This window comes from Battus philenor, unplaced genomic scaffold (assembly GCF_028537555.1).
Source record: "Battus philenor isolate CCGP_79_NKW_IND1 unplaced genomic scaffold, ilBatPhil1.0.hap1 SCAF_25, whole genome shotgun sequence".
Taxonomy (NCBI): domain Eukaryota; kingdom Metazoa; phylum Arthropoda; class Insecta; order Lepidoptera; family Papilionidae; genus Battus; species Battus philenor.
Window position 1 is genome coordinate 5,405,962 of NW_027181688.1, and position 124,510 is coordinate 5,530,471.

Sequence of the window (124,510 nt, forward strand, 5' to 3'; positions counted from 1 at the left end):
GTTAACTTCAAAAATCACATAAAATTTTGGATTATATCTGACGGGGCAGTTTTTTTATACAATTGAATATTTTTATATAAAAAACCGTAAAATACCGTGTAACACTCGGTAATTTCTTCGTTTATTCATGAATAATTTTATATCACAATTTTGTTATAAAAAAAAATATTCGCGTGTTTTTTAACATACAGACCAAATTAATTTGTCTTTATTCAATATTTAGCTTTAATTAATTAACATATTTTATTGATCGCTACATAAAGTACATTTTGTAGGGAGAATTGATTTTTTGCAGATATGTTTGGTGAGAAAGTAAAAATTTTATTAAAACGTTACATGTACGTGTAACAATGCATGTATCAAATATATGCTAAGATTTGATTTCGTTGTGGCCCTTTATTAATTATATTGTACATCACTCCAATATCAAAAGCCTCTTGTCATTCTGCCTTTATTTTGAGGTCTAGATAAAAACGTTTCCTTTCAACAGTAACAATTATCTCAATTCAGTCGGGGTTTTCGGCAAGTGAAAACTTAATAGGATATCTCAAAAAGATCTGCGCCTCTTGGGAATACATTTTTTTTATAAAAGGGAGTTTTTACAAATTATTAGAGAAATATTCTGGATGTAAAAATGATTGGTTTAACATTTGGACAATTAAACTGTAATGGACTGTTATTAAACGTGTTGAACTACATTATAAAAATAGTGCGAAGAAATGATGAAATTATACTCTTTGCCGAACGCTACCAGCGCTTGAATGAAAGTTATCTACGGTGGTTGATGATGGTTTTTATACATAACTTGTTGCCGTGGTGCATGTATTATTTTTAGAGTCTATGTCCTGTAGACATTGGCGTCCATGCGTCCATGCTTTTAAATCTATCTTGAAATATCATTTAGCGGACGTATGTTTTTACAACTCCTTTGCAGTGTTAAATTTTAAAATTACGTATTGTCGTCCTGTATCTGCGAGGGGGCTGCCGATTTCGCCACTTCAATAAAATTTACGTTCGCATTTTGGGTCTCATGCGCGTGAGGCACGCCCAAGTTCGTGTGACGGTATATTGCTACTACCGCTTGACGGACACTGTCATACAGTCTGAGGCTGTCTGTTGTTTGACGAACAATGATGAGCGCCTCGCTATTAAGCCCCTGAGCCCAGTGGATGGTGAGCGTCCTTGAACCTAGTTCGGTATTGCGACTTAAACCTTATCTGATAGTAGTGCTTTAGTGTTCCAATAACATTTTGAAAAAATTCAATTTTGAAATATTGTCTCAGAATAGTTTGAATGAGTATAGAGAACAATTCACTAAACGGACGCTAAAGTCGGAGGACATTGTACGATCCGGGATCATTAGCAACAGCCCGTAGCCAGAATCTCTGATAATAAAATATTGTATAATAAATATTTATTGGTGATTCAGAGTTAATTACATATCTACTAAGTTCGTTAAAAAAAGTATAAAAAGTTGATTTTATTTAATTAATTTTTTACAAATTTCAAAATAAGACTTATTTAATTTTGGTAAAACGATATCGTTATGTTAAATGAATCTAGCATATAAGCGTTTTAAATGAAAGCTATTGGATTTAAATAATTCAGGAAAATTTAACAATAAACTGTTAATTTCAATTCATATTAATAAGCAATTATTTTAATTACCTATGCATGCATGTCCAGCGCCACGAATTGGCCATAAATTCTTTTAATTATAGCGAGGTAAATGCGGTCCTTCCTGCCCAATCCTCAGAATCCCGCAAGCAGGCACTATCATCACCACTTCAGCTAAAGGATGTCCGCGGCTGGGCATATGCTTCTTCCACAGATTTCTAGGAGGATCCGTTAGAAGCGCCCTGGATTCTGCATCATTTATTTTAAAAATTAAAGTCATCAAAACTAACGGGTCCGATGAATTACAGAGGTGTTTTTGCTTTGGTACAAAACTCAAATTAACAAAGTTTAATTAGGAAAATTTTGTGCCAAGTTTGGAATATTTTCGTGAAAGTTTGATATTCACGCGACAGTTTATAATAACATACGTTGATTTCATTAATTTTTAGAAGTAAATTCCTTGGTTTTTTATGTGTCATTGTTACACTTATCTTGTCTACGTACAGACTGACCAGTTATAGGTGTAAGAGCTTCAAAGAATTGAATTCATAGCTCATTTGTTAATAAAAATCTTTGAAGTTTTTACACATATGTCTTATTAACCTTTATAAAATGATCACTCTGAAATATGTAACATTAATTAATTATTTATCTTAAAATGTAATAGGCTTAATAACTTTGACATTTCAAGCTCTATAGAGACAGATAGTAAACTGTAATAAATTTTAAATTGTAGTAATCAGAATTTTGACAACGATTTATTTATTAAATTATCATTATATTATTTATTATTACTGAAACCGTTGATTTTCGATAAGGTGTACCATGTATTAAGTAGCAGCAAATGAGCATACATTTACCTCTTTACAGCTTTTGCACACAACTAATCACCTTGTATACGATACAATGTTGCGACAGCGAAAGAAGTTTACCCAGCTCAATACGAGGAGTTCTACTGAGAGTTCTGAAGTAGAGACCGCGGACCAGCAAGCGCAGCGTAAGGCGTCCGCTCCGAAAGTGGGACAGAAGACCGTGTTAATGACGTTGGGAGACGCTGCAGACCGCTTCTTACTGGTGCTATTGGAAATCTGTGGTGATAATCTACGTTCACAAGTGATCGACATATGGGTGAAATGATACTGATAATAAATACAAAAATTAAAAACTTCCTTAAAACTTTAAGTATTTTGTGTTACTGGAAACGCAATGCCTTAGATTTTCAGTTCAATTCGATTTTCACTAATTTTTGTATAATTTTACAGAATCGTCCTGTTTCAAAAGAATAATTTGCTTTTAACGGTATATTGTTTGATTTATAAATACATTGAGGATGATTAAAATACAATATAAGGCAGGCTTATGTCCAGCAGTGGGCGTTTAGATGGATGTAATAATGATGATGATGAAATATCAGCTGTCATGATCACGGCGGTTGCTACGCAGACTTTCGCAGCCCCAAACTATCTACACCTTTCCCATTTAGCACGTATAAATTAAAAGTGATTCCATAACAGCTCTCGCTTGATTCATTTATCACAAAGCTAGACATCCTCTGGTTCTTGAACCATTCACTCTGCCCAGGTCTATAAGTACCTTCCCAGCGTCTGTCTTAAGTATAACGTGGCCGAAGTACGTAAGAATTTGAGCCACGTCCCTTTTTAGTTTTTAGCTTGTATGCCATTTATTTAATTAAAGTATAACAATTAATTGGCTGTGCAAAGAAGTTGCTGGCGTATTTTTATCGAAACATGCTTTAGATCAAGTTTTTGTTTACTAACTTGCATAAAGTCGTTATTGACAGTTCTTACATAGAATTAATTAGTATATATTTGAATGGTTTAATGATTGTTTGGGAATCGCTCCACATATGCTTTGAAACATACTGTAACCATCATGAGGAGTTCCAATAGCCAACGATGAGCGGTACCTCCGCGCAAATCCACGGTCTATAGGAAAATTAACACATATTTTTTATATACATCATTGTTTATTCCAAGATTTCTATCATAGTAAACAAATTTTCCAAGAGTCTAATTTCATAAATATATATGAGGATAGAGTATTCATGTTATTAAAGTAATAATAGATTAGAATAACACATATAATATTTAAATTAAGTGATTACCGCGATCCATTTGTTTTAATTTATTTTTGTGTCATGCGGGTGGCATAACAATTTTAATTAATTAAATGTTGATGTTTGTCCACGAGCCTGTTTAAACCCTATAATAAACTATTAATCATTTATCTGTGCTATTTATAGTACGCAAATAAACAATATCAGAATTTTAATTCAGAATTTAAAATCATATTATTCCGAGTTTATCGGTCTTTTTGAATTAAAATATATAACGCGGTATACCTCATATATAACCAAAAGATTCTTTTACGTTTCCTATCTCTCCGGACATCTGGCTAAAAGCTTCAATTCTGACAATAGACCTTTTCATCATTAAACTTGTACGGCTTCTCTTCGGTATTGAACACGGACAAGTTTATCGGATCACGATTCATGTATGAGACGGTGTAATGACTTTCATTGTCCAAGAATTTTACAATGTAGTAGTCGCTTGCTCGACCTATTTATTATCAAACTTCTCTAAGAAGTATACGTTTATTTATGGATCAATTTTTTTTCAAGGTAACTTATAAAACAACATCAAACCTAAATGAATGAGACAAGTAGTAGATATCGTCAAAAAATGAATTATCTATTATCTAAGATCTAAAATATCAAACATTTTCGTCCTATATCTCAGTGCCGTATGACGAAGGTCATATATAAGTTACCAGCTACGACACTGAAACGTGGTCTCTCAATCCGAAACTCATTGACAAGACCATAGTCGCTCATTGAGCCACGAAGAGAGCTTCGCTGGCGATTTGTTTGAAACCAGAAATGTGGCAAAAAGTGGCAGTGAGCAGACCACACAAAAGGAGGCCGTAAGGTTGTGGAGACTACGGACTGGCAAGTGCTGCAAATGCCGCCCCACCCACCCACAAATTAGACAGTCCACCTTTGTTATGTCTTCGGAAGACGCTTGTTTTAGCCCGCTTTCAGCAGATATTATTGTAAATGTTTGAGGAAGGCTTAGGTATAGCAGTGGACGTCCTGCAGCTGAAATGATAATGATACGAATTTTATGAAGATTATGATGTTAATTCTATCGTTATAATACTGTAAACATTTTTTTAGCACTTGCCAAAAAATTTTAAATTTTAGCGCATTTTGGAAAATGGTTATCTTTTCCTACTAAACTTTTGTCATTTGTTGTCTTTAGAGGCACACGAAGGGACTGTTTTTTAAATATTTTCCTATGGTACAGTCTTCTATCTATATGTTCTATCTATATACATCTTATTCTACTGCCGTCATCAGTGGCAACTATTAGAATGAAACTATGTATTTATTATTCAAGTTTATAGCTACATATTTAAAAAAAAAACGCAATAAGCCTATAAATATTATAGCTAAAATTTATGTCATAATATCCTCTTGTAAACCTTTTTTGGCGGAGTGGAAGTCAGTCGGTAGCGTTTAAGAGTCAAAAGCAACAAAATAGTGTACGTGGAATTAAAACTGTACTATAGAGGACTTCTAGTATTTTTAAAATAAATCTTTCATTATTGAAATAGTTTTATGTTGCGCATACACTTATTTTTACGTGTTTTATTTTATAACCAGTGTATTGAATAAACAATAGAATAAATGTACTCGAATCATTTTCAATTTACGTAACTACGATCATCTCTTCTTACAGTTGTCGGATAGAACGGCGGCCTATACGACAACGCCATTACTTGCGTGCTGTGACTACACTTGTGTCTTTACTTTATTCTCTCATTTTACCTTCTCATTTATCTAGCGAAATCCAGAACATAGAAGTTCATATAGTAATCAGCACTGTTAAGAAAACAAACTGTTTTTCGAATAACCTCGTCCAGTCATTGTCACGTTCACAGTACTGACTTTACTGACTCCTTCTCTACAATAAGTGCTTCTCTGGAATGCGCTGTTTCGATATGCGGAAGACCAAGATTTATAATGCGTTTAATTCAAAAGTTAGAATTTAATTTCTCGACAAGTTGATGGAATTTTTATTGTAATTGAATATTTATTATTGTATTTTATACATCATATTTATTTATTAATATACACGAATTATTACAACGCCCATATCGTGTTTAAGTATTATTAGTATGCTTTTAAAGTTTACCATATATATATTTACACTTTACTGTGCACTAAAAAAACTATTAAAATAAATCTAGAAGGAAATGCAACTAAAACCCATATATTGTAACTAAAATTAATTTTTTATACATAGTGGAGCTGAGTAGAAAGGAACAGATTGTGGTGGAGAAAAGAAGAGTGGAGCAGGGTATAAAAGAGCATTCTTTATTGAATACTGATATTTTTTACCATATGCTTGTTAAACACAAAAAATTTAGTAGTCAGCCATGTTGAAATTCGTATTGGTGTCCGCAGTTCGGTAGCAACGAAATTTTGTTTCTTTTTATATAAAAGAAAACTCAAAGAACGATTGTTTAGTACTCTTTAGCCGATTTGCGGGTGAAACTTTGATAAATATAAGAAAGGCCGACACGCACGAACCGCAGAGCGGCCGCGTGAGAACTTTTAAGTAGTTCCTAAGGCCTAACAAGGGCTCAAAGTGAAGTTTCTGTACATTTATTTCTTTTAATACATTCTCTGCATTATATAAGTATAATTACAAATTTCGGGTCTGAAATGAATTAGTCAATGCAAAAACAATTACAGTGTGGCTATGTATGTGGGTCGCTTAGGTCTACTGTTAGACGTTGGACGACAAAGATCCCCATGCATGGTTGGAAGCGACCTGAATACAATGTCTTTCAACCCAAACAAGTTTGTCTGTTCTATGCTTGCTTGCCGATCCGTGGTCTCCACTTCAGAGTATTAAAGCGATTATCTCAACGAAATCAATGTATATATTTTTTCTGTACTCTGGTTGTGAAAAATAGTTGTAATAACTGATAAAATCACAACTGTATTAGTTCATATCACACTTCATGCTTCAACGCTTTTTGCTGCTGAATGAATCATACATTCACCGCTTTGAATCACGCTGTATAGAAATAAACCCGGTTGAAATCATTTGTGTTCAATAAAACAATATACAAAAAATAAAAGAATTAAAGTTAAGAAAGAAGTTTTATTGTTGGTTTATCTTAAATCTTCTCAATTATTATGCCAGAAACTTAATTTGAATCATTTAAATATTACGGGCTTGATATTATTACATGTAAAATACCAACAATTGGAACTCTTACTCAATTATTTACTGCAGTACAGCGTAACTCATATTACGACGTTGATTTTTTTTGCTGTAGTTTTTATATAACATGATATTTAATGTTTGCAATCGTTATTTAAGGTGTTAAAAAATTAATAAACTGGAATACAATAAATATATTTAAAATAATTAAACATGTTAATAGAAAAAAGCAAGTACAAACCTCCTCAGCTATAAGCCCTGGTCAGAGAGCCAGAACTCACGTTATCGTTACAAAGCCCACATTCAATTTCATTTAACAAAGGCGTTGATAAAGAGAACTGTCTAAGTGCGTCTTAGTAAAAATATTCTGAGCATAAAGACAAGATCTAAGACGAGTATACTTACAAAAATAATTATAATAATATATTTTTATATTTTCATGACACCAGAAATGTCAACTTCATATAAAAATGTATGATTTTCTGTCAGTCAAACCACGGAAAGTTATGTTAGGCAAGTTATGAAAATTTAAAATTTAGTAAGTCTGGATAATCATATTTTAATTATCGAAACCAATAGTTTACAATCAGTAAAACACGTAAAATTGTTAAACTGCTGCAATAAAAGCCGTAGTCAGACGAACTGCGCTGCAAAGGCGAAGGAATTGGGAAAGTTTCGGGCTCGCGAATAAACGGCTTACACGTTTATTGTTATACTTGCAAGTAAATGCGGTATCAATACGTATTACTTTTATTATGCTTGCTTTGAAATTTTTGCACATAATTTCGTGTATAAAATATAACGTGAGGGTAGAGCATCATCATTATTCCAGCCGGCCGGTATCCAGCGTCATACCTCAACAATGCAGTGGATGCAAATGAAGGAAAATGGAAAATTAAAAGATTAAACCTTTAAACTTTATTACACATTAGCCTGCATATGTTTAAAAAAAGAATAGTCTATTACATTCTATGACTACTACCGCACATTCAACTTTGTACTTCACAGAGAGTGCAAAATAAAAAAAAAAAATATTTAATTGGAGCAATTGGCTCTTATTGAGGAAACCGCTTCGAATAAAACTTTGCGCTGTAAGTACATCTCTAAATAAAACAAACTATTTTCATCCGGTTTATTTGCACTGTGGCGGCCGAACATTAGTTACGGTATACCTACTATAACAAACTGGGATAAAGGAGTGTGTGATTTTGTAATATATCTCCATATAGTTGTTCATAAAAATATATGCATGTGTTTACATAAGCGTTTGCTTGTACACAAAATGTCTCTCGGGAAACATTTTTTATCACGAGGGTCCTTTGCTAATTGAGATTCATTTTTTGCAGAAGTCACATATCTTTATGTTATTATCGGAGGACATCTCGATTTGGTTATAATATTTCTCTTTACATTTTAACAGCAGTGATAATTTTATTCAATAGTTATAATGATTCACAAAACGTACGATATAATATTTACTTGATAAAAAATGATTTAAATTATTTTTACCATACATACTGCCACTTACTCGATGCGAATACAACTATTATATTTTTAATTAATGATCTATTTATTAATTAATTATTTCTACAATACAGTTATTTTTTTCAATGAGCTTCTTTTAAATTTATTTGATTAATTTAGACTTCTATATTCTTCTCACTGAGGCCACCGAACCATTAAACAAGTCATGATCTTTATGCATCGAATGAGCAAAATGGAACATTTTGTATAAAGGCAACTCAAAATTTATATTTGTTCGGCACCTTGTTGATTTGAATTTCATTCTATTATTCTAACCCTATGCGTCGCCACACACTTTTTTGTGCTACTCAAATTTTATGCTTAATGCTATTTGTAGACACTCATATTTGTTAGCCATACAAATGATACAAGGCATCAAATACGGTTTAATTTAAATTACGTAATATTTATTTCAAATCTTTATTTAGTTTTAAACATTTATATATTCCATATTCTTAAGAAACGATTCATTAAAATAATATGAATTTATTTCGGGTAGTCTAAGTACTTAAGGTTCTGGAGCGAAGACTACGAACCAGCAAACGCAGTGCACTGGACATCGTATGGCTGCAGTGATAATGTTGATGAAAATCAATACAACTACAGGTCACGCGGTAATGTCAACGCTGGGTGCAGGCCGCTTCCTACTAGTCCTATTCTAAATATGTGTGGGGCGGGGTTATGTGCGGTTGTAACAAAAGTCCTACAGCTGAAATGATGATGACAATTGATGTAACTACATGTAGTTCTCATGAGATTAATTATGATTTTTGTCTAATACCCTTCTTTGATTATAACTGACAGAAGAATGTCCGACTTGAAACTGCTGAAACGACTAAACACAAACGCTGCAGGGTTAATTCCAATTCTGTAGTAAACCTTTATATTAGCAGCATACGCTAAATGATACGAAATGAAACATGAAAAGGCAAAACGATTGTTGTATCCGAATGTACATTTGGGAGTAATAACACAACAATAGTCACTGTTCATGGACTCGTAACACACTGCATTGCGCTGTGCACTGGACCGGAAAAAGTAACAGCGTGTTCTGTGATTTTAGAGTACGTTTGCACACCGTTACTGAAAAAAAAAAACAATAGCTGAAAAACGCTAGCGGGAAATGATTTGATTAGACCTGCATTTTATTTGTGGTGAACGAACAAAGAAGTATATTCTTGTATTCAATTATTATTATGTTAGTGTGAATCACATCTCGTCTTGACATCAGGACGAATTTACCACCTTATGACAAATGCTACAAGCTCATGAAGAAAAGGGGATAACAGACTATGCAAGACCAGTTTTTTTTTGGAAAAATATGCAATTACGTAATTCACTAAAAGTTTTGGTGGTTTTAATTTATGTTTTAAGTTCATTTTTATTTTTAACATTTAAAAATGTTGTTTTTAATGGTCACTATCCGATTTCAGAGAGAGTCATATCTAAACACGTGAAAATCAAAAAAAAATTATTTAAATAGTGTGACTAGCACGACTTTATTTTAAATATATATGTATACACACACACATTTATATATATATATATATGTATATATATATATACATATATACATATATATATATATACATACATGTATACATAGGTATACATTGAAAAAGTTCAAACGCGAACACATTCTCAGTGGGTGACACTCTTGGACTTTCATCGATATAATTAAAAGAAGGATGGAGACCATGGAAAGGTCAATGGAGAAGAGATACAAAGATATGAGTCGTATAACTGATGTAAGTGTTTTGGTATTTTCTCATATTTTCGTTGAAGAAAAACAAGAGACTTAATAATTCATAAAGAAAAAAAAAACAGAAACCATTAAGTGAAAAGTTGTATGCAACAAACTTTTATATTCCTGTGCGAATCAGAAAGTAAATTAAAAAGCCGGTTCTTAGTTGTAAAACATTTGACAACAAACAAAAGAAAGAAAACCGAGTAAGGACGTAACCAAATAATAAACATCGTGTACGTAGGTTTTATAAATGTAGTTATTTATAAAAAAAAAAACTTCAAAAGAGCTATGCGGGCCATTTAAAAGTTTAAATACAGAGAGTGCCTGAAAGATTAAAATGGTAAGTGGCTTCTTAATACTATTTCATATTAATTATGCGTCAAAATTTAAAACACTAATATTAAAATGTCATAGACAAATGATAAATGCATGAATTAAAAAAAAACTTGTAACTCCTAAATTTGGTCTTGAAAAAGTTAAATCTTTTTTAATTTCAATGTAAAATAAAAAAATATATATTAAATTAATCTTATTATATCAATCATAAGTTTTAATTTGTTCGAAATATGTAGGTTTGTAAGTTTATTTAGATGGTTGATACTATAATAATTACATTAAACATTGTTAAATATGATTTAGAAAGAGCAACTGTTCAGTCTGTGAGAAATAACCTATAAAGTTGTTCGAATTTGAAAATACACACTTAAAGCGGTTATTAATAAAGAGTTTTTTTTTACTGGGCTGTGACAGGTGTGTGTATTAATTTTGATGAACGAGGTATGTACTATAATGTAGTACTTGATATATACATGTCTACTTAATCATTGTTTCCACAAATACCCGTAAGTAAACACTCTAGGAGAGAGTCTAAATAGCTGCACCGTATACACCAAAAGAAGCACGTTACTCAAGCGATTTGATGCAGTAATTGCCAATTGGAAATAATCGTAATCTCCGACGTTAAAATGACGGACAAACAATTCGTTTAAGGGCACTGAGCTTCCAGTGAATTAAGAAAAACAATGAGAGTCGGTTAATTGTGTACTCTTGTTCACACACGCGTGTTAATTGTACCTTTATTTATGCTTATTTAATCAATCAGATTGGACGGGTTTTGTAATTTGATCTATTAAGAGATCGTGCTTTATATATATATCAAATATGAGTCATTTTGGCTGATAGTAATACATATTGCCTATTGAAGAAATATGCTCCGATTATGAAAAAATAATGTTGATGGAAGAATGCCACATTGAATCATGATCGTGTATCTCCTATAATGGGACAAAAAAGTTCCACAGAAAATTTCTAGTTGGATTTGCCTTGATATTCGCATTCTAATGTTTTGTTGAAGTGTTTTTCTATTGCCAGTGTAAGTATTGGTCCATCATGCATAAGTGTACTTACCTAAGAAAGTCCACCCCTCCTGTGGAAAATTCTACCAACATGAACATGATTCCAAATGTGGCAACAGGTGTCGCAGCATAATAAATATCAAGATTACTCCGTGTCTTGTAAATCACGACCCTCAGAATTGAGGATAACGATACGAGGAGAAGTATAAATGAGTGACATAATAATAATAAGCTTCCGTAACCAGCTAATGTGGCGAAATCTTTTTTAACAAAAACATAAGCATCGTTTTCTAAATAAAAACTAACTCATAATATTTTCCTGTATTTCATGTCACGTCATTTCCACGACATGTTATCATGAATATTTTAGGGGAAGGCCTATGCCCCGCGGAGGGCATCTCTTGGTTGATATGATCATCATACGACAGTGATGACATTAAAATATTATTTACGTTTTTATTATAAAGATGAAAGCAAATAATGTAACGAATTTCTGGCTGAAGATGAAATACGACTCGCTTGTACCGAACTTAAGTCTCTTTTCCAATAAATGTTACCAGATTAAAACAGCCCGTGTCCACGTTTCCAATGAATTCGTATTGTTATTGAGAGAAGCTTTGTATTCAAAGGAAACAGCAATTTGATTTTTCTTTTTATGTACACAGTAATCTACCCAAAAACCTGGAACTTTTATGTCCCTTTTATAAAGTGTATGTAACACTTAGATATATTACATTATAATAATTCTTTACTGTGAAATTTATAGCGAATAAACATACGTGCAAGGACTCTTTTTGGAATCGTGTTATTATTCGAAGTTAACTATTTTGCAGTTATATATGAACCAGTTTCTTTCATGTTACTTTAAAATTGAAAATATCTTTAGAAACTTAACAGTTACCATTCTTATATGTAAAAATGAGTCAATAAACCAAATTTGATTGATTCGTTCGATCAAACAAAAACTCTTGAACACTTTTAAAGATTTGTCAAACAATTAATTTTAGATTTAAAACTTAGAAAAGGATGGGCTAAGGTATCTTGTGAAACTTTATTATATATATGTACACTCAACCCTATAAAGAAATTGTTAGTTTTTTGAAGGTAATATTTTGGCGTTACTGGTTTATTTTATTTGTTGTATTTATCATGTCTGTCACTATTGTTTATTTAAGGTATTAATCTTAGAAAATAAATAATAAGTTATTAAGTAAATATTGAGAAGCAATCATGAGAATACCAATTTCTTTAAATACATCTCTCAGTCAGAATATCTAGCTTTGAAGTTCTAAAAACAGTAGTACATTCGTTTTTCAAATTTTATTTAAAACACTTCCTAAATTTATTACATGGTAATTTAAATATGACAATAGAAGAATATTGTTTTCTATTATATACAAAGAACGCAGAAGAAAAAATTAAGCGTCAAAATTAAAATATTCTTTATTCAAATACGCTTTGACAAGCAATTTCAAATCAACATATAATGTGAGTATTTTAATGAATAGCTTTACATTGAGCCTACGACAATAATTAACTTCCTGAGTGAGTATCAAGAACATTTAATTCCACACATCTATATGGTATTATTGTGTAGAATACTACAATTTCTTCAATAATATACTTTTAATAATAATTTTAAATTTCTCCATTGGCAGATCTGAAATTGTTTGTAGAATTTTATTGTACTTACGTATAACTTGTATCATAAACAGGAACATATATTAACGCGCAGAGGATTATTAAAATCTTTATTCATTACTCCTTGCCATTGTTAATATAAGTTAACACAACTTTCGCCGTGTCAGACAAAATTAATACAATAAATATATTCTGCTTTGGAAGACAGGGGCAGGTAACCTTTTCACGTACGGAACATAAAAAAGATTGTCTCATATAAAAGGTCTGAATATTTTGCGTGAAACATTTCCGTGAAATTCCTTACCGTGATATGTATTCATTTATGCTCAATATTCGGTCGAAACAATCTGAAATAAATATTTAGTGATATAATGATTTCTACGTAAGTATTTTCCGAATGTCAAAAATTATTTACCATCACATTGTTACAGCTGGAGCATGTCATTTTTCAGTTATAATAATTTGTTAAAAATAGCTTTTTAGCTATAATAGCTTGTTATTACTTATACTACTTAAGTAATATTTTTTATTTCTTTCAATTATTTCTTTAAACCGGATTATTGACTATAGGTAAAATCTTTAAATGAGAGCATATAAAGCTCATTTATCAGCAAGATGCTTAAGGCTTTTACATCTATAGCCAATCACATTGTATATGTTAACATAGCGTTTCTAACGCTACCATCTTATTCTCCTTCTTCTTTTCAGTCGGCACCCACTGCAAGGCACAGGCATTACGAAAGATCGCCTCTGTGAACGGCCCTACGCTGCCCGCATCCAACGGCTTCCAACCACCTTAACTGTGAGTGGTCCACTTAGTGCAGGCCGCTTCTTCCGGCTCGTGGACGCCAATAGAGAAACTTTCGGTCCCAGCGGCCATCGGTTGCACGGGCAACGTGCGCCGCCCACTGCTGCTTCAGATAAGTACGTACCTCGGTGGACTTGGTGTTTCTGTGGATATCCTCATTTCAGTTTCGATCTCTCAATGAAACCCCGAGCTCTGATTTTGTAGCCTGACATGGCAACGTTTACATCCAGTAACTTCTGCTAAAAATTGAGGTTCTCATTGAAGCTATGTGCTGTAGTTAGGATTCATACATAGGTGATTTGTTCATAGAAGATCTATTTGCATTAGTTTGCTAGCAAACCTGTGTATCACGATTGGCAGAAGAATAAGACAGGGCTAGGCTGTATTCTCAGAATTCGGTCTTGTCTTTCAGCTGAAGCGAGAAGTCTTGTAAGAGGTTTTAGATATATTCCTTCACTAATGTATAAAAAGTCATTATAAAGTTCTACCTAATTATTCTGTTGACTAAGTCGTGGAACTTGTTCACGTTAATTGTATGGTCTTTAAATATAATTATTTTTAAGGAACAGCAAATTCTATTAGTACTACAAGCATCAGTGTTCGAAATAGAAATTAGTCGGCTCTAGAAGACGTCACCTCTTCGTACATCACAGCACCATAATAAGTAACTAGGATACGACGTAGTTAACTGTTGTTTCTCATGGGTGTCATGTTGCCTCGGATCTCAAGGCGGGACACGTGTAAATGACAGTATCCCCACCACTTGGCATCGATAGTTAATTCTTTTTCGATAATATGAATGCGTATAACTGTATAGTTATAAATATATTGCATATTATTAAATAAATTACTCACTATGTTACCTGCTTTATTAATTATCTCGGCAACTATTGATTATGGATAGGTTATATCATACACAACTTGACACCGTCTTGGTACCGTCTTTATCAATTGTTCTAAATGTATATGTTTAAGACGAGTAAAAATAAAATTACCGTAAGAAAATACGAAGTGACGAGTCAAATTTTTGGTATACGAAATTTAATGTATGTCATTATTCCGTCAACAAAATAATCCGAAACATATTCGTGACTCGAGTTACATCCCGCAAATTACCTCGGTCCTTAATTCAGTCGCCAGATTACAAAGCGCACCACTCGGAAAGTAAAAGCACAGGATATTTGAAAACGAAATTTAAATTTCTAAACGTTAACAAAAGACTGAGCTTGTTGACATTTATTTATAATTAGCTGTCATGACTGACTTTGTACAGTTCAAAGTTATTAGCCTTAATATAGTACATAATAATGCAATAGAGACAAATTTCTATGAACCCTATTTATTATTTTTTTCCTTTGTAATACACAAAGGCCTGGACTTAAAGTTTTGAAGTGGAAACTATGAGTGCACAAGCGCAGTAAAGGAAGACGCCTAGTGGATTGACGTTCTTCCTAAGAAGATTGAACCTCAACCGTAATCCGAAACATATTCGTGATTCGAGTTACATCCCGCAAATTAGCTCGGTCCTTAATTCAGTCGCCAGATTACGCAGCGCTACACTCGAAAGCAAAACCACAAGATATTTGAAGACGAAATGTAAATTTCGAAACAAACAAAAGACGGAGCTTGTTGACATTTATTTATAATTAGCTGTCTATATATATCGAAGTAATAAAGTTAGATGTATATATTTCTGCCTTTAGTTAAGTTATTGTATAACGTACAGATTCTTGTGATAGGATTATAAAAAGAAGTATTATTTTTACAAACACCTATGAAGAAGGTCTTCAGTTTCTGTAAGGAGTTGATATGAATTTTTATCGACGATGATGATGTTAGCGATTCGAAGTAAATTGAAGTATTCTGTGAAGATACGTTCTGCTGAAATCGTCTGCTCTAAGGATAACTTAAACTGATATTTACAGCCTTTGTTTATATGACAACAAATTGCAACAACAGCCATATTTGATATTTATGAAGCTAACAATACATAAACATTTCTTTAAGTCTTTTTGAGCCGAGTGATTGGATATGGGTGTGAAAAATTTTAAAAGGTATTTAAGTAAAATTTAATTAAGATATTATGTACTACTATACTGTAATTTGTCAGGAAAAAGCCTTGAAGTTTTACATCTATTACCAATAATTCCATACAAAGTAATCACTCTGAAACTCTATTGGAATTCGATAGGCCTATAACTTAGTACATAATGAAATTTGTTGGAATAAATAATAGCAATAATTAGGAATAATTACTTTTACAATAAAATAATTCTAATTTTAAAAACGCTATTTCGTACTATATTATCATTACGTTATTTATTTTTCGGAAACGATTGAATTTTGGATAGAGAATACCATATATTAACTGACCGCAAAAGACCTATACATGCAGCATTTTAAACATTTTATACCTATAACCAGACATCAGTTTATTAACCTATGTGGAGATGTATCTTGCAGTAAAATCAAACACTTACCGAGAAGTAAAAGATCCATAGCTTAATTATATTTATTTGTTTTATCAAGTTTATTATTACAAACAATATCATATTAAATACATTGATAGTATTTTACTTAACACTTTAACAGTTTTATCTTCGTTCCACAATTTTTTATTACTATTATGCATATGCATATGAAGCAATGTTTCAAATAATTTATTATTCTATGTTTTTTTTTTAATTGACGCGCCTGTAGCTTTCCGCCGCCTGTTCTCTTCATCCCGCTCGACACATGTCACTGACATTTTGACAAATGTGAATGACGTTTTTCTATCGATATTGGCTTTGCCATCGGTAAATTTTATTTTTATTAATATATTATATATTTATATACGTCTTAATTCTTATTATTAATGAATTAAATTAAGAGTAGCCTGTGACCTTACAAAACATTTATTTATTATTGTAAGCTTTTGCTTATTGTTAATTCAATTAATATTTTTGTTTTAGAAAGAATCTTTAAAAATATTTTTAATTCCGTACGGAGTCTTCATAAGTATTCATAAGTGTTAGATAAAACAGAAATGTGTTCCCGCTACGCCACACAGACGCTACTTATCTTATTAATTAGATGATATAACTTGTAATCCGTTATGTAAATATTTTGTTGACGTATTTCCATAACATCGGATAAACACAACGGCGTTGGGAAGACGAAGTAAGATTTGCACTTAAGTGATGAGTGTTTGGCATTCCTCCAGACTCAGACTTTTGAAGACAGCGTTATGTTTGATTGAAATACATTAACATACATAACTTTTGAGAATCTTCAAGACGCTAAGATAAGCACACAATTTATCAGCTTAACATCATGTCGCAAGCCTTAAATGTTATGTTACATACCGCCAATATAAATATTTTGACACTGGTGAATTCGTAGCTCAAGTGAAGCTCTATTTAATTTCGTATTTCGGAACATGTTTTATGTTTATTATTCTGTAGTATAAAAGCTAAATTTAACAAAATCAGTGGGTGAAATATACGAATGACTGAGAATACTGGCGGGATATCTCAAACTGAAAATTTGGTGAACAATAGATAAATATTTAAAATTAATTTATTATTTGGCTGGCTTTGGTATTGTGTTAACTATGTAAAAGCTAAAGGCACATTGAAAATCCTTGAAAAGAACAAACTGTTTCTGCAGGCTGGTTTCCGTTACCATTTTGCGCAGTAGATACTTATGAACAACGTAAGAATTCCTCCCGTTTTTCCTACAGTGGTTGAGCGAAGTCTATTGAATAATGCAGGAACGTTCTATAATGCAATAATGTGAGTCTGTTGTTGTAAAATCTGTTAAAATTTACATTTCATTATAACACTTACTTAGTTTATGAGCTGCTTGGATTGGTTTAGATAATATTAGATTAATAGAAATTTAAGATAGAACAAATGGACTAATCGAAGCGTCGCTGAAAAAATCTACCAGAGCTTTTCATTTTTTTATTTCCCAACATTGTTACATTCTGTTAGGTTATAGATATTCGATCATGTTATGATATATCAAAACTTAATGTGATAAAAAGTAGCCGTCCTCAAGTCCCATGTATCGCAGTTAGTTGGCTATTTTGAAATACGCAAATAAAAAAAAGTATTTAAAAATTCTTTGTTAATAATTGTAATAGTGCTGTTATTGGAGTGGGTGTAAAAAAGAAGGATAGACCTTCTCTTTGAAACACACACGCTTGCACGTACCCGTATGCAAACATACAAATAACACTAAAATATGTAATAATATAATCCACTTATGACCATCTATAGTGAATACTGGTGTGCATAATGAGAAAAATGTCAGAAGACCCAGATTTAACAGAACCTAGAATCAAATTAAGCTACCTCATAATAGCAACTTTCAACTTAAAATTTTTTGAGTGTTACGAATGCGCACTAATCTGAGAAAGACCCATAACGATCTCAGGCGAATTTATTTTTATGTTATTTTCAAATATCCTGGAAACGATATTTAGAGCAATTAACTTAGATGCTTTATTCATCATCATCATAGCAACGGTAGTGAAGGGGTCTGCTTCTAGCGTCTTCAAATGGTTGATGATAGGTGGATGTCCTACGCTACGCTTGCCCGTCCGTTGTTTCCTCTCCTCAGAGCCGCAGCAGTCATCTGTTCTGCGCGCTACGTGACCCGCTCACTGTCACTACAATTTACCAGTTGGGTTATGTAGGTTACTTTTGTTCGTCTACGAATCATTTCATTTCTGTTTCCATCGCGTAGAGAAATCTTCAATTTATTGTTAATACGTAATAATAAATTAATCATTCATTTATCATTACTTAAAAATTATTTCACATCCCAAGGGGATTTTTTGTATATTTAATACACCGGATAGAGTCTATTATAAATGAAAATCACAATTTTATCTATTAAAACAACGAATTTTTTTAGGTTTTTAAAAAAATTCATCATCAAAATGGTAATACTGTGCTCCAAAACTGCAATCTCGCTGCTTCGTACCGAAGGTTTGCTCCCAGCATTAAGAGAACAAATTCGAGTGCCGACCCCGCAGCGAATATTACTTGCCAGAACAACGAACGAGTCTTAATTGGTTATAGCTGGAAATAAGTGCGCGGCGTTTCATTTTCCAATTTCCGGTGTTGATTCGGGATTAAAAACAACGCTGTAGTAAGCGTTAATATTTAACATATCAGAAGCTGAGGTTAATGAGAATAATATATTTATTTACATTCGAAACAAATATAATTTGCTTATATAACTATACTTGACTAAGTGCATACTTACATTTATAACAATTAAATTAAACCGATAAAAGTAAATATTGCAAGACTAATAATAACTATCGTAATCGTCATTATCATTTCAGCCGCATGACGTCAACCGCTGGACATAAGTTTCCTCCATTTTTCAATAAGACCGCCAGGAAGTAGTTTGCATACAGCTTCTTCTGATGACCTTAACAAAATCGTGTGTCGACCTTGTGAATGTGCAGCGGTATACGAGCAGCGATAGCGCAGCGGTAGACGACTGAGACTTCCGATCATAGGCCGCGGGTTCGATTACCGGGATACAGTCTAATATATAATCCATACTTAATGCATTGCACGATCATGATAATGACGATGATAACATAAAAGTTCAACCATCGTTACCTTTTCAATGGATCTCTAATTATACATGGACATGACATCACTAAACCATATCTTGAGTTTAAATTAAATAAATTTAAATATGACATGGTTCGAAAATGTGCGGACTAAAATAAAGAAGAAGTTCAGCGTAGTTTCACTGACTCTCTTTTATTGACAAAAATCAAATATTACCTAAGATTTATTTTTTCACAAAATTATTTAACTATTTATTACAAACAGAATGTAAATAAAATATTACTTTCTCTAATACCAGGCCTGCAAGAATAAATATCATTTGTATCCTTTACGGTTCGCGGTGGTCATGAATGCAAAAATAGTCGTATTAACAACTAGCACCTATTTTAAAGATCGGTTATTTTCTTTGAAAAAAGTATATAATGATACCTTTATCCAGGACATTAATTGAAGTACTTTTAATTTTAAAAAGTTCCAATTGCCATCGAGAGATGGCGCTGAGGTAGTCGGCGATGTAGTATAGATTTACACTTCTGCGTAATATCGCACAAGTGGAAACTCAAGCCCTATTACCGTGTTTACTGTCAGTCTTTTACGGCGTCGCCCGGGAATGTTCCAGTGAAACTTGTTTGTGAAATATTTACTTTAAAGTTCATCGCTGAAAAGATAGACTTTTGTTTATTTGTAGTTGAATTTGAAGCTATGAATATGCCTTATAACTGACTTTTTGTGTATGTTCTGGAGAAAAATATTAACATTCACCACTTTGAAATGTAAAAAACATTATATATTTAAGTAAAATTTTACATTATAAATTAGAAAAAATAAAACCAATACTCATGAAACCTTCGAAAATCGCATCGTCGCATAGATCTGTTCTTTCGTTGAACGACGTTTACGAAAATAAACATTGAAATATAACCATAATCATACATACACGCACACTCTTAAACTCACACATATTTTTACTTACTTTTATTGGTGTTTTATATTGTTTTAATATAACTCAGTACGGGCACATAATACAGTCAATTTTATAAAAGGGAAATATTTTCATAAAATACCAGCATGTTTTAGTTGGTACAGTCAATTGCTTCGTTCAGCCATGTCTAAAAATGTGTGATGTCAGTTTTATCAACATAACTAATATAATATTTGTAAATATAAAAATCTTCCAATACAAAACAGTTTCAGAGAATCTTCTTATATCTCGCAGCGTAACGTCTTGAGAGACTCAAACGCTTCGATTGTCAAAGCGACAACGACAACTCTCTCCTTTGTGCCGTCGATACGTCGTTGATTACACCCACCAATCGGGACATACAAATATTGGTCCACTCTCAATTATTACTTTTTAGAAATCAGGAGTTCACAAAATTTGTGTTAATCTAATAATCATGTTTTAACAAATAATCAATTTCAAAATGCGGTCACACCGACAAATATCATCACAAGTATAAATATACAGATGCATTTGAGATACGCATACAGTTGGTAAATGCACACAATACAACGGATCGCTAAGTCAATGGTTACAAAAACTCTAGATAGAAAAAAAAATATTATTCCATATATTTTTGAAGCTAACCAAAATATAACTAATGTAAAATCTAATAATCCTTGCAATTTATTTTCTATAAAGTATTGAGGTTAACTTTTGCCTTCTTGCCCATATTTTTTGTTTGTGATAATATTTAATGAACCAATAGCATAAAGTCAGATTAAGCTCTCCTTTAATTTCGTCCTTTAACTTAAAGTTTTAAAAACTGAGATTTCTTAAAGCGATCTGATCTAAGAAGAGCCCAAATTAAATCTTTTATCATAAGTGAATTCATTCTAATTTATTAAATATCTTAAAATCCTACACAATTTCAAAAGATTTCTTAACGAGATTTTCTCTTATTAAACTTATATTTTAATTATTATAAATATTTGATTTTTCAGATATATTATGTAACATTGTATTCCGGGAATCGAACCCGCAACCTACGACCGCAAATCTCAGTCCTCTGCCGCTGGGCTACCTCGGCTCAGAATTGCTATTTGCTAAAAATTTAATTTTAGATTCTGGCAAGCCAATGAAATGAAACTGGATTTTTGTATCAAGTAGAAAATACGACAATTGTACACAATGAATAATAAAGATAGTAGTTTTCAATTCATCCATTACAATTTTGATTTTAAAGTTGAGAGGAAAATAATCCGACAATATATAATAAAAATAAACCGACATAGCGACAACAAAGGGTAAAGCAAAATAGTGCCAAATCATGTCAGAGCGTCCGTCCAATTTGCTGCACACAGGCATGCTGCGCAGCGGGCAATGTAGACAAAGGCATACTATTCAATTCGATATGTATTGAAAAATAAATGTTTTCGAAAATATTTCCAATATGTTTATGCTCAACCTTCAATCAAAATTCGAATGAGCTATTCTGAATCACTTTTTTTGAAATTAAATAGACAATGTCTTTCAATATCGTACGTATATATGTGTTAACATATTTTTAAATTTACTAAGAAATTGGTTATAGATATAAACGCTTTAAAGAAATGAATCTGTAGTTTATATTGTACACAACGTCTTAAAATCTTAGATTTCAGATATAATAAATAACGTAATGATAATAGAGTAAACGTTTTAAAAAATCATTTTACTCGTACAATATATTAAAATTAATAATTGTCTACTATATGTTGCCGACTGAGTGACGATGAATGAATGACTCAATTGCTGTCAAAAATGTATGTTACACTCTATCCTTATGTTAAAGGTTTGAGAAATAATGAATGTTACTTAAATAACATATTATTAAAAAGCGATTTCTATATTCGGATATGAACATATTGAAATTAAATTTTGTTTACTGTTTATCTCTGCAGACTTTGTACTGTCAGAAGTTACTAACCCTTCTCATCCCAGTAAAACAAATGTAATACATTTCGGAATGATCACTTTATACGTGTTGATTGTAAATAAGTGTAAAGACTTTAAAGCCTTTTGTTGAATAGCGAGCATTACATTCAACTCCTTAGAGCTTTTAAATCTATTACCGGACACCTGTATCATGCTATCTGTCACCACCACGGGACCTTGAACGGTATGAGTGATGTTATATCTGAATATAATTATAATTGTTATCACTGGCCCGTTCCAATTTCATATTATGGCATACATTATAATATCAATCATATAAATCAGTCAACGAACCCAGTTCCACACATTACGATGAAATAAAAACTCTAGTATTCTATTATAACACTTAATTATATGAATTTAATTTTAGATCGAAAACAAAGAAACAGAAGCTCCAAGAAATTTTGTGGAACTTTATTTTGTTTATGTATGTACACCGAGACCCATGAATGAAGGATTTGTGAACTTTTTGAACTTAGGCGTTAGGAGTTTTTTGATTTCGTGTATCTATTACTGGTCTGTCACTAAGTTTCATTTTCAATTTTAAATTATGGATCATAAGTAATATGTCATTAAAGTTATTGTAAAGCAATCGCTAGAATACCATATTTTTAATGATCATCTTTCAGGGTTACTTTGGCTTTTAAGCTGTAAAAAGCCCGTACAGTTCTTTTCTGTAAAAGAAATATGGAAGTAATATCTGCAGCACTACTTCGTAATGAAATACCGTAGCGAGGATGCCATGAATAACTTGAACCGTGGTAACGCCGGTATAAGACGCACTTACAATTCATACAATTAAAATAACTACATACTATAATACATAGAATACACAGTAAATATACATTATAAATGTATGCTTTGGAAAATAATGACGCTTTACTAGACTTTTAAAAAATGGCATCGATCGGCACAGGTAGCTCGTTCCAAAAGCGTGCAGCCTCAAGAGCGAATCATTTATCTAAGAAACTAGATGTATGCTTGGAAACTTCCTAAATCTTTAGTAGAATTAATGCAGTTATATTTAATTTTTACATACAGATAGCCGCTGGCGCCTTAAGATTCTGAAGTAAAGATCACGGGACGGTAAACATGACCCACAAGGTGGCACAAATAACCTTGTTAAGATTGTTCAACTGTGAATGTCCTAGGGCTGAAATAATGATAACGATATTTCTTACACTTGTCTACGTGAAAATCACTTTAACTGAGTCAGGAGGATTCTTAGAAGCATTACCTTTTTATAAAGAAGGGTAATAAGTATTTTGTAAAAAAAAAGTAAATAAATTGGCTTTTCGTTTCACGCACGTGGGTTAAATTATACTAATTCACCCTCGGCAAACGATCGCCGCGAGCACATTTCGGCACTGTACCAAATTACCTTGTTAGAACACTCTTCGATGTTTTTTATGTTTTATTGAATGTATAATATTATTCTTTTGGACATAGATGTCGATATTCTTTCTTTTTTGGGCACTAAATGACCGTCTTGCATTGTAAGTTCACTATACCGTGTTTGTTGAAGATGGTGATGATTGAATGATTTCATCATTATCATCATTTAGAAATATATATATTTAGAAAAGAATTTATAGATTTATAGATTTAGAAGAAATATATATATTTAAAATATATATATATATATATTTAGAAATATATACATTTAGAAAATATTGTTAACCTGGTTTACAAGTCATAGTTCATAGCTTTCCATAACACACACCCAAAGATATTAAGTCATACATTGCCAAACTCATTAAATTCGAGTTAAAGCCGCTTTACGCTTGTAAGAGTACAAATTAAATTTCTTTACAAATTGTCTCTATATTCGAAACGAAGTTGGTGCTGGTAGCCTTGTAAAGCTGTTACAGATTACAGGGCTGCAGGTCAAAGGCCCGCGAGCTGACCGTATAATATGTTTCAAGTGAATATTGATATCCCGGATCATTTGGCTCCGCTAATTATAGTCAGAAATAAATAAATTTAAAAAACTTTTAAGTTAAACGGTTTTTTGATACCCATATTGTGGTGGTTGTGGAAAAATATGTACCTAGTCCGCCATATTGGAACGGCGTCCATCTTGAATTTTAAATTTTGACATAATCATCGTGTTTTACTAGTGTAGCCCTTTCATTTGATACCCATATTGAGGGGGTTAAGGAAAAATACGTAATCCGCCATTTTGTGTCAGCGGCCATCTTACATTTATAATGTTATTGATTTTATTATATTGTATTGTCATCTAAATAAATGTGTGTACCAAATTTCAGATCAATCTGACAACGGAAAGTTGCTTAAATTTTAATTTCTAATTTTGATCCAAATAAATTCCGTACGGGTCGAACTAAATAAAACCGTTTAAAAAAGGAATCAGTCTTGGTCGGAATGTAACCGTCGTTTGTATCATGAAATATACATACAATACGTGTGAAACAGTTGGACATCCTCTAAATAACTATAAAGAATAGCTTATCTTATAATTATTATTTAGTTTACTTTAGCCGTAAGACGTCAATAGCTGAAAATGGGCCTCTTCCGTAGATTTCCAATAGGACTGGCAACATGTCGTTTGTTTACCTTATGAGAGCATTTCATACACTGCACTTAACGATCCGTGGTCTCCACTTCAGAACCTTAAGGACACTACGACCTATTTGTTCAGCACACTATGTAGCCTCCACACTGCCACTTAAACTTGTTAATATTGTCTGTGGGTGATGTCGGTTACGTTCCTCGACGGATCTCCGTAATCCTGATTCGAGCTCGCAATCCAGAGCAAATCCCTCTAATAGCACGTTTATTTTATCAAAAAAGCTTAATTTAGGATATGGTTTCGTCATGTGGTGTCGTCGACGTCGGTGTAATTTAATACAAATTTTCGATAATTAATAGCGTAAAAAGGTTTGTAAGTCATTGACACTAATTTATTTCTCTTAACTTTTATTTAAGTGCATCGTTAAATTTTTAATTACCTTGACCCTAAGGGGTCTGATGACAGCCAAAAACTGTTCAATTAGTACAGCAATATCTTAGATTTGTTATCTGTAAGATTAATAAACTACTAACTTTCATTAATTAAACGGAACTTAAAAAATACAATCCAAATTTTTCCGCAAATACTTTAAGTATACGCTCACACAGTATAAACAGAGTAAACAGTGTACAATTCGCTGTCACCTGCTAGAAGGCTGTAACTTATACATTCCATACATACATAGCTCATGGAATATGTGTTAGTACAAAATGACTTGTAAAACATGTCTATCAGTTTTTGTTGTTTGATAAACGTTTTTATGAGCAACCGCCGCGTGGAATATCTACCTAGTGGTTAAATTTCCTTCAACTACAGGCCAATCTCTGACGGTCCTATTAGAAGTCAATGTGGGAGATATACTCGTATGTTCAGCAGTGGATGTCTTCCGCTGAAATGATGATAATGACTTAACTATGAAATGAAAACTAATGATGTGTAGCTCTTAACTTACTAAATCAACATAGAGCCATTTAAAGTTGTCGCAGAATAAAAGTAATTAGATTGGAAACAATTTATCGTTATAAAGCCGACTTCAATTCACAGCAGATGGAGATAAAAAAGAAGGATTTATTACAAACGATTCGCGGTAATGGTCGTTAAAATGAATTCAATTTAAAAAAGTAATTTATTTAAGTAATCCAACATTAGCCCGCTGATGATTTCGGTATTGAGATGTAAACTATGCACTAAACTTACTGTTAAAGAAATTACGGAAGTAACATAGTAATCTGCAGATTTTGTGTTCCAAAATTGGTAACGTAATGGTAAGCTATATAAGTATTATCATCATCATTATTTCAGCCGATAGACACCAACTGCAAGGCATAGGCCTCCCCCAAAGATCTCCATGATGACTGGTTTTATGTTGCCCGCGTCCAATGACTTCCCCTGACTGTTTCGTCGGTCAGTATATTAGTACAGTGCTACTAACACTACTATATCGCGCCACAGGTGCCGCCACATGTACTTTGTGTGTCTTTTTATAAATCTATGGAAAAGCTTATGTGGATGTACTAATAAGGCTGAAATGGTTATAAATCGACATGCGTTAAAATTTTATTTTGATTAAACACAATATTTGCGAATCGCTCCTCGCGTTAATTTTATTTTACCCGGTTCGCTTCATTCAACGCGCTTGCAAAAAAAAGTGGTGAAGCGAGTTGCTCCAATTCCTTCAATTAACTTGCGTCCATTGACAGCGGTGGGGGGGCCGTTGACGATGGAGGGGTTATTTGAAGAAGGGGGAAAAAAAGCAAAAAAGCTCAACTGCACGCGACCGCTGCTCGCTGCATTACCAGGTATCTTAAGAAACGATTGTTTTATTTGAAACTTAAAGACAAAACAACGTAATACTGACGCGTATTGCGATGATATCCCGTTATAGTAATCTGACTTTTTCAACTCATGATGTCACAAGATATTTCTCTTACATATCTATTCTAAACTATAAATCTTTAATAACCTGTATAATTAAGCCGTGTTATACTCACGGTTGACTTTTAAGTTTAACATTAGTAAACGCAGATTAAATTTAGTACGCCAATCTGAGGCCTGTTGAACGGCTTTATCTAATCGTATATTTATAATAGTTATATTTCACAGGCCCTATATTACACATTTTAATACATGTTCACTCTTATTCCGTATTAATTTTAATCTATATTAAAAATGACAATTGTAATTTCTAATAAAGGTGAAGAACAATTTATAAAAGCAAATCTGTACAGGAACAAATACTATAAGAACGTGAACAGGCCAAGTTCTTTCGGCTCTGATAATGTAATTTTATGAAGTTACCAGGAGAGTTACACCCGGAGTCATGTCAAGGAGAGAAATCTCACCTGTAGAGACTGAGCGAAAATAAATAGTTCTTCTTAGTTGCTTCTTCATGACTGTGGGTTTGTCAGTCTCCGCTGTCATTTTTTCAAGGCTGTTCTAATCAATTAAATTTTATCAAGGCAAGCGTTGTAAAGTGAACTTACTAGCTAACTTAAAGTGAACAACAAAATTCTATATTTAATTATGTTCTCACTTACATTTTTAGCTTTTTACTAGTAGTTTATGAAAAGGAATAAATAAAAGGATTTTTTTTTGCAAAATGGAATAGTGATCTAGATATATTCATCTCTTACTATGTACACACGGAAAGTTAGTGGAAAACACCACACAGGACGTTCATGATATTAAAGAAATATGTTCTATTTGTGTCTGTTTTTTAAACTGAGTTTACGGATGTTTCTTACATTAGGTATCTCTACGGCACCCGACAAATTGATGGTTCCTGTAAACTCAATGTTAAAAGCTTCAGGATTGAGGTTAAAATCACGTTAAATATCGTCATCAGTTTCGAGTAAAAATAACGGGAAGGTACTTCCATAGCACCTGCTGATAAAGCACGGATCCTTCTACCAACCAGAGCCCATCAGGTAACCCGCTTCGTACCTAGTACCTATGATTATAGTTATTTAAATCTCACCAAGCGATACCCGCGGGCATCGCGGCGTGCGTATATAAAATTACTATTTTTTATTCTCATTCCGTACGCCCGTGAATGTATAATTTTGCAATTAAATTAATCCTCGAACCTCTTCAGATGCTATACTTTTAAGTACATGCGGTGGGTTACTTATACTTTGCAGACAATGAATTAATCGTTAAACATGGTACAGTTAATAACTATACACTATTTATCGGACTGGCATTTCGCAGAATTTATTTCACTCCATAAACTGACCACAAGAGAACGTTTACATGATAGGAAGTAATACGACATAATGAAGAAAGAGAGATCTTCATTTCATTTGTTCATAAATTGATTGTTTTTGCGTCGTCTTCGATTCTATCTCGGTGCAAGTTGGATGTTAAATAGGTTTGTATAAACAATAAATAGTATATATGAATGGTGAGGAAACAGGCCTAATATTTAGACAAAAAATTAATAAATAAATACTATATTTTGATGAATATTCGGCTTTTATTCCTCATCCAGAAAGTGTAAAATATAGTAAAACTTTTAATTTCATACATATTATACCTTTGATACGAATGTAATAGTCAATGATAGTGTGTTTTATTAAAGATAATGATTATTATCATCATCGACATGATCGCCCTCGAACTTCTACTATTTGACATTGGACTCCTCCGTAGTTTTCAATTAATAAATAAGATTAGAAAATTAATAAGACCGATTGATCGATCTTGACAAAGTCGTCTATCCGCCTCGTGTGTGGACATCCAACGCTGCACTTGCCTATCCGTGGTTTCCAATCAAGGCCATGAGTTTTGCGTACTACGGCACCTGCCCACTGATACTTCAACTTGAGATATGTCCGTTACTTTCGTTAAAATGTGATTCAAAAAACAACATTAGTGGTATCAGCATCGTTTACGTGATTTATTTATATACACTACTAGATTTAGTTTCTCCGTCATACATAATATTTAACCGAGATGTATTGGGATAACATATCGGAGTGAATTTATCGTTGTGTACGCTCGACTGACGCAGTGGGCCGGTGATTGCTCAGCACCGACAAAACCATTTGCATGGCTGATCTTTTGGCAGGGAAACGGCAAAGTCGATATTCTTTTCAATTTATATATAAGAGTAATCATGTATTTGTGTTAAAATATCTACACGAAAAGAATGTTAGTAAACTATCAATTATAATGTAACAATAACTTAATCAAACAAATGCGAACAGTATAATTGCAATAAAATTAAATATTATTAAACCAGTATATACGTACATGCATGCGTAAGAACCAGGATCAACAAAGTAGCTTTGCATGCGAGGAAGAATTGCATGTTTGAAGTGACAGAAAAACCCCCTGTCCCTTATTCCTCTGCTCACATACTTTGACAGGACTAGCACTTGCCATACACACTACATTTATCTTTAAATAACTTAATTTCAAAAATAATATTTTAAACACAGAAATTGTTACGGAATAAACAGTCAAAGGAAACTTTACTTCGCTTTGAGGTTCAAACACAAATTTGAATATTATTTCAAAGGAAGTGCAGATCCTAATCATTATCGTGTCGGCCGGAAGCGTTTATGTCGCTCGAAAATTGCCTTACATATATTTATGACTGGCCATTTCCACATTTGTTATAATTAAAAAAGAACAAATTTCGGCGTGTTAATTTTTAATGAAACTCTCAGAAAATTTGATGGTTATTATAATTTGTAGTGCTTGTAGCAACTATTTGTTGCCTTTATCACTTGCAAAAGTCGTAGACGGAGAAAGGGAAAATACATCAAAAATATTATTGTTATGATATATTTATTTTACAGGTTTTTGTTTGTTGTACTTCTTAAAATTATTACAAGATAACTAAGAGACATTACACGTGAGTGTATTGCAGTACCGTTGTACCTTTGTAATACCGCACAGTTGCCTATGAAATTTTTACTAATATTATTATAACACGCTTATCTTTATTTCTAGTGCCAGCCTTATGTACATCGCTATTTTTATTTATTAATATAAATAGAGTACACTAAATTTTCTCGAGAGTCATAGAGTAAAAACTATTTCCGTCAAAGGATATCATTCTAGCGTGGTCAAATGTTTTTCAATTTAATATCAAAAATGGATATTCCCTATCGGAACTAAAAACCAGTGTTATTTATATTTCTACGTATTGAGGCACAAGATATCTGCTTACAAATGTGATCACGAATTTATCTCACTACGCTCGACTGGCGGCCTAAAAACAGAGATCGCTCACCAATGACAGACACATTTATTCCGTTAATATTTCTGCCAAACAACACGGGGCGTTGGCGCGACGAGGCACTAAATCTTTTTTATTTAAAATAAACTGTATTATCCTTTTAATATTCAAAAATATCTCTTTTTAGTCACTTACATACAAGATCTTTAACAATTTCCGTTAATGTGACAGTCTTCTATTATAGATAAAAAGTTGGGAAAAAGATACTTTCGTATTTAATATGTATTTTGTATTGGTAATAAGAAGTGCCAATGGAACGGTCACAAAGCACGCAGAACAATAACCCGCATCTGCGATTGAAACGCCACAGGCTCTGAAAGCATTTTAAACGAGTCCATGTGAAGACGGGTGTAATAAAAATTTTACACGACACAATCTTTATTTGTTTAAATAAAATTATAGATAATATTTGTATTGTAGTAATGCTGTCAACTCGTATCAAACATAAACTAAATAATAAAAAAACACACACACAACTTTCCAATGAATATAAATTTAAACCATAGCAAAATAGTAAAATCTGCGTTTTTTTCGAAGTTTAGAACTCTGAATTAATATTTTAATAAAAAAAATTTTGTCCATAATAATTTCATACAATATATGTATTTTGTAATACAGAATACATATAAACTAATATAAACTTTGCAAACATGGTTTCAATTTGCGTTATGTTTTTTGAAACGTTACCACGACGCGAGGTGAGGTATTGGTATGTACGAGTATGTGTATGTTACGAAACCACTTGAATATAACCGAAATTCGTCGACATATTTACGTAATCCAAAAATGAACCCTAAGAAGACTGTACAGTTCATTCGTCATGTACGAACAAAAATGACGTCGTTAAAATGAAATATAAAATTGTTATACACATGCCGGAGTGAGAGGCACTTGCGTTAGGAAAACATAATTACTCAGTTTCGTAGTGGCGCGTGTAGATTTTTTCATACTAACATAGTGCGGTTTTAATCAGCAACCATTCGTTGTCTCTCATTCCAGTGACACTTAAACAATATACTAACACTGGCTTTCATCCATGACGTTATATGAGTAAAATTTAATTTATGTCATAATTAATCTAAGACAAATATTTAAGTCAAGTTTTTATTATATTAGGTAATTGGAAAACACTGAATGAATTCCGCTTCTAACCGATCGTAATGGAAAGCTCTGAATTAGGCATTTTTCCATCAAAGGACGTTGAATGGCTTAAATGAAGATTCAAGTTTCAAGTTTAAATTAAATTCAAAAGCGTTAATAGGAACTTTTGAATCGTCGAGCATTTTAACATTATAAGAAGTAGGCTGGCACATACTTCTAATTGAGACTAAAACTACATCGCTACGAGCGAAAATAAATGAGCCACCGTGAATATTTTTCTCTATACAGAACGAGCTTTTAATTTAAAAGTAATATTGTATTTTCGCTTTGTTTAATTATTTTCTTTCAACTTTTCAGTTTAAGACTTTCTAAATACACAATCAAATTTGAAAAAAGGATCCTATAAAAGTCACCTGTAATTTTAACGATCTCGCAAAATTAGGACGAATATCTTTGGCGATTGCTTTAACAAAAATCATATAAATTTCAAAGGTCTTGCTAATATGTATCTTTACCTAAGAAGAACGGTCCTATCCATAACTATAGACAGGACTGGTTGGAAGCTGGCTTCTTTCAGCATTTTCGAAGACCTTATAGATCTTCATAGATACGAGGGAGGCCTATGTCCAGCTGTGGACGACTTTCCTAGCAAATTATGATAATGATGACAGTTAGAGCTCTTAATTCCCTAGCTGTATAATCACTTATTTATTAAAAGCATTATCGTTTATACTAGTAGAGTTACTACGTGTTTATTTAGTTAAAACAAATGTAGTGCTCAAAATGCTTTAGTGTACGTACATATGGTTTTCAGTAAATGAAAATATTGCTACAAATGAAATTTAAATGTACCATAATCTATATATTCCTTATGCGGCCGTCGTACATATCTCTAAACTTGTTTTATAAGATTTTCGATAAAATTTTCGAAAGCACTCCATCAAAATTTTTCAACCAGAATACCAAAAAAAATATTTTTCCCGTAAGTTTCAAGACCGAAGCCTATTTATATCATCATTCACGTTCAACACTTATGAGATTATTTAAGCACTATTTTAATTTCATTTTTATCAAAAACAGCTCATATTATATAGTTTGTTTGAGTCATTATTTTACAAATATTTTTGGTATTAAATTGGCATCATTCCATCTAGCACCGCTATTGAAACAAAATTATAAAATGTCAGTACAGTTATTCAATAATTTCTATAGCCAATAACATAAAGTGACACATATCAAATGTTTTACAATCGGTGATGCAACTTGGATTTTCCCACGAATCGTTTCCCACGTACGCGATCAGTTTTACAGGTTCTTTTTACCAACATAATTCTATCTCTACATATCGAACCGTTTCCTTACTAGAATTAACTCATGTATTTATTTATAGCTAACGGTTACATTACAAATTGTAAACGTATAAACAATTCAGTAGAGTATTTACGTTTAAGAAACAGCTTATATTCTGTCATTGCCACAAATCTTTTTTTCCAGCTATGTGTATAACCTCTTTCGACAATTGATAGAGACCTATTATTTAAAGTTTATTTTCACTTGATTTTTTTTTATTTACAATATTTGCTCTTAATCTTAGTTTTCCATCTCTATTGTCTAATTAACCGGTTACTATTTTTCTTTTTTATTAATTGTATTTCCATACTTATTTTGACAGTTTAATTTATTTTATCATTTACAATGTTAACTTTTCTCTTTACCTTTTCTTCTAATTTACTATGTACTCGCCATCCATTATTTAAATAGATGGACATCTTACATTTTTCCAAAAACCTCCCTTTAAGGAGCTTATCAATTCTGTTTTTACTCCAAGCATACACAAATAATTTTCCACGAGATATCTTAGACCTTACTTTTCTCAGTTTTAAATCTAAATTTTTAAGTATATTATTAAATTAATCTTGTCATACCATTTAAGAATTTTTAGTCGATCGAGATAAGAGGAATTTGTTTTGTCGACACATTTACATTAATCATTATATACTGTACACATGAAAAATTATTAAATGGTATTTAAATAGAGTAATTGTTAAGTTTCTGGCTGGCTCTTCGCAACAAATCAGCATGCCGAGTCGGTGTTAGCTTATAATGTTTAAATAGTTGATGATTCCAAAGCGCATGTAAATACCTACTTGAATAAGATGTCTTGAATTTGTATTTGAAGTCATCCACTTCTACGGTTGAAACGATGATGAAAAAAAAACTTTATCTGTGGGGAGTCTAGGACAGTAATGACAAACTATATTGCTGGCTGGGCTGCGTGTTGCTCTTTACTGGGCAGTACTATTTTATATAATAATTAACAGCAAATTAACTATAAATACACGCTCACAACGCTTGTATTATTATCTTTTATTGTGTAGAAATTTATTTAAAATTATCCAGACACAAATTTTTCGACGGCTCTTGGAAGTCTTTATTTTATAACGCACGGTTAAAATCCTAACACATATCAAGCACTAATATAATTGAAGCAAGCGTCATCCATATATTGAGCAAAGTTGACACTGATTTCAATTATACTCGAGACTTGTTATTTTATTTGGACATTCCGATAGTTGTTTGACGTATGTAGGTTAAACTAAACCATGTGCACACAAACTGTTTTTAATTATAAGGGTCATACAAACAACACAATAATCCCGATTTATATTTGATCACGTACAACATATATGAAATCTATTCGACGCTTTGTTTGTGACTTCCGGTTACAGCCGATTGATCTCTGAGCCCGGAATGTAATATTGACGGAAACGAATTCCGCCGAATAGAACTGTTAACACACCGCTGATGTTGATTCGACTTGTTTGTTTCGATACGTTATTGTCGTCTTATAATAAAAATACCGACTTTGCCTATGTTAAATTTATTTATATTGACATATTGTATTACATTACATAGGAGTACGAAAGTATTACATATCCGAACGGGATTATCTCTGCAGCGAGGGAATTAGACCGTTATCCATCATGATGCCATTGTACGCGCCGGCAGACTTTATGTTATATAATTAGGATGTATATTTTAATGTAATCCTTGGTATTATACAAGTTTCTAGTCCAAGTCTAACTGAAACAATAATTTATTGTGGTGATTAATGAGTTAGTTTAATAATTTTCTTTCTTTACTTATTTATTTATGCTCACCAAAGTAAATGCATTGCTTGCTTGCAGATTATTTTGTATTCATAGTGTTTGAAAGTTTTTAACATTTTTCATTAATACACAATTAATAAAGAATTGGTAAATTATTCCTACTTACACACTGAAAAAAATATCCAAAGCATCACTCATAATAACGTTATATAACTTTAATACAATGACCGTTTATTTCCTTTTACTTTACCTTTTAAGTTTCCTTCGTAATGTCACTAGTTTTAATTGTCTGTACCTAGATCTTTCAGTTAGAATAGTGGTAGCCCAGGGGTGGAGCGTTGAAACTTGCAGTTGTTTTTTGCAGGTAGGATTCCCAGCACACAATCTTATGTAATTCACAGTTTATGCTTTAATTATATAGGATTGCCACTGCCTACAAACCAGTTTCCTGAGGTAGGGCCGTAGTATCATTAGCAATTGCTAAGCGATGCATGAGTCGACATGTACATTGTGCACACATTTGGTAATCTTCAACTATATTAAAAAGAAAAATGTTATTACGTATATACATTCTGTATTCAACCAATGTTGTTTATTAAAACTATTAAAATCTCAGGCATATATACAGGATGATTGATTGTACGTATAAAAGTGTGAGAAAGCTGCTAATAAGGATATATCTTCTTCTTCTTTTCAGCAGAAGGTACTACAAAGCATAGGCCTCTTCTAAAAATCGTCACGACCGGTCTTACGCCGCCTACATCCAGAGACTTCCCGGGACTTAATATGTCGTCGATCCAACTGTGGGTGCCGCGTCTGCCGACTCTCGTCTAATGTATATCCTATCCAAATACAAATGTTTTCATAAATAATCAATAAGGTTATAATAATACAGTGAGAAAAAAAAAACATTTTTTAAAATTCTTGTTACTACATTTTAAAATAAATTATTGTGTATTTGTCGCTGCAGACTTTGTTCTGTCAAAGTTAATACAAGTTTACAAAAGGCCTGTCACATTCCAATAGAAAAAAATGGCTGTTTATACTCAAGTTTTGACATCATTATAGTTTTTCTTATATCAACTGGAACATAAATTCATTGAATATTCGAATGTTATTTTTAAATTATGTCCACTGCAATAGCATCTTCCGATGATAACCAAATCGGAAAAATTAGTTTATTTAAAACTTTTTCCTTCATAGTAAATATTTGTTATTGATTATTTAATATTTTAGAAGTAAATAAATAAGCTAAGTAATAAATTCAAAAATTGAATTTAAGTTTATTAATTTTTGAAATATTTATTATTCATCTAATATTTTCACTTTTCATAATTATCAAAAAGTTTTAATAAAATATGTTTATTGATTTTTAAATACTTATTATTTATTCATTAAATATATATATATTTTTATTTTATAAATTAAAATTTTATTTTCATGTTGTATTTTAATTATAATAAGATTTTTTTTATTAAATATACTACTCAAAATAAAATAGGGCCCACCATCATTTTGCCCCTTAATTTATGTGCATACATGATTATTAAATTTTTACAATTAGTCGATGTTGAATTAGGGTTTTGCACATTAAGTAAACACAAAATAACGTTTGAATTGTTTAATTTTATCGCAACACACTCAAATACACATTTTTAGAGAAAATGAGCACTAAGTAGACTGTCAATAAAAACTTTTATAGTCACTGTTTGTTTTTAATAAACTTGCCGGGAGCTATTCTTTAGTATCGAGTAGGACCTCCTTTGCTCCGTATGCACTCTCTGAGCCTATCTGGAACACTCTCATTCAGATGAGTGATGTTTTGGTCGGGTATTCGTTCCCAACAGAGTTTCAGCGCGTTTATGAGGTCCTGTTGGCTGTTAACGTGGCTATGGGTCTCTTTAAGACTTCTTTTCAATTGATCCCATAAATGCTCAATCGGGTTGAGATCGGGACTCATTGCTGGCCAAGGTAAAACAAAGATATTGGCATCAGAAAGTGTCCTCTGAGTGACCCTAGCTGTATGCGCACGAGCGTTGTCTTGCATAAACACAAAATTATCACCTCTCACCTCTTACTCTTTGTGAATATGGGATGACATAAGGTCGGATTACTTGCTCGACGTAACTGGCTGCAGTGACCGTCCCTTCGTTCAAGATCACCAGCTCTGTTTTGCCTAACAAGCTTATACCGCCCCATATCATCACACTCGGGCCCCCAAAACGATCAGTACCGTGCATGCATGGTTCAATAAAACGTCATCCTTCTCAAATCTCAAACGTGTTGCCCGGTGAGCCCTTGTTAATTTTAAACGAATAACACGCATCCAAGAATGTTGCCCGTCCTCGTGGAGTCGATTCCGAATGGTTTGACCACTAACGCGTGTGCCAGTAGATTGCCTTAGCCGAGATTGCAAGGTCCGGGCGGTTGTCGTGCGGTCCCTGCGCGCAGTCAATCGAATGTACCGGTCTTCTTGAGCAGTTGTGGCTCGAATCCTTCCTAATCCAGGTCTTCTAGCCACACTACCTGTCTCCTGGAACCGCACCCATATGTTTCAAATAGCTCGCCGTGACACACCAAGGCGAGATGCAACCGATCTTTACGATTCTCCCTCTTGAAGCAAAAGAACTGCCCTTGTCGAAGTTTCCACATCCATATGACGACGAGAACCTGGCATTGTAATCGGGAATAATGCCGAAACGAAAAAAACACAGCTAAACAAAGTGTGATCAAAGTATTGCGCTTAAAGCAAGATTGAGAACACAAACGATTGAAAATTTAAGAAATGGATAAATTTAAGCACTTTACTCTTTTTGTTCTCCCCACTTGAAATCAACAAAAAAGTTAAATTTTAAAACATCATTATGAACTAATAAACATAGCACACGCTAGAAGTGGTAGTGTTTCATTTTGTCAATGATTAGTAAATGAGTTATTTATAAACACGATTAGAGACAAAGTTGCGGTGGGCCCTATTTTGTTTTGAGTAGTTTATTTTATGAAATTTATTCCTTCATTTTATATATATTAAATAAAGACTCTAGAAGTGTTTTTAAAAAGCTCGATGTCACCAGCTCTGACGTCACTAACGTTATTTAGTTACTTTTCTGCGAATTAAACGCAGTTTCGGAGAATTTTATTTTTCGACTAACATCGTAACGTCTTCAACAGATTCGAACGCTCCGGCGCTTCTATCGACAATTATTTACGTGCTAGCAAGACTTTTTTTATGTAAACCCTCACAAGATTTTAAACATATGTACATGCACCTCAATATTTTAACCCAAATTTTTTAAAATCAGATTTTATTACTCAGCTATATGTATTATACTTACAGCTATATGTATATCTATAAACAGGTTTTGTTTTTCGCAATCCTGTGGTATACTTTGTTAACGGTTTATTATGAGTTATAATATTGTATGTATCGATGTCGATATATATCCTACGTTTACACATATATAATAGTCATACTAATAAATCTGTATATATCATCATCGTTTTTGTCCACTTTTTAATATAGCCTCCGGCCTTTTCGTATGCGTACATATATGTACATGGAAACGCCTCGTCACGACAGGGCTAGAAACAATACGGCAACCTGTGTTGAGAATACACGCTAAAACACTTGCATCATTTATAAAATTATGAAGGTTGACTCTTTGACTCTTGTGTAGGCACACAGGGTGATTAGTTATAGGTGTAAAAGCTTTAAAGGTGTGAATGTATAGCTCAACAGCTGCCAATTAGTGTACGGTATGCCATATCCAAAATCAGTAGTTACGCAAATAATATATAACTTAATGATAATATATAAAATATATTATATGTTACATGATTATAGATAATGCAAAGCGTTTACAAAATTCGAACTACTACGTGTTAAATTTAATTATTGTTAAATATCTACACTAGCAGACTTTATACTGTTAGAAGTTAATGGAACGGAAAAGCTTCAAAATTTTTTGCTGACAAATGAGCTAAACTAAATAAATCTTTAAGCTGTTATACCTATAAAATCATCCTAATCTGAGGTTTAACAAGAAATTGTAGCAAAAAATATATTCAATAAGAACCAATAAACGATGGGCATGTTGTATTAAAAATGCATTTAACTTTTGTTTTCTTTAACATCAACACAGAGACTATTTATTTCAAAGAGCTATTTTGAATAATGCACGAACATCTATCAAGGGGCTAATTGAATCGATACTTAGCGCCACTTAGCCCCCGCGAGAGACAATAAACGCCGCGTCCGTCGTGTGTAATTTAAATCAATGAACTGCGCGGAACGAATCACGTTCACTATTATGCATATAGTATCCATCTTCAGGGTTGCCAGTTACTCAAAAATATATTTTTAAATTACCTCAATTTTATTTTATTATCATATCAGCTATTAGAGGCCTACTGCTGCACAAAAGCCTTTTATATATTTCCTGTAAGATCTGCAAAAGCGGTCAGCGTCCAGCATATTCCAACGACCTAAACAAAGGTGTCTGTCCGTCTTCTTGTTTGTCGACTTACGCTACGTTTTGCGTTCCGCGATCTCCATTTTAAACCTTTAAGGCCTCAATTATCTGTTTCTGATGTTATTTGACCTGACCACTTACCAACTTTATTTATTATTCATTATTAACATCTAAGACCGGAATTGGCAAACTTGTTTTCCAAAAGAGCCGAATATCTTAGTCATCGTGTTAGCCCATAGACGACCATTGCTAGGCATATTGCAATTATTCCTCGAGCTACTCTCATTTTGTGGAAAATTAGCAATAATAGTCAAAGAAGTTCTTGTTGTATCCAGACTTCTGGCCTAAGTCATAGGATGCAAGGATCATCCTTTTGCTTAACGTCATATTAGCTCAGTGGTAATTAGCAGATTAGAAAATCTGTTTAGAAATTTACAACAAAAATTGTTTTACAATTATAAGAACATTACAACTGTAATAATTTTAATAATGATCATTCTTATAATAGTTTAATATCTACGAGATCATTAAAACTTCTGCAACACTTACTGCGACAACACCCTGAACGTAAAACTAGAGTCAGGTTTTACACAAAGTTATATAAATGTACTATCTCGCATACAAAGCCGCTGATTGCCCTGTTACCAGGCAAATTACCTATTAATCAGTTCCTATTAATTTTCTAGCTGCAATGCATTTCTGTGTAAATTATGGGATAATATCATCAAAGTGTTTTTAAAGTACACCTTACAGACTATTACCGATTTACCTGAAATATGGGCAATTGACCACCACTGCTGACGATTTATTCATGTTCCGTAAAATAGTTTTATGATATCAGAAAATAACAAAGAACGAGATAATCTGTGGAGCAGTTAACATCCTTAAGTTTCTAACTGCCCAGACTTTGCATTATAATAAGTTATCAGTATGTTGAAGACCAATAGAAAAATAAATCATCATCACCATTTCACTCAATAGACGCCCACAACTGGACCTAGGCTTCTACCATAGTCTTATAATAGAACTTGCTGAAAGCGGCTTGCATCCAAGACTGTCTGTCCATTTAAGGGTAGATATCCCACGCTGCCTTTTCCGGTCCATGATCTTAACTCCAGAACCCTAAATCCAAAGCGGCCAATTAACAAACCAAAATTATTTCCGAGCGATGATTTTAATTTTTTTCGCCGTGTTTATCTGCAATCAGTCTAAGACTATAAGCAGATTTGTTCCTTGTCCTTTATAACGTTTAAGATGCTCCTCAGCGCTCAGGAGAGACCACATCCTTCACCATCTGTCACCAAGATTTTATATAACATATCATGGTGTTTCAGTCATTTAGTGTGTCACTTTACTTATTTATTTATATATATATATATATATATATGTACATTTCAGCAACATTACAAAGCTAACATGGATAAACAGTGTATTGTAATGTTTCTACAATTAATAAACATATTTTGGAATATTAATTTATAACATAATAAACTATCAAAAAAAATTTCAGAAATATTTTTTGGGAAAAAATAAAACATAGTCACAACTTGACAAACATTACTCTGCTACATTAACGTGCATTTTTTACAATAAAATGCGTACTCGTAGAAACACTAGTAAAAATATTTAATTAAATAAGACAGTCGAAAAATAATTGTTTAATCTCTTCCCGCACGTCCGCGTCGGAGAAACAAAAGGGTCAGGTCCCAGTGAAGACCTGATTTATGTTCAGACTCGGCATTGGGTCGCTGCGTCCTTTCATCAGGAGATAAACGAGCCAGTTGTCCGTCAGACAGCGTAGAGGACGGTATGTCCGATAGCCCTGCGTCAGTCACTTCCGTTCATTAACACGTCTCTGTGTAAATCTCTGATTTAGCTATTGGTCCATGTGATCCAAGTTCCTGTTAATATTTAAATCGTTGTCTCGATCACGATCTTACGTCGTAATATGGTGTCCAAAAACGAAATGCTACGCAGGGTTTTGAAATACAAAATTATCGGACTCAAACGCGATGGTAGCTACTGTCTACTGGCAGCAATAATACAATTCAAAATTCAAATCCGCATTCAAATTTGATTTCAATCAGTTGATAATAAATTAACACTAAAAATTTTATACGTAGCGACCAGTTACATGGAGCCTTCTTCTTTAAATGCTACATCTGTAATAACATATATAAAATATCAGTAGAAAATCCTTTTTCTAATGTTTTCTTTTAGTATTAAGTCTTTAATAAGGGATTAGTATTGTTTAACTACCACACTTGAAATTACATACAACCGGCAAATTGTTAACACTAAGTGAAAAAAGAACAAGCATCTCATTTACAGACGACGTATTTCTAGTAACGCCTAAAGTGCACTACGAGCCATTAATATGCTGCACGTGAAAACGTGAAATCAAAAAAAATCATAATATTATACCCGGAGGTGTTTAAGTTGCTATATAAATTCGTCAATACGTTTTGGCTTTCCATATGGAACAGTCATGTTAAATTCAAACAACAATGATTCATTTAAGTTAAAAAAAGATAACCTCTTCACCCCTGAAGCTTTAATTCCTAAAATGTATATACTTAACAGTGTCCCACTTTAAAAGTATATCTGATTATTAAAAAACAACCCCAGCAATCATGTAGGTATATATAATATAAATTAATAAAAGATTTGAAACCATAAAATCTTAGTAATAATTAATTTAACTAAGAAAATATTATATTTAGCCACTTCTAGAGAGTTCTTCACAGAGTCCTGTCCTGTATGTGTTTGGCACTAATCGGTGTAACATGGCTCCTGAAGATGCCCCGTGGAGGGGTGAAGCACGTGTTAAATGGTTTAACGGTGGCAGTTGTGTAATTCGCATTGTTTGCTGCATACGCAATTATCAGCGGGCTGGCGGGCGGTGCACTTTGTTGCACGACTACCACATGTGCGGAAGTGGCTAAATATTGGTCCATTTCTTACTTAGGATGGACTTCCGCAAGCTAACGCCTGATTCCATTAAATAATTAATTTAACATTGAATAGTATATTCGTGTCTTGTTTTATTAATATTTAGAGAACCGTTTGATATCGTTTTCTGTTTTATTCATTAATTAACATTTAGATACAAGCTAGCATAATTACGGCCATAGTTTTCCTTATACGCCAACAATAGACAACCATATAACGACCTTAACGATGTCATCTGTCCAATATAATAAATAATTAGATATTATACAGTCTTTTTCCAAAAAATTAATGAGCGTCTATTTCATAATTTAGGCATCGATTTTTTCGGAAAGAAAAAAAATTTTAATCGAACTGGATAATGTTTGCGTCCATTATAATTTATCTTTTTTACCTACATTCGTAAATTTGCTGTGGACGGAACTAAGATATAGTGAGGGGCACTTAAACGTGATTTTTATATATATATATATATATACTGATGACATCAATATAATGTTACTTATTAAAACATAAGCGGCAACAGAAGACAATACGTGTTTGTTTAATCGACTCATTAAGCTGTCGATTGAGCTAACCCGATTCATTTTTCTCATTAACTCAAGTTCATTCACGAGCATCGGGAATGCTGCGTCCACAAAAACCTCGCCCGCCACGCGACACCTGCTCTCTTCGTCTCGTGGCTCACGTAACGACACCCGCCATCACGTAATTCAACAATTTCAATTGTGTTCGGCCATGGGCTGAAATTATGAGAAATATACTTATATGACGTCCTATGCACAATATGAATACCAGAAGCAAACATAAATTATGAGTAATTATTTAAACCTTATTAAAATCATCACTTAGCTTTATATACTGGTATTAAACATAGAAAAGACTAAAAGACTGCTTTATACCTAATTTAATAATTCCTTGGATTTATTAATAATTAAATTAGACGGCAAGAATACAAACATGCTGCTTTAAACCTTATTAAAATCATACCTTAGCTTTATATACGGATATTAAACATGGAAAAGTTAAAAAGACTGCTTTACACCTAATTTAATCATCCCTTGGATTTGTAAATAGTTAAATTAGACGGCGACACTACAAACATGCTGCTTTACACAGCAATCTTTTAGTCTTTTCTATGTTTAATATCACTATATAAACCTAAGGGATGGTTTTAATTAGGTGAAAAGGAGCATGTTTGTGTTGCCGTCATCTAATTTATATATTTATAAAACGAAGGGGTGATTTAATAATGTGTAAATCAGTCTTTTTTGTCTTTTCTATGTTAATATCACTAGATAAATCTAAGAGATGGTTTTAATTAGGTAAAAAGGAGCATGTTAGTGTTGTCGTCGTCTAATTTAATATATTAATCCATGGAATGATTTAATTATGTGTAAATCAGTCTTTTTGTCTTTTCTATGTTAATATCACTATATAAATCGAAGAGATGGTTTTAATTAGGTAAAAAGAAGCATGTTTGTGCTGTCGTCATCTAATTTATATATACATACAAACCCAAGGGATGATTTAATTATGTGTAAATCAGTCTTTTTGTCTTTTCTATGTTAATATCACAATATGAAACTATAATATAAGATCGGTTGGATGCGACCTATATTCTGCATCTAGCGATGGCCGTAATAAGGACGTCTCTCCATCTTATATGATGTCCTAATCTGAGCTTACCGGTCTGTGATATCCACCTAAGAACCTTTGGGTGATAGTGGCCCTCTGTTTTTGGCACGATGTAGCCTGCTCACTGCCACATCAACTCACTTATCCACAGACATAGTAGTCTAAATGTTTAATGTTTTATATTGTACAAATTGTATTATGTAATCCCGGCTATATATGTATGTACATCCCAGAACCAGACCGGCTCAGCGACAATCTTTTAAAATGTTAATAAAATTGTAAATCATATTTTACAACCGCCAAGAACTATAAATGGTGTTGAAGATTTATACTTAGCCCTTTATTATATTACCATTACCATTACCATTACTACTTGAACTTTGGCATTGTCTATCAAAATACTTATAAAATAAAATAAATAAAAAAAACTATTTGTATAAAATCTCAAGTTTTATTTAATATTTAATGTACACAACAAATTAATATTTTATCAACAGTTATTACTAATTATATGTACAAAATGCGCCGACTTTCTTCGTTGCATTTATAATGTAATAAATTCGAAATGTTTTTTCTTAGTCTGTCTATTCGCTTCCAATGTCCGTTGGTTTTGTTGGCTCCGACATCTTCTTTGGCCAAGGTTTCGGTGTCATTGCTGCAAATTAATTATAAGTATCATCAGTACAATATCAACATTCATTATTATCATTAACAAGACAATATGTATTAAGAATGATTAGTTATAGATGTAAAAGCTTTAAAGGGATCAATGAACATCTCATTAGTCAGGAAAAATCTTTAAAACTTGACACTTATTTCCAATCACCTGTGTAATGGTCATTCTGAAATGATTTACATAAATTTATTTTTTCTATTGGAATGCATGAGGATAATAAATTCTGACAGTGCCAACTTAGGGACAAGTAGCAAACAATAGCTTATTAGAATATTTAGTAAATCTATTTTAACAAAAACACTTTTTATTATTATATTTTCATTATTATAGATTATTTTCGAAACCTTTGATTTTTAGAAGTAATGAAAAATTTATTTAATTATTCGTATTAAAATTTATTATATAATAATTTAGAGATATAACATGAGAATCTATTTTAATGCCGTATACAATTATATACAAATACCCACAAAAGTGTTACTTATTCTATGAAGCCTAGATAAAGGCTTGTTATAAGCTTTTCTTTTTTCCAGTGCTAACCTCTTGTACATCGCTATTTTTCTTGTTATTCCTATGCACATAGAACAGATTGTCATGTATATGTATCGACTATGTACCGTCATAATATTTTCTTCACTAAACGTAACATAGCTTATCTGATTTCAAGTTAGCTAAACTGTATGCCCTTCTGTAAAGAACAAAAGTCGACAGTCTTCGTGAAACTAACTAACATCAATTTTGACAAGGCTACTTCATGACTGAACAAGTTTCTCTTTGTGTCATACGAAGAGATCATTCTTTTACAATACAAAATGCGGGGCAGTGCATGAAACTATTTTATAATGGAATGTACCAAACATAAATTGTTATCAAATGAAATATAAATTTACACACAAGCTTTAAGACAACCTATCACCATTTATTAAAAAGACGCAAGAAACAAATATTAAAAAAAGGTATTACCTTTAAATCGGGGTAAAGAATTGGTTGAGCTGCCGAATTTGTTAAAATGCACGCTATTGTTATCCGTATGTACCCTTACTGACGGCGTATCGGTTATTTCAACAGCTTGACCCGTCATCGAGTTATGTTCAGCATAGCCATGGTCCATTTGACGGAAATTAGCTTCTTGTAGATGGAATTGTGGATTTGGGTTTCGATATAAGTCGCTCAGCATCGGCGGCGGTGTAATATATTCTTCTGGAGGTCTTATTTGTTCTAACGGTAACTAAAATATAAAATATAATATATACTTAGTCTTGCCATAAATATTGTTATAAAGAAAAGCACGATTTTTTTTTTATACGTAACATTTATTCCTTTCATAGTGAGTTAGTTTAATACATCAATATATAACTATTAAAAATATACAATGTTTATTCGAAGTGGTCTCCATTGGCTGCAATACAGTCTTTTAAACGTTGAGGCCAGTTATCAATAGCAGCACGAACTCTTTCTAGAGGAAAATTCTTCACTGCCAACCGAATGGATCGTTTTAGGGACTCCAAATTATCATGGCGTTTAGAGCAAGCCTTACTCTCTAAAACTGACCATAAATCATAATCCAATGGATTTAGGTCAGGACTTGACGACGGCCAGTTTTCAGTGCTGATAAAGTCCGGAACGTTAGTTTTCAACCAAGATTGGGTGGATCGAGCTCTATGACCCGGTGCCGAGTCTTGTTGAAAGCACCATTCTTTGTTATTGAACATGGTGTTAGTTAAAGGCTTAACTACCGTCTCAAGAATGGTATTTTGATAAACTTGTGCCGACGTTTTAATACCTTTTTCACAAAAATATGGCTCAGTCACCCCTTCATAGCTAACACCCCACCAAACCATCACTGAAGTGGGATAATGCCCACGTTGTACTCTGTTTACTAATTGCGAAGCTTCTTTAGAGCTTCCAGCATAAATACGGTCATTTTGTTTATTAAAATACTGCTCAATTGTAAAAATTTTCTCATCCGTAAACAAAATTTTTTTGTGACCTTCCTTTGCGTACCGCTTAAGTAGTTGTTTGGATTTTACCACCCTATTCTTCTTTAAATTATCAGTTAAGAAGTGACCAGTACGTCTCTTATAGGCTGCAAGTCCTAAGTCATCTTTTAATATACGCGACATGGTTCTAGGAGCTATCTTCATCTCCCGAGATAAAATCTTTTGCTTACGGACAGGATTTCTTCGAATTCTTTCCCTAACTGCTTTAATCACCTTTTTCACACGAACGGTACGTGGACGGCCAGATCTTTTTCTGTCACAAACAGAGGAGGTATCATTGTACCTATCAATAGCCCGGTAAACAAACATTTGACTAATACCAAGCGGGTGGAGGGTTTTAAAAATTGCACTTTTCTCCATACCTACTTTATGTAAGGCAATCACAGCGATTCGGTTCTCTTTATCACCCCACTCCATTTTAATATAACAAAATATTTAACAATATAATGGCGCGAAAATAAGAAAACACATCAAGCAATCATATAAAAATGACAGATTCCAAATTCAAACGTAATATTTTCTTTTTTTGAATAGTAACAGTATTTATGGCCAGACTAAGTATATATATATATATATATATATATATATATATATATATATATTTATACTGCTCTACAGCTATCCATTCCTTGTCGATTAGGTAACTACAATCCTTTTAATAAAACTTTACCAAAGTCCTTGTCCTTTGAGAGAATTACATTAGTTTAAATATTTATTTAATTATACATTACTAAACAGTAAAAGAAAATGAAGCATATTAAAGAAGTACAAATGGCCGACTTATTGCAAACAACGAATTATAAATGTTTAACAAAGAATGCTTACAATATGTAAATAAATAAAAATAACTATATTTTATTGTACGTCATGGTACTGAAACTGCTGTACCGCACCGGGCATGAGCGCTTCTGCAAACTTTAACAGCTGACGGAACGGAGTTGTTTATTCTCTTACTTTCACCAAGATGCTGAAATTCAAACCGGTTGGAATCCGGCGGAAATTCCGAAAGAGTAAGAAATGTAGGATTGGTGGTTCCTTAAAGGTTTTCCTCTCGAGAAATCATCACCATCACTTTTTTAACCGAAGAACGGCAACTGCTGGACATAAGCCACTTCTATTATATTTGAAAGACGACCAGTTAGAAGCGACTAGCATTCATCATCTTTCGGATACAGCTTCACTGCCCGTGTCTTGAACATGGTAGTCAGTCAAAAACCAACATTCATTTTTGTTATTTCTTAAGGGGTGTAATTGTTATTAATTACGTACCATTTGGATATATAAGGCAATTCAAATAAAAAAACGCAATGCAGACAACGTTAGCAAGTTACTTCGCGCGATGCCGATACCGTAATGGCTCATAAAAGTTGATTAGTAGGCGTCTCGCTCCGGTGCGAGACCGGCCGTTTAGTTGTATATTAAATATTATGTAACAGTGCTGTCGTCCATCTAACTTATATGGAGGTCCTATGTTACGCTTGCCAATCTCTGGTTTTTATTCCAGAATCACTTAGGAGCTTCAAGGTCATTTGGCTACGAGGAATCATCGCCATCATTTCAGCATAAAGACGTCAGTTGACAAAGGCCTCCTTCATACATTTCTAAAAGGGCCGATAAGATACAGCCTGTATCCAGTGTCTTTCAACAAACTTGAATATAAAGAACCAGTAATATAAGAGGGTAATTATAAACATACATTGTCTAATGTAATACCTAATAAACAACTATTCCATTTCGATCTGTGCTCATAAATGGTTCTACAGAACAGCTGGTTACTTATTCAGCGCATAATAAATATAACTCAACGGTATTAAATGAACAGAGTTAAGGATACAAGGCTTTCATAAATTTCCGACAACCGTTTTAAATTAGCTCATTCATTTCAATTTCCAAGGTACAAATTAACTTTGTACGTTTTGAAGTTTATTCTCATAATTTTCTCAATGGTCGACCATCCATCACCTTTTTACAAGCGCAAAGAAAATTATTTTAAATACAACTCCACCGACTTAATACAAGTTGTTTCACCTTTTAAAGTAGGTTGCTGTTCGTTTAATTTCAGTGCAAATTTGTTCTAAGCTAGTTACACGGAAGTTTCATCTGATATTATCTTTTATGATACTGTTATGTTTTAAAATGTATAGTCGAGCCATATACGTAAAGGAAGCGATCGTAAGAACAAGTCAGAATTAATGTAACTTGTCTGCGCTTATATGAACCATAATCAAGTCAGTTATTTTTTACTAGAATATGACAGGAAAAATTTTATAACTGGTTCCTTATAAATAACTCCAGACACCGGTGTAGTCTTCTTTAGATATGCAAGGTTTATTTTTATCATCATGATTCCAGCCACAGAACACCCACAGCTGGACACAGGTATCCTCAGGTGTTAGCCAAATTTTATTCATTATAAATAAAAATTAACAAAATTGCTTTCTATTTATTCTTATCTCCTGCCAAAATAAAATGTGTTTTTTTTAATCTAAGTACGGGTGTCTTAAATAACCTTATCTTCTCATGTAGATACTAGAAACAATTTTTATTTATTTATTGGAAATCATGTAAACAAGTCGTCGATTTGTAATTGGTTTTGATCGATAACTTTAAATTATGTATATAGCGGATTGGTCACCTAAAGTAGCAGTGAGCAGATCACATAGCACGTACAACAGATGGATGCTCAGACTTTAAGATTCAGGAATGAGAGTAAAGACCATGAACCAGCATACGTAGCCCAGGACGTGTATATCCAACAGCGTACATCGTACGGCTAAAATGTTGTTGGTGATATTATTTAATTTTTAATTTAATAATTAATTTCTGTTGTGACAGTGTAAATAAAATAAAATTGCACAAAAAAAATAATGAAAAAAATAAAAAAGATATATGTTTATTACGATAAGATATATTTTTAAACCCCCTCCCTTCTTTCCCTCCGACTTTATAGGAATAAAGTCTCACACATGTTGTCCAACATGTAAATTTGAGCTTTATTTATTACTTATTATATTTGTATTGCAGTTTATGTAAATAATAACAACTTACCAATTGACTACTGTCCAATGGTAACGCGTTTTTGTATCTCAACCAATCTTCATAAACATTATAAGGTTGTCTATACACATTTGTTCCGATATTTGGCATTGGTGCCAAGCCAGGTTGAAAATTCGCCACTCTATATTTTAATGGATGCTCGTATTGATATGAACTGTTCATTGAGTGATTATGTGCATTGAAACGTGTTGGTATTTCAAATTCTTCCAAATTCGAAGTAGATATCAGTGGCTTTATTGAGCTGAAGTCAGTTGTTGATGATTTATTCGAACAGTTGTCACTTAATTTAGTGTTCAATGGTATTATGTCGGGATTTTTATCTAAAAGAAAGATTTTATATCAGAAACAAAAAATAAATACGTAATTAAGTTCTCTAAAGTTGTAAATCTTACCTAGACTATCGGCGCTTTCAGCCTTTTTCTCTCCCGTGAGCAATACGTTAGAACTTTCCTCTTGCGGCTTATCTTTCTCCGCTGTACCTTAAATAATAATTAGTTTAACAAGAAAAGTTCACAAGCAAGCCAATATAGCACGTCCGCCTTTATCCCTTGCTCTATAAACTGGGTATTTTGTTTAACGAGGTATTCCATCAAGGCTCTCTGGAGGATCATCACATCTCCAAACTTATCTTATCAAAAACTATAGATGTTTGTTTTTACGTACATGTTAAATAATCTAGTGTTTTCGTGAAGATGTACTAGTTTGGTGCGTTTCTAAACTAAAAGTACAATGAGCGGTATTATTGCATTCGATTTCTTTCAGACAACCTACAGATGTACATAAACTAGGAAAAACGGAGTGATCAATCATCAAACAGTTGAAGTTAGAAAATCCAATGTAGTTCAACGTTATAGGTAAACAGATGACATTGTTACAGTCGTCAAAAGATGTTGGGTGTAGACCGCTTTCAACCAGTAGTGTCCAGTAGTGAACGTCTTATGGCTGAGATGATGATGATACTCCTGGGTCAGAAACGTCATCATGAATAATGACCATGGATCAGATACCATAATATAAGACGTTGTTAAAGTCGACGGAAAAAGATAAACAGGCCGCTTCCAACCGGTACTATTCGAAATCTTTTGAGGAGGCCTACGTCTAGAAATGGATATATTACGCCTGAAATGATGATGAACGACACCAATGATCACGATTGTTCTATCAAAAATACAGAACAAATAAAGAAATAATTGTTGTACATAAAAATAGAGAGCTAGCAATAATGTACCTACCTACGTTGTTATTACAGTATTTGCAATAACAGACCGCCGCTGAGACAGTCGCCATGACGGTCACCGCTAAGACCGTCGCCAATACAGTTATCAGCAATGTCGTCAATTCCACTTTCACAGGGACTTGTGCTAAAAAAAGTAAAACCATTACATAATCTAACTAAAAACAAACGCATCGTTAAATGTAGTAATACCTTAGAACAGAGGGGCGTATCGAGCGTTTCGTTCCGTGAGTCCTCCGTCAACACAAGTGGAGGAGCGCATGCTCTTACTTCCTCAGACCCCACATTATTGCATTTCCTAAAGCGCGGTACAGCGGTTTCGGTAACATTACAAGTGGGAAAACTCAAGAACGACTCCGCCAATTCATTTAATATTTTGTTCCTCTTTTTGTAAATGCACGTACGAGGTTTTAATTCATAAATAATAGATAATAAAAAATATTCGAAGAAAATTTCATAAACAACACTACTTCCCTCGTGAAAAACACAAAGTAAAACACTCCTTTATAGCGCTACCGAAATCACAGTACTGCCTAATATACGCAGCAAGATAGAGAAAGTATCACCAAATATTTGACATCAGTGTCATAATAAGATATAGTCAATAACATAATAATAGTTTCATTATAATGCTTAATAAATAGAGTACAGTACAAATACACATATTTTACCTCGTTAAATATAATATTAGATAATATTTAATTAAATTTATTTTATAATATAATAAGCAATGACAACATAAATATAATAGTCGATTGGTGATAAGGCTTCCACAGTTATATCACTGCCTAATTTAACGTGTAAACTTAAACAATGCAAATATATATATGTTTTTAAATTCATTTGCTAAGAGCCGTCTTACCTCGTTCTAGTGTAAAATATGTCAAGATCCAAGTGACATAAAAGTCCATTAAAATCTTTCATACTGCGCAAAAAGAGCGAGACAAAAAGTCATTAGATCAATAAATAAGGTAATTACTTTGATTTACGTTGCACAAATATATTTCTTCTTTTGAACTACAACAGGCCAATAACTTTTCACAGAACGAAGTATTGGCAGCCAGTTGTTTTACCTTATCCATTTTACTATCATCTTTATATTTATTCGATATGTTTTTCGTACTTATAATATTCTCTAAGCACACTTTCTGCTGAAAGTTCACTGTTAACTCCGAAAAACTTGTGCAAAGTGGAAGTTTCTATACGGAAGTGGCAGCTAATGCTATCTTGGTATTTTTGTCGGTCTTTTCACTGTTAGGAAACAAACCGTTCGGAAGCATAAGAGCCTTAATTTAACTTAGTTTGAGGATGTATTTTGTTGGTAATACATTTTTATAAATCACGCATTAACTTGAGAACGAATTTACCACTATTATTTATTATTACAAATTGAATTTGTACATTTGATATGTAAGCAACAAAGTGAGTAATTTTTAAATGACATTTTTTCATTCATTCATTTATTCTATTAGAATGTGACAGACAGACATCTTCTAGCAGAACTAAGCTTGTCAGGACAGCTATGTATAATATCGATATCACTAAATGATAGTAAAACACAGCTACCTTTTATTTGTGTCTCTTAATTAGAAGGTTAAAGCGCTTTTTGATTAAACACCATACAGCGGTATGTTATTGTTAAAATGTCTTTACTAATTTTACCGCGAGAGAATACATAAATATCTTCCCGAAACACTGTTTTTTGTCCAACACGGAAGGTAAAGAATTTCGTTGCTATATTAAATATATTATAAGCTACAGATTTAACAAAAGAAGATGGAAAAAATGTAAATTTAAATGAGAAAATAAATTCATCTTTTGTGTATATATAAATAGCTTTCCAAATTATAAATTGTAATTATTTAAATTTGATTTGTAAATGAACATAAAACATTGTTACTAACCTGTCCTCCTTTCCGGATACTGCAAAAGGCTACAGGACATCGTGTAGGCTTCACTGGACCCTTTACCATTGTACGACCTTATCAATAGGGCCAAAGTACCACTCGTAGATAATCCCGGCACTTCGAAGTGAGGTTCATCGCTGCTTATGTTACGCACTAGAGAACCTGTTGCTTTATCGAATACCTGCAATCGTAACGATCTTAAAAACATCATGTGAATTTGAATTGTAGATTAATGGTAATATAGCAAATGACTTTCACTCAATTACGTCTCCAAAAAGATAATAAAAAGAACCCTTCAGTGAGTCGAGTTTACACATGTTTAAAGATCCCGAGACCTTCCTTTTCTTAGTACCATTTAATAAATCTTTTTAAAGCTTTCAATAATTTTTGTTCCTCATCTTGGTTTGTTGGCTTATTTGCATTGTTGATATTATAATGAATAAATCGTCTGTTAAAATTCATTTAAAAAGAGCAGGTCGTGTTTAGGTCGGCTCTTTTCAGCAGTTCATCGCTCCGAACCGTTCGTAGCTTGCTACTTAAAAGTCAAAAGATTCCGGAAAGACGTTCACAAAAAAAAATTCAAAGCCAATAAAATAAAGGGCACAGCATTATTTCAGCCACAGGAGGGATGTCCACTGTTAGAGAAAGGCCTTCTCTGTAATTCCTACTGGACTTCCTTTTGCGCAGACATCCGACACTGCGCTTGCGATTAATATTATAAAATATATTTTATAACCGACATAATATAACATACAAATATTCATTTTGTATTCACTACATGCTATTCAAATGATAAAAAGGAATAATAAAAGTAGAGATGAAAATTGACATTAAATTTCCTCTGAACGATCGAGTACAATATGTGGGTTCAGATAAGAGATCAAACAAATATCTAATAGATCGATCATGAAGAAGAATAAGGGAAAAAAATATGAAATATTCTAGGAAATAATTCAATATATTCAAATTTGGAAGTAAAGAAATATAGTGTACAATATACAAAGAGAGAAAAATATTACAAAGAAATCAACATTTGAAATGACGAATTAGTGTTATTAAGAAACACTTACAATTTTATTCGTTGATATTAAGATGAAATTTATAATATCAAACTAATATATAAAAAGATAGATATAGGAATCTATAGACGGAAGTAGGTATGTGTAATACCTACTTTCGTCAGGCTTCTCTATTGTGATGGCATCCATCAAAGATAATGCAAGCCTTTAAAAATTTCATATATTTATTTAAATATGGTAACGTCATAATTTGAAAATATTCTTACGGGAAAATATTGAGAAATGTTCGCAAAAACTTAAAGAAATCAGAAAATATGACTACTGAAACTGCGCATTTAGCAGTTCGCTTTGAACTTATTACTTTTGTTTAACAGCTCCATCATTAAATATTTATAGATCAATAAATTCATACTTCATTATTATTATTAATACGTTTAATCAATACCATATAACGATCACTCTGCTATAAGCTACATTTTTTTTTTTTTATTAGAACTCGACAGGCCAATAACTTTTGGCTGTACAGGGCCTTTCGAGACAGATATTATTAATCTAATAGAATCAGGCGTTACCTCGCGGAAGTCCATCCTAACTAAGAAAGGAACTAATATATAGCTACTTCGGCTATGCAGCAGTAGTCATGCAATGAAGTGCACCGCCCGCCAGTCCGCTGATAAATGCGCGAGCGGTAAACAGTGACTGTGACCGATTTTGCCACACGGTGTTTGGCACTGGTCGGTATAACACCTCCTAAGGATATCCCGTGGAAGGGTGAAATACGTGTAAAGAGTAGATTGACGATGGTAGTCGTATTTCGCATTATTTACCGCACGCGCATTTATCAGCGGGTTGTCGGGCGGTGCACTTTATTGCATGACTACTGCTGCATAGCGGCAGTAGCTATATATTAGTTCCTTTCTAAGATATTATTAAGATAAAAATTGATATTATAAATTAGGTTTTTGGTTATTATAATAGCTTTAACACTGTTATAGGCCTTCGTCAAAGATCGCCAAGATGTCCGGTCTCATGCTATTTATTATTTCTTAAACAATTTATTTTTGGACAAGGTGTACATTACGTAAATTGACTGCAAATTAGGTATACATTTACCCTTAAAGGCTTTCACAGCTATAACCAATCATTCTCATTATCTAGTCATGATAGTATGAAATAGCTAAGGATTAAACGCATGCTTTATAGGAGTCCAAGCGTTATCAATAATCCATTACGTGGTTATTAAGACCCGAGCGGTTTAGGGTTTCGCTTATCGTCATGCAACGTTTTCAAATATTAGCGAGAGGTCTTCGCAAAGGAACAAATAACCGGATATTAATCCGTGAAATCTTTCGGACAACAGATCCGAACGCCATTCTCGTATCTTATAATAAATATAGCTTCTACATTAGCAAACATTATATTGTATAATATGGGATATAGACTCTCTCAGAAAAAACTTTAGTGAAGGAATTATTATGACGTTAACATAGTCAATAAAATGAATGGAAATAAAGTAGTAAAAGCTTTAAAACGATAAATGTATAGCTTATAGCTGACAAATGCCAAACAAAAAAGTATATCATAAATATACAATATGGCTATGATAACCCAATGGTAGAGGTCATACCAAATGTATTTAGAAAACCAAAGCCCAAAAATATTTAATTCAAAATTAAATAATTCTTTACTCGAATTAGCTTTTAACAATAAGAACTTTTGAATTGTTAATCAACATAAAATGTGTGTATTATTAACCCTACAGGAAGATACCATAGGAGAAAAACTCAACCGTTGTTCTTTACAAATATACTTTTAATTAAAAGTGCTTGACAATAATTAACTTCCTGAGTGGGTAACAACATTTAATTCCACACATTAACATTAGTAAAATATTTTTGTATAGAATAATATATATATTTCAATAATACCTTTTTAATATTTGTTTTAAATCGCTCAATTAAATGTGGAATTGATTGTTGCACATGTAATACAGGGTGTCTGGTGGAAGATTAATTTTTTCAAACTTAAATAATAATATCATATTTGAAAAATCGTTTTGAAGACATTGAACGATAGAAGATAAATTCAAATTTAATGTTTTAAAAATTATATCATCCATCATTATGTCACACACCGTAGTAAACTTGGTTCAATCGAGTCAATTTCGCGACGAATATTTGATTTTAAATTCGCAATAGTTCGTAGATTGTTATAGTAAACCCTCTTTTTGAGGTAGCCCCCATAAAAAAATTCATTGGCGTTAAGTCGGGTGATCTGAGTACTCACAGGGTATCCCCAAAGCAACTTATTACTTTTAAGTGGAATGCTTTTTAGAGTAAATTCATCAAAACTCCGGCCATGTGTACAGTCGCACCATCCACTTGTGATAAGTTCATCGGATGAGCTCGCATGCGTCGATAATTCTTACTATTACTATTCATCGCCTGGCCACAAGCATTTTCAAGAAAAAAAATATCTAATTATTCCATACGTTAATAAGGAACACGACACTTACCCTTAGGGTAATGCAATGGTTTTTTTTATGTTTCAGTCGAAGATTGCAGGTTCTTGGAAATCAGTAACGACAGTTTTGCTTGACGAAACCGTTTAAGTGAAACGAAGAAAAATGGTAAAACGCTTCAACATCGTTTGACAAAAATTTTTGTGTGAGTCACAGTCACTTTAGACTCAGTCAACAGTCACTTTCTTTCAGTTCTTGAACAATTTTAATTTTAAAAAGATTTACATTAAGACCTTTTTTTGAAAAGCATTTCAAGTTTTAACGAGTCATTGAAGTTCGACTCGGCTTTGGCCGCCGAGTCTTTACCCAGGAACAATTAAGATTTACTCGGTCCATCACTTATCCGTCGGATACCGTCCCTGAACAAAATTGTCGACGAGCAGATACGTAAAAATCATTCCTGAAAAAAATGCTTCGACGCGAACGCGCTATGCTCACTTGACAACACAGTGACTAGGAAATCCGCACGGTCAGTGATTTCAACATTTCCCTTTCCCCGCACCGTTTATTACTTTAAAAAATATTTTTTTGCCACTAGTCAACCTATGTAACGTTCCAAAATTTTACTTTTAAATAAACATTGTTGTCTATATCTAACTCGCATTTAACGTATCCGATGTACATAAATATTAAAATTCAAATTACGTTTAGTACATGTATTAAAATAACTACAAATTCTAATACACATACAATAATATAATTAATACAATGTTATAAATATTAATATGCAATGATAATAGAAATACAGAAGTATATAGATTAAAAATAACAGCGACCGGTACTGAAGTTTTAATGGCCTTTCTTTTGTTTATATCTATTTTATTTAGTTAAATGAAAATTTAAAGTAATGTATTAAGTTAAAGCTAATTAAGTTAAATGTATACAATTTATAAGTCGAAACAGTCAAGCGTAATTGTGTTAAAATATAAATAGACTCTAACGTATGTATACACACAGATGCGTAGGGAGGAAATTTATTTTTAATATAATATGTCTCGAAATACATCGATGAGATAAAAAGTTATCGTAATAAAAATAAAATTTGTATGAAATAGCTTACCTCCAATACGAACGTTTGACGCAATCCACCATCTAGTCCCGGAGCGCAGTTTAGTATAATCGAATCGTATGTTACATTGGAAATATCGCAACTCCTCACCGATGACGGCTTTTCTAAAGAAACAATCAATAACGTTAGAGGAAAACGTTTGTTGTGTGAAGTGTTGAAAGCTATATGAAATATGGAATCTTATTTAACAAATACATTTTCAAACGGATGGAATCGATCGACGTTAGCTATGTGGGTCACATCTTTTCGTGCAACTTTTACCGATATTATTATATCTCAACGTTTAAGACACTTTTTACTTTATTCACTCCATAATCGGATCAAATATTGAAATATTTTCTATAATATTACTTTTATTTTATAAATAAATTATAACAACAAGTCTTGAATTAGATAAAATTATCGTATAAGTAAAATATATCGTGTGATTCGTTATAGATATAAAAGATGTTTTAAAATAATGAACTAATGAATAGCTCATTTGCAGTGTACATATATAGTATGCCCTGTCTAAAAATCAATAGTTTCGGAAATAATTAATATATAAATAACACAACATTAATAAAGTAGGAAAACACGTTGTCAAAATTCTGATTACTACATATTAAAATTAAACATTTATCAGTCCGTGCTGACTTTGTTCTGCCACAAATTAAAAAGCCTATGGAGTTTATTGTAGTATGATAAAGAATGATTGCAAATAGGTTTGTAAAAACTTTAGTTTTTAATTTTCAATCACTATGTATACAGTAAAGAATGTTGACCCATATTAATTTAACGAAATAGCTATTGAAAACATTTTCTATTACCTAACCGAGTAATTAGTCGGGGAATCTCTAGTTTTACTTTTGAGAGGAATTCTATGGAATTCACTAGACCATGAATCACTTTATACAGGTATAATATCACAATCTTTTCTGCAAGCATCTGATGTTAATTTTAACATTTACCATTATATAAAATTATCGACTCTTCACCAGGTCTCTTGTATACAACAAAGATTTGTAAGTACTTCGAAAAAATATATGGCAACACTTATAGAAAGTCATCAATATGGCGACCAACGACATCCGGAATTTCAAGCGACCAAGCTAGTTGGATATTGCTCTTCTGGGACGCTTCCGACAACGCTGCAAATTCAGTAATTTTTTTTCGAAAGAATTATTATTTGTTAAATTACAACTATTAATCAAAATTTTAATATTTTTAACGGATTTTTGCGCAAGCAAACGGACAGAGCTAAGAACACTAAATTGGGCTGCAAGAACAAACATCGTCATCTTTATATCAATGCCTTATATCATAAATGTACATCTTTTTTGTTTACCCTAATTCATTTTATATATATGTACTGTGTTTAATGCTTTGTCTACTTTTAACAATTACGCCTTTAGTTTTAATATTTTTCTTTCAAATTCTTTCGATTCAATTAATAATATATGATTGGATGTAGACCAAATAAATAAAAACTCACAGAAGTCCTTACCTGCAGGTAGAATATTGAAGATACATGGAAGGGTCTGCTGTCCGACGGCATTTGTTCCGACACACTGAACCCAGCCGTAATCCGACGACGAATTCACGACGTAGTCATACGTATCTAATGCAATAAGCAACACACACGTACATTAAATATAGTAGCATCATCACAATTTTGTCGATAAACACCCACTGGGCGTTAACATCCTCCAAAGATGGCCACGATGACCAGTCTACACGTATTCAGCGAGTTCCCGCGACCTTGGCTATGTCATCCGTCTACCTAAAGGCGAGCATGCCCACGCCGGGTCGGTCAACTAGCTCGTGGTTGCTATTTTTAACTCATTCTTTGTCAATTAATACATGGTACACCTTATCCAAGATCGTTGGATACAGCTAACGCAAGATCGGTCATCTATGGGGGAGGCATATGTCTTGCAGTGACGGTATCAGCTAAAAAGAAGTTATCTAAGTTATAAGTTCACCTCTTTCAAAGCTTTTACAGCCATAACCAATCAACCTATATATGTATATTTCTTCTTTTTTCAAACAAATTGTACCCCAGATTTATTTATTGCCTATGAATTATATGAGTCTTTTAAGTACTCACAAAGTGAGATGTTTCTTTGATTATATTTTGTATATTAAGACCTATGTTTGTAGGTCAGTACTGAGATCGGTTACCTGTTCCAACTTCTTGACCTCGTTTCCAAATTGAGACGGGTTGCTTACTAAAGAATCAGGAATATACTATATTATGCAAGCCTCAGGCGACCATTTGTTAGATTCATATGGACTGTCTACGTGGTGGTAAGATACTTGTGAACGGTGATTGATACAACAATGAATTCGTTCGTTCGTTCTTTTTCATATTGTCAAAGTGAACGAGTGAGCGGGACTGTCTACGTTATATAAACTTATGAGTTCAGCAGTAACCAGGATATCATAAATTAAAACAAATCATCATTAATGATTGTGACTTACCTAATTTATTTTGTGAGGGGGAGATTTTCAATTCGCGTCTGCTGTGCGTTGTACTATTGAACCACCACAGATAGCTTATGTGCGTCTAGTACAAAATAATATTAATATAAGTAATTTACTCAATAAATAAAGTGTTATTTATTTATTTTAAGTCTTAAAAAGGCTCCAAAATGTTATAAATAATTTATGCAAATTGTCTTCCAGTTCGTGACTGGCAATATAATCTCCCTATAACGAAGTTTAAAAAAATAAAGTCTACAATTATGCAAATAACCAGTAATTTACAATCAGAGCAAATGGAACAAATGGAGGAGGGAATAAGCGCACCAGCTGTTTCGGAACATTATCTGCTTACTTTGGGATTAGCGTCCACACTGCACCGGACCTCCACCACCTCCCCCCTTGCCGCCCGAATATTGATCGCGTGTTCCGATTTGCATGTCGGTGCATCTGTATTTACAATTTTTGCATTAATAATAGAAAAGGTTATTATAATATAAATACATTTGTATTAGCTAGCAGATTTCATACTATGTTAATTTGATGCAATATATTTTAGAGAGATCGCTTTTAAATTGATTAAATGTGAAATAAATAATTTTTAATCGATGTAATTATATCTGCATCACTTGAACTGTTAAACGCATGAAGTCTGTGGGGAACTGTCAAACATGTGAAGGTTAAATGGTCAATAAAATATATTCAGATTTTTTTATTTTCTATCCAATTTTTTTTCTCCGTAAGAACCTCGTACAAAGTATTTGGAAACGAATAAATCGGTAACGTTGTTTGCAAGTTATGATGTGACAAAGGAAAATAGATATTTACTTTTGTTTACACCAAATACCTCGCCTTGCGTCGTCTCGTTTTGCTTTTTTTTTTCAAAGTTGCTTCTTCAATGTGGATTGCGTTTTATTTGATCTTTACATGGTTTGCTATAGAAAATCTTAATTCACTTTGCGTCGTGTTTTTATTTTGGAACGTGACCACGACGCTAAATGAGGTATTGGTATACACAGATATCATTTATTTACAATTTTTCCGTACATAACGTCTGTCGCTTTCCTATTGAAGAATATATAATAAATAAAACGTATTTAGAGTGAATGATTTAGTTCAATCATTCGTTCGCACGGAAAAAGAAAACAGTTGTTTTAAGTGTTTACTTCGCTATTGTTAAATTTTCAATCCATAAGAATCTTCCAAGTGGATCAAGGAAGATATTGATTAGATTAACAACTTGTCTGGTCGTTCGAGTTTCGTGCTTAGCAATACATTATTAAAAGATCTATGTCAGCCTTGCCGACTTTAAAAACAAAAAACAATAGTAGCTGTGGCGTTTTCAAAAAACCTATAGACTGGAAAAAAACATACTTACATTTAATATCCAATTTTAACGGCGTACTAAGTCCATCGCCTAAGCTGTTGGTTGCTGAGCAAACATAGGAGCCACTAGCTTGTCTTGGCACTTTTTGAAGTACCAGACTCTGGTTCGCTAATAACACTCCCGGACCGGCTCTCACTGTTATACCCTATTACAACGAAAATTATAATTATTTCTTATTTTACCTTTTTATGTACTCATATACATCATAGAGAATTTGAAATCTTTACTCTATATTACGTACAACACTACACTCAAGCTTTTCAAACGGTTATCATGTTAGTTTTTTTTTAAATAATTATCAACAGGCTGTAAATGAGAAATGAAAAATATATTTACATATAAATAAATTATTTTATCAATGCGTTTGTGATAAAAATATACTTACGTTATGAGTAAAGTGAACGTTACTGTACCAAGGGTTAGCACGGACTCTACAGTCCAAATAAATATCAGATCCTTCGACTACGCTGTTTGCGTCGATATTCGCCCCAAAGCTCAGCGTAACGACCGGCAAATCTGCAAACATAATGAAATCGTAACATCTCTATATACATCTACGTCTGGGTCAACTCTAAGTAACATATATTCTTATCTGCGCATCAAATAGCCTAACTTTTCATCTGTCGCTTAGAGTCCGAGATTAAGGGGCCACATATCTTTGTACAATTGACTGTCCTCTTTTAAGACAAATCAACATACATGTAGACAAAGAAAATATGCGTTAAATTCACGTATAAACAGGATTTATAAACATAGACACATAAATATTTTACAAATAGTATTGTGACTACACAATACAATTTACAGAATATTAAATGCTAACAATTTAAACTGTATAATATCTGCGGGTGAGCAAGTTGAAGTGGCGGTGTACAGGTTATATAAGGCGCACAACTTATGGCCGCTGGGATCTTGAGGTTCTGGAGTATAGATCGTCAGCATCTTTGCATCTGTTCTGCGTGTTATGCCTACCCACTTAAATATCGATATCTGAGTTATTTTCGTTCATCTACGGATCTCTTCATTCCCGATCGTATTTAATAATTAATAATACATAAACATTTTTATAAAAACTTACATATAGTCGCTGTTCTTATACAGTAAGATATTAAATATATAAAATATGAGTATTTTCTATTGGACCCACTACCGCTCCTATAAACCTGTTACAGTTGGCATCACCATCTTGGAGCTTATAATCTAAATAGGGAACAAATATTCAGACTCATTATAATTTTCATTATCAACTTCAATAGACTTAATTCAGACGACTAAGGTCAAAAGTACATTTGAGATTACTAAACCAACAAAATTAATGAAACAAAATATACAGTTATATTAGTCTCACGATCGGTGGCTTTACTTGTCTTCCTTTCTAGATCCCTTAATAGGTAACATACACTCTCGATCAAACAGTAATGAGTTGGAATTACTGTGTTCCAGTTTCAGGACGTTGTATGTTTGCTGAGTTCACATTTACAGTTTTGGCAGATTCGATATGACAGAGTGCTACTATGGTGGTCAACATAAATCTCTTTTTAGTAACTATACTCTAAGAGCTCCTCTGGGAACCTTGGTTTGGATAGTACATTACATATTATACAGAATAATAAACTTGCCGAGCCTCTAAATTATTTGGAAGGACGCTTTATGAAGTGAAAAGACATGTCATCAAGTGGCCTCGTTTGGATTCCGATACGCTACATTCATCTATCTATTCTTATTATTCATATATTATAATTTAAAGTGACAACTTTTGAACGTCATGAGAAGAAAATCCTTTAAAGAGCTTTATTTGATAGAAACAAATAAATTGAGCTGGTTTGTAATAACATCTTTCAATTTAACGCTACAAAGGTTCCAAAAGCGCCTTGATCTGAGAAGAGCCCAAAACAAATACAGACGTGGTTTTCGAGAGGTCGTTTCACGATATACTTAATACAATATTAGATACATTCATTTCCAAGCTTTATACATCTTAAAAATCCTTCGAAGCAAGACATTAATTCCACAAGCAATCCCTATCTAAAAATCACAATAATCCGACGTACATTGAGTTTTTTTTAATCATTTTTTCATTAGTCGATTCTTCTAAACAGTAAAAAAAAATATTTCCACTGTCTGTGTTTAACATCACCACCGTCATATCAATTGATAATAGAACCTAAAGACAGCCACTATGACTAGCCTTGGGCTGCCCGGATCAAACTACTTGCCGCGACCTTAGCTATGTCAACGTCCACCTTGTACAGGCCTACCTAGTAGGTCAGTGCAATCTGTTAATAATTATTTGAAAATACTGAAGTAGACAAAGTGTAATAATAATAATGTTTTAAAATTATTTACGTTGAATTTCCAGTTTCCAGCCGTCTTCCCTGGTCGTGTGCGATATTGAAGGTTGAACCGCTCGACACGACAGAACTCGCCCCGCGTCTTCGATCGCCGGCACGAACGTTAGAACACTAACCGTTACATTACCGTCCATGGAGGTCTAAAAGAAAAAGTCCTTATTACATAACTACCAAGGCCAGGGTATCTAATCCAATATTAATAAATATCACATGTAACATAGATCATCTACGAATATAGTACGTAAAATAATTTCAAATGAATTAGTTTATAAATAGTTAATTTAATTTTAATTCACACAGTGGAGCTCCCGCAACCCTTAACTCTGTCAAAAGATCTATACAATGGTTTTCTAAAAAACAGGCGGAGTTTTCAGTTTAAAATAGTCCTAAACCTGTTTGATCTTAACATTTTACATGACCATGTCATTCAGAAAACTCTTGCTACAATATAGATCCAATATTATATTAGCCAATCTCCTCATATAGTTACATGATGATTGGCTACAGGTACGCTCTCTAAAATAAACAGCCGTATTGTCGTTTACAATACATAAATAAGTTTACATTAGTTTAATTTAACAAAGTACACACACTTATTCAATTATGTAATCGTAAACCTTAACGTTAACTAGATAAAATAACAGAAAAACGATGAAAATTTAGATATAAAACGGTTCTATTGATAAAAATTATATATAAAAACTCTTATAATAGCACAAGAACATATATATATAAATTAAATACATTATCTACCGTAATATAACCTTAACAACAAAGAAACAAAGCAAGGCTTGTGTTCAGAGTTCACGACAGTTGAAAGTCATACGATGTCGTGAATAACACTAGCTTACAGAATCTTTGGCTAGATTCCAAGTTAGATAATACCGGAAACCATACACAAAAAAGTATTATAAATGTATAGTCTATTGTCTGAATTAAGTTCAAATGGACGGGTAATACACCTTAAACAACTAAAGATAAATTTATAACAATATGATAGTATGTTATGAACGGTGCGTTTAAAAATAGGTGACGTTCGGTGATGTACCGGACTCGACCGACGTCACGAACTATTATCGATTTTATATATCACAAAATAGTTAATGAATAACTTAATTGTCAGCAAAAAGCTTCAACACCTATATACAATGTATAAAGTGATTACTCTGAAATGTCGCATTAATTAATTTTTTCTATTGGTGTGCATTGGGCACAATTTTTAAAACAATTTTTCTTATCATTATTTTATTTATTATATCTGGAACCTTATTAGAGTGTACTATACATTATTTTATAGTAAATGACCTATATATTCATTTAAAATCTTTTACACTCGTAACCAATCATTTTATTTATAACGTGGTGATGATATCTCTATTAATAAAAAGTCTAGTGACAGCCTATTCACTATCTCAAAAGCTTTTACGTCATATCTGTAAACTAAAGCCGGTAAACTATCCTACTGCTTTGTTATACGGGTTGTTTTACGAAACAAAACATTATGGAAGAAAAAAGGTAGAATACCTCGGCGAAATAGACTAAGTTCGTTGTGTGCTTTTAAAACAATGCCTGTTTTTATATGATACCCTCTAAACAAAGAGAGGTTATCATAATATTGTCAAACATAACAAGAAGTTTTTTATTATTTTAATAAATGAAATGTATACTGCAAATAACATTATATGTCTTATACCACAATAGGTTGGAGTAGTGGTAGCCCAGTTGTAGAGGACTGAAACTTACGATCGTAGGTCGCGGGTTCGATTCTCGGGATACAATTTTATATAATTAACACTTTGTCCGTTTATTACATGGGCCAGTCAATGCTCACTGGCAAGTTTCCAGTGGATGATCAGCAGCGTCCTCTGCGTACCATAAAACCACACTGTGATCACCAACCCGTCTGCCAAGCGTGGAAATTAAAGTAAATCCCCGCATAAATATCTTTGAGAAAAGCCTTACAGAGGGCTTCTATGGGCTGACACAACGACGATGACTGCAAAAGGACGTGAAAAATGTTTCTGCACAAATGCAACATAATTTTGCTAGTTTTTTTTATGTAATTTTTTCAACGTCTTCAAAACCAGACAGATACTAATAGTATAACCAAAGAGGTTTTATTATAAGCTTATACAAACTAAATGCCAAAATACGTTTCTCTGACCTATTATTATAAAAATTTACAACATAAATATACTTACGGAATCTCTGACCGTACTTAGCTTGGTCCCTCCTTTCCACCAGGATATAACAGGCTTTGGTCTGGCGCCAACAACTTGACAACTTAACTTAGTGCTTTGTCCAGCTACTAGAGGCCTTTTGCCACCTTGTATTCGAACCGAAAGCGGTGATACTACGACATAAAAAGATGTACTAATTTTAAAAATTGTGACCATATTCAAACAATTAGTAATTTAAAACTAATTTGAACTTTAATGTATAGCTCTGTTGAACATATGTTTTAGAACTATTATGAATACTTGATGTGCTTGTTATTATAGTACGCTTTTAACATGTAACATAGGTCCATATAAGAATTAGAAAAATCAAATAAAACGTTAGGCGCCAAATCATAATAAATATGAAACCATGATAACATACTTTTATCGAACAGACTAAAAAGTGAATATGTAAATATTAGAGAATTTTGAGAGACCTTGTCTCATTGGTTAACTTAGTTGCTCAACGACCTCAAGGGCTCTCGACACTTAGAATACTCGACATTTCTCAGGATCAGATCGAATCAAAAATGAAGCCATCCGTAGACGAAGGAAAACTGACATAGCCCAGCGGACTGGCAAGTTGAATTTGCACTGGGTTACACAGCGCGCAGAACATATGTCCGCTGAGGCCTTAAGGTTCTAAAGTGAAGACCAGGGACCAACAAGCGCAACTTACGACATCATTAAGGCCGTTCCAGGATGAAGGTCGCTTACGAACGTTCTATTGAAAATCTATGAGAGAGGACTGTATAGCAATCGACGCTCTGCAGCTGAAATGATCAATACTAAATAAAAAAGATAATTAAGATACGTAATGTTAAAAACTGAACATTGTTAGAGCGTTGTGAAAAATAAACAAGACACCAATGATTAAAATAATAATATCAAAATTAGTTTACTTCAATTCAGTTTAAAATAGTTTATGATTTAAGGTAGAAAATAGTATAAGAGGCTGGAGTAACTTAGTAAACATGCAAAAACGTGAGCAAAAAAAATACGGAAATGTTAAGTAATTGTTAAAACAAAGGCACGTGACGCTAATGTGTGTGTAATATAGATTCAATAAACGAAAAATATATATGTAATGTTATAAATGCTACTTACAATTCATGTCAATTGAAAGCCTATGGGATAAAGGTGGTATCGATGGATCTGTTACAGCCTGTAATAAAAATGTTAGTATTAACCACGTTGATAAGTAATAAAACAATGCAGTAGACTAGTTAAGAAATCTATTAAAAATCTTTATACGGTTTTCATAGGTTTAATAAATATAATTTTCGATAACATCTGCATTGCATGCTTTAGAACACGTAAATATTAACGAGTCAAGGGTCACTTCGAAGGGACCTTAGCTTGAGCTGCCACTTGTAAAAAGGCCGAACCTTGATGTACTGGACTGGACTGTTGCCATTGCAATGTTATATTACATACGTTACTTTATAGTGTATGTTATATGTTATATCACATAGGAAACTTTTACCTGGCAGGTGATTTCAGTTCCAAAGTCCGGTCTGTGTAGACTGAGGGATACTACCGCTCTTGCCTCTGAATTTGCCAACAGAGCATGCGATTTCCACCATGACACTCTTGCAACGGGACGACCTGTTTACAAACCACATACACTCAAGGCACAACATTTTAAACGCTCATAAAGTAAATAGCTTCGCAGATAAGTACAAGTATCTATAAAGCTATTTAGCTGCGCTTTTCGATTTTGAAACTATAGGACTGCAGACATCAACACACCTCACAGCTACGATTGTAACCACAGTGTTACCCAAGAAGCTATTTTTATTGCTAATTTTTATTTTTTTATTTATTAAGAGTTTTATGTACAACATAGACAATAAATAGAGGAAAAATTTAAACAATTATATTATTATGTTTAGCTTCAATTACTCATAATTGAAACGACTAAGACTCGAATTTATCGAGTCAGTAAATCTTTCTATGGGCAATAAATACATTATTATAATAGAATCTTAGTTAATGAATAGAAAACTCTTTATGATAGATTTTAAACAAATCTGAAGGACATGCGTGATAGTTTTTTTTTTTTTCTTTAAAGGTTTGTTGGTTTTGTTCTTTTTATTTAAACCCCATCTTGAGGGCAATTAGAGACTTTGGATAAGGAAAAGTTATAACTGCGATACTGTTGAAATTGTGGAGAAAAAAGTAAGCTATGGATGGAGGAAATGAAAGAGAAACGAAAAGAGCAAAAGAAAACGTGATTCATTGAGAGGAGAATTAAACATAAAAAATAAATCAAAAAAATTATTAAATGAAAAACAAAGTCGCTGTCCCTCAAAAGATAGGGGTGAACGAGAGGTCCCAATTAACGGGGACCAAGGAAATGCAGAGAAATACCTACTACTATCTACTACTATCCTACCCTTTGTTGAATAAAGAATTATTAATTCGATTTTCAATTTAACCATGGTTCTGTTATTCTAAATCCTAACCATAATTTAAATAAAAATATTGATATCCAACCCACATATTCTCCACATCTATTAGAGTTTTTACTTCCATTTACTGATTGGAAATACCAAAAGAGAAAAATAGAAATAGAATAACAACGGCGATACGAAAATAAATGTTGTATTTTCGGTTAAAAAAATAAATAGCATTGAATCATCATATATATTCGTAAATTGTTTGTTTAGTTTAAAATTTACGCAATGTGCTTTGGTATTTTGATTCTGAATAACAAAATATCTGGTAGGTATGTTTATTTTGAAGTATTATTTTTAAATCCATAGAAGAAAACGTAAATGTAATCGTAAATGTTACGCCGCAGTGAACCATTTCACAAGCTTTTGGAAAACAAAATCTTGCGCACCACAAGGTTTTCTTAAATGATTATATAAGACGTTGCGTCTTTTTCTTCTTTTTTTCAGTCGATGGACATCCACTGCAAGGTATATATCTCCACCAAAGATGGCCACGATGACCGGTCTTGTTCTGCTCGCATCCAGGGACTACGCACGACCCTAACTATGTCGTCGGTACGCGTATAGATGGACCTATCTACGTCGTGTATACCAGCTCGTGCGTCTATTGCATCTTATCAACCGTTAACTTAGTCTTAGGAATAAGGGTTCTTTGTTGAAATAAAACACTGATCTGTGAAGTAAGGTTTATGGCTGTTTCATACGAAATGCTTGTATTAACAAAACAATTGGCTATTTATATACCCGCGGACATAACATTACAATGGATTCCGAAAGTTGTGCGGCGTATCAAATGGCACGTTGTTTATTATGGCGACATGTCAAAGCGCAGTTGCCAACAAACGATTGTTCAATGGGTGCCGACGGTCCTATGGGCTAAGAGTTTTAGGTATGTATGTAGCTTCACAGACATGTCCAAAAAAAATTGAAGAAACCAAAACTGTGACGTTTTAAAAATAAATATACAGTGTTTGGTAATAAAGGTGGAAGCTTTTATATGGTGAATGTAACTCATCTGCTGTCAATTAATGTATTTTCATTTTTTAAAAACAAATGATTAAAGAAATAATAACGTAATAATAAAATAACAGTAAGAAAAAGATTTTTAAATTTGGATAACCCTATATTAAAATTCATTATCGTTTACTATCTGTCCCTGTAGACATGACACTGCTAGAATTTATTGGCATGCCGCTTACTAGAGGAAAAAAAAATATTTTTACATATTTCTGAGTGATCACTTTATACAGGTTGATTGGAAATAAGTCTGAAAGCTTTGTGCTGATGAATGAACTTCGTTTAAAGCTTTTACACCTTTAATCGATCACCTTACGTAGCTTTTGGTGTGATAGCTACACGAAGTTATTCAAATAGAATTCAAAGGAGAAATGCCACGTAACGACTTAAAATAAAATTCCTACATTTGCTATCTCATGTCGGAATAGACTTATAAAACGCAAAAAATTCTCGGGTCCCTACGGAAAATGTTGTAAAGCATGTGAAAGGGATTATGTATGTGAGAAACGGGGCTTAGGACACGTCAAGTGGCGTTATCGATTGGGAAATAACGGGCATATACATTTTTTACTTACGGTATTAAGTTTAAGCTGTTGAAAAACTTACATAGAAGTTAATAACTTACAATTATTTATAACTGGCGAAGAAGCTAATAACCAACAATTACTTAACTAGGGCTATATTTCACTTTAACGTCTTATTAACACTTCATTCGTATGTTATTTAAGTTTATAGCAGCTCCTTAATAGTCGAACATAGTGTTCATATAACGTGCAGAACATATGGCATCTAGGTACTTAGGTTCTGGAGCGGAGATCACGTACCCACAAGGACGCTGTATACAAACTACACGCACCTGGTTCTATTGGCAATCTTTGAGGGGTCTATGTCCTGCAGTAGACGTCTTGTTACTGATATAATTAGGGTGTCAATAATAGTTCATTTAATAGGCTAATTCCTCGCATCGCTGTCCTGGTGGCTGATGGATCGTGGTCACGGATTCATTATCAACTTCATTTCTGAATATGAAGAAGACTAAACTTTTTGGAATTAAAAAAGTTATTGGCTGCAGCGGCAGATATGTAAACCATTTTTGTCGTCTGGGTATCAGCCCGTAGATGCCTACTTTAAGGTATAAATAAGTATTTGTTAACATCGTACGAAGAGGACGCTGCTGCCCATCCTCTGGAAACTTGTTTGTCAGCAGTGACAATCGTATGTAATTAATGCACAAAGTGTGAATTAAGTAATATTTAAGAAAAGGACCAATATATAGCTACTCCCGTCATTGCAGTAGTAGTCGTGCAATAAAGTGCACCGCCCGCCAGCCCGCTGATAAATGCAAACGCAGACTGTACTCTGTGTTTGGCACTAATCGGTGTAACATTACTCCTGAAGATGCTCCGTAGAGGGGTGAAACACGTGTTGAGTGATTTAACGGTGGTAGTTTTGAAATTCGCAATGTTAGCCGCATACGCTTTTATCAGCGGGCTGGCGGGCGGTGCACTTTATTGCACGACTACTACTGCAATGGCGGGACTTCCGACTTACTACTACTGACTACTTAGGATGGACTTCCGCAAAATAACACCTGAATCCATTAGATATTATGTAATATTGTATCTCGAGAATCGAACCCGCGACCTACGATCGCAAGTCTCAGTCCACTACCGCAGGGCTACCGCTGCACAACGATATTTGTACCCAACTTAAATTATATCCTGTCAGAAATGTCTGTAGCTCACGCCAAACTTCAAGCTCAATCTGAACATCGCGACAAGTCCTTTTGTAACATAAAATGGCTATAGTATTATGAATCGTATAGTAGATCGACTGGGCCAAAAGCTTTGTTAGTTTTGTTAATGTTATTTTTTAGACACTTACCTCCTAATGCTACGCAAGTCAAGTTCACTTCAGCTCCTTCGTCGTAGGGTCCGAGTACATTGCCGTGGACCTCGTCGTTGCGTTCATTCAAAATGATCAGCCGATCGGGTGGGACTATTGAAAAAATATTAAAACATTAATTCCATATTAAATTAGACTTTTAAAGATTTATCTTATATATAATTTTAAATTATATGGTTACAAGATATCTTACGTCAGGAAATTACTGTATTTATATAAGATAAAAAAATTAATGTTTTTTTATTCTTTATCTAAAGCTTTTACACAATAAATTTTAATTAGAATATTTTTATTATTTTACGTTACATATTATACGGAACATAATATGTACAATTGGCGGTCTAAATGCATTCCTTTAAATAAATAGAAATAGATAAGAAAGATTCGTATATAATTAAAGGTAAAAGTCCTACAAATTATAATGTAAATATCACATCCACCGGAATCTGAAAATATAAATATATAACTAATACATTTTCTCCAGAAATAAAAATTGACACGCCAGAATAAAAAGAATGGGACGCGAAAATCAAGCAGTATTATTAAAGGAGTAGACTAAAGCTAGACTCTAGAAGTGATAACCTGTGAAGGTGCAAAAGATAAAAGAGAATGTAGAGGAAGCCGCTCAAGAACTAAAGAAGAACACGAAGCTATGAAATAGTAACAAAAGTAGGCAAGACATGGAGAAGAAGGATAAGAAGAATGTGCTGGAATATATTTATTGCGAAGTTCTAAAGACAAATAATGTCTGTAATTTTAGGGAAAATTTCATTTTTTAAATATTGGCTATACAGGCTTATCATTATAATTATTTTGATAGTAATGTTTTTATGTTAACTTTGTGATATGTTTGCCATTTTTTTTTAATTATTACAAATCACACTTAAAGAAAATTAGGTACTAATATGTATATGTATGTAATATGTGGTTTAAAATTACATGTACATCATCGTTTCAGCCCGTAGGTGCCCACTGCTAGGCACAGGCAACCGCTGAAGATATCTATGGGAGGATATATCATAATCACCAATCTAGACAGGCGGGTTGGCGATCACAGTGTGCTGCCCTTCCTCTGGAAACTTGTTTATGAGCAGTGTCAATTCAGTGTGTAAATTATATAAAATTGTATCCCGGACCTAAGATCGCAAGTCCCAGTCCTTACCACTGGACTACCACTACTCATGCATATATGGCATAAATATAGAAGTAATTGATGTTGGGCCGGTCACACATCGGAGCAGAAAGAACGAGTGCTGGGCCTTAAAGTAATGAAGTAGAGAGCAGAGTGGAAAATGCAGCGCAGAATGTCCACTCATAAGTGGACACATGACCTGAATAAGTTCTTCAGAAACTGCTGGATGTAAGCCGCTATTATCACAAATAAGACTTCATTGGAAACCTGTGATGAAGGGCCATGTTCTGCAGTAGACGTTCTAGCTTGAATGGTGATAACTACACGTACCACAAAATTTAAAGAATGACCTCGAATATCCTATCAGAATATGACATAATATTAAGGTAAAAAAATTATCCGATTTATAATAGCAGAATTGAACGTCCAAATAAATATACGCCAATTCCTCAGCACAGATCAACTTGTACGATATAAAGTGGCGTGACAAAGCCGCGTAAAGACTTGCTTGTACACAATAGTGAACAAATCGACTACATTCATCGACCGTCGAGTGTTATTCAAACAAACTCCCTTGTGACTTTCCCTGCGACGTTCTTTTTACGAATAAACAAAGTTTAAGAGAGTAACAAACTTTTATAAATTTATTCACTTTTGTAACGTGACAAATGTCAAATAATGTTTACAATAATATTTATGAATTTCTAAAGCCTAATTGATAATAAGGATAGTTTTTAACTGACACCTATGTAAAAGCTATAAGGGGGTAAGTGTACAGCTAATTATTCATTCAAAAGTTTAAAAATCTTTTACATCTATTTTTAATCACTCTGTATAAATTAATCACTTTGAAATGATATATCAATTTATTTTTTCTCTTGTACGACAGGCTAATGAATGTTGGCATCACAAATTTGACAGAGATAGATCTTCTACTCCCTCTTTTTTTTTTCAGACGATGGACGTCCAATGCATGGGCCTCCCCCAAAGATCACCACGACGACCGGTCCTGTGCCGCCCGCATCCAGAGACTTCTTCAAGATATCAACCTTAACTATATCGCCAGTCCACCTGGTAGGGTAGCCTACCCACGCAACCTCTACCGGCTCGGTAGGCAGTAAAAAATAATTAACTTTTATATGCAGTAATGAGTATAATATAAAACGCTTTTTCTTACTATATCACGAAAATCATCACGTTATAACATTTCAATAGGTTGAACCAAACAGTCGACAGGAAATGAGTTACACATTCACGTCTTTAAAGCTTTTACTTCTATAACCAATCAGCCTTGGTCAACTTTATTTAAACTATATACAAGAATTCGAATATTTAAACTTAAATAACAAAGTAATAAAGAGTACCTACTAAGCACTGTCAAGTTGAGCCGCGTGTTCTTCGTCGGCGACTTGATGAAGTCCACCCTGCACCTGTATTGTCCGCTGTCTTCTGGCCTGAGAAATAGAAAAAATAGTCAGACATTTTAATTAATTTACTCGTTGCATAAATACTCCTGACAGTTAAAACATATAGAAGTAAAAGCTTCAAAGGAGGTGAATGTATCGGTCATTTACTGTAAAATATATGTATATATATGGTACATACAATTCTGAAATCAATAGTTTAAGAAATAATTAATAACGTAATGCTAATATAATAAGAAAAAGTTTCAAAAAATTAGATTACTTCACAGCAAAATTAGTAATTGTTTACCTGGCCTATTACATTCCAATTGAAATACGAGTGATCACATTATATCTGATATAATGATTGGAAGTGAATGACGTCCCATTGGCCAACCCATTTAAATAATGGGCAAAAATGCAGGAATGCATTTTTAGGACAGAAAACAGGACAGGTTCTTTTTTAATATAATATCATATTATTGATTTATAAATTCAAATAATGTTTGATTGCAAAAGTTAATTATAATAAGCTGTCCAAGTATCACTTTGATTGACTTAACGTCTACCATAAAAACCAAACCATAATTTATTGTCTAAGAAAGGTTACCTTTTATATTATTTACAATTTTTTCTATTGGAAAGCTATGGAAAGGTCTAGATGCAGTAGTGGATGTCCTACAATATATCATCATTTCAGTTGTAAACTATAATATTTTTTACAATTTATTTCTGAAACTATTGATTTTTAAATAACGTATACCATACATTGACACCAATGAGGTATACATTTGACCCTTCAAAGCTTTTATATCAATCACACTATATATCCAATAGTACGTGATAAGAATCGATACGTTTGTTTTAAAAAAAAAAAAACAATGTCACTACGTAGTAACTTATTTAACCACTCAGACTGAACCAAAGGTTGTTTACTTAGGACAGTGGCGGCGAACGGGCGACCTGTTAGTCAGTAGCTTAACTGTTATAAAAGCATGTTGACTTAGAAAACAATAAACAAAATATATTTACCCAATTCTCTTTTAAATTACAACTGTTCTAAGAGATATCGATGGTCGAATGAATGTTTCAATTAACCAACTTAGTTTTAAGGGTGACTGACGACCTTTATTTCATATCAAAGAGTAAGAGATCTATAATTATTTTAAAAATTGTTTTTCTTAGATAAGGCACTCTGCCTTACTTAAAAAAAAATAACTGCTTTATACATTAACTTTATTTTTAAAACTCCTTTTAGCTTTGTTTGATGATACTTTAGTCGTATTTATCTACTAAAACTACAAAGCTGACTGATCACCCTGTATTTGTATTACACAAAGAGCTTCTCTCTTTCTATAAACATAAAATCTATAAATCTAGATTCATGTCCTCGAAAAATACGTATAAATATGATCCACTACGCAAAAAGATTTACTATCTCTGCTTCGAGCCACTAAGTGATTAAGCACCCTTGTTCTTTCGTTTTATCGTTTTGAAAAGATAATTTTACAGAGGGTAGTTTTTTTTTCAACTCAGGCAGCGCGACACTGCCATCATGGAGATATTTGGGAGAGGGCTTAGCCTTCGAATAGGGGTCTATAGGATGATCATGATAAAATGAATATATATATAAGTAGTACAGTATATAAGTAATACATATAATATCTCGACAAATAATGAAAAAAATAATTATACTAACGAAATTAAAAATCGCAAAAAATATGTTCAGAAATGTGGTGCACTTATTAAACTCTGTTGAAATATTGTAATTTACCGCTAAATTTAATAAAATATTGTACTTGATTAAGTATCAAAATACACATATTTTTCGAGTGATGTACTTGTAATGCATACATATAAATTTGGTATTAATGAATTATTTCGGCAACGTTGCAATGTTACACATCGGCAATCACTGTGCATATTTGTTTAATGAAACGGACGGGTAATGGCCATCAAAATAAATAATTTGTGAGCCTTTGATAACTAAGCTAGCAGTGTATTAATAGAGCAGTAAACTGTATTAATGTAATTTGATTTCATTTATTAATATTATTAACTACTCTTAAGCGACACGGTATAAATTTATCTCTATAAATTCAAGAAATTTATTATTGAGCACGAGCTTTGACAAAGGGCTTATTACTCTATTTCAAAGTATGTTCAATGTGTTCATGTTTTGAAATGAATTGTTCTAATTTTAAATCATAAAAAAATATTACAAACTCAACTGACTTTCTTATTCCTCCCAGTAGGTGTCGCATTACGAACTAACGTAAACCTAAATTTAAATGGACTATAATAGATGACTTATATAATATAATTTTATATAATACAGCTATTATGATTAATTTAGTATCATTTACAATGACCACTTGTGTCAGACATGACAAAAAGCCCAGAAGAGCCCAATTTGAAATTACAATCAGATTGAACACCCCTATGGCGTCTTTCAACACAAATCTACGAGATTTCCGAACGCGTCCTTATCTCCCAGTTTCTATGAGCCCATAACAACCACAGACGATTTTCTTTTATGCTTACTTTTACTTACATTCATTTAAAAAATCCATTAAGACGAGGTGATTTAAAGGCATTAAATAGCAGTGTATTGTAATAATGTGTACAGTTGCCCACAAAACAGTTACTTATCTAATAAATACTAGTGAAACGTATTTATTATATTACCAAATTAGACAATGTAATTGTAAAAATTTTTTTACGTGTTGGTGCATTTACATTTCAAACGGATTTGAGGTAGACCAGTATGCCTAGACCGGTGCAGATATATCACGTAGACGGGTGTGATAATGTCGTAATAGAAAAATAATACAAACTTTGAATATATTGAAAAATTGCCATAATGACTGAAAAAAGTTAACGAATTAGGAAAATACTATTTTGGAAACCTGCACAAAAAAATCAAAACAGTAAAAGAGAATTACTGTCGAACGCGCAATATATTTTGTCGGAACCTAAGATGAAAACAGCAGAAAGATTTTACAGATAGATGAAGAATCAGAATGATTTTTGAATATTTTTTGGCGCAAATTTATGATAATTCCAACAGGGTTCATGACCAAGCTAAAGTTCAGTCAAAATTGGCGGCCATTTTGCCGTCATTTCCCTCTATATGCATTTACTTATGCATACATTTTATTATATGAACATCAGTAGCCCAGCGGTGGACTGAGACTTACAATCGTAGATCGCAGGTTCGATTCCTGGAATACAATCTTTTATATGCACTTTGAATTAATTACATAGTATTATTGCCACTGCTCACAAACAAGTTTCCAGAGAATGGGAAAATTTGCAATGTATTCCAAGTGCCTTTCAGCTACGGGCAAAGCATTCCACAGTCTGACTGCTTGTACCGAAAATGATTCGTTCGACAATTTTGTTCATTGTCCAGGTATTTTCAATTACATTCTTTCTTGCAATCAAAATCTAGGAATGAAGAACAAGCAAGCAACCCTGTTTTTTTAATGATTCCAACAATAGTTCGGACATAGGAAATCTTTAAAAATATCATAATAGGAAAAAGCACCTTTTTATCCGATCTCCAGCATGGTTTTAATTAAAAAACATTCATAATTCTAGTGAAATTTTAAAAACCATGTCTTATATAAATCCATAGGATATATTTTATGACTATTAAAGAGTAAGGTTATATGTGTATATTGCGCCTTATTAACACAAAATATAACTGCTAACATAGCAATGCTATTGTAAAAGAAAATAGAAGGCGTTAAAAATAAATAAATTACCTCAGTTTATTTAACAGCAACACCGCAGGCGTGGTATTGGTGCGGAAAGTGGCCCGATTACCGAGGGTGGACGGATCTGACCATTGGGACGTTATGCCCTCTCGTGCGTCGAATCTGCACAGAATTAAAAATACATTCGTGTTTTTGTTGAAACTTTTGTTTACCTGTTTATATATTAATATGAAAATATATTTTTTTCACAACGTACTCTTATATATTGAGTCAATTTAGTTATAAATGAGACTTGTAAATAAACATTGGATTGAAAGATCCGCTGGCAGAACTAACATGTGTATATATTTATTCATTCCATTAAAATTTAATATTGCTTAAACAAGATAAGAAACGATGAAGTTAAAAAACACTTAAAGAATAAATAATTAGATAATATTATATATATATATATATATATATATATATATATATATATATATGTGTGTGTGTGTGTGTGTGTGTATATATATATATAAATTTCTTACGATGGTTTGAGGCCTAATCCCTACAACACGAAGATTTAAAATAATATCATCTATATATCTCTTATAGCAGAAATAACCGCCATAGTGAGATCGTAGTGGTGTTATACGCAACATGAGAGAACTCATTTATTAATTCATATTAATTTTCCACGTTGAACAAATGCCAGAAGAAGTCGATTTGATAGAACCATCCTTTAATAGACTGATCTGAATAGAGCCGTCAAAAACTCGTTTTAAAAAAGTTGTTTTTATGATCACTTTTGCAATGTTCTTAGTAAAAGAGCGTTTAATTTCAAAGTTTTTTTTTCATTTACAAATATTTCATAATATTATAAAAAAATTTGTGGTTCAGACTAATTGGTCAAAGATATATTTTAATGTAAAAGTTAAATAGCACTAAAAGAATGACACATTTTAACGACCATCACTTATAACTGAACTGAAATCCTGACATATGATTATCACATATAATTGGAAATAGCAATGTAACGGGATTTTTTACAAATTTAATAACTCTCATGTCATAAATTACTACGATACCACCATAAGACAATATTTTCGTAAATTATGTCCATAACATTATATTCCTACAAAAACGAAATATTGAATATTGCTTTTAAAAAAATATAGCCCAGTAAATACTTAAACCAAACGTCACAAGTAGCTACAGTAGGACGCGCGCCTGTACGTTGTTATCTCAATTTCCACTTACGACCTTACAAACCCTTGTTTACACAATCTATCTGTTTTGTTTACCCCCCAGTCCTTGCCATCCCTTGTTTGCGCGTCCCTTGTCACAATATTACTATCCTTTCTCATCATCAAAACTGTAAAAGCCTTTTGTGTACGTAATGATGCAGGTATCCGTATTTGACACGAGCGAATATATTACTCTGGTATAGTATCCGACACATGTTTTAAATATAAATTGTTTTCTTTTTTAAACAAGCTCGTAATGGCTTTTCTATTTTCTTTGTTAAATGCTGTTTGCTTTATATTTACATTCTTATCGAACTTCATAAGGCAGAGTGCTGAATGTAGTTATGCAAGACTTCTTTACAATAATATAAAACAGAGGAATGCCTAAGTAAGCTTATACTTGATGTATAGTGATAGTGGCAGGGCGTTCTTTTAATAGTAAAGCATAACAATATAAATACAAACAAGTCTACTACAGAGTGAATCACGACAGAATTCACCCATTCTATCACGGCAAATTTGTCCCGTGGCATTGCTATTTGAATAAAACGGGAATTTCTAAGGGATCCTTGCGAGAAATCATATAGCCTTATGATCAAGAATGTTCACATAGTTTTATGTATATTAAAACATATGGGTACTTCCTACTTTTGTAACCTTCGCTGTTTCTGTCAAGGACAATTAGGTATGATGCCCTGAAATTAATATGTAAAGGAACCTTAATTATGAAATGCTTTTGTCATATTAGTTAGACAATCTGTTTATGCGTGAGCATACATTTGTGCATTCCAGGGATTTATGTTCGGCAGGGTGACAAAGCGACACGGTCTTCTTTCATGTCCTGCATGATTTACTCGCATCAATTACCCGAGCACCAGACCAATAACAACATTTATTAAGTGGTTAAAAAACCTGACATGTTTGCCAATGATACAGATATCATTAGTAATTTTTCAATGCTAAAAGCTTAATAAATGGAACATAGTTTAATGTTTTTTTAGATTGATTATCATATGTTTTTTTTATTTTACTTCCACTATAAGTAAGTTTTGTATATTAGAAATAAATTAATTGTTATAATTTTAACAAAATATTTTTTTGTTCCCAAAATATTAAAAAAAATTACAAACTACACCGAGTTTCTTGATAGTTTTCAGTAGGTTGCTCGTTACGAACTAACTTACACTTAATTTTAAGCTGCCGATATTTTGACTTGATTTGACTTATTACACATTTATATATATTATTTATATATATAATGAATTTCAAGTTACACAAAATTGGTTAGAAAATAATCTTTAACGTTTTAATTTAGAAAGCTCGAAGCGCCCTCAGAAAAAAAACATTCTTACATTTTATTTAATCTACTAATGATTGGCGGAGCAAACTCTCAACTAGTCATTACATTAAAATTGTTACAAAAGGAATAAGCAATTCTAGACCCATCTGTAATTTTGTGATTAACTTTTTTACTCTCGTAATTTGAAAGATTATTTTAATTAAATTGAAAGGTACTAACTAAAGTTGAAAATATAATTTTATGGTAAATTAAATAATTCTCGTTTCAGCTCATAGACGCCCACTTCAAGGTATAAGCCACCCCCAATGGAGGATCTATGGAGGGATAAATCATAATCGCCACGCTTGGTAGGAAGGTTGCCGATCGCAGAGTGTTATTATGGAAGCGGAGGACGCTATTGCCCGTCCTCAAGAAACTTGTTAGTGAGCAGTGGCAATCCATTAATGCACACGGTGTCAAATATTTTAGATTGTATTGAATTTTTACAGGGACATATCAAAAGTAGAATTTTCTGTAGCTCTCCAAAAATAGTTGCTGAATTAAAGTATTCGAGATATGGCGGTCGTTCCAACAGCTTAAAACTTGGCAGCGTATTTTTGAAAACCTTTACTGTTGTTTGGAAGAACGATTCCGAAGATCAAAAAGACTCCCTGATTAAATTACATGCCTTCTTCTTTTAAAAATACACAGAACGATTAACGATATTGAGAGTGCTAGAATAGTGTATTTTTGTTATTTCTACAGCATTATGTCCTACGGATTGTTTCTTTAAAAATTGCAGATATTGAGTATATATTGGTTTAGCAAAAAAGAGCCATCCAACCAATTTATGACTAAGGGTCGCAAATCTCTTTGAGAAAACGGTTTAAAGAAATCAATATTCTTATTGTGGCTTCACAACATATTTATTATAATATTTTATACGTTTACAATAAATCTCATAAAGTCAAAAAATAGGTGACGTTCATGGTGTAACCATTAAAAACAACCTGGCCATACCCAAACTTTGACTGCGAAAAATCTTTAATTCATTTGTAATAAACGAAGTCAGATTTTTTAATAAAATTCCGTGAAATGGAGAGAAAAGGCATATTACTCGCTAAACGAATATTTATATGACGAGAATCCGTGGCTGTGATGTCGCTTATTTTTTTTTTTTTCATTTAGGCTATTTATAACAGTTTATGCATAAATCGGTATTGTTAAACTTTAAAAAAAAAAACTGTTTATCACGTTTCTCCATAATTATAACGCATTGCGAAGCAGAGTAGAGTCAAAAATAAGAGTTCCGTTATGGAAATTTAACGTTGGATAATTTTATCTTATCTTATTGGGATAAAAGCTCAAAATAGGTGAATGTATAGCTCATTTGCTGCCAATTAATGTATGGTACACCCTATCCAAATATTAATGGTTTTTAGAAATAACATTGAACGTAATAATAATATAATATGACAAAACGTTTTCAAAATTCGTATCCATCCCTGAGGACTTTGTATTGCCAGAAGTTATTGGCCAGTAATATTGCAATAGAAAGTATAATATATTTTAAAATAATTTATTTGAAAGTGATCACTTTATACAGGTGATGATGCACAACATGATTTTTTTAAATATTTTCAAAAGCAAAGTTTTATACATAGCCTATACATATGGCCTTCTTTAGTTCAATGGGTTCAGATTTATATCTGGTTACATTATCGAACAGTGCCCATATTAACAAATCGCCAATGTTATGCCTTCACCATCATCATGTCGCCCAAAAGACACCCACTGCAAGGCATAAGCCACACCACGCCACGCGATCGCCACGATGGCCGATATGGCTCGGTTCGCTATATATCTATCTCTACTCTTGACGTCGGTCCACCTAACCAGTGGTCGCCACTCGAGAACCTTACGGACCCCACAAAGCAATATTAAAAATCAAAATTTATAAATATATTTAATTCTAAATGTATCTTTAAAGAAAAATTACGAAAATGTTATACTTACGAATAAATAGGCGTCTCGTGACCCTGCTTGTACCATATAACGAGACCCACTCGATCCGCGGCAAGGGCCGGACTCGCGTCGCATGGCAATTCAACTCGACCCCCCGTAGGTCCTTGCACGGACTCCACCTCCACTACACAACAAATCATAATTAGTAACAATGAACTCACGGGAATCAAACTCGCGATTTATTATCATATGGTTTGATTCCCAACGGCGCCTGCTGGAAAATGGAGCAATTTGTGACAATTATAAGTGTGGTTCAAAGCTTTTACATCTATTTCTAATTGTCTGTATAAATTGATCATTCTAAATATTACAACATTTTATTTATTCTATAGCCACAGACAAACTTCTTGTAGTACAAAGTCTGCAGGGACAGGTACAACAATAATTCAATATGTAGTAATTCTAATTTTGAAAACGTTTTTTCTAACGTTAAACTTACGTTATTTATTGTGTCTGAAACCATTGATTTTTATACAGGATTATATGCGCTATATATTCACATATTTAAGGCTTACATCCGTAACCAATCAGCCTGTATAAATGACTCTAATACACCGCAGGTATCAAGTTACCTGACGATGTAAAAACTCTATCAACCTACATTTCGGAGTCACCTATTGTTCGCGAAAACTGTATAAAATCATATTTGGCAAACACAAAAGCATTCCCAGTATGGCATCCAAAACTTCTCTTGTCTGGCGGAACAAATGATCGATACGGTTGGAGGTAATATTCGAACACAATGCTATTGGACAACCATTAAGTCTACTCATAAAAACTTCCAAAGAGTTTTTTTCATATGTAATATCTCTGACAATTCACAAAGGTTCCGTAGTTTTGAATCGCTTTGCGGCAAATTTTTTGTATAACGATATTTCTTTCTAAATCTCACACCTTCCTTAATTGATAAAGACAGAGATAGAAATCATCTTTCCATCTCAACATTACTAACCGTCTAGATAGGTACGACTGTCAAGCATTTGTCGCAAAATCATATTACGCAAACATGTTTCACTTTGAAGCAAGAGAAATTACTTAGCTCACGTGATGTACCTTTAGACTTGAAATGGCGAATTTGCATAAACCGTTGCTATATACAAACATAGTTTAACATAACTACACCGCATACATTTTTACCATTTATAGACCTCCGAGATAGAGCAAACATATATGCACAAAGAATATTACCTAAGGTAAAATGCATACCAAGAAAGTAATTGATTATAATTGTCTAAATACATGTGTAGCTTTAAATATTGTTCTTGAAATTGGATAGAAGTTTTAAAACCCCGCAATATAAGTAGTTCCCAGTTACCTACTGTTAGGTTAGGTTTATGTAACATAAATAACTGTGCAATTATTAACTTCTGTTTGTTTAACATATAAAGAAAGTGAATCGTAACGTCACAAACATATTAGTTAGTATGGTGCAAGAGTAAAAAAACATACATAATCTTCATGTTCAAAAATGATAAATTCAACCATCAATTGGCTTTAGAATGGTCAAATAGCTAAACAATTTGAATTCTGTGAAATAGCATTTATTGACAATAAAAATAATTTTTCACAAAAATGTTCGGCTTCGTTTAGATTGCGGTTATTTGCTTTTATTTTAATTTAACACTTCGGTTTTTATTAATAATTGCAATAAAATATTTTTCATTAGTATCTATCTAGCTGATTTGAACACTATTAAATACGAACCGTTTTAAAAATAAAAATTTAAAATGTGTTCTCGGCTCTTCTTTTTTTTAATTTGACTGTCGAAAAGAATAAATCTTTGGAATTAATTTTAATATATTTCTAATTTTATGACAAAGATTTGTCTTTTATGAACTAAATATAATGTTAGTAATACTAGTCTATCAGCTAACATGATGAAAACAGTTAAAACTTGAGTTGAAGCTTTATCAGTGAACAATTATTTTCAAATACAACTCGGTCTGAAGTCACCGGTAGACGTAATAAATAAGTGCCAGGAGGGATCAACCCGCGGCCCGCAATCTACATACAACTCTTTGAAGGATTATTTCTGTCTTCAATAAATAATTTGTTTCCTTCCTAAAATTTATCAAATCCGAACATCGATCAGTATAATCAGCATCTGAATTACTGAGAAATACTCATACAAGAGAAGTTAAATAAATGTGCTTTATTTTTAATATTTAAAGTCAATACACGTATTTTCTTCTTATATATTTAAATGCTTTCAAAAAATATAAATTCTGTAAAATTAAAATTTTTGGCGTACCTTATAAATACATATTTAATTGCGGCTCTCGAAAAAAAATTAAATTTAGAAAAAAATGCTCCATCCAGTAGCTTGGCTACCCCGGGTTAAAAAGTGGACTAAGTAATTAATACAATTAATGATAATATCTTGTTTATTTAATGGAATATGAAGGTATTTTAGACTGAATACTCACAAACCACGTTGCATCATTCATAAATATGCTGATATTTAATAATCTATAATTAATAAATAAATCTTTAGATTCTGACCGTTAGTTGTTCTCGACTTGTTGACTGACATTTTTTTTGGTTTAATAAGTCACAAATCAGGTTTTATAATTTTTAGATATGCCGACAGTTAATAACTAAATAAAGATTATCATATGTACTATTTAAAAACACCTCTGTGCCTAACACATATTTTACAGGTACAACACGGCAATAACCAAAAAACGACATATACTCACATCGTTGAGCGTGTCGCATTCGATAAAATTGTACGAATGTTTACGAGACATTTGTACAAGGCAAACGTCGTAAATTATTATTTTACTTTCTCCGCATCGATATCGATTTCCATCAAATCGAGACGTTCGACGTAATCTTGCATCACGAAACATAAAACTCCCCAATTTCACCAACATGTTATATTTTTTTTTTAGTTTGCGTTTTATTTTTTTTATAGTTCGATATTCGTATTATATCGCCATTAATCGAAAAGGGATAGAAAGCTTTTAAATAGCTATTTATATTCATATTCATTCATTCAATTAGTTATCTACATAATATCATTAATTGTTTGTATACACATACACACTTGTTTACTGGAATCAGATTAAACTTACCTATAATGGCATCCTTCAACTTAAAGCAAGCGACCCTACCAAACGCGCTGGACTTTATTTTGGTCACTATAATAACTTTAATACAGTGGTGAACCAAACAATTCTCAAGTTTTATCAGTTAAAATTTTTTACACTATATTAATATTTTTATATAGTTTAGAAGAATTAATTCCAACCTAATCATTAATGATGATGCTATGTGTATTTTAGTAGCCCAGCCATAGAGACCTGCCACTTATGATCTTACGTCGCGAGGTCGATTCTCGGAATAATATCTTTTACTTATACTTTGGTCATTAATTATATAGGATTGCTGCTCACAAACAAAGTGTCAGAATAGGCAGCAGCGTACTCTGCGTAACACGACATACACAACTACGATCACCTGCCCGCCTGCCCATTGTGGCGATTATGGTATGTCCCTCCATAGGTACCTTTGACGGAAGCCACAAATGCAATGGTTGGGGTTCACGTATTTTTGTAGGGCCCGTAGACGTTACTGCTATAAAATACAACAAGTTCTTAAATGTTATTGTATATATATCATTAAATATTATAGTAACACATGTAAATCTTTTGCAAAAAGCTGCCGAGGAAGAATGTCGCTTCTGAACGATGACAACCTCAAATTAAAATATTATAATCACGTCTATTCCCGAATAAAACTCTGTTGATATAATGTATTAAAAAAAAGACCCTTATGATTGTTATACCTTATATAACCGTACCTTTAAATACCGAGAATTTTAAGTTAACAGTTTATCAGCCATAAGATATCCAAAGATATGTTTGACTTTGGTATCGGTTGATAGTTAAGTTAGTTGAAGTTTATCGGAGTCAATAAAATGTTTGCTTATCTAGGATGACTGCATTTTTATTTAGTCTAGCCATAAAAATTGTTAACAGCTAGATTATTTTTTATCTATCTTACTTAATACTTGTTTCTTTAATGATTGTAATGTATGTATTATAATAATAACATGAATTTGGACTTAAATTTATTTCGTTACTATTTTGGGAAGAATTCTTGGAGCCAGTGACCTTGGAAACTTAAAGTACATTGAACCTCACAATTTTGGACAGTGATCTTCATTCGCTAATGGACACAATATCTCAAAATTGAACGTCCTTGAAACATGGAGACAAGTGTACAAACATGTCACCCATGCCTCTTTGCGAAACTGTTGTATAATACTTTTTACTTAATCGCGACTTACGACACCACACCCGTATGGCTCCAGCCACGAATGGTCTCGTTGCTGGTGAACGAGCACTTTTTTCAATGTAGGTGCCCTCAATAGCCTCATGTGACTTCTTGAAACCTATACTGACATTCTTATAATGTCTCATATCCTTCCCCTTCAACCCTCCTTTGCGGTTGAGAAACACCGAGACCTCTCTGTTTGAACAGAAAAAAATTATTCGTATGTAACATTATTAACAATATGTGAAGCCTCCTTCAAAACGATTTCATTCAGCTCTGATGTAAAAAGAGAAAGAGTGTGAAGAGTTCGTTTCCAGCCTCGCTTGGGTAGAAGAACCTTTCTTGGTTATGGAATAGGTTGTTAATAAGACATTTGACGTCCTTCTCGAGAATAGCATCTTCATGTTTTATTAAATAAATCTTAATCAAGCGTATTTTATTAATCGAAATGTATGGAACTTGGTTTGCTGACTCATTTCCATGGTTCATATTACAATAAATACATACATTAATCGACTGATCATCAAACATTGTTAAATTTTATTTAAAAAGTGCAACTGTTGAATTTCTGACATTCCGAATCGGTGGTAGAGTACTACTTATAATGTTAAAATTGAAGTAAGTCACGATACAAAAGTATTATTAATGCATACTCGAATAAAGATATTTTAAATTTGAATATGACGCATTTGTATGGAAGTTTTGCAATAAATATGTTTCAGTTATTCCGAAATAGCTTACACCTTACTAACTAAACCTTACAAACATCACTAAACTAAGAACATTAAAACTTACAATTAAGTATTACTTTGTACGTCTCAACATTTAGATGTATAAAATACTCGAGTGTAGTTTCTTGTTACTGCTCGTCGTGTGTTTGACCCAAATTGAATGAAAAGGGCAATGAAAGCAAGCGCTAAAAGGGTTTACGAATCTTCAAACAAAGCCTTTAAACATGGCGTGTGAAATCTAACGGCTACCGGTGCCTCTTCTATACTCCAACTTGAGTTTACAGAATAATAAAGATTCGTTGTATTAAATTATTGAATAGTATCAAGGTATATTTAGTTTCAATAACTTTTTTCGGTCATCATGGTTTCTGAAATTTCCACTCAATTTTTAATTTTCTGTTCTATAATAACTTGCTACAAACCATTAGGACATTAATAAAAAAGATGAATGAAATAAGTAAAATCGTTCAAATTATGGTGTAACCAAGAGAAACAGGGATTATTATTAATTACATAGATAAAGATTTACCTCAATGAAAGATAATATTTGTTGTTTATCTATAAGTCGTCGTATCAGCCTATACACGCCTACTGCAAAGCATAGGCCCTAAAGATATCTACGAAGGACATACCGTAATTGCCACGTTGGTGATCAAAGGGTGGTATGATGGTACACAGAGGACGCTGCGGTCCATCTGTTTGTGAGCAGTGGCAATCCTATATAATTGATGCACAAAGTGTGAATTATATAAGATTGTATCCCGAAAATCTAATCCGCGATTTACAATCGCAAGTCTCAGTCCCCTATTGCTGGGCCATATCTAGTCTACCGCTGTCTTCGGATACAGGATTCTTTCAAAAACACTGCCTATACCATGTCCACAGCATTATAAATGCGTATTGATGTGATTAAATATCCAAGTCAAAATACAACCAACAAAATATCACAATTAATACATATAAATCGTCAATCCTTTTGACTAAAGTTCTTAAGTTATTTGCACATATCGAAAGGTTTCAATGGTAGTTATAATTCCTTAAAGTTTAAAACTTTCATATAGATCATTTCATCATCATTTCATATATCATTAACAACCACAGTTCACTATAAATCGCTCTGTCACGAGAAAATATATTATATTAAAATGTTTTTACTAATCTAGTCATAGTTCTTAAAATGCCCGCAAAGCTCCTGGGAGCCTGACAACATAAGTCACCACATGCCCGTGTAAGAAGAGCCGCCAAAAAAAAAGAAAAAGTCTAAGTGCCGACATCTAAAAGAAACTAAATGACCTTAAAATGATTCCTCCCAAAGTTTTTTACCTCTTTCGAATCAATTGTGGACACCAAGAAAAAAACAGAAAAAAAATTTCACTAAAGGGTGTTTTTGACTTCTGCCACAGTGATACCGAATTTACCAGCCCCTTTCTACCACTATCTCAAATTAAACGTTAAATCCTGTCCAATGTTAGGATCAAACACTGGATGCAGGTTTAAATCTATATAGCAGATGGTCACGTCCAACAATGGATGTCCTACGACTTTAGTTATCACTTAGGCACGACATGAGGAAAGTTCTAAACTATAAATAAAGCTGCGAGTCTGAGAAATGCCCTGAACAAACTCTGTTTTTTTGGTGATCACATTTTAACATTTAAAGTAAAGAAATAGAAAAACGAATAATGAATAAGATTATAAAAGGGATATACCCGAAAAAAAAATACAACAATAAGTAAATATAAACATGTGAATTCCTTATTCTTATCACACAATCCGTCGGCGCGGTCGCGTTACAAAATCAATATCTGTGTGTGCCCACAAATCATTGGTTATCGCATAATGGATGTTACGCGAGACTCCCGTATCTCGCGCGCCACATCCATCCTTCTTCCAGTGGAACGAAAAATTACATCATTTATCCTGTATTTGCATTGAAAAGTATTGTCTATCTACACGGTATAATTCGTATAGAAAAATAAAAGTTCATAGACCATTATTGAATCGAAATAAATATTATACAGGGTGTTTGGTTACAGTATTAATGGAAGTAATACTTAACATTGGGAGTAAAATCAAAATGATATAATTAAAACAGCAAATAATACTTATTCTCGGTTGACGTTGACGCTGTTAGCCCGGGGGCTTTTACAGTTTCATCGGTACTTAATTCACGGAGCGGAAAGGTTCGTAAACTTATAAATAAAACAAAAGCTGGACAAGCGCATTCTGGCTGCACTTGTATATGTGGCTTGGAACGGCAGCGTGAACGACAGGGGAGGCAAGGAGGGAACAACTCGGATCGAACATCGAATCGCCCACGCTGTTCACGGTTTGGTAGCGGGCGGCCGCCCCCTAACAACGAGTGGAGCAAAGAGTGTAAAGTGAAAATGAGGTGATTAAAAATTATCACAATAATCATAATAACGATATTGTATTGTATATTATACACTGTCGTATAATTGCATTACAAGATAATTGTTTATAGGTATAAAAGCTTTAAGGGGTGAGGGTATAGCTCATTTGTTAGCAAAACGCTTTAAAACTTTTACCTTTATTTCTAAACATCCTGTTTTAAAGACTCTGAATGTTAGTTTTTGTTACTATTGGAATGTAAATAATCATTAGCTTCTGGCAGTACAAAATCTGCAGGAATGGAATGTAAATATTAAATAAAATGTAATCCGTATTTTCTAAGTGTTTAATTGTTGTTTATTGTTAGTCCCAGCAGGCTATAAATTTACATAGGTTGATTGGTTATAGGTGTAAAAACCATAAAAGCTTTAAAGATTTAACACCTATTTCCAAACATCCTACATAAAGTGATGATTCTGTAATATGTTTTTTTGCTATTTGAAAGCTACAGGTCAATAATTTTAATCAGTATAAATTCTACAGGGACGGATTGTAAATAATAAATGAAATGTAGTAATCCGAATTTTCTGTATTTTAATAAATAACCCATCGACTTATGAATCGACTTTATACAGTCTTAATATTTTTATCACGAAACTTGTCTCTAAAAGCATCTTTTTTCTTTTATTATTAATATTAATATTTATCAAACTGTTAAAACACTTACGTGACTCTTCAATAAGCACCTCCTGCTGGCTTTCAACTTGATAGTGTAGAAGAGCACAGAACAGCACGACTTGCGTGTGAGTTACGATCATGGTCGATAAAGACACATCACTACCGAGCACATAGTAAGAGAATTTCAAAACCGATATCGGCCATTATCCACTATTGTTACATAACTATTTACGATCACTTACTACATCTCTAATCCACTTGTTTGTGAAATATACAGCCTGGCCCTGTAACAAATAGAAAATAAATTTTAAAATTTTATGAAAAGACTGTTCTTGTTATAGTTTATTTAGTAATTTAAAAAAGCTTCATCGTCATATCAGCCCTCTCAGAGGCCTTAATAAGGTCCAAGCAAGAGCTTTATAATGCTGATAATTTAATTACATAATTGTATTGTAAAATTTTACGGTATCACAAGTACGGTTTTAGCATAATGACTCGAAAGTTTGATAAATTAAAAATAATTTTCTACAAAAAACACGAAAATCAGTTGAATTACTGAATATATTCATTTGCGTACACATACCGAACATAATGTTACAGGCATATACATACTAACATGCACACACATTCACGGATGTCTGTTTGAAATAAATAAGAAATGAGTCAACTCATTATTGGTATAGTTTTTTAACCAATTCGTTTTTGTGTTTTGATTTTTCATAAGGTTACGGTAATTCTTGTGTGTAACAAATAAATATCATTATATATATGTGTGTGTGTGTGTGTATATATACATATATACATATATATATATATATATATATCTGTGTGTGTGTGTACAGAAAGTTTAATTTATTTTGTGTTGTATTAAATCCGTACAATTTGCACTACGTGTGCACATCAAAAATTATTTTTGTTTAATCTGTCGATGTCTCAGAAACATTACGAAACCCGTAATTAAAAAATATTCTTACAAAATAAAACAAAAATATGTCGGTTCATAAAGAAGAAAGAGTAAAATTGTACCTGTTTTTTACAACATCGCGAAAAAACCGTTAATAATTATCGTGCGTACGTAATATATCGGCGTAAGTTAATCGGCAGAAGCCCTCATACCGACCCATATCCGCTGAAAGCCTTAGAAATATCTTTAAGGATCCGGACTCATCGTAAGAGATACAGGGGTTATCAAAATCACCGTTGTCCGTTCATTTTGTGGCTTCGGCTATTATTTGTGGGAAGTATGCGGTCACTTTTACACGAACACCCACAATTTTGCGCTAAAAGCTCATTTATCCTTCAACAAAGAGGGCTTTTAGTGAACGCCTTGTCTTGTCACCGAAGAACATTTACAATAGACCGGAGTTTGTACAATATTGTTTAGCAGAATTAAGGTCACAAGTTTGTGAAAGACGCGCCTAGGACTTTAAATTAGAGGTAATTAAACATTAGTATTTATATGTATAAAGTGAAAAAAAGATGGAGTGAGTCTTATATATACAAAATTTGTTTTTGGTTCTGTGCGCATGTGACGCTTTTTGGGAGAATTAGTAATGATAAAAAGTTGACATGCAATACATTTTAGACGTATTAATGAAACAACGATCAATGTACTTATTTCCTTTATTTTTTCTTCTAAAGACAGTTTACAACTCAAATTATTAAGACATTTATGTCGCCTTACACTTTCTTGAACAAGACTTATAATAAGTACATTATTCCTTATTGTTCGTCAAAGTTCGATCTTCGGAATGCTAAACCCGTATTGCTTTTATTTAAACTCCTGAGCCAGAAATCTAATAATATTTGCGCTGGTTTAATGTACTCAAGATCATATGAGATCATGGTCAAGAGCAACTGTAAGAAATAACCTGCATGTCAGCCGATTAGACGCCTACTGCAATACCTAAGCTTCCTGCAAAGATCGCCAAGATGACCAGTCATTTCCACCCAGCGGCGGGCCGACCCTCGCCGCGCCCACCGACTCATGGTTGCCACTCGAAAACATGTCGGCCCTCATATGAGAAATATCTATTCAAAAAAGTAAGCAATTTCAAGCAGACTAAAGCCACGTACCTCGTAGGCATTACTTAGTAATAAATCTTCTATACATCATTAAAAGTACACGCAAGAACCTAAGATTGCATGTATTTTAATTTGCAAATTATACTTAAGCAAGCAACATTATGACTAGGTTATAAAACACGAATATATTCATGGACTATGAAACCCGTTTGTATAATAAACTAATTATAATATTTTACATGAACGCTACAAGAGGAGACTAGGACCTCGGTGCATTCAACATTTGCATAGACCACCCGACCTCTGGTTGTTTTTATACTATAGTCACGACACTGTTATACAATACACGGCGATAAAAATTTGACTTAAAGAAAACAGCCTGCCCTTTAAGTCACGTCGAAAATCAAGAATATAACTAAAAAAAACTACTGCTCTATATTTGAGCTCGCCACTTTGAAATGGCGAAGTGAATGAGTATTTTACTTCATAGATAGGCAGTAAAATTTCTTATTTTATTGTGAGGCATTTATACGCAAATTTGAATACTCAATTGATATTACATTAAAAGTAAGAAACTACCACCGGCTCGGAATGTTGATTCGCAAAGAAGAGCAAGCCAGAAATTATTCAGTTGCTCTTTTTAAATAAATTTTAACAATATTTGACATTATAATACAAACCCAACTCTTGATTAAAATAATTAAGTTTAACTTTCATAAAATCTTAGATTTAAAAGTAAGAAAAGGAAGATCGTAGGAACGTATAAAGTGCCCGCAAGGTATGTTTTCGGGAAACTTTATGAATTACTTACTATAACAATAATATGGTTTTACTTAAGGACTCGACTTTGAAATCAGATTACTCAGGTACAACAAGCTTTGTTTGAAAACTGCATGGTTTAGACTTAGCTAACTTTATTGCTACCGAAACCGCTGTACCGCGCCTTAGGTGTGAGCGTGCCAAGACACAAGAGAGTATCGGCCGCACATTTCATCAGTCGGCTATTAACACTCGCGGCGGCGGTACTAATGCTCTTTTTTCCTCAGCACCCACTTCGACGCGCTTTTATAAGCCGCGGTACACCGCTTTCAGTAGCAATATTGTACAAAGTATTAAATGAATCTATACCAACTGGCGATAAATCATTTATATCTCTACGTGTTTAACTTATTAATACGCTTTTAAATACCTGTTACTATTTTTTCCCAAGACCACCTTATATCGAAACATTATGACTATAATTATTTCTACATTAAGAAACACAAGCTAGTTTTAAAGTCATCAAACATCTTATATTACGCGTCGCAACATAACAAAAAACCGGTTATTGAAATTTAAACTTAACTCCTTCGAAAATGAATCTCAATAATTAGACCGTAAGATTATACAAGTTAATATATTTTCGAAATACAATCCCAATATCAATTGAGTAATACAGAAGCTGTTTTATTCACGTTAACATAAAGCACATTTTTCCAAATCACATTTAAATTTAATCAAGATAAAATAGGAATTGATACAAGCGGCGGACCTCTTGATAAGAATAAATTGGGGTGATATTCCGAAATCAAAGTTAAGCTAACAGGAAACTGGTTATTAAGAGAGTTAACAGACAAGATTTCCGGCTTAGAGCAATTAACAGTAACGAAAAAATACAACTCGAAAACTTGAATGACATATTCGACCCCATCAGAAATAATTAGTTCGGAAAATTGGACCATTAATTTATGTTAATTGGAAATGACTAAATATAACTTAATTTTAATCACTTTTCGGATTAAAGAGAAATAGTGAAATTTGTTTAGACGTTTATAAGCGTTGTTTGGGTACGTGGGTCGTGTTTCATGTTTGGGTAAATAAGCATTAACGGTTGAATTATTTCCCGAGCTCGACCAGCGGAGTTTGTATTTAACTGTAAATAATTTTAACGCCCCAATTACTACACCAGATTATTCGCACAAAGAAAAATAAATTCCGAGATGACGCTACCTTGAAGGACGATATCAAGCGACCTATAATATATCAATGTCGATTGCTTGATTTGATTTCTGCATGTTTTTATGGTTTTTATATAGAAATAATTGAATAAACGTTTTTAATTAATTTCGTATAATTATTCGTAAATTATTTGCATTGTATTTATTTATATGAGTGAATGTATAACTTATTTCCTCAAATTTATACCTATTTCCAATCGTACTATAAATTACAGGAGTATCATCGTGACCTTGATTTCCGCCGTCAATGTGAAGTATGACTAAGGTCCAAGTAGGCGATGGGTTAGAGTAATAAAAATTTTTGAAATAAAAAAATCCGTTGCAGCGCCGAATTTTAATGCACCACCTTCACCTTGTTACCCGTGGAAAATTTCTCATGTTAAAGACCGTCCAGGTATACTTTCTCTCTCACTCTCTCTCTCCCTCTACTTCTCGTCTATATTTATGATTTTTCCAAAAGTTAATGTGCAAGCTTAACTCCGCCTTAAAATTCATAATTATTGCAATGACTGAAGTAAAGATTCATACCATTTCTTGTCTCAAGCTCGTTATGATCTAATGTGACGACTCGAGCTGAAGTTTGCGATGGAACCTTCGTACTTAGTAGCTGATATTACTCAAATTGATAAGTTGAAATGGCAGTGGGCACAGGCCACATGTTGACAATCATACTGAACACTCTTGGAGTCTAATGGTCAGTATTCCTTAATGGCCGCTAGGGCGCAGACCATGGTCCAACAAGCGCAACGCAAGATGATCACTGACAAAGTAAACAGTTGTCCCTGCAAAAGTCGTCGGTAGTATTTAAATGGAAGACGCTTCCAACCAGACTCGTCAAGGTGTCAAGGTGTCGGACCATTTAGCCAATGCTTCGAAAGATCTTGCATTCCAAAACGTTCTGGAATAATCATTATGTTCAAAGGATATCACCATCAGCTAAATTCTCATCTAGTTCGGTTACTTCAAAGAATAAAAAAAATGTGTATGAACGCATTTATCTGACCGCATCCATAGCTCTATATATTTTTTAGCAAATGTTGAATCAATCAAACCGACATGCTGAATAATTCCAAAAAAGGTGTCAATAACTTCGCTGTTATTTTCCATCCATTCGACGCTGCTATTTTTTACAAAAGCAGTTGCCCGTCCGGAACCGATTTCGTTTTATAAGTTTTTGAAGGGAATTCTTTAAAATAACTTTACACTCTGTGTGTGCAAGCTCGCATAGAAAGTATTCGAATGCGGATAGGATTTAACAGTACATGTAAAATAAATAATAACACATTTTGAAACATATATTGCATATCAGTGTAGCAAAGAACATCCACCTACAAAGTGGACATACTGTCTAATAGCGTTTTGGAATCTAAATCCGTGATTGCCTCTCGTAGCCACTCGCGAAAATAAACTAGATTTAGCGTCCGCTCAAGCGATCTGGAACTTGTTTCCCAATCCCGTGGAACATCTAATTCATAGATCCTGAATCTTTTATAGACTACGGATGAAATTAATATAATGATGTATAATGCCAAGAACCGTAGCGAGTGATGTAAAAATGTTGCAATAAAGACTAATTGTCAATGTACAATCCCAAGATACAATATTTAGACACAATTTATAATATTTATTCTATAAATCGAGACGGATGAAAAACTTTTTTCACGGCGATTGTGACAAAAGTTTAATTAGATTTCGGTTTAGAAAAGCGTCGAGTTGTAAATTGCGTTCGTTTGTAACAAAAGTTTTGATGGGTGGCAATCAAATTTTAAACGGTAACCTTTTAGAGATATCGTTAAATTTCCTTGATGACGTAATTTGAAACTTTGTATGGAAAACCATCCATCCGGATTATAACAAATTTAAATATAGCTACGATTTGTAAATTGGATAATAAACACAACTTTTAACTTTAAATACCATTATAAACTTAAAATTGTCTTTCCAGTTTTCTATCAATACTGTAATACAATTAAAAATAATAGCAATTGTTCGACCTCGTGTCTATCCATCTATATGATTATCTATTTTATTTTCAATTTATTTGATTTTCAAGTCGTTTAATTCAGATTGCGGCAGAACGGCCATAAAAATACAAAAAATAAACTGATTGGATCGTTTCAGCACAGACTACCATTGGAGGGATGTACCATAATCGCCACGCTTGGCAGGCAGTTTGGCAAACGCGCTGTTATTATGGTACGCAACGAACGCTACTGTCCATCTCCTGTAAACTTGTTTCTGAGCTGTAGCAATCCTATATCATTTATGCACAAAGTGTAAATCATATATAAGATTGTAACCCTGTATAAAAGATACAGAGTAGTTTATTCTAATGGAATATAACTTACATAAACTATTATCTTATGTGAGAACCAGACGTTCCCATTCCAGACATTGGTGTCACTAATCCAGTCTAACATGATTTAGTAATTAGCATACATTCACACCGACAACGGAAATATGCGCTGTCTGTAAAACAAGGAAAATACCATATAGTCAATACGTTATACATTTGCTCTTGGACTACTCTAAATATAATATTCTAAAAATTTTACATTGCCTTATCGCATCTCTGTAATTCAAGTTCTATCCATCTACTAAAATATTAAGTTCGCTAAGATGATACAAAGTCGTCGTTGACATTGTCAACAGAGTATAATTAGCGAATAATGTAATAAAATAAATAAATGTAAATATGAAAAATACGATCATGTTTTAAAAGTTTTTTTTCCTTCGACATATATTTCAAGTATCTTTACAGGTAAAGTACTTCCCAGCAAATTAGCTCTACATACACCCCTACTGCCTTTACTCAGAAAAAGATTACAGTTATTTATTTATTGTATTGAAATGCGACAGGTCAATAATGGTAGTACAAAGTTGCAGGGACTGATAGTAAACGGTAATTACTTTTAAAATGTAATGATCTGAATTTTAAAAACACTTTATTACTATAGTTTTATTACGTTATTTATTAATTCGGAAGCCATTGATTTTAGTAAGATATGCCAGACATTAATTGACAGTAAAAAAACTTTACCTTTTAAGTTAATAAAATTTAAAAATATTAACCGTCCCGAAAATCACGAATAGCTCATTAAGAAACTCACAGTGTCTCAACAAGACATGGAGAAAGGCTATGCTCCGGAATTCTCAACATGATCGAATCCTGAGTGAGGAGATCCATAAACAGAAACATCCGTCATAGCCAACATTTACAAGTTTAAGTAGCAGTGAGCAAGACAGCGCGCAGAACCGATCGCTGGTGGGTCATAGTTCTGAAGTCAAGACCAACAAGCGTAGTGTACGATGTCCGACAAGTCTAACAAATGACTTTGTCAAGGTTTTCGGCAAAAGCTGGATACAAGTCCTATTGGGAATATAAGAGAGGCCTAATTTAGTAATTACATAACGTTGTCAGAAGTCCTGCTAAAGTTAATAATATATTTAATGAACACAAATAAAACAAACAATTTGGATAAAAATTCGAATTTTTAATTAGTCAAAAATATGTTAACGAAAAAAAAAGGAAATTCAGTAAGTCTAATCAACCTAAAAACCAATCGGGGAATACCCAACCCTAAATTGTAAATTAAAAGTCCATCCGCGTACCCCGAGGGATATGATACGTACAACAAATTCTACCTTAATTACGATTCGTTGTCGTTCAAAATACATATATCAAAGATCGAAGGTTATACACGAATTTAAATGCTTCTAATTTATTTTCATTACTATCCTTACTATTAAATATATGTCGTCAAAAAAAATATATCATAATATTATTATATTATTAATATATTAATATTATATCATCATATTATATACCATTAAAATTATTTCATCCTCACGACGTCCACTGCAGGTTACAAGCTTTTCCCAGAACATAAGCATATGGGACCTAACAGTTCTGAAGTGGTGACCACAGACCGGCAAGCGCAGCGCAGGATATCCACCCACAAAGCGGACAGACCACTTTTTTAATATCGTATAAATTATTTGATAAATTGAAAAATTCATTTCATTTCACAAAATAGACTTTTACTGTTAACTTTGAAAATGAATGATTTGATGTTTCTTCATTAATTTCGTAAACGTCATTATTAACTATTATATCATCGTCGATCAGATTTATCTATCATTTTCACACGGATTGCTCATGTCCCCTAGAAAAGACTTTAAAACAATATCTTTCCGCAAAAAAGTCTTGAATCTTAAAATTATATATTTTTTAATTATTCTAATCAGAAAGGTCTTCGCGGATAGTATTAAGACATTACCTTCTAATATTTTAAGACGTAAATAAAACCATTAACGAAGTACATTTTTAACAAGACAAATAAAAGTCGCATATTTTAATGCATTTTTTGCTAAAGTCATTCTTGTACTAAGGTACAAGAATAGATGTAAGCATCTGACTTTATTAAAAAAACAGTGTGTACAAAGTTTATTGTTTCCAGATATTTGTTAGCTGGTTAGAGCATTTAATAAGGATGTATAAAAATATTTCGTTTCCTGTAAACCACACAAGCGGAGGTAATATTTGATTTGGAAGAGAAGCTTTATGGCCATAATGTAAAAGAAAAAAAACATACATTTTAAAATTCTTGTTCCTGTGATGCATAGTTTTAAGTAGTAATATTAAAAATATCCATTTTTAGAAAAGCTTTTAGGGCCTCTTGACATTATGTATTTAAGGCTCAATACAAATTTATAAATAACAATAATATGGTAAAAAAATCACGATAGTAAGTTTGTCATTAACAAACAATTTCTGAATAACCCAAGAGATTCCTGTAAAGAATCTAGTGTTTAAAACAAAGTCACGGAGACGATCTATTGTGTCTCGAGATACCCTTAATGGTGCTGACTTTGGAACATCGGGTAACTAACTGACGCCACCCGCGTAGAACGCCAACGCGAGGCCGCCCGGAGTGAGGCGGCAAGGAGGGGGAGGTAAGAGGGGGATTACTCACGACTTGCACCACAAAAGCTTTGTTGGGATTTGGATCAATAAATTACGTCTATTATTTGGCCCGAGATTAATGTCTTTAACTTAACTATGCACCAGAATGTGTTAGATTAAGATACCATTGTGCTCCAAGTTTCGACGTCTGTGTTTGAAATTTATAAGGTTATTAAAAATTGTGGGTTCGACCAGTGAGTCACTTCTTGTTATTGAATGTATTCTGAATAAAAAATGTCTGTTTGTTATTGACAATATTCTGAATTAAAAAGAATACGGCACTATATATTTCTTTTTCATAAATTTCATAATTGTTTTTAACAAAAAAAAAAACTTATCCCATAACTACTCCTCGGCATAGTTAAAAATTTAAAATAAATTATATCTCCATAGTTTTTTAAATCCTACTTCAAATTAAATACACAATAATAATAATTTGGCACCATACAGAAAATTTTAAAAAATCTTGTAAGCTTTTCATATCTCTTTTTTGATGTCTTTAACATTAATAATGAATTTATTTTTTTTAAAATTGAGTCAAACATGTTGCGGAGATCATATAATCCTTATATCCTACATGCCTTGAAAAAAAAATACAGGAATTTTTATTATTTACAAAACCCAAAAATTGACAAAAAAAAACAATTTTTCGACCCCGCTATTAAAAAAATTACAACGTGGAAACGTTTCTTTAAACCTATTTAAGAATGATAAACGCCAATGCAATCATTCATTGTAATTTTTAAAATTCTAACAAAAGTACAATTACATTAAAGTGTCCGGTAAAAATAGTACTGACTAAATGCTCTAAAAGGAGTTCTCGTACATTAAAAACACAAGCAAAGTCATCCATTAACCAACAAACAACTGCTGTAATGCTTCTAAGTAAATGTGAAAAAGATGCAATGAGCTCCACTTCTTTTAATTCAGTATCCATGTTATATATGTGCCGCGAGAATATATTAGCTTTCAGTGCGAGAAAAAAGTAATAAGTGTCAATCACATGGGTTCTCTCTCGCGTTCCCTTTACTTTGCGTGTGTAGAGCAATATCATAACGCCAAAAATTGTCTGAAGTTCAAATATAGAACGCGGTTAATAAGACGTTTCATTACTTTTTTTATTCAGCGGGAAAACGTAAGTAAAAGACGTAAAAACGTTTACGGACTTTTCCCTCAAAATTTCTTTCAAGGTTCAATAACTCCGGCATCAACACAAATTGCAAATTTTATAATGTAATAAACAAAATTATGCTATACATTAACTACGAATTTAAAATATTTCTTTTACATCAAGTAATACGTTGTTAACAGTTGACAATACATAGATATTTTTTAATACAACTGTTTCTCCGTTATCTCTTAAAAATATATCAGAATAGTAACATACTAAGGTGCCGATAGATGGCGCTAGTAATCTATTTATAATCGTCATGATTTCAATTATAGGACATCGCTGGACATAGGCCTTCCCTATATATTTCCAATTGGACAGGTTGAAGGCGGCCTGGATACTTTCTTCCAACCTTAACCAGGTCGTATATGACAAAACCACTGCTGGTTCGACTAGCCAATACGCTAGCTATTTCGGTTATTTTTGTTTGTCTACGGATCATCTTAACTCTGATTCAATCTCTTATAGAAACCCCTAGCGGAGCCCTCTCCATGGCCTGTTCTTTGACTGATAGTGAGCTTGGTAATGAGGGTCTGAGTGAAAGATCATGTTTCAATGCCATAAGTCACTGGTAACGTATTTTAGTTGTAGCTTTTCGTCTTAAGGCACTGTTTTTTATTATTTCTGAAATAAACAAATTTTTGAATCTTTTTGGTTGGTAAAAAAACAGATTTACCGGGTTCACAGAATGAGTAAAATATTGTTACGTTGTTAGTTCATAAGAGGATTTTCCGAAATTATGTTGTAATTAGGAAGTATTGCAATCCTCAATATAACGTCGCATTTTAGAATTAATTACAAGAAAGGGCAATGTCCTGCAGTGAACACGTTCTACGACTGAAACGATGATACAGTTCTATTTCCAACATCAATTACGCCACAAATTACGTCGAATTTAAAAGACACATTAATATACCGACCATAAAAATTTAACACTACTTTGTCATTTGTTGGGTTTATGTTCCATACAGGGACATCTCTAGTTTACAACCGCAATAAAGGAAGTTTTATATGTCGGGCCGTTAAGAAAACAAAATGGGACGCGTTGAATAGTGGAAACTTGCTAAAACTCGGTGAACATTACATCGGACGCGGGTACAAATGTTAGAGTAATAAAAGTTTTATTTTAGACACTACAACTAACTTTCACCTGAATCAAGGTCTGCCTGATGCTTTACAAAAGAGTTAGCAATACTATTTATATGTTAATATTCTCAAAAGAAACACGCAACAAACTAGAAGATTCGTTATAGCGGTCATAACATTGTCGCGATGTTAAAACTTTTGCATCAATTTCAATTAACCTATACAAGGGTATGACTCTGAAATACCTTACGTTATCTTTTCTTTTATAATGCATCAAGCTAATAACTCCTGGCAATGCAAAATCCATAAATACAGATATAAAACAATACTTAATTTTAATATGTAGTTAATTTAAGTATGTTACTATCATTGCGATATTTATATTTTTTGAAACCATTGGTTGTTAGATAGGCTGTACCGTACATTAATTAATAACAAATGAGCTATACTTTCACATCATTCAAGCTTATTCGTCTGGACCATGGAGAAAAAAAATATCGGAGATTCTTATCCGCAGCTGAAGACCTGGAGACTTCGAAAAATGTTATAGCACTCTCACTTTTCCTACCCCCATGAAAAGGCCTTGAGAGCTTTCGTAGTAATCTAACGTATCTGACGTAGGTCATAGCCAGCATAGCAAGTTTTTTTTGCTTGCGCCTTTATGATAAAGGTTGGATATCTGCAGCCATTATAAGCAGCCTTCGGCGGAGAAACTTGCCTACAGCTCATAACTATGGTAGTATGCGAAAACGTTTCCGTAGTTTTGATAAATACGACAAAAAACATGACATTTAGCTGATAGAAGTCCGGCATAACTCTTTCATTGCCCCCGCAAAAGGAAGATAACCCATGTAGGTTTTCCCAACGAAACAAAATTATGAGGAAAATAAAGAGAATAAATTTCGAAAAAAGTTTAAGTCAAGATTCCAGAAAAGGAGCTTCTTTAATATATGTCTAGGCATCAGGAGAAGCTGCATAACTAAGTTATTACAACTAAGCCATAAACTTTTTAAGTTTGAGAATTGAGAGAATTCACAGAAAAAAAAGTTTAGTATCGCAATATCTAACTGTTATTCGTGAATTAATGCGGATTGCTAAATGCGGGCAGCGCAAGATCGGTCATAGTGGCGAAGTTTGGGGGAGGCGTAAGCATGTCAGTGGGCGTCTATGGGCGGGTATGATTCATCTTCTTGATATTTCTTCTTTTCAGCCGATACATGCCCATTAACAGCAAACAAGCTATATATTCAGCCCTTTATAGTTTTGACATTTGTCTAACGGCACCCTGTATAAGTTACTTTAAAATTGTGCAGTTCACGTCGACCTAAATTCCTCGAGCCCAGATAATGATCCTTTATCTACTGATGCGATGTAAACTTCCGGTATACCCGGCAGTGGTCTTAATAAAACTCATTTAGTTTTTTATGAAGTAATAGATAACAAGAATAAAAAATAAAACATAATTTCGAACACGTTCGAACATCCTGTTTTAGTAAACTCACAGGCGAAAAAAGAAGCCATTACCAATAAAGATGTAGCGGTGATGACTAAAGATTCTGATCATTCAGAAGGCACGGAGTTCTCGTACAATCCCGATCCAAAAAATCTTTTTTACAAATAGACATTTAAATGCGCTTTCGAAACGTCGAATTTAAGAACAAGAAATAAAAAAGTGTGTTGCTTGACAGCGTCCAGCATGCCGTGGTCGCCATTTCTCGTCATACTATCGACTGTGTATATACTAAGATAACGATGCGTCGTGCAATGTTATTATTACAAGCAATATTCGCTTTTTCCAAAGTAAAATCTCAATGTAACCAATGATACCGCACAGAAACGCTTTATTCGTCTCTCTACTTGCCTTATAAGTTAAAAACTGCGATAGATAAACATCCTTAACGCAAGTCACATCTAACTGGTTTTAGTGATATTAAGAAAGTTACATTTAAAAAAAGAAAAATGTTAGTACACTCTTATTTCGAGCATTTTTCAATCTGTCAAAATGCGTAAAGAAAAAATTCTAAATCTAAAGAAAAAATGTAAAACGCGAAAAAAAATTATTAATGGACCCTCTAGAGTAGAGTTAATAAGACTGACACGAAGATGTTTGAGGATTTTTAATCTAGTAATTATTTCTTTAAAACCTATATTCTGTTATTGTTTACTATTTATCCTTTCAGATTTATTGGTTTATCTTATGCCAATATAATAAATAAATTAATGTTTCAAATGTCTGAGTGATCACTTTATACAAAATTATTGGAAAAATGTAAAGAATAAACTCAATGTATTATAATATTTTTATTCCAAAAAATTTAAATTTAATTTTTAACGCATGTGTTATGCGTTAAAAAATTACGTCTATAGACCTTAATTAATAGTTAGTGATAGTAACGCAAAGTTGGTTTAAGCGTTTTCAATCCGATAATTATTTCATTAAAACCTAAATATTCGATTACATTTAACAAGGAACATTATAACTTCTCAGTAGCATAAATGTTTTAAAATTAAAAAAGTAAAAGAAACATTTGTTTTTATTAAGCCAGGCTCAATCTCGACCGCGGCTAAATGCCAATTATGCCTTGTAAAAAAACAAAAGTGATCCAATATAAATAAGAATCGACGGTTGTCGAGTTAAAGGAAACTAATCAACGAACGGCAGCAGCTGCGAACCGGTCATTCTTTATGAGTTGTTTCTCCCCACACCGCTAAACCACCCGCCGGACAGGAAATAAGAATTGGAAATGATTCAGAAACGTATCTTATTATAAAAAATGTCTTCTTCGGATATTGATTTATCATTTTTTGATACGGTTTAGAGCAGACAATGCTAAGTGTTTTGCCTAAAGAGATCGAAAAAGAATATATAAGTCAAAACAAGACTATAAATGAAATAAAAACTTTTGAAACAATTCCGCTGAAATTTGAAAGTTTTCTAAATGATAATAAAACTAGGGAATAAAACAAAACCATCTGAATGTTTCAACTATTTTTAAATCAGGGCGCGTTTCAAATCTTACTTAATAGTTGTGGACCATAAAGAACGACGCATCAATGGCAGGAAGAGTGTGGCTTGAACAGAAGCGTCTAGTCTCTCAATTTTTATTATGCAACTATTTACACACTCGAATATAAGAATAATCTCTCTTTATTGCAATAAAAGTGTAATCGAAAGTAAACGTAATCACAAAAAAACTATATTGTCTGCAAAGCTAAAATATACAGGTGGATTGGTTATAAATGTAAAAGCTCATCAAATTGAAGATTCATTAGTTGTTTAACTCATTTGTCAGCAAAATAGATTTTACACACGATCATTCTGAAAAATGTAACATTATTTTTTACTTATTGGAACGTGATAGGCTAATAATTTTTGACAAGTCTGCAGGGACAGATAATATTCAATCTTCTTCTTCCTTCCCTTTTCCCTTTATTTGGGGTCGGGTCTCCTTATCAATTTGCGCCAGGCCACTCTATCCTGGGTTGTCTCTGCATCAAGTTGAAGGGTTTCCAGTTCCTTTCCGATATTAGATAACCACGTAGCTCCTGGACGCCCTCTCCCTTTTGTGAATTCTGGGAGGCTTAAGGCAGTTTTTACCACGTGGTCATCTATTTTTCGTTGAATGTGGCCATACCATCGCAATCTATTTTCCTGTAATTTGCTGGGGATCGGAGCTACCTTAAACGAACCTCTGATATATTCGTTCCGTATTCTGTCTATTCTAGTGACGCCACCCGACCATCTAAGCATCTTCATCTCATTGACATGAAGTATGACAAAGAATATACAATGATCAATTTTAATATGCGGCAATTCTATCTTCTAAATTCTTTTTTTACTATATCACCATTACGTTATTCAATGTCTTAAGCCATTGGTGTACCATATATATATTCATTTAAAAATATTTGCTATACATTTACCCTTTTATTACTTTTACACCTATAACCAATCAACCTTTGTTTGTATGAATTGTTTCGTAAAACGTGTACCTAGAATAAATATAATTAATTAAAGTTATGACAGAAGCCTATAATAATTTACAACGAAACGATCGCCAACACGTTCCGTAGAATGGAATATAGGTATATAATTCAACTTTAATTGGAATTTTGCTGCCAAATAATATCACTTCCACTAAATTCAATTTGCATTTACGCCAACGTTCATTAATATTGTCATGTTGTGAAATGTAGATAGCCTAAAGATTACGTAGTAACTAATGGTACAAAGTGGACAATCTTGCTAGAATGTACTATACAAACTTATAGTGGAAACTATAGTGCTACATAAAATCGCGGCGAGGAGGAGGTCGAGGAAAAAATATCATAACCGCCGCGAGTGTTGATCGACTCATCGAACAGAACGATCGATGCTTCCCCGTCTCTTTGCACGAAAAGGCGCAGTATAGCGGTTTCGGTAGCACTAGAGATAACATAACTAATTTTTATACTTAAGATGCCTGTTAGCGATTGACTGGGCCCGCTTAAAACGTTTTTATGTTTTTTTATACTTTTTATATTTGACAGTTTGTGTAGACGTCCTTATGTGCTTTTGTTTCGGGCAGTCGATTGTTACGCGTCATTTACTCCTTGTTTTGTGAAATTATATTTTTCCTTTTGCAGCGTGTGAACTATATAAACGGATTAAATGCATTCAAACGATGGTGATGCTTTTATTATACAAAAATGTAAAAAGGTTTTAAGGGGCCCAGTCAGTCGCTAACAATATGTATATATAGTTATTTTTAAAGTACCTTCTACGATAATTATCGATGCACTGTTATTAACAATGTATTGAAGCAAATCTTGGAATATACCAATACCTCGCTTTGCGTCGTTTCGTTTTGCGTTTTCTGCGAAGTTGCGTCGCTGCTTAATTAGTACTAATTTTCACTGTGCGTCGTTAAATTTTCGAGGTTGCCTTGTTATGGGTTCGAGACTTTATTAATGAAATTTTCTTTTTTTCCAAACAATCGCAACACTTTTGTTTTTAATTGCGCCATGCCATTAAAACTCTGGCAGATTCCCTTTTCTAACTAAAAATCAATGTTATTTTAATACAGTTTTATTTTCACTATGTTTTGCTAATTTTAGAGTTCAGTTTCAATCATGTAGTGTCTTGTAATGTAATGTTTTGTGCTTTTTTAAAAAGAGAATAATAAATTGATATAAATTTTAACAAGTTGTTTCTGGTCACAAAAAAGGTATATATTTTTTCCAATTTATTTATTGGAAGAGTTATATTATTTTTGTTTTTTAAATGTTTACTTTGTTCAATTTTCTTTTTAAAAAGTTGTATTTTCGTAACCCTGGAACCTATCTTCGATCTTTACATGGTTTGCTATAGAAAATCTTAATTCACTTTGCGGCGTTTCAATTTGCGTCGTGTTTTTTTTTAACGTAACCACGACGCGAAGTGAGGTATTGGTGTATGCCTCTTCAAGTACTGAGGGTACGATTTGAAATGTCGATGAGGTATTAAATACTTAAGGACTGTTTATGGTATTAGTTCGATCCCTGGCAGACAGACACTATGTTTTACTCTACATCAATATAGGTGTAAAAGCTGAGGGGTGAATGTGCAGCTCTTTGACAGAAAAGCTTGAAAAATATATACACCTATTACTAATCACACTGTAGATAGCGGTGATCAGATATCGAGTAAGGTACGTAATAAATAATTCTACTAGATCGATACAAGCTAAATTTAATATGAAAATTATAGTGCTATTCGAAACCGTACAGTGCCTTAGGAAAGCACGGTGAGGTGTTATATAATTTACACAAACCCGTTAATTACAATTGTAAATGTAATCACCGGGTAACAGTAATTAAACATATTAACTAGTATCATCGTTATTTCAGCCGTTGGTAGTCCATAAGCCATTGACATAGATTTCCTATAGTACCAGCTGGAAGCGACTTGTATCCAGCGTCTTTCAACGGCTTCAACAAAGGATCGTCGATCTGTCTTGTCAGTGGACACTATACGCTATGCTTGCCGGTCCGTGCCTTAAGGCATATACAGAAATTATATCAGTATTATTACGTAGTAAAGGTTCGTGATAGGAGGATAGTTGTCTTATTTGAACACACTTGATTTGTCACGAGCACAAGAAGGCTGCTAAGCTACGCTGCTCACTCGAAGAGTACCCACCACGCAGACCTCTTACGTTCACTCGCTTGTCATACTCGAACTATTTTTTTTTCTTCGAGAATATTTGTTCGATTTAAATTTTGCTTGTCATCTTTTGTATCAATCCCCTCATATTATTACGAAGTCCCTCCGACATTTTTTTTTCATTTGCGACCCAAAATTTTCTATAGAAATTTAATAAATCAAAAACCAAACTTTGTGATTACACGCTACGCTTAGTAAACCGTCTGCGTCAAATTTTGAACGTCCACCGCATTCTGCGATGCTTCTAAATTTGACTGTACCGTATTACGCGACAATATTAACAATAATAACATTTATTTGATATAGCCTATCGTGCAGAGGACTAAGACAAATCAGCAAGGTTCGATCCGACAGCTCGGTATATATATAGAGTAATTAATACAGATTGTTTTACAAAAAAAATTATATTTCTGACGTGATAATTCAAACGCCGAGTACTATACAAAACTAATCTACAACTCGGCATTGGCGAGTGTAACAAGTTTTATTTTGTAACAAGAAATCTTGTTATAGTATAAATTATTTTAGAGCAATATTGTTCATAACTCTGTATTATTAAAGCTTATTTATCATTTAATAATCTTAATGAATCTTAATTTGATCAGTTGAAAGGTAGAGACCGCAAGAACATGCAATGTTTCGATTACATCCGAACCACGCTCGATACCACAGTAGCCGAAGCAAAACATCGACAAAGACCAACAAAGATGGCGTAACATATTGCGCCAAAAACTTTCGCAAAGAAGAAAAATCTTAATGAATAAAAAACAATGATCTAAATTAACTTAGTTTTAATGTCATATCTGTTTTTCATCGCCGAGGCCAAGTTCCACTTGGGAGTACCCGTGCCAACAGGGCAAGTATTAAAATTAATATAAGTTACCAAACTTTGATCAAACTCGAAGTTGGCAATTCAACAGAGCATAATCAGAAGCGAATTGCGGATAAGCGAAAAGTTAGATGTTTAATTCTATTTCATTTGTTTTATTTTTGATTATGAAAAACAATGACTTTTGTTACACATTTCTATACCTTATACCGAAGTCAAGAAGCTGAACAAATTTTGTGTAAAAATATGACGATAACGAAAGATGTGAGGATTCTAAGAAGAAAGTATAATTTACTTGTGTTGTGTAAACGAAGCCGTAGGGGAAGAAAGGTTCTCGGGTGGTCACCACGAGCCAATAAACGCGGCGTAGATAGAACCCCGTAAGCCCTCCCCCCCCCCCCCTTTGTGAACCGAATCTTATGTTTTCATATGAAAAATGAAAATGTAGTACTCTGCAAGATTTTGTATTTCAAAATTGAATATCTGTAGTTAAAGATTCACATTAACTTTGTCATTGTCATCTTTAACATTGTCCAAAAATTTCTCCTCCTCACAATAAAATTCCTAACTATCGCTTTATATATTTTACAATTATGCAACTGAAATGTTACACAGTGAAACACTTTGACATTCGTTTCAATTTGCACCGTGTACACGACAGATTTTATCACAATAAACTTGTCCATCACAACTGTTATTTCAAATAAACCGGCCAATGTACAATGTTTCAATCCAAAAATACGCTTTTTTTAAAATGAAAAAAGGGATTTATCAACATATCAAATACATGTGCTATATTATTTACTTTTATAATATATTCGTCAGAGTTAATATAGTGCTTTTTCAACTGCGCCTTTGTAAGTAAGAAACAGATATTTATCAAATCGATGCTTTTAAAGAAATTTATACAGGAGGCCAAGACATGGCTAATAAATGCATGCATAATAACAATTTTAATCAAAATTCGAATTTTTTCGATACACTGTCAATTTCAGTTTCAAAAAACAAAAAACCTGTCATTTTTGTGTTATGGTCAGCAATACCATTTTTATCAAGATCATCTCTACAACCAAAGGACTTCCACTACTTTGATTAAAGAAACCTCGTTAAAGTCGGCGAAAGACGCTGGATGCAGGCCGTTTCCTTTCTTTATAAAACTGTTTAAAAAATAGTCAAAAAATAGTCAAGTCGTAAGATAAACAGGAACAATCAAAGTAACAAAAACAAGTCTGATATTGTCTGACATTTTGTTTCCGTGTAAAAGCATCCTTAGTACATTGTTAGCGATAAAAGTTTGCGATTTCTTGTATTACCCTTGTCTGGAGAATATAGTATAATAAGATTCTTAAAAAGGTAAAAAAATAATTGCTAGTAAAATTATTAAAACAATACTTCTTTACCCATAACCATAGAGTAAATTAAAAAACAATTTACCTTGCTGCAAATTGTTTGACGTCAGTCAAAACCAAAAATGGCATGTTCGATTATAATGAAACGTAATAACTATCGCATACCATAAAGCAGTATATAGTCTTGTATTGTTTAAAATTGATTTTTGTACATAAACTTTGTTTTTTTATTATTAGGTGATTTAATGGAATCAATAAATAAAGGGATCACTCTGGGATACGGTATATTTATTTATATTTACATTAGACTATAACAAACAGATATTTTTTTACAATGCGAAGTCAGAGCAGAGATTATTAAAATAAAAATAACTTTTGGTCGCAAAAACGAATATAAAACAAAGATAATAACCGGCAGTAAACTCCCGTTTTACTTGATTACAGTTTAATAATTAACTCCGGTTATTTACGACGCGTCGAGCGGCAAACCGCTTTTTGTTTCGTGCCGAAAGCTGTCACCAGTATGACGCCTTGCGAGGCGGGGCCGCCCTGGGCGGGACTTGATGTGAGTTCTCACGGCTCGTAAAATAGTTTTAGCCGGCGGCTATGTTCACGTTGCTAGCTTAAACCATTTATTACCACAATTTACAATAAGAAAAGTTTTTTTTAATACAAGCTTATCTTTTTGGTCGTTTCTTGGTTGAGATCATGTTAGTCTCCGGTACCGTTTTTCTCCTAATCATTTCACACGGTTTTCTAACTACGTCAGTTAGGCAAATAGGTGCCCGTTAAGCCCTTTTAACTTCAACATTGCCGACGACTATAAGACTCTGATTTTTTCAACTCCGTTAAATATAACCGAAGTACCTGAGAATTTCACGAAATCAAACGGAGGCATTTTTTATTCATAAATAGTATAATTTTAACGAAGTTAACAAACAGCGCAGTGTTCACTCTAATCAATATCTTGAAAGGAAATTGCCTAACCATATGCTACGTTAGATCATTCATCGTTAACAACTTAGAATAAAACTTAAGATTGTAATTTTTATCGCATTCGTAATGAAATTTTTAACAAGTAACATAAAATTAAAATTACAATTATATAAATTTAATTTTATATGTACTATTGATTTAATTCGTTATTTTGATATTAAAATTGTAAAGTCTCTACTTACTTACAGTTCCAGACATGTCGTAATGAGGCAATACATAAGTAGATATTGGAATACAATATATAAATATCGTCGTTTCATCTTATACACGTCTACTGCAAGGCTTAGTACTCCTCCAAAAATATCCACAAGTAATATACTATAATCGCCACGCTTGGCAGGCGGGGAATTGCGATTGCAAGGTAATATTATGATACGCAGAGAACACTGCTACCCGTGCTCTGAAAACTTGTTTAAACAATGACGATACCGTATAATTACAGCACAAAGTGTAAAATAAATGTGAGATTGTACCGGGAATCGAACCCGCGACCTACGATCATACGGAAATTCTCTAGCGATGAACACACATACATGCACGCACGCACACACACATTAATGGATTTTCATTACCCGAATCCAATTTTCTAGTGACATTTTCTTTTAAATTTTGCTAAAAGGAACCATGGTATAAAATTTCCATGATATTGAATTTCCGAACGATCTAACCCGCGTATATAGAACGCTACTTAGTGTACTCAACCAAATATCTATCATGGTTTATACAAGTTTCTTTTGCTGCGGAAATTCTATCGGGGTTCTTGTGTACCGTCACGTCATGTACCCACATATGAGTACCAAATAATTGTGTGTGAATGTATGTTGCATTTTATGTGTCATTACCAACATAGCTATCATACTCGTATATCATTAACCTTAACAGCAAATTGTTGTATTTTAAATCTTAAAATGAAAAAAATAAATAAACATGCTTCCGCGTAAGATTTTGTATACGATTTCGTAGACTGGATATAATTCTATTGTTTAAAATAAACATTCTTATCGATATACAACAAAATATTACCTATTGTTTTAAATAAATCATATAGCAAAATTGAAATTTCAACTGGCAACCACGGACCAGTAAATGCGGCGTGGGTAAGCCCCCTTACCAGTTGAACTGACGATATGAATAAGTTCGCAGCAAATCGCTGGATACGGGTAGCGCAAGACTGCTCATCGTATCAATCTTCTAGGGAGTCCTATGCCTTGCAGTGGAGGTCGATCGGCTGACAATATATTAGTCTACTTCGTCATATTAAAATAAACTTAAATTAATAGTTATAAACTTCTTACAACACGAAGTAACTCTCGAAAACTAATCCTGACAATATTTGTAAACATTTTTTTATAATTCACACATTCCTATCTATAAATTTAGATTATCTGTCCCGTTTAATTAAGCATTAAATATTCCAGATACAAGATTAATCCTGAAATATGCCGGCATATTTAACAACATTCCATTCTAACATCATAATTGGCTTTATTAAGAGAGACGCTATAAAAATGTTTAGGCGGGATTATAAACTTTATTTAAATAAGGGAACCGCAATAAACGACGTCATTTATACGCCGGAACGTAACACGATGTGATGGGCAATTTATGTTCGTCCATCAATAAAATAATTAATTAAAGTATACAAAAGCACGGTGAAATTCGATTTGTTTTTATCGTTTTAATATTCTCTACAGTTTAAAATTTATAGTCTGAATCCAGATTATAAAGGAGCCATGATGTATTTATGTTTTTATTTTATCTTATACAGAGTGATTAGTCGAAATTGGTAACTTGCGTTTAGAAGGAAGTTGCAAATAATGAAACAATTTTTAGTTTTAGGTTTTTAATTTAACTCTTCGTGATCTCATCTAGTTATAAAACTGATCATTTGGTAATAAAGGATTATATAAATGAAAACTCTAAATGTACCAAAAAATAGCTCATTTGTCAGCAAATAGCTTAAAAGCTTTTAAGCTCTTAAGCCTTTATGGCTATAAAATCAACCCATCGATCACCTAGAATGAAATGATCTTTTTTTAAATATGTAACAGTTTTTGTAGTCTTATGTTTTCCAAAAGGCCAATAATTCCTCTGGCAACACAAAGTCTGCAAGCACAAACAGTAAACAATAAATAATTTCATTATGTAGTAATCCGAATTTTAAACGTTCTTTTAGTTACTAATATTACATTTACGTTATTATTTCTTAAACTGTTGACATATGGATAGGGTATATGATACGTTAATTTACAGCAAATGAGCTGTACCATTACCCCTTTTAAACTTTTACATCTATAACCATTGTATAAATAAAGTTTTACTTGTCTAAAAGAAGTACATTGTTAATCAAAATTCAAAATTTCTACGGAAGCTCTTAAGCGTTATTATCCCTATTACTTTTCCCGCCTACACAGTTTTTGTAACGCAGGCGGCAACGGCTGTAGTATTACGAATATTGTCAGACAAATTGTCAATTTAACTTAAAACAATTCTTCAGGAATTCATCAACGTCTAGTATATAATTGTGAAGTACTAGTTTACAATCTTATAGCTTACACTAAATAAGGAATCTGGGTAAATTTGTAACAGTTAGTAGTTGTAGATACTACATATATATATATATATATATATATATATATATATATATATATTCTATAGGTAAATATAATGTATATATATATATATATATACATTATATTTTATATTCAATTATTTAATTAAGATCATTTGCTTTGACCATTTTTATACTCCATTAGAAGAATACCGGAACAGCCCAATTGCGTCTTCCATCTTCCAACTAGAAGCTACGTGTGTTACAAAGGCGTCCCTAATATAAGAAATTATCTTTTTATAAACTAACGCAGGTTTTTGTTTTAATAAAGAAGGTTTTTTTTTAAACGGAATAAGCTTTGTTGCGGTTTCCGAAAGGTTCTAGTGTGGTGACCAAGAAGTATACGCGGCGTGTGTACGGCCCCCACCAGGCAGACCGACGACATAGTCAAGGTTGTGAGAAGTCGATCGATACAGGCAGCACAAGACTGGTCATCGTGGAGATCTTTGGGAAAGGCCTATTCCTTACAGTGAGCGTCTATCGGGAAAAATGATGATGATACTATTTAATTTTTTGACACTTTTAATTTTTTTGTAAACCGACGCAAAATGACCACAGTGTCGCTTGGTTGCGGACACCAGCCCTCAAAAATTAGACATGGCAAGACAATTTTTATGTGGGTGTATGCAATCGATATTAAGTTTTAATACTTAACCAGAACTCGAAAAATCTTTAACTGTACTGTTAGAAGAAACTTAACATTCAGAAACATTATAAGAAGTAACACTACCAATAACCATTGCTCAAATTCATACCGCAGTAAAGCAGAAACTACCACAGCGCTGATATTATTTAAAAAAAATAATTACAGTAACAGATGGTAAGCCAATTATCAATCGAACCTTAAAAAATAAAAGTCGCCATTATAAAATCAACCCGGACTACGTCACGTGATGTCACAAGGAATAATAATTTATCTCAATATGAAATTAGAAAAAGAGCTGACTTACCTCTTAATCCGCGATATAATAAAAGAATAAGATTGATGAGCTACATAATATTCGCCGAGCTCTCCCCGGTGAAGTCTTTCCAATATTTTTTTCCGTCCTAGCTTCACAAATTGATTAAAATTACTTTTACAATAATGGCGGCAGCGAGTTATAAATCATGCGGTAAATTTATCGGTAATGAAAATTTAATGACCGTAGAGTACCCTTATAATGCTCGAGTTTTCTTTTTCTTCGAATGAAACTCGTTGGAATTTATTTCCTGTACGCGTTTTACGGTTACCTTATTTAAAAATACTACATTAAAAGCTTAACCTTAATATATCACAAAAACAATCAAGCGCTTAGTTTAAACACGAAAACTATTAAGCCGAAATTGTATCACTAATAAATTTATTTCAAATTAGTTTCCTATGGAAATATCCTAAATTTCTCTTCAAACGAAACCTATTTCTGCTTTTACAATCTCATTGAATATTAAATAAGGTTCATTTGGAAACATTCACAATGGAAATGAATGCTCGCTAGACTTCATTGTTGCCTTCCGATAATTTCTTATCACGAGAAATAAGCACTACTATATTTTATTACGTAATAGATACTTAGAAATATAATGTTTTATTTCTAATTTCTTTGAAAAATCTCAAAAACTCTTAATATGCGGCAGTCAATAAATAAGAAAAGAATTTGATTAAATGAAAACAGTAACTGCTTGAGAAAATAATATTCATTGTAACTTGTACGCATATAATAAGAAATATTATTAACACCACATTTAGAATATAACGTCATACTCATAATTAATTGTTACATTTGTTAAAAAGCATAACAATTTTTCATCTCTCCGAAAATAAGTAATGATTAATTTGAATAAATATATTAAATTTATAGCAGATAATTTATAACATCGTAAAAACTGTAATATCTGTGCGTATATTTATATATATATATAGGTCATTTTTTAGTTATACGTTAGGTGTATAGGTGTAAAAGAATTTTTTTCCTCTATTGAAATACGACAGATATCTTCTGGATTCTGGTAAACAATATTTTATATAAGTAATAAAATATATATAATATAGTATATAAATACAATCATTAATTTTAATTAGATGTCATTTTAAAGACGTTGTTCTAATCATATTATGTTAGGTTATTTATTATTTCTGAAACCATAGGTTTTTGAATAAAGTAAAATACATATTAACCCCTAAAAAACTTTTACATGTATAATCAATGATCCTGTATATTGAAAAGATTAAACATAAATCTTATAAGAAATATTAACAGAAACTAACGCCTAATTATAGCAAAATATTGACAAACCTTTAAGATAAACATTTCATTTCAGGAATTCAACATTGCACAATGACGCCGAAAAACTTTTTTTGTTCAATCACGGTAAACACAAAATCAAACAACAAAATTCGCAGAGTAACTTATTTCCAAAAATAGACAGCGAAACTAAAATCCCCTTTACACAACCAACTCCGCTAAGAGTCGCAACCGAACTAACCTCTACACGGGGGGCGTGTACGTCGTAAAAACTCAAAGCTTTTTAAAAATCTACGTTCTTTTATTGCTTAGGTATGTAACAATATGATTACATATCAGCTTATTTAATTAACAATGTAACATAACATATTTATATCACGTTTTAAATTCCATTTGTTTAATTAAAAAATTAACATTTAAAGCAATGTCTTTCCAAATTGTAGGTCGTCGTAAATATTTACAAAGTAAACTTTATATATCTGTGCATCTACTCTATTTACTTTAATTGTTTGAATATTAAATTTAACTAAATAGTATGGTATTTCTTTTTATACGATTCTGTCGCGTTTGAAATTGCTATGCTTATTATGTTTACTTTAAAAAAATGGATATTCAAAACCAATAATATTAAACATTGGAAGTCATAAATATTTAAAAAGTTAACTTTACAATTCTCTGCTTCAATATTTAAAAACAGGAAATGTCTTATCTGTGGATTTAGATCTGTAGAGTAATCGGCCTACTCACACGGTCCATCTTATCCCACGCCGGAATTGGAATTATAATGTCTAAATCAAATATCGATAATGGATGCCGCTCCAACTTTAGTGCATTGTATTCGGCTTTACTGATATGGCCTCTGAAGAAAATACTTAGTCGTATTAGAAGATTTATCTAATACTTGGAGATATAAGATCGTTACTGAACAAATAGTACGTGTGACGAAGCGATTTCGATTGACTCTAATGAATTAAATCAGTGAGCATTTAGTGATTACTAAACGATCTTTGTGAATATTCCCAAGTTATAATAAAGGGATTGGCTAGTTGTATAAAACTTAAATCATTGCTCAAGCAAATTAGACGGAAAATTCAAATTTGTTAGGTTAACATTATTCGAATAACAACTATTTAAATTTTACTTATTAATAGTTTTAAAAAATATTTATCACTGTTAATATATAAAGTAATACGTACGTACTACGTATGTATAAAATAAGGAACCCATTAGAAAAATGGGCTTATATCGCCATCTACCGATCAGTAGCTGTAAGATATTTAAACCGATTACTAATTATTGCCTGTAAACATAATTAATGTGATGTATTTATTGCATGAAAAACTTGAATTACGATTTAAAAACACGGTTTATGTACTTATTATAATAAATATGAAAATAAGTTTTACAGGTGTATTCAGATTAAGTAATGTAGTCTTGTTCCGATGATACGTGTAGTGCCATCTATCGGCTAGTAGAAGCTATATTTAGTGAACCTTTAATTATTTGATGTATTAAGCAGTACAAAAAGAATAAGAAGACCACCCATAAGCGGGATAGATGGCTGTTAAAGTCTTCGTGACGCTGAACGTAGGCAGCTTCTATGTGGTCCTATCGGAAATATATGGTCTAGGTTCAGCAGTCGCAGACGTCTTCTGAAATGCTGTCACCACAGGTTTTATATCTAATACTAAAGCTAGTGAAGTACTCTATAAGGGTTGGTATATACATAGAGTAGTTAAAACCGATGGTGCTCATAAAAAAATAATATTTATGACATGCCATATGAAACGCCGTAAAAGAGAATGGATTTTTTCCCTTCTTTACTCTAGCAACGTACTCACTATTGAAACAGACATTTCATTGACAGGACGAATAGAAACATAAAACTTATTTATTCGTGAACACTAAATGTATGTATGCTTCGTATGTTCTAAATCTCAGAATTTTGGTAAGAAACTAACCAAAATACTAAAACACCGTATATCTTACCGCGAACCCTTCCAGTTAGACATCAACGAAATGTAGCCACGAATGTATCTTGAATTTTAATGAAGCATTTCGCCTATGTGACTGGTAGGAGTAGTTATGAATCTTATATACACACTGTGTATACTAAGAGCTTTAGCAGGTTGGCTATTGGTCACGGAAGAAGGCTTGAGAATTATTTACGAAAAAGGAGATAGTTCTCTAGTAGTTTTTTTTTTAAGAATGAGAGAAAATCATCCTTGTGACTAACACCAACGTTTGTGTTTCAATGTGGACCTGATTTTCCAATAATCACACTTGTGATGATGGAAAAGTAATATTAAGCCACCAACTATGAAATCACCAACATAATTTTGCCGATCACTACATTTCTAATGATCAATGAGCAGTGTGGTAAAGGACTATGACACACACTGCGTGTGTGATCACAGGTCGCGAGTTCGATTCCCAATATGCAATGTAATATAATTCAGACTTTGTGCATTAATTATATACGACTGTCACTGCTCACAAACAAGGTTCTAGAGGATGGGCTGCAGCATCATCTGCTTACCATAATACGACACTGCGATCAGTACGCCGCCATGCGTGGCGATTATAAAGGAAGTATACTAACCCCTGGCGTCGTATTGTCTGAAATGGAGGCAAAGCTAAGAAGAGATAGAACGCCGGCATTTGTAGAGCAATATGAGGAAAAATTGACGTTAATCCAGACTGGTTGCCGGCGTCTAAAATGATAACTGCGAAACCGGGTGATTGCCATTGGAGACATTTTGAGACAATTAAATATGCCGAGACATCAAAATCAACGGTGGAAAAAATACGTAAATGTTAAATATTAATAATATTTAAAAACCCTCAGCAATTACATCTTATGTTTACAAAATATATTGCCTTACAATAATTACATGATTTTACAATGCGGTTAACTGACATATGTAAAAAAGGACCAATATTTAGTCACTTCTGCGCATGCAGAAGTAGTCGTGCAACAAAGTGCACCGCCCGCCAGCCCGCTGATAAATGCGTATGCGGCAAACAATGCGAATCACACAACTGCCACCGCCAAACCACTCATCACGTGTTTCACCCTTCCACGGGGCATCTTCAAGAGTTATGTTACACCTTACTACGTTACTTACTTACTACCTTGTTATGTGAAAAGTAAAGTAGCTAAATATTGGTCCTTTTTTTACTTAGGATGGACTTCCGCAAGGTAACGCCTGATTCCATTAAATAACTTACATATATTATCGCCACGCCATCTTGAAAACTATAAATAAAATCGGCTTAGCCAATGACCAAAAGTCTGACTGTGATATCAACAGGCGCTGTTCTCTGTATGCGTTTGCTCTGACTACTGTACTAAGGACGTCTGCAAAACTGATCATAAACAAAAATAGACAAGGTTTGACAATGATGACAAAGTTGCCGAATAAACTCTATCAAAAATAATGTTGAGTCTATTTCTTTGCTTTAGTGTATTCACATCTATAAGACGACGACAGATTGTAAGAAATTCAAGACGTTGATAGATCAACAACGTATATAATATTCATAAGCTTTTGAGACGTTGGAGCCTTATGTAAATGGAATAAATCGTTTTCTCGTTGGATTTGTTTACTCAAAAGATTTTATTTCCGACAAAACAGATGCTCCCCTAGTTTATCATTCCATAGCTTTGTAGATAGGATGTCTATTTACCATGACTACATCTAAACTACATGACTGCTTATAAATACGTTATTTGACCTATCATTTTAAGTTCACCCTTACTTTTAGTTTAACAATATCACCCGTGAGACATATTACATGACGTTAAGATTTAATCAATTTATAATATCGATGTAATATTCAGATTATGCTTTAATATCATAAAACTGGCTATAAACCAATACAGAATAAACAATATATATGTACATATATATTTTTAAATCAAAGATAAATAATATATTACACAAAGTACAAGCAATTATTAAATTTAAAATATCATAGTGGAACTAAATGTTAAATTATCATGGATTGTCTTTTTGATTACATGCTATTGCCCCGAAGAAAGCAGAGGATAGGATGGCACGGATATAGCTTGTCATTGGCAATCATCAAGAAAAAAGCATCAAGGCGTTCCAACACCAACACCACGGTTAGTAATGAAGAAAACGATAACGCAGTGAAGACTCTAAGGCAAATTCTGTTCATTTGTATTGCGTCACATCGTTGTATTACATTACCCTGTAATATTAAATGTAAGATAGGAAATAAATTAATAATATTCTTAAGTTTCCAGATGACATACAAAAATGTAAAAATGTAGACGAACACATATCTATTATTATATAGACTATTGCTACTGTCCTGATACAAGGAGATGGTAGGAATGGACTGGTAGAATGGTAGAAAAGAACATGAACCGGTAATGTAGAAACGATTGATATGTCAATACTCTTTCCGATTTAGCGGTTACAGTTTTAACTGCTTTGTTGCAAGAGATATGATAGCGTTAAGCTTAGACCTCTTAACAGTAAGTTCGAGAAACATCATGTCAGGATCTTGGGCTCTTAGGCTCTTGACATTGTGTTTTGGGAGTTCCCGAGAGAGCCTAGCTTGCACTTAAATGCAGAAGAATGTCCACCGCCGAAAATGTTTTGTCGACCTACCGTGTGGACAGACATCCTGCGCTGGGCTTGTCCGTCCGGGTTCTATATTCCAAAACATTAATATATCAAAAGCCGTATGTTCTGCATAGAAGACGTCCAGCCACAAAATGGACGTCAATTACTTGATTTTAAAACGCGATTATTCCGTTCTGAATTATCACCATTTCTCGCAAACGGTAAAGAAATACTTATAAAAATCGACTTGGCTTTAGTATTCTTATATAAGTAAGATAAGAGAAGATAATGAAGGTAATAATAATAATTATATCAGTAAGTTAGAGTTTACACTTTTTCTACAAAGAATTACTCAATATTCTATCTAAAAATTTTAATTCAGTATAAAAATTAAAACATCAAATTAAAAATTCAATCATAGTCGAAACGAAACCTTGAGCGCTCTCCAAAATAAATCACAAAGCCAGCGATAATAAAAACAATAAATCAATTAGTCAAATGATGAAATAAACCAGAAGAGCTTTATCAAGGCCAATCGGTCTTCGATGGACCTCGATTGTTAAAAGGTTTTAGCGAAATGAAAACAAAAGGAGTCTTTCACGATAACCGGATTAAGTTAGAGTTGTTAACGCCGGGCCCCGGGGACCTGGCGGCGGTCCAGATTCCGCGCCACATCTCAATTAACGCTCGGAAACTTTCGATTTGAATTTACTTAATTGAACGTATCTTGGATCGCCCACAATGTCGGCTTGCTTAACAACATCGATGAGGTTTTATAGCACAGTCAATTGCGGCCAAAAGAACAAAGTGTTCAATTTAAAATCCTTTATAGTTTTTTTCCACGGAATAGTGAACACGAGTCGGTTGAGGTAACGCAGGTACAACTAGATTAGATATATTTTTAGATTACATTTTGATAAGGACGTAGGAAGTCACTGGATGCAGGCATCGCCAAACCAGTTATCGTAGCGATCTTAGGAGGAAGACTTATGCTTTGCAGCCGGTGTCAATCGGCTGAAGCAATGACGATGATGATAAAACGTAACCAAAATTGACACTTCAGGTCTCATTTGCAAGCTCACAATCGCTTAAAGAGCGGTGTGTCTATACTGGGGATTTCCCTACGAAATCGAATTAGAAATTTAGAGATCCGTCGACGAACGAAAGAAATCGATATAGACCATGGGATTGGCAAGTTAAATAGATAGCAGACAGGCCATATAACGAAAAGAATTGATGGCGGCTGAGATCTTAATATTCTAGAGTGGAATCCGCGGACCGACAAGTGCAGCTTAGGACGTTCACACACGGGTTTTTTTATGGAGCCATTTTTGTGGCCTCTCATTATCCCCTACCATATGTGAACTTTTATCTTTTTACAATAATTATTTTTTCACGTAATTTTTTATTTTCATCTTACATCTTTCTTAATATCTACCTTAATACATTAATAAAGTAATTCATTCCCCAAGATTATAATATCACAAATATTTTTTTCTTCAAAAGGTTTATTATAACTATATTTTTTTTTATGCTGTAATAAAATTTTCGTACAATTTTTTGTTATATTTTTTTTAAGTTTACGTTCTTTAAATTGTATGGTAGTTTTTTCTTGTATTTCGATAAGGTGTATAACGTAGCCAAACTGCCAAATGCGAAAATATATACATAACACGACATTTAATTTGGCACGTAGAAAATAAAAAGTTTTTGGGGTTAGACTACGACTATTCTGATAGGTGTGTGAGCCAAATAGAATGGCTACTATGAGTACTGCCCTTTTTACAATGTGTGTAATTGCGGACTTAATGCCTTTACGCATTCTCTGCCAGTCAAACAAACGTGGTGCAGAGATAATTGGTAGACAGATGTCCAAATTTCATATTAATATTAATTAGTTATACGAACATGCGATTTACCTATTATAATTACTTATTATAATTTTATATATATATGTATATGTATATATATATATATATATATATATATATATATATATACACGTATACATATACACACACATACATATATATATGTATAAAAATACTCTGTCCTATATACATACGCTATATACATAATTCGTTATCATGTCGTCTCGAGCTTTCTTTTTAAACATGTACCGGTTTTCTGACTCTCTAATTCCAGAAAGTTTATTATAATAATTGGTTTATTTACGTATTTTCCATAAACTATTTACTTGTTTTGGTCTCATGGTCTTCTTTAGATTTTGCAAAATATCTTGCTTAAGCAGCGAAAACTTTATCTGTTAACTAGCACGAATCTACATCCCAGATATAATTTTTTTCCCCTTCCCACTCACTTGTCTCTTATTACTAGCACGAAAAAAAACGTAATTGCTTAAATATGATATTTTGACTAGTATAAGTACCTGGAGCAAACAAACTAGATAAGTCCAACTTGGAGAAAAAGGTCAATCGGCGAATCCAAATTGACTGGGCAGGGTTTAGCATACTCCTAACCATCTTCTCGTCTAATATCCCTCAGTCTTTAGATGAAGGTCTACAACCAATGTGTGCAACCATTGAAGACTTACGACATAGTCTTCGCTTTGAACCTCATTGGCGAGCTCACAGACGAGCCATGGACATGTTCTAGATTTCAGAAAGTTGAAGTAGCAATGAGCAGGCGACATTGCACTCAAAATAGATGACTGTTGTCCCTAAAACTAGATTTTATTTGATAATTATAAAAATTCTGAGGGCAAATAAACCTTATTGTAAAAACGTAGACAGTTATTAGTAACTAATTTTGTGACGGTAAGATCTATTTACAGTATACAGTTGTTAGTTACGTAAATTGCAAATAAAATTAACCAGACAAAGCTTAAAAACAACAAAGGAAGTTTCTAGACGTTTTATGTACAATCATTCATACAAAGATTCTAACACGTCATTCCAGCAATAAGAAGTCGCACGAGTGTCACTAGTGTCGCTAGTGTCGCCAGTGTAGAGTGAGTGAAGTGCGCCGCAATGTACACCGCACCAACTGCGTCATCTATACATACGGCACGTAATGACGCCGTGAGACGTAAAGGTTTATTGTCGCCGGCCCTAACTACGAAAATGCAGCGGTTTTCCACTGCACCCGACACGAGAATATCCTTTTATTAACCCTTTCCACTCCAAGGCTGTTATGTAGCATCGATAAAATTTAATTGAATTATAGTATCTTGCGATTCTAGAATATGTTTCATTCATTCGTGATTCAAACATTTTAGTAACAGAAATCTTTCCTGTTTTAAAATTTTTCCGCAAAAAGAAGTATTACACCATGTCGAGTATCACTCGACAGTGGAGCTTGTGGAACAAAATCAGTGTCGAGTGACACTCGACATTGGAGTGAAAAGGGTTAATTATTTATTTAGTTATACACTCAATACATATTAGTTATAAATACAGTACAAGTTTCTTTATAAATAATTGTTCTCTTATGAGTTGATACCATGTAAGTGACACTACATTTAAAATTTACTACATACTACATTATATACATATATACACAACATCAAGTACGAAGATAAAAGTTATTGTACGTGAGAGGAAACATCAGGCTTACAGCTATAGGTACCCGATGAGCTTTTAACTTCAAAATGTTCTTCCAGTAATCTTCTTCAAGGAAAATGTTTCATAATACTTAATTAAACATAATAGAGATAATTTTTTAAAACACTGTAAGAGTTGTGTTCAGACAATCGATCAAATAGTTCATTATTAGAACAGCACATTCGTGAGATAGGAGGGTGCAACCAGACATTTGTCCAATGACTTTCAAAGTTCGTCGCGGCAACAAGCCAGTAATATCTAAAATGCTCCCACATGAGATTTGGCCATTCACTAATTTATGCTGAAATAATAGAACATTAATCGACGGTCTTTGAGAGAGGACATATGTAAGTGGTTTATAAGGGAACTACATCGAGTTCTTTGCGAAATTCTTGAGATAAAAACTCAAATTGCCCGATTAAAGCTCTCAGTATCCTCTTGAGATTATATATTAAATATCGAAAAGTTCGCGATGGTTATTTTACAACCCGCTCTAAATATGTCGTCATTATATTCTGAACTACTGGAGCATATTCAATATGCTAAAACTACAAAGGTACAAAATCATCTTGAAGAGAATCTTTGCCTTTTAAAATATCCATCTCCAGTTACAATAATTGACATAAAACTTTCAACTTCGTCATGTTCCACGATAGTTTATTGTTAATAAAAAAATGTAATTATCGGACGTGAATATAATTTAAATTTTATTGTTAAATTGATTTTGATTATAATTTTCAGATGTAATTGTAATTTTAGCTGTAATATCTGATCATTAATTGGCTTACATGAATACCTCTTGTGTCTGTTGTAGATATTATTAAGTGGTTAATTAACCATTAAATTTAAATATAGTAATCATTTTCCTCATATTTTCAATCGTTAAATGGCTACTCGACTGAAGATGTAACGGGAAAAATACATCGCTCATGTAACCAACGGCTGTTAAGGCCGTAAGATTCTTGAGTAGCTATTACCAGCCGGTAGACGCAATGTGGACCTAGGAGATAGTTAAAATCAAGGGAAGTCGTTAGGTGCAAAAATGGTGGACCGGTCATCACGGCGATCTTTGGGGGAGGTTGAAGCCTTGTAGACAATTACGATAATGAAATTTTAATGGTATGTATATGGTAACGCTGCTGCGATGTATTACCAAATTGACAAACTTCCTTCTATTAATTTTGTGATTATGCTACTTGGAAGGTTCTGGAAAGGATACACCTGCGATAGGAAGTTATAGCCCTGTTACACTTCAGCCGTTGCTCAAAGTCCGTCGTTGAAACTATGAAGGTTCAAGTGG

At 33.0% G+C, this 124,510-nt stretch overlaps 1 protein-coding gene across 1 annotated transcript; it reads right to left on the minus strand.

The window, feature by feature from the left end:
* Window positions 1–43,954: 43,954 nt before the first annotated feature.
* Window positions 43,955–115,268, minus strand: LOC137924960 (synaptogenesis protein syg-2-like). Its single transcript, XM_068768382.1, has 22 exons — window positions 115,101–115,268; window positions 89,663–89,897; window positions 81,563–81,695; window positions 77,090–77,203; window positions 73,285–73,370; window positions 70,764–70,877; window positions 66,890–67,011; window positions 66,511–66,568; window positions 65,386–65,537; window positions 63,180–63,324; window positions 61,219–61,349; window positions 60,825–60,978; window positions 59,802–59,896; window positions 59,447–59,531; window positions 58,470–58,583; window positions 56,975–57,087; window positions 52,372–52,555; window positions 50,466–50,594; window positions 49,626–49,712; window positions 49,225–49,553; window positions 45,140–45,404; window positions 43,955–44,155 (listed from the first exon to the last, which is right to left on the minus strand). The coding sequence occupies exons 2-22, from the start codon at window positions 89,751–89,753 to the stop codon at window positions 44,085–44,087; spliced, it is 2,772 nt and encodes a 923-aa protein (XP_068624483.1). The 5' UTR covers window positions 89,754–89,897; window positions 115,101–115,268; the 3' UTR covers window positions 43,955–44,084.
* Between the last annotated feature and the right edge of the window lie 9,242 nt (window positions 115,269–124,510).

Coding starts and splice junctions, on each gene's coding strand:
- LOC137924960 (XM_068768382.1), bottom strand. CDS start 89,753: ATGATCGTAACTCACACGCAAGTCGTGCTGTTCTGTGCTCTTCTACAC. Junction 73,371..77,089: donor TTGCTGTTAAATAAACTGAG/GTAATTTATTTA, acceptor TCTATTTCTCAG/GCCAGAAGACAGCGGACAAT. Junction 45,405..49,224: donor CATTGGACAGTAGTCAATTG/GTAAGTTGTTAT, acceptor TTTATATTTTAG/TTACCGTTAGAACAAATAAG.